General features: G+C 50.8%; 1 pseudogene; it reads right to left on the bottom strand.

Annotated features, from left to right (window-relative positions):
• Window positions 1-1,934, bottom strand: part of LOC132085158 (cell division cycle protein 20 homolog) — a 5,073-nt pseudogene extending 3,139 nt beyond the window's left edge.
• Between the last annotated feature and the right edge of the window lie 142,245 nt (window positions 1,935-144,179).

Here is a 144,179-nt window from a genome sequence, read left to right as displayed (position 1 = left end):
CCACTCATGGCAGAGCTGGGTCTCACCCTCTGCTGAGACACAGCCCTTTGTTTATTCATTCTTTTTCTATTCTTAGCTTAGCTAGCTTCTGGGAACTTTCCTTCTATTTCTTTTAGTTTAGTAACAATGTAATATATATCATAAAATAATAAATCAAGCCTTCTGAACATGAGGTCAAGATTCTCATCTCTCTCTTCACCCTGAAGACCCTTGCAAGCCCTGTAACAGGTGACCAACTGGCAGTCATAGCAACTCTCCTAAATAAATTCACTGTAACTGTTATGCCCTCCCTCAACCTCAGGAACCTTAAGAAAGGAGACTCCAGCCTGTACAGCTCTCAGAAACCAGTTGATTTCTCCTGTGACCACACACAGAGCCTCTGTGTTGCTGTTCCCCAGACCTGATCTCCCCTGCTGATTCAGCTCACACAGAGCCTGTACCATACCTTCTGGAGCATCTGTGGTTTTCCTCTGAGGTGGGGGATCTTTGCCTCTTCTACATCAAAACCATTCAGATTCACTGCCCAGGCTTTCTGTTGCTCCTACAGAGACAAATCACCCTCAGTACAATGCATTTAAAACAATTCCCACACTGCAATTTAAACAGACACCTAAGTCCCCTTCTCTTAGAATCTGAAGATGTTTGCCTGTGCTGCAAGGGTCACTCACACAGAGGCAGGTCAAAGCAATTTTTCCTCAGACTTTCATACATCATCCTGCTCACATTTTCACACAATGGCAAATTCAGTGTCATTGCCAGTGGGAAAAGCCACAGCCACAAAGCGACCAAATGCTTCACAAACAGATTTCAGAAGACAGTGTAAAACATTCCAGAAGTGTTCCCTGTGCAGACATTGTCCTAGAATAGCTACCACCAGCAGTTTCACTTCGCATAGGCTTACAGCTTTGTGTTTTTGTTGCCTGTTACATTTTAAAACCTCATTAGTCAAAAGCTAAATTTTGCTACCAGAAGCAGCATAGGCTTAGAGTGCATGGCAGTCTCTACAGCTTCAATCTCATCCTAAGCTCCTGAAGCCCAGAGCTGCAAGTAGTGATGGTTGGGACTTGTCAGTCCCGTGTGCCCACTTGATAGAAGATATAGTTTACTGCTCTGTAAAGGGCCAGGAAGGAGTAGCGGTTGTTGAAGTAATTGTAACTTAAAAACATGCTCACCTTCTTGGTAGGGGAATCCTCAGCAGGGTCATTCTCTTTGGTTAGGAGGAAATTTGCCATCTCCATCTGCATAGTGCTGCGGTTGGGAATGTAGCGATCCCTCCCAGCCTTTGTGGGGGTGCTTTGAATTTTGGATCCAGATTTACCTGCATTCACATATGAAAATATTGTCTTACAGCTATTTAACAGCCTGTATTAGAGCTTTCACGGGAGCAAACCCAACACTCTTCCACATCACACCCACCAGACAAGTAGGACTCTGAGGTCTCATGCCACCCAGTCACAACTAACTTATATTTTCCTCCCTGCCACCAAGTTGGTTAGGGACTGTGTGGAGCAACTCCTTGGGTCTAGTGCAACAATTCCAGAGCCGAGAGATAAGGGGAAGATACAAAAACACTCACAGGATGTAAAGCTGTCAGCTGACAGTCCTGCCCACACTCGTCCTAGCATACAGCTGTGCCAGCAAGGCTCAGCTGGGCGAACAGCAGCTGGCCAGCCCCAGTGCTCAGAGCTCTGCCCCTCATGCTGGCAAGGAGGTGGGTGGCTGTCAGGAGCACAGCCCACCTCCTCCTGCCTGAGCAGCAGCCGGTAGGGCAGCGTGGCAGGGAGCCCAGAGCCCCGTGGCTACGGACAAGCAGCCTGGGCGAGGCTCCCGCACTCAACCTCTGCCGCTGGCGGCCGGCGCTCACTGGCTGTCGTGGACGGCGTCTTGCTGGAGCTGTGGGAGCGATTGGCCGGCTTCATGGGCGACAGGCCGACGGGGCTGGGCCCGGGGCCACTCTCCTTGGCCTTGCCTTGTGCTGCCATCGCGCAGGCGGCGCATTCGGGATCAGCGTGTCCAGCTTCAGCAGCCCGTGCAGGTCCGCCTCCAACAGGAACTGCGCCGTGGTCCTGCGGGCGGGCGGGGTTAGCAGTGCCCACTGGCCGGGCTGAGCCTACTCCGACAGCCCCGCCGGCCTCCCCACCACCGGACCGTGCAAGCGCTCCGGCTGCTCCTCCCCACTAAGGGACACCCCCACTATCACCAGCTGCTCCTCGGGACACTCCATCAGCTGATACGCCCTCCCTCCGCTCCTCGGGGGTCCTTGATCAGCCGGCACCTCTTCCAGCCGCTCTTTGGGGCTCTCTCGGATAAGCGACATTCTCCCTTCCCCTACCGTTCAAGGGCAATCTCGTCCCTGCTCTTTCTCCTCCCCACCGTGCTTTGCCTCTGCCCTGTGCCCCTGGGGCTGCTCTTGGCCAGGCAGCCTCAGTGGGAGCCAGCACTGGCTGCAGCCCCAGCGGGCCCCCAGGACAAGGCCCAGCAATTAGGAGGCCAATGAAAGCTCTGGGCAGCAGCAGAACCCTCAGCAGAGTTCTTTGGACTATCATGGACTGGCCACACCTACACTGCAGCCTCACTGGGAATGTTTCCTATGTAAAGCAGACTTTCAAGAGAAGCTGTTTGAGGGAAAGGTGAACTAAACACTCACCCTTTTCTCTTCCAGCAAGTCCAAATTCGGACAGAGCCTAAGATGAAGATCAGCTCCAAATCAAGCAGGCCTGCCAGTAACCCTAGCCAGAAGCCTGTTCCCTGACAGAAACCCCTTCCAAGGCCCTTCAAAGAATCAGGAACATGTGCTGTGGTTCCAGCTGCACTTGTGGGAGCAATGGGGAGCGTCAGCCCGTGCTGTGCTGCACTGCTGAGCTGGCAGCATGGTGGATGCGGGCAGGACGTTCTCCATTTCCCCCAAAGCTGGGGCCTGCAGGCACCTTGCCGCCCCTTGGCACAGGCTGTGCCACCCAACAAAGCCCAGCAGGCCGGGAGGAGAGCCCGGGGGCTGTGCAGCTTCTTGGGCAGTCACTGCTTGGAGGGACATGGGCCAAACCCATCCCTGAGCAGCCACTGCCAGCCCTGGCCCTCCCTGCCCCGTGACAGCTCCCCCCGCCCCAGGGTGCAGAGTCAGGCCCTGTCAGGACCCAGTGCAGCCCCTGCTCAGTCGGGAGACAAGGCTGGCTCTGGCCCTGGGCTCACGGCAGGGCTCCTGCTCGGGGCTGCTCCTGTGCCTTGAGCCTCTGGGCACTCAGGGCCAGCTCCGGAGCAGCTGCAGCGGGAGAGACGTTGGTGCACGAGTCCACTTTCCCCGGGGCTGTGAACGAGCTCCAGAGGCCTCAAGGCCTCCAGAGGTGCCTCCAGCTTTGGCTGCTGCTGGGCCGTGCAAGGGCAGGCCCTGGAGGAAGAGCTGCTGTCACACAGCCCTGCCAAGGGCTGAGCCCTCCTGAGCCTGGCACAGCAATTACCTTCTGAGCCTGTACCCGTGCCCATGCCTGTGTTTGGCTTGGCCTTCCTTCCTGCAGGAGGGGCTGCCAATCAGCCTCTGCTTCTTTGGGGAAACACCTCCTTCTGTCCTGCCTTTTAGCCCATCACTTGAGAAACAAAAATACACCTTAACAGATGGAAAAATTCTCCATTACTTTGATGGCATGTTCAGGACATCATGCTTATGCAAAATCGAGTGTAATCAAAAAATCATCTGGTCTTTTTCAGGTGGGCCAGTGCCCACCCTCCTCCAAACAGCTGCCAGTGCTGAGCAGAAGTTGTGAGTGGATCGTGCAGGGCGTGGGCACACACGTGCATGGCTCTGTCCTGGCACCTGCAGTGATGCCCCCCTGGCCTAGCTTTGGGATCTGAGCTGGCAGCTCTCACAGGACAAAGGCCTTGACGTACCCTCATCATCTCCCAGAGACTCAATCCTGAATGTGGGTTGGGAAGCCAGATCACCTTTAGCAACAGGCTCAGCTGCAATGAAAGGCAGGACAGAACAGCTCTAATGGCACTGCTGAAGATTCTCCTTCAGGCCCAAGTGGCAGTGAGGGCACCTGGGTGACTGGTGCCCTCCAAGGCACTCCCTTGTCTCTGCCTTCCACTCAGGAGCAGGGCCAGAGGGACCTCGTGCCTGCAGTGGCCCCACACTGGGAAGGAAGGAGCCCCATGTGGGGCAGTCGGGGCAGAAAGGACTACCTGGAGCTGCCAGCAGCTCCAAACCCAGCCCCAGGCAGGGCCAGGGCTTGGCAGTGGCAGCAGGAGCAGCTCAGGCTCCCTGGGGGTGGCAAAGGAGCTGAGAAAGGCTCAGCCCCCAGGCACAGCCCTGGGCCCAGCCCCTTCCCTCTCTGCTCTTCTCTGTGGCTGCACAGAGCACACAGAAGGACACAGTGCCATTGCACACAGGAGGAGGATGGACAGCTAAATGCTCCTTCCTCCCACTGTCAGAGATCCTGTGGGATCCCTTGGGGCTCCAGAAGGGAACAGGGTAAGCTTTCCAGAACTGATCAGCCTTCAGAGGAACTTAAGGGAACTGGCTCATGAGTAAGCTCTTGCCACACCGACATGGATTATTCTGTCAGGAAAGGTACATTCAGAACATGCCTCCAACATCTGGCAAGGTCTTCAAAGCACCATTCACCAGCATTTCCAACTAATCCAAGTCATGATCCCAGTTGAGAAGGGAGCACAGATGCTACAAAACCATTTCCATGGTATGCTGGGATCCCCTTCTGCCTTGGGGAATTGAGCACTGCAAGGAGGTGGGGTAAGGCTGTGGGAGCCTGTGCCTCCTGGTCACTCTGCACACTCTTTGCAGGTCCTGTGCAACATGCCTGGAGGGGCAGCTGGAGCAGGCCAGGGCCCTGGGGCTCTCTTCCTCCCACACAGGAAACCCTCACTAAATGCCTGGGGAAATCTGCAGTGCCACAGCTGTCACTCCCAACCTCCGTCCCTCCCTCCTGCTTACCCACCTGCCCATGGAACAGCTCCCACAGCCCAGGGGCACATATCCAGGCCCTCTCAGGACACACTGGAGCCTTGCTCTCCCCCTCTGTCCTTTCCCCACCATGGGCACCCCGTGCAGCCGCTCCCAGGTTTCGGGACGTGTCTCCCACGGAGGGAGCCCAGCAGGACAGCTCAGTACCCGAGTGCCCTGAGCCTGCTCGGGACAATTCCTCTGGGCTGTGCCCATCTTGTCTGGGCTGTGCCCGCTGTGCCAAGCAGCAGAGAGGGCAGCTCAAGCCTCTGCAGGGTTCAGGCCCAGAGGCACAGCAATTACCTCCTGTGGCTGTGTCTGGCATTGCCTCCCTTCCTGCAGGAAATGCCACCTTTGATAGAGCCTCTCTGTCCATCCCTTGAGAAAGGAGGAGGCACAGCTGGATCAGATGGAATCACTGCACATCCAGGAGGTGGCTTCTTCAGGACGCAATACTTGTCCAAGACATGGGTAAGGATCAGGAAAATCCTGATCCCCCCTAACCATTGGGGCTGGCTGTGGCCCTGCCTCCTCCAAGCAGCCACACCTCAGGATGTTACTGGGGACTGGGAAAATGCAGGGGATCCCTGGTGAGTTGGGGCTGTGGGGCAGCTGATGCCCAATGCCTTACTGCAGAGGCTGGGGAGAAGCTGCAGCCAGGCCAGGCTGGGAAACAGCCCTGCAGGGCATGGAAGCAGCAGCAGGGCAGTGAGGCTGCCATGGATCCCTTCCCGCTGTTCCGGGCACGGCGTGTCCAGACGTGCAGCCAGAGCCCTATGCTGCTGAGTCCCAGGACAAGGCTGAGGGAAATGCTCTCACCCTTCCCTTTGAGCAGTTCTCTCACAATGTGCTTCAGGATGTATTTTGGCCAATTCTGGGGAAAGGGCAGAGGGGGAGCGAGGCTGCCATGGATCCCTTCCCTCTGTTCCGGGCTCTGCTCTGACATGGGGGACCCTGGCTCACTCTAGGATCTCTCCCAGGTCTCCTCCCACAGCTCAGCCCCAAGGGCCAGACAGGTATTAGGAATTTCACAGCCTACCATTGGTGACTCATAGTCAGAATGCACAGGAAAACTCTAGCTGTGTTTCAAAATCCCAGATGCTGTGTTGTTTCCTTCCCGCTGCAGATTTTCCATTGCCCCAGCCTCAGCCCCTGGCAGCCTGCCTGGATGTTCTCCACGCACTGCTTCTGCAATCCCACTCGTCCAGGTCCTCCTGGTTCTGTGGGCAGCTCTTCGGGCCACTGAGGCCCTGTTCCTCCTTTGTTTGTGAGCATGTCCAAGTGAGAGATGACTCAGGGGCTCAGCACCCAGACCTCCAGCAGCAGTGGTCAGTTCCTGAGCACGCTCGGGGGCCACAGGCAGCTGCCCGAGGCTCTGGCAGGGATGTGAAGGGGAGGCCGTGCAGGGGAGCAGCCCCCACGCCCCAGCCCTGCCCATGGGGGCCTGCAGCCCGTGGGGATGGAGCAGCAGTTTCTGGGCTGACAGAGCCAGCAGCTGGGCACTGCAGCACACACTGCACACATCTACTGCAGGGATATGTTAGCAATATTGCGTATACATACACTCCAAATTGACAAAAATCAGGCTAAGTGTAGCTTAATTTCAGAGGCATTAGGGAAGAATTATTACAGCTGCTTTCCTGGCTGAATTTTGGAACATTATACTTTTTTTTTAATACTTTGTAAAAACAATCTCTGAGTGTGGAAAGGGAGTTTTTCAATCACAGGGGTTCTTGCTTCACTCCAGGAAAAGTGTAATTCAGTGTACCAGGGTGATTTTCTCTTAACATATTGCTGAGTTCTCATGCTGCCACTCATTAGGAGAGATGAAATAATTTCTCACTGTTTATGTTTGATTTTTTTTTGGAAACAGTAGGGAAAACATGTACCCACTGTCAAGATTTGGTTCATGTGGATCAGTTATTATTTCAGCTGCATAAGTAGAGGGAGGAATTCACAGAGGTTATCCCAGGCAGAATCTGGTGCTGATGCTTGTGCCATTGTAGTCTGGAGTGTGCTTTTTCCTAGCACAACTCACCACACTGAGCTGCTGGGCATATCTCCTTTGTTTTCTGGTTTTTACTACTAAGAGCAGCCAGCATCATTTAACAGTACCTAAAACAGATTTGTTGGTTCCTCTGAATCAACTCAAACTGTGAGTTTGAGTTTCTCCAGGTTTCAGCCTGGAGAAAAGGAGGCTAGGAGGCTCAGGGGGAGCCTCGTGGCTTTCCACAAGTCCCTGACAGGAGGGTGGAGCGAGGTGGGGCTCTGCTCCCATGGGAACAGGGACAGGACAAAAGGAAAAGGTCTCAACTTGCACCAGGAGAGGTTTATAGTGGAAATTAGGGAATATTTCTTCTTGGAGAAGGTTGTAAAGCATTGGAACAGGTTGCCTGGGGCACTGGTAGAATCACCATCCCCGGAAGAGCTCAAAAGACATGTTGATGCGGGACTTGGGATGTGGTTTAGTGGTGAACATAGTGATGGTGGTGCTTGTTGGTTGGAATTGATTTTTGTGAAGGTCTTTCCCAACTTTAAGGATTCTCTGATTCCATGATTCTAAACAAGCCAGTGATAACATAATCTAATCTCTCTTGGTGTACATGACTTGGTTCACTCTCTGATGTTTTCTCCACATCCATGTGCCAATGCATCTTCCAGCACATGGAAGGAACAAACCAGGTGTGAAGACTGGAGAAGGAAAATGAGCCTACATCACTTCCTTGGGAAGAGAAGAGAAGAGAAGATCCGGCAACTTCCAGAGGGGAGGAGAAACAGAAAAAAAGGTTTGAGAAGCTGAAGTAGTGGCAGAGGTACCCGGGAGAAGAAATAAGAGGTGAGAGAAATGGTGGCTATGAATTGCAGGGCAGGCAGAGGACACCAGTGACCCAAACAGTTTGGCACCTCCTGGCCATTAGGCAGCTGACCCCAAAAGTTCATCTCTGCTCAAAGGGCATGCACAGCTTCGCCCACCCAGTACAGGTGCAGGAACAGCATGAGGAAATGGGAGGTGAATGTCATAAACAACCTAAATACTGTTGTGCATTTCCAGCAGGTTTTGCAGCCTGTACTGAGCATCTCACTCCTGGCTGCATTGTTCCCAGACACCAACACCGTTAGATCAGAGGGAGCTGATTTAATCAGTTGTTAAAATAATCAAATCATTTCATTTTGAAGTCAAGTCATTTGAATGATAAGGACCATTTAAACCTTGCTACTCAGAAGGCAGAAGATTGGGCTGAAGCCAGAGCTTTGAGGAGCAGCCAGATAGGGACAGGTAGAGCCAGGGAATGATAACATGGCACCCACCTCAGTTTGGGAAGAATCATTTGCCCAGCAGGAGCCCAGCTCCAAAGCAACATCCCTGGAAACTCTGCATCATAAATAGCAGGGAGTTCATTCATACAGCAAAAGATTTTCTGGCCTTATTTACCCTTCCACATTTGCTGCAGCTCTTAATTTGAAAAGCCATGTGAGTGCCCTGTGCTGGAAGGCTTGTCCTTCCCCTGCTCCTGGACCTGCACGAGGATGTTCTCTGTTCTGCTGCTGACCAATGCATCTCCTGGCTCCCTACCACTGAAGGAAAAGAAATCTATTTACAAGACACAAACAGCTTTGTGTAAATCACAGCCATGGGCTGCCAATTGTGTGTTCTCCCAGCCCAGCAGTGCCTCCTTCCCCCAGCACAGAGTGCTGCACTAGCGCAGCTCCAGGCGCTTGTTGCTATTAGGTCATGTCACCAGGGACTGGAAAGCACCAGACTATGCTCTGTGTCTTAAAAATCCAGATGTGTGATGATTATCTCATGATAGCCATCATAGATCCTGTGGTAATCCTATTTTTAATCATTTAGCCTTCAGGAGTTCTTAGGCTGGGATGAGCCCATGCTCCGAGCTGGAGCAAACTGTGTGCTCCGGTCTACTGAGTGAAACAATCACTGTGGTCCTAGTGCTGCCTCCTCCCTGAAAAGATGGAGCTGTTACATTCTCCTGAGTCCACATGGGGGAACCAGATAATTTCTAGTTGGGAGGATGTACAGCAATGCTCAAACCACTAATATCACTAAATATAATTGCATGAAATTAAAGAAGAATACCCTTACTTTCAGTTATGTGAGATGCAAAGCTGTGTTTCGTGTCAGGTACAAACAGGCGAAGTATGTACTTGCGAATGCGAAATGTGTGGACATCGACAATGGGAGAGCTGTGAATTCTAATAATAACTGAGGAAAATAAAGCACGGAAAAAGGCCTTTGAACCTATCTTTTGTTTGCAATTAACCCTGGTTGATTTAGGAGCATTGGAATTAAGGTGTTAAGGATGTTGCTTTTTGATTCCATTTAATCCATAAAAAGCTCTACAATAATAACCTTTTGAAGGATAATTTTAGAATATTACTTGTATCCTTGAAACTATCGCTTTGAATATATATAAAGGAAATATGCTTATCTCATGCCTTATTGAAGCAGAGAAAAAGAGCTTGAGCAAAGAAAATGAACATCACCTCAAGGATTTATAGTTTCAACCAAAGGGAAGCTGGACATCACTGTTATGAGATTTAGAGTCTCTGCAGTTAAAAGGTAGACCCACATCTGGGGAGCTGGACCCCACCAGATGGGATTCGTCTTTCTTCTTTTGGAAACTGGACCGTCACCATCTGAGGATTCTCCTTTGAGATACATCCTGAGAAATTAAAATCACAATAGTGTATAGAATTGTGATGTAATAATTTCCAATAAAAATTGCTGATGAGTAAAAGATTAGAAATAGAAACTGCTGAAAAAAAACTGATGAGTACCCCTATAAATACCTATAACCATCAATTATTGGTGTGCAGTTGGAGGGAAAACATCTCCCACTGTACCCAGCGCTGTATTGCTCATACTTTACCATATTAAACAATAAATTGATTGCTGCTTGAATATTGGCCTAGTCAAGCTTCTTATTCATAACAATGACTCAGCCTTGTCTGTCGCGGCTCAGCTGGCTGCACTGCTGGAGCTCTGTAGAGAGCTGATTGGGGAGGCTCTTTTTGCTGGGGCAACCTGAGCTGGCAGGGATTTTCCTTTTCTTTAAGATTTTTTTTCCTTTTCCTTGCATTTCTTATCCTTTGTTTACATAAATATAGAATGTGTTATAATAGAGATTGTTGGTTTCTTGGCTGTTTTAATGACCTGGAAAGGCCCGGGGTGGTCTTGGGCAGCCCGCGCTCCAAAGGACGAGAAGAGGATTCAGGTTTTTTCTCGGTCTTCAGTGTTTATTAGTTTTTTATCTAAAAGATTTTCTCTCGGCCCGACAGAGGTCTGCACAGCAAGCCAGCCATGAGCACACTGAGAGCCCCCGGGGTGGTCTCTTATCTTTATACTCAAAACTACGTATACAATATTTACCTATTTTCCCCAATACATTTTACCCTTATTGACCAGTACACCTTTAGTAATAACCAATCCCAAAGTGCCAACATCACCACAGAAGATGGAGGCCAAGAAGAAGAAGAAGAAGGACAGGACACGCCCCAATTCCTCCATCTTACTTCTCTAGACCCCCCTGTACAGAAATCTTAAACCCTGTGGTTCATACTCAAATTAACTTATCCCTTCACCATTTACCCCAGTGAAATCCTCCTATCCTCATACAGGTGTCGTCTCCCGTGTAGGATCAAAGTCCAGCCACCAGACACTTCTGGCAACATTCCAGGACCTCCGAGCCCCCCAAGGGTGGTCTCGGTCACTCTGCACATCAGTCCTGAGGTGCTGAGATCCCACAAGAGATAAATAAGAAAAATATAGAATGTGTTATAATATACAGACTGTAAGGAGATTTCTTTGCTGACTAGGGTCCGCAGGGCATAGGGGAGGAGGGGAAAAGGTGCTTGTGCTCAGCCAGCTGCCCAGGCGTGCAGTGGGCAAGGGGAATTGGCCAGAAGCCCCTTGGCCTTTGGTGGTTCTGCTGAAGCCTTTGTGCTGCCCACAGAGCGGCTGGGCAGGGGCCGGGGCTGCAGGGATCCCTGCCAGAGCGGTGCCTGGAGATGGCCACAAGCCCTGTGCCAGGCAGGAAGCACCGTCTGTGTCCTCCTGTCCGAATGCTGCTGGCTGCCTTGCTGAGGGCTCCCAGGTGCCTCTGGATGGGGCTGCTCTGGAGCGGCTGTGGGGCTGCGGCGCTGCTGCCGGGCAGCTTGGCCGGGCTGGGGCAGAGCCTGAGGGGCTGGGGTGCTGGCAAGCCCTGAGCAATGGGCTGTCAGAGGCCACAAGCAGCCCCCCGGCAGCTGCCCGTCTTGTCCCTGACAGAGTTGACATGCAAGACGGATCCTGGGCACTCTGCAACTAACAGCATCGGTGTTGTTGGAAACCCAAATGCAGGGAAATCTCAGACCTTTGGTCTTGTCAGCAAAGCTTAGAATTAAACACACGATTTGATTGGAGACCTTGGAAAGGGCTTCAAAACTTAGGTGCTAGAAGCGAAAATGCAGATTTCTTGTTTATAGCAGAGACACGGGGAGGAAAGTTGAAGTGGAGGAAAGTTTAGAGTTTTAGAGTTCAGGATCCAGAAAAAATCAAATCAGTTACAATGGAAAACAAGAACCTTAGGATGCAGTGCTGTAGGTTTGTGTGTCATAGCATGATTGGCTAAGGAGGCTTACACTGTAGCAGGATGTGGGAACCCAGGAAATTCCACTGGCTGCCCTGCAGGACTCGAGACCCTGTCCGAGGGCTCAGAGGCCTTGGCACAGAGCCCAAGATCCCTGGCCTTCGATTTAGCCCTTGGAAAAAACAATTACCAACCTTGTAGGAAGAATGACAAGCCATAAAATTTTAAGCAGACTGATAGTGAATTTATCACGGAGTGGAAAAATACATTTTGGGGCGTTTTAGAATGGGGCTTCAGGGGGGAAGATGGAGGAGTCTGGGCATGTCCAGCCTTTCTCCGTCTTCTTCTTGGCCTCCATCTTCTGATGCTGGCACCTTTAGGCTGGTTTAGAGTAGAAGCTGACTGTCTAACGTAGATGATAGGTACTGGAAAGTTACTGCAAATATTGTACACGTAGTTGTTTTTAGTATAAAAAGATAACACCGCCCCAGGGGAGGCAGAGTGCCTTAGACTGTCTTGCTGAGCAGACTTCGGCTGGACAGGAGAAAGAATTTTATAGATAAGATACAATAAACAACCTGGAGACCAAGAAATGAAGAGCTCTGACTCCTTCTGCGACCGCTGGGCTGGGAAAAGAGACTTTCTAACTTATCTGGGGTCACTCTGACCAGCTAGAGACCCCGAGAGCATGAGTCCATAAGACGAAATATTGGAGATTGGGTCCAAACCACAAATATCCTTGTTGGCTGTGTCTTCTTGCCCAAGAAATCCTTCAAAGCTCTTGCAACTACAAGTCTTGCGGCCCTGTGAGCCATGCGGGGGAGATGTGGGCCAAACTCACCCTTTCTGTCTATGTAGAAGAGAATAAAAAGCAATGGCATCATCTAAAAAATTCCAAGGTCCGCTCTCTAGCTTGTTCCAAACTCCTTCAAATCCCCCAAAGTGTGATTTAGCTCCAAAGAGATGACAAGGACTCTTAGTGCTGCCTCTTTGATCCCAGAGCGGCTGCTTTAGAATCTTTCACTTTACCCTGTGTAGCTATGTGCCAGAAATGGATCATTGGAAGAAACTTTCCCAAGTGACTTGCATGGAGGTTTGTTTGAAGGGTATTTGAGGAGAAAGCCTCCCAGCAGAGGTCTGGGCTTTGGCCTAGCTGTGTCCCCTGCTGATTGTGAAGTGTGCCATCAGCTGCAGGGATTTCTGGGCTGAAAATATCATCAGGACACTTGGACTTGCTCTTTTTGGCCTATAAAAGCTGGATTTACTTTCGGGGCAAATTTGGAGACCTCATCTCTGAGGGGATGGACGACCTCGGATTTTCCCAGTGTCTGGGAATTGTTCCCCAGGTCCTTGGTGTAAAATCAGGCCCCCCAGGAAGTGCAGAACTGCAAGATGATAAACACTTTAGGCAATTGATGATGCATCTTTCTAAATCGCTCTCCTTTCTCTCCTTTTGTGAAATGCAAAGCTGTGTTTCGTGTCAGGTACATACAGGGAACGCGTGTATTTGTGATTGTGATATGTGTGGAAACCGACCATGGGACACTTATAAAGATGAATTCTAATAATAACTGAGGAAATTAAAGCTTGGAAAAAGGCCTTTGAACCTATCCTTTGTTCGCAATTAACTTTTATAAGTCTTAAGTTGATTCAGGAGGCTTTGAATTAAAGCTTTGAGGATGTTGCTTTTTGACAGGAACTTTCTGTTTGTAGCTAAGCCTTAAAGAGTTTTGCAATAATAACCGTTTGAAGTATAATTTTACAATATCGCTTGTAGTACGGATCTTTGAAACTATAGCTTTAGAATGTATAAAAAGGAAACATGCTTATCTCACGCCTGGACCAGACAGTGAAAAGCAGCTTGAGAAAGGAATATGAACATCAACTCAAGGACTAATAATTTCGACCAAGGGAAGCTGCACATCACTGTTATGAGATTTATAGTCCTTGCAATTGTGGTAAATAGGTATGATTCGTGCTGATAAAAATTGAAACAGTAATCAATATTGATACAGTAACTAATATCTGGAAATAATAAAATAAGTTAAAAATAGTAATGCCAAAGAGGAGAGGGAGAGGAGGGGCTCCACCCCCCTTTTTCCAGCAGATGTTCTCAAGGACTACAGGAAAGAAGCTGAAGATACAGTTGCTAAAAATGACCAAGAACCTGGTTGGGTCCAAGAAAATGCTAATTATAAGGGACTTATTGCTTTGATATATAGACGCAGTGATATGTTAGTCTTGGCTTACATTGTACTGGCTTGGTGCGCATGTGTAGCCCAAAGGTGAATAAAAGGACAACAAAGAAGACTACAGGGCCTTCATCAGTGACGACCCCCAAAGACTTGTGTGACCACCAAACCGAGTGGTGGCGCATGCGTGGTAAAGGTGGTAATAAAGGCGGAGACAGAAAAGGGACGAACCGAAAATAGGAGGAGATGGCATTGACATATGGCATATAAGGGGTGATTTTCACTTGGCAAGCTTGTATGTGAAGTGGCAAGGGTCATTGAACCCTGCACTCTGTACCCCATGGTATGTCTTGCTTATGCGCTATTATTGGAACCATATTATCCCTTATTTTAATCGAATTATATTGTATCCAATTTTATATTTTTCATTTTAATTATTCAATTAAAATTGTTACTACTTTTAATATTGTTTGGGTTTTTTTTTAATGATGGGATAATTGGGCAAACATAACACAATCAAAAGGTAAAGCCATGTCTGGAATCTGGACCCCACTGGCTGGGAGACTTCTTTCTTTGGTCAGAAGTTGGACCCTCCACCACCTGGGATACTCCTTGTGTAGGATGCATCCTAAGAAAAACTAAATCACAATAGAGTATAGAATTGTGATGTAAAAATTGGGAAGAGAAAATGCTGATGAGTAAAAATTTGGAATAGAAACTGCTGAGAAAGCTTATGAGTACCCCTATAAATACCTGTAAGCCACAACTATCGGTGTGCAGCTGGAGGGAAAACTTCCCCCACTGTACCCAGCGCTGTATTGTGCATACTTTACCAAAATAATTAATAATTTGATTGCTGCTTGAATATTGGCCTAGTCAAGCTTCTTATTTATAACAGTGGAAAGTCAGAGAACCTGAGATTTTACCCCTAGAAAGACAGAACATTTTCTGTCTTTCCCCTAACATTTACCTCAGGTTTTGTCACAACATTATCTCTATGTGACCTCTAGAAATTACTCATACTTTACCTCAAAAGTAATTTTTTCCCCTAGAGATCACCTCAAATCTTCCGGCTCAAATATCCACTACTCAACTGATCACCTCCGATTTCGTTATTCTCACAAACCAGTGATTGCCTGAACTTTAAAGCCCAAATGTTCACTCTGTGCCCTACAGGTGGCACCAGGTAATTCCAGCATTCCTGTGCTAGGAAGTTCTGTCCCTCTAGGCTACTGCAGCTTCACCCCCGGCAAAGTGGAACACTCCGTGGCGCTGTGCCAAGGCTGCCGCATGCTCCTCGGCGTGTATGGGCGCAGGGCAGCCCCGGGGCAGCTCCCCCCGGGTTTCTGGAAGGCCGCCCAGCGCCCGGCCCCGCGGGGCGGCCCCAGCGGGTTCGAGTTGCCGCCCGCGGCTGAGGGGAGCGGCGGGGCGGGGCGGGGCCGCCCGCGCCTGGGCGGGAAACGCTCCCCGCGGCTGAGAGGAGCGGGCGGCGGCGGCGCAGCGGGGACCGGCCTGGCCCTGCCGTGTCCCTCTGGGCGAGCCCACGGCCCCTCAGCGGCCCTGGCGTCCCTTCAGCCAGCGGCATGTGCGCTCAGCCACACGCGGCGTGCCGTGTCCCCCTCAAGTGACGCTCCCGTTCCCTCAGTGACACCGCCGTACCCTGAGGGACACAACAGACACTCGCCTCCCCTCAGGGACTCTTGCTGGCCTCAGTGGCATGCAGGGCATCTGCCTTCCCTTCAGTGACACAGAAGGCACCTGCAACCTGCTGGGGAAGCCTCAAGTCCTCAGCACTGGGACACCCACCTTTCCCTCAATGACCCTCACATCCCGTCAGCAAATCAAGAGGCACCAGCTGTCCTGTAGATGACTCAGAGCGGGTGCAGTGGGTCATGGTTGCCAGGGGCAGCCGCAGGCAGAAATCCATCAGAGCTGGGGAAAAGGCTCTGCTCTGCTTACAGGGTGGGCTGAGGGCCGGGAGAGCTCCATTTCCCCCTTGTGATGTTGGAGACAGGGCCTTTCACCCTCCTTATAGGGCTGCCCCTCACTGCAGGCAGCCAAAGGAGCATGACAGCAACAGGCCGAAGACAGCAAAGCAAAGAGCCAGCCCTGCACACAGAGGAGGTGGCCCAGTGCAAAGGCAGCGTGGCACCCTGAAGGTACCTGCCACACTCTCATGTGTCCCTGCCCTGGGAGGGCCTTTCTGTGGCCCCTCTGGGCTCAAAGCTGCTGCTCTTCTGGCTCAATGGGGCCTAAAGCCACAGAGTCGGCCTCCCCCATGGCAACACGAAGACTAAGCAAGCAGGAAGTGGAGCTCAATGCCTAAGGCTGAGGGGCCGGGGGCTCCAGTCTGGTGCAGAGGGAGGGCACACGCCAAGCCCCACAACTCCAGGCCTCACAGGCCTGAAAGGCCGGCAACAGGGTTCCACGCCTGATTCCAGGGGGTCCCTCCAACTGCTTATTGAGGAAGCGCTAGAGCAGCCTGCTGTCAGGATCAAGGCAGCTGCCAGGGGGCTGCTTGTGGCCTCTGACAGCCCATTGCTCAGGGCTTGCCAGCGTCCCAGCCCCTCAGGGGCTGCCACAGCCCGGCCAACCTTGCCAGCAGCAGCCCCGCAGCCCCACAGCAGCTCCAGAGCAGCCCCATCCAGAGGCACCTGGGAGCCCTCAGCAAGGCAGCCAGCAGCACACGGGCAGGAGGACACGGATGGCCCTTCCGGCCTGGCACAGGGCTTGTGGCCATCTCCAGGCACCACTCTGGCAGGGATCCCTGCAGCCCCAGCCCCTTCCCAGCTGCTCTGTGGGCAACACAAAGGCTTCAGCAGAACCACCAAAGGCCAAGGGGCTTCTGGCCATTTTCCCTGCAGCAATGCACACCTGTGCAGCTGGCTGAGTGCAAGCACCCTTTCCCCCGCTTTACCTTTGCTGTATAGACCGTGGGATGCAAAGAAAACCTCCTGAGAGTCTGTGTATTGTAACAAACTCTATATTTACATAGGATATGTAATTGCGGAGAAGGGAAGAAAAATCTTTAAGGAAATTAAAAATTCCCAATTGGCCCAGGTTGCCCCAGCAAAGAGAGCCTCCCGGATCAGCTATCTACAGCCCTCATGCAGTGCAGCCAGCCGAGCCCTGACAGACGATGCCGAGTCTTCCATGCCTTGCGCAGCTGATCGTGCAGCCTCTGGAAGACAGAATATCGCCCATGCTGTGTTGCTCGGAGGATATGCAGTGTTTGAAATGCCAGCTTGGAAACGGCACTGCTCATGTCCTCCCTCAGGCGTTCAAGGGCTGCAAGAAAGAGGAATAGAGCCATGGTCAGGTCCCGGATCTTCGGGAAGCCGAGGAGAGCCCCCTGCAAGGGCCATCGCAGCCGGCTCTTGCCATGGCCAGGAGGGAGCAGGGAGCAAGGGGATCAGTCCAAAGCTGCCGGCCACAAATCCCCCATGTGGCCCTGAAATCTCCGTGTGCTCGGCCAATGGGAGCAGAGCCCTCGGCAGCCGGGGCAGGGCTTGCAGCTCCGCCCTGGCAGCCCCGGCTGTCAGTCCACTTCCCTCACTCACCAGTGCAGATCAGCTGCAGCTCTTGCTGCTGCCCCCTCAGGCGCCGCCCGGCCATGCCTGTGAACACAGAGCCTGTTACGGCGCCAGCAGCACAGCTCCCTCCTAGCGGCGCTGCCGGCGCTGTGGCCACACGGGCTGCTGGCCCGGCAGGGCTCAGCCCGGCCCTTGCCGCACGCTGCCGGCCCAGGGCACGGCTGCCAGAGGGCGGCAGCAGCGATGCCCAGGCCAGGTGGGGCTCCACGGCACCGAGCCCGGCTGGCGCTGCCGGGGCTGCAGGCGGGGCTGGGGCCGAGCTGCGGCGGGCCGGGCCGGGTAGAGAGCCCGGACTTGGGACTCACCCATGAACCTGATGGCCGCCTCTCGCAGGGGATCCTGTGGGCTCCGCAGGTAGCGCAGGGCCCGGCGCAGGTGCTCGGCTGCTCTGCTCCTGTCCTCTGCCAGCTGCAGAGAGCGGCAGGAGGGAAGGGTTGGCGCGGGCTCAGCCCCTGGGCCGGGCACTGCCTGCGCCCAGCCCTGGCCTCCCCTGCCCGCACAGCCCTGAGGCGCGGCCAGCAGCCGCTGGCCAAGGGCTCCCGAGGGGAGGGGGCAGAGGGCCGGCTGCTGCCCAGGGAGCTGCGGTGCCGGCCTGCAGCCCTGCCGGGCGGAGGCTCCATGGGCACCTGGCTCAGGCCCACGGGAGCCTGGAGAAGAGCCCGCGGGGCCTCTGGCTGCAGCAGCGTGCAGGGGCACAGCTGCCCAGCCCGCACACCGAGCACCGCCCTCAGGGGCCTTCTCCAGGCTGAGCCTGGGGCTTCCAGGCCCTCCTTACCAGGCTGTCTGCGAACATGCACAGCTTCTTCTTCTTCAACAGTTTTTCAAGGTCCCTCCTCTTCAGGAATTTGGCCACACAATGCAGCGTTTCCGCAGAAGCCTGGAGAACAGCAAACACGTGGAAATGCCCACATAACCCAGGGCAAAGGACCTGCATGCCAGTTCTAAAGCCTGGAGGAGGCTGCAGTCTGCAAGGCGCATGGGCAGGAGGCAGCCCAGCCCCCTCGCAGCAGTCCTCACCTCAGCAACAATCCGATTCTCATCATGGCAGTGGAAGTAGAGTGGGACCAGGCTCTGGCGCACCTGGGACTTGAAGGCCTTTCTTCCATCTTTGGTTAACAAGTCCAGCATCTCTTGGAAGACACGCATGCAGCTCAGCTGCACCTGGATATCATCCTGTATGAAAGGAAAGGCAAAAGACCTGAGCATCAGCTGCTTCAGTTCCCCCAGGGCACAGGCCTGCATTTCCACAGGGCACCAAGTGTCAGGGCAGCAGCCAGTGGCCGTGGCTGTGGGCACAGAGCCTTACATGGTCAAAGAGTGGCAGGAGCGCCTCAGCCAGCTGCAGGGCGATGGGGGTGGGTATTGGGGCACCATTATCCAGCAGCAAATATCTCAGTAGAAGAATGGTCATCCTGATCACATTGCTTTCATTTTCCTGCAGGAGCTCCACAAGACTTTCAGTCAGGCTCCACATTTTTTCAGCCTGTGTGGAACACAAGTTTGTGAAAGGCCGCCCTGCTGCCACAGGGCCCAGAGGCCAAAGGCCTGTCCCGAAGCACTGGGGCAGCTGAAGCGGGAAGCAGGAGAGCTGGGAGCAGCTGCCCCAGTGCCCGAAGCCCAGGCAAGGCCAGGCGACTTCGTTGCCCAGCCCCACGCTGCCTGTGCAGCTTCAGCCACTGCCCCCTTCTCACCATGCAGGGACTCTTGCCCAGCACTACGAGGCCTCGGAGTGCCAAGTGACGCCTCTCCCTGTCCTCGCTCTGTAGGTTCCGTGCCATGATCTCCAGAATGCTGTCACTGCATTCCCTCAAGTCCAGGCACTCGAGGACCTGAAAGGCACAGGGCAGTGACAGGGGAGCCGGCCGGCAGGAGCCCGGAGCCACACAGGGCTGGGCCCAGGCAGCAGCACAGGGCACGGGCACTGTCCTGGCAGCTGTGGCTGCGAGAGGGCAGAGACCTGGGAGGCAGCTCAGCCAGGCAGTGCTGGCCTTGAGGCTCACCTCCACAAGGAATGCCAGAACAGGGAAATCCCAGTATGGCATCTCTTCACCGAGCATGGCGAGCAGGTAAAATGCAATCCCGGAACAAAAGTGTATGGATGAATGGCAAATTAATCTGACAAAAGGAAAAAGGAAATAAGACCCTGAGCCAGTCGGGCAAATCCCTGCCAGGACTGACTCACAGAGTTCTCATCTTTCCCCACCACCCTTCCAGCAAGGGGACCTGGGCCATTTGGGAGTTGGTTGCTCATGGGCACCCTCCTCTCCCAGCCTTTTCCAGTCTGCTTGGCTGTCCCTCAGTGACAAGGCCCTCTGGCCTATGACCACGGGGACTGTGTGGGTCACACTGGGCACAGAGCACATATGTCTGAGGCAGTGGGTATAAGGGGGTCACACCTGGCCAGCAGAGCCACAGCATAGTGGCGGGTGTCAACAGAGAGCAGCATGTCCCAGCCACACCTGCGTTCCATTGCCACCACCACACCGTTGTACTGCTTTTGGCAAAGCAGGGACTTCAGGGTCTGCACTGCAAACCTGTGGGCACAGCAAAGCCCAGGTCACACTGGCAGCACTGGCTCCTTCGCAGGCCACGTGGCAGCGACAGGAGGAGTGGGATGGAGCACCTGTTGGGGCTGGTGGCAAGGCCGGGCTCTTCCTGGCATCCATTCCAGAAAGTATCGACCTCCTCTGTCATCTCTTCTGTGCTTAGGAACACTTGGAATAGCAGACGCACAAATAGGCGGGGGAAATACACCTTCAATATACATGGGACAGGGGGCTCCTGGAGGATCTTCCACATCACCACGGTTGCCTGCAAAGGACAAAGCCCCCGAGACAGCACTCAGTGCTGAGGTGTCCGTGTGGCAGGGCCCGAGCGTGGCAGGTAGAGGCCCGGAGAGACCTTGGCAGGGGGAGCACAGGGCCTGGTGGGCCTGAAGCTGCCCTGGGCCAGGTTTCAGGCCAGCGCCTGAGGCAGGGAGGTGCAGTGGGGGAAGGAGGATGGAGAGCTGCTGGAGAGGCAGCCTTGGGGCCAGCAAAGGCCAGTGTCAGAAACTCACAGCCAGGGCAAAGACACCCGTTTCGTCCCCATCGGAGGTGCACGTGCTGTGCTCTGGCCAGCTCGCCAGCACATCCAGGAGGATCAGCTGCGCCAGCTCTGCAGTCCTGGCTGAGCCCATGATGGTCTTCCACATGGCAATGGCAGCTCTGTGGGGTCAGAGCTCTGTCTCAGGGGCGTCTCAGACACAGCCCCGGGGGGAGCTGAGCTAGCTGCCAGTTTTGCCTCTGCCCACTGGTCCTGGCCAGCAGCACCCAGGCAGCCCAGCCCTGTGGGGACAGAGCCCTGAGGGGCAGGGAGGGAGCATGGCAGCAGGCTCAGGGGCTGACGTGCCAGGGCTGGGAAAGGTAGCAGCCAGAGGGCCATGGACGTCTCTCTTAGTCAGACACCTGGGGCAGGCTGTACAGGGTGATGGGCTGGGGAGGCCTGAGCCCTGTGGGCAGGTGGGCCCCATACCTGTCACAGGACGGGGCCACACGCAGGAGTGTCATCACTGCGTCATCTGGCTGTGCTTCAGTGAGATCCAGCAGGGTCTCGTCCAGCCTGTGCTCGGCAGAATCATTGGCCAGGAGCCACTGGTGGATGAACCTCACCATGGCGGGCACCTGGAAAAGGCACAGGGAGACTTGGAAAGCTGCCAGAGGGAGCAATGTTCCCAGCTTCCCCAGAGAAGTGCTTCCCTTCCCAGCGCACTGCCATGTGGCCCCAAAGGCTCACAGCAACCAGCATGCGTGGCTTAGGAGGCCAAGCAATTCCTGGGAGGATCAAACCCTGCCCACAGGCTGCTTACTTGGTTTGGATAGTAAAAATCTTCTTCTACAAGCATACACAGGAGGGCTGCACTGGTCTTGGTTTGGAAGATGGGCGAGTAGGGTCTGAGGCCAGTGCCCATGGCGATGGTCTCTTCCTCCTGCATTCTCCTCATGAATTTGCAGACGAGCTGTAGGAGAAGCGCAGGAAGCCGGGGATGTTTGCATGGAGTGCTGCACACATGGGGCTGGGCTGAGCAGGGACAGCAGGCCCAGCCCAGGTGGGGGTGGCTGCAGGTACCTGCGCTGTTCTGCGGAAGCGGCCACGGCTGGACTCCTGCTCTTGTGTGCACTCCAGGGCTGCATCTGGCAAAGAGCGAGCACAGCCAGAGCTGAGGGGCCGCGGGAGAGGCTGGAGAGCATGGCCCAGCCCTGCGCTCCCCAGGCAGGGACAGGCCCGGGATGCGCCAGGGGATGGAGCATGGTCCCTGTGGGGTGTCTGCCCGGCCCCTCTTCCGTTCTGTCCGTGGGCATGTCCCCAGGGGATGGCATGGCATGGCATGGCATGGCATGGCATGGCATGGCATGGCATGGCATGGCATGGCATGGCATGGGGTCAAGCCGGCTGCAGGCATCAGTACTGCGGCCCAGCTCTGCCACTCACCCTCCTGTGGTGGCTGGAATGGCACCACCTCCTCGGTCTCCAGGGCTGGAGCAGCTCCAGGGCCTTCTTCCTCCTCATCCTCCACCCAGGCCAGCTTGGGCACTCTCGGCGGTCTCTGCTCCATATCTCTGACTGGATTGATGGCAACTTGCAGGAGAGATGCCTTGGAAAAGCTCCAAGTCACCAAGTCCTGCACTTGTACCCGGAAGGCACCTTCAAGAGAGAAGCCTCAGGAAGGCTGCAGGACAGCAAGTCCTGCACTCACTCTCAAGGGCTCCTGCCACAAGGACAGGAGATTCCTGTCGAGAATTGTAGTTTGGCCTCAAAGGGTCCTGCAGAAGAAAAATCTCAGGGAGATCACAGGGTAGCACGTCCTGTGGCCTGGCCTCGAGCTCAGCTGCAGGAACAATGCCTCAGAAAAGCTCCGGGTGGGACGCGAACGAGCGCGCTGTGCGGGGGCTCCTCACAGCACTGTTCTGTCCCGTGCTGTCCCGTTGCGTGCTCCGAGCACTGTGGCCTGCTCTTGTCACCGCCAGCTCCTATGTCACCAGGTGTCACAAAGGGCCCTTGGACACCCGGTTCTATGTCACAGTGACCGTGCTGCAAGGGCCCTTGCACACACTGCCGCCTGTCCTGGGGCCGCCCCCAGCCCAGCCTAAGTGGCCCAGGCTGGAAGGAATGCCTGGCCCCAGGTGTCCATGGCAGCCCCACAGGATCTTTAGGAAGGGCTCAGAGCATCAGCAAACGCTGCCCTGCTCTACAGGCTCAGGGCAGCAGAAGGAGCCCCCAGGGCTGCCGACGCAGCTGCGCTGGGAAGGGCATGGGGCCTTCCAGGGAAGCTGGCACGACCTCCTTGGGACACATCCCAGCCCGTGGCCATCCTAAACCTGCGGGTGTGACTCGCACAAGGAACCTGTGGGCCCGGGCACCAATGCTGCTCTGAGGCCTGGGGCGCGGGGAGCGCTGACATCAGCAGCTGTGGTAGAGTCCCTGGCCAAGCAGAGCTGCCACCCCCCGAGCCCTGGCAGCGCTGGTGCCTGACTCCTGCCCCAAAGACCTGTGCCCCCGGGGGGCTTCTGTGCCACAGGGAGCCAAAGCCCACGTGCATTGGGGGCTGTGCTCCTTCCTGCAGGGGCTGATGGCCCGAGCACCTGGAGCAACTGCTGGAAATACTTGGTCTCTGTCAGATGATGCTGCTCCTTCCTGAAAGGATTTTTTCTCATGGAAGGCATTGGCAGTAGCACCACAACACCATCCATTTCTGAGTTTCTCAGGATAATCAGATTTCAATGGAACGCTGTGCTTTTCTGACTCTGTTTCCTGCATTCTGGAAAAAAATAATCATCCCAGCCTCTGATATTCTAGTCTCCTGTCGCTGCCTCTCTGGTGGTGGCAGCTCATGTCCAAACAAAACTGCGTCCCTGTTGAGTGTGGCAAAGGGTAGCCACAAATAGGGAGGTTCCCCAGTGAACATCAAGGCAGACACCTGGGGATGTGCAGTGGATAGGCATAACTGTGGTAGGAGAAGCTGTTCTGTGTCTCTGAGTATGGTGCTGAAGCCCAAAAACTAGGCAAGAAAACAGCCCTCCATGGTATAAGGCCTATGCAGCTGGTATTTGTTTATTCAGTGCCGGGAGTGAGGGGCATTGCTGCACCACAAACTCACTCATCCATTCTTTGAACAGTTCAAGCTTTTATGTGTGTTTTACTTCATATGCACATTATACTTTCCTCACTTCACATTGCAACATATCTTCTAATCCCGCCATGATGCAAGCCCTTGTAGCACATGCACGGTTTCTGCACAAGCTGGTCATCAGCCTCTGGTGGTCGTTTTCTATGAAGGCTCATAAGTCTTCCTCAGGCTTGAGCTCTCCACGCCTGCTTCTTCTGCATGCTCTATAGGATTGTCTGCTCAAATAGCCAGTGGTCAGCTTTTGCAGGTAGCTTGTTCTGCTAAATTTGCTGATTTCTAAAAGGTGCTTCATTCACATACCCTGTTACAAAGTAGCTACTTCCTTCTGCACAGCTTTAGTTTTTTGTGTAGCTCAAGCATTCTCTCCTTGCCTAGGCATCAAGTCCACCATTTCTTTTATCCTTTGCAAATTCTTTGGCAACTATAGTCTTGTTGTGGTCTCAAAATATTTACCTGTCTCGATCCTGTATCTCATTTTATTTTGCTTCCATTTGTGATATGTGGTGGCAGTTTGTTTACAATACCATATAAAACACTGGCTCATCATGCAGGTTCCTAAGAGTGGTATTCCAGTTCCTAAAATTCCTACAAAAAGTTGTGTAGGCCAGTTCAGATTAGGTAGCCAAGATATCAGAGTTTCCCTCAAACGTTTGCTCCAAGATGTAATGCCTTGGGTTACAGCAGGGAGTACTTTTGCCTGTTGCCCAATGGCATGGATATCCTTTGCTATTTGCCCTGATTGATCTATATCAGTGCAACAATTGGCAATAATTAGAATACAAACTCCTCCCATTTGGCTGTTACCATTTCTAACACCCTGAGGTTTTGAAAGTCTACTTCTTTTAGTGAGTCTGTTTCTGTTTGTAGTCTTTCTAAGGCATCTGCTGTTGAATTAGCAATCAGTTCTGTTTTGGCTGAGATGTTTGAAATTGCGTTTTCCGGTTGTGCAATTCCTAAAAGTGGGAGCTACGCCCTCAAAAAACTGTGAAAACTGTTGCTGTATCACACTACTAGGTTACTGGGTATTCTCTTAGTGAGCCTGTTCTTCCACAGTCCTTGAATAATACCTGTCATTTTATGAGTCTGATTTATACCTGTAACCAAGGGATAAGGGATCCCATGTACATTGGCCAGTCCAGTTACCTGCTAATTCCTTTAATGCTATTCCATTCCCTAAAAGGCACCCAGATGCATCAGGAAGAAGGCAGTTGGTGTTAATTCTCACTGACTTGTTTCCTGTATGTCTATCAAAAAGACAGTTTTTCCATGATCACTCACTGGCTGAGTGCCTCTGACCCACCCAGCTGTGTTACTGGAAAAGCTGCTGAGATTTGTTCCCGACTTGTTCAGCCCTGTGTATCTGGGACTGACTCGTTGAGAGGCTGTAACTGGAAAAGGAGCTTTCCCAAGAAGAGATCCTGCCTGTCTACACTGAACACTAGCATTGTGGAAGCTGTGGGGGTTCAAATCTGACCAATTGCTGGATGGTAGCCATGTTAAGGGAAGGTTCCATTATTGCACCTCTCCGCAAAGCCTGCAATCCCTGAGTCCTGTAAAATTAGCTATGCTTCCTATTAGTGTTACACAGGTGTTAACATCAAAGGCACTGACAGTGTAACCAATGAAAAAAACCGTCCAGGGTTTAGTTGGTGATTTCTTGAATCAAGAACATTGAAGGGGTGTAGTGATTCCAGGCAGGTCTTTCCTTTACTCAAACGCATAAAGGTAGACAGGAGTACTTGGAACAGTCCATCCCGCTTTTCCTGCAGAGGATCACCTGTAAAATTCTTAACACACACCCAGCCACCCGGATCAATTGCATGCAATTTATGATCTGGCTGCTTAGATTGATTCTCAAACACAGTACTAAACTTCTGGTGCAATTGTTTGTTTGTAGCCATTAAATAGTCATAGATATATTGACTACCATCTTGAGCCAAATTTTCATCATGAGTGACATTTAATCCATAAGGTCTGCCATAAAGCATTTCAAATGGGCTTTTACTTTGGAGCTAGGTTTTATTGAGTCTAATAAAGGCAATAGGTAGAGATTGATACCAAAATAAATGCACTTTTGCCAAATTTTAGCTATCTGTTGTTTGATCATATGATACAGTCTTTCTACTTGACCACTAGCTTGTGTTCTGTAGGGCATGTGAAGCTGCCATTGGATTCCTAATGCATTGCTGACAGCTTGCATCATTTGAGATGGCACAGGAATGAGATCCTCTGTCAGAGAATATTTCTCTAGGTGCACCAAACCTAGATATGACCTCATTCGACAATACTTTTATTAATTTTCTAGCTTTCTTTGTCCTACAAGGGAATGCTTCTGGCCACCCAGAGAAAGTATCAGGAAGTACCAACAAATATTGGAAACCTCCCTTTCTTGGGAGTTCAGCAAAGTCTATTTGCCACAAGTCTCCAGGAAAAGCTCCTCTGCTCAAAACCCCTTGTTCTAGCCTGACTGTTGGATTTGGATTATTCTTCAAACAAGTCACACATTGTGATGATCCTTCTTTAACAGTGTTCTGCAAGCTTGGGCCTGCAATTCTTACCTTTAGGTATTGGTTTCTGCTCCCCAGCCAGTCTTATCATGTTCAGATTTCACATACTGTCTCGTTTACATCTCTGGTATTATTAGTTGACCTGTTTCTAATTGTCCCTAACCATTTTCTGAACATTTTCCTTTACTTTAATTAATCCATTTATAATGAGAATGTTGGTATTTTTATGGCTGCTTAGTTGATACTGCAGTAGGTATTAGAGCTGCAACAAGAGGTTCATTTCTTTCAGAAGCAATTTGAGCTTCATAATCTGCAACTCTGTCACCTGCTTCCAGAAGGGTGTTACCTTTAGAGTGCCCTCAGCAATGCACAGTTGCCACTTGCAATGGGAGCTCCACCGCCTCGGGGAGCCTGAGGATTTCAGCTGAGTATTTGACCATCTTCTCTTGTGCAGTCAGGAGTTCTCCTTCTCTCCATATGGCTCGGTGGACATGAACAATTCCATAGGCATGTTTGGAATCAGTCCAAACATTAATTTTCCTTCCTTTTGCCACTTCTAATGCCAGAGGGAGGTTCCTGCTTGAAATGGCTTTGACTTGATTACCTCTGAGACTGTGCTCACAGTGTAGCCCGCCATTTGCACTCCCTGTCTCCCAAAACTACTGCCATCACAGCAGCAGTTCATGGCTGAACCAGTTCATGGCATCTGGGAGCGGCTGTTCCTCTGGATTTTGGTGGCTGGAGCGCACAGCTTCCATGGTCTCTAGGAAGTTGCGTACTATAGGTTCAGCTTTGGACTTTCCTTGCAGAAAAGTGGCAGGGTTAACAATATTGATCACTTGATTCCAGTATCATCAGATTCGGCCAGGACTGCTTGGTAGTTTAGGAACCTCGAGGAAGACAGCCAATGGTTCCCTTTCTGCTCTAAAACAGCTGACACTGTGTGTGACACTGAGACACTCATCTTTTGTCCTATGTAAACTTCCTTGCTTCTTCAATGTTCATGATCACTGCTTCTACTGTCCTGAGGCAGGCAGGCTAGCCCTTTCTCACAGTATCGAGTTGTCTAGAAATCAGGCCACTGCCCTTTTGTAAGGACCCAGGTGTTGTGCCAGAACCGCTAAGGATATTCTGTCTCTCACTGGGAATAACAAAAAGGGCCTGCTCTCATCAGGCAGCCCCACAGCAGGGGCCCTCATGAGTTCCCACTTCAGTTTGTCAAAAGCCCTTCTCGATTTGGGGATCCATATCACAGTATTTTTGGAGATTTTCACCAATTTGTATAAAGGTTTCATGATCAATCTGTAGCTGTATATGCACAGTTGGCACCAAGCTGTGATTCCAAGGGAAGCAGGGATTTATCTTAGGGCTTATGGTCGAGGAGTCTGGCTAACTGCTTCCTTCTGAGCAGTTCCCAAAGACCTTTATCCTCCCAAGACCCCATATCCACTTGTTGCTTGTTGTATTATGTTCTTATCTGTTGTAGTTGCATTAAGCTGTACTTTGGTTTGCTGCAGTTCCTGCCTGTTAGAGTGGTTCTGCCCCCGTTGCCTCCTCCCTCCTTTTCAATGTCAGTCTCGCTGCCTCCTCCCCTGGTTCTCTGAAAACTGCCTTGTCATCCCCTCAACCCCTCCCCTGTGTCCTGTCTGTCACTCCACAGCCCATCCCTTCCCTCCAGAAACTTCTTCCAAGGGCGTCGAGTGATAGGTTCAGTCAATGGGGCCCCTCCCCAGGTTTACCCCCATTGGTTTCCCTATATGTCTGTTTCCCTGCTGCCCACGCCCTCCTGTAATTCCATTGGCAGATGGGCGTTCCCCTCCCCTGTTCGCTCCCCCCTTTATGACACCTTGCACAGCCCAGCTCTCTGTCTGCAGTTGGCTGGATCCCGTGGGTTGCAGATATCCTTGGAGGTCTCTGATAAAGCTGGACTTTGCCCCCAACTGGAGTTCCCCCTCCTTCTCCTTGATTTGGCCCCAGCTTGGTCTGTGGCTGGTTTGAACCTCCTCTGCCTCTGGTATTTTGGCCCCTGCCTCTGCTTCATCCATGCCCACGTCTTCTCCCTGTGGCTGATCCAGAGCTGCCACTGTGGCTGCAGGGAGTTATTTTTCTTTGTTTTTTTTATCATACACCCTCTATGCTTTTTTCATTAATGCCTTTAAGTCTCTCTTTAGAGGCTCTTTCAGCTTCTGAAGTTTCTGCCTGACATCTGGGCTAGATTGCCCAAACATCAGAAAAATGAACTGCTGCTTTCCCATATCTGACCAGGGATCCAGGGCTGTGCTGTTAGCGTTCAGAAACACATAATCACGGAGTGATTATATGCGGTGCTTTTATTAAGAGCTCTGGGAATCGGGTTATATTCAACCCAAATCTGACTCCGACCATACATCCAAAATGATCATGTTTTATACTCTGTCCTTACATAACTTTCCTGTTAATTATTAAACTTATATTGTTCTATTGTATACATAAATTTAGCCCCTCTCTGAATTTCCAACATAGTTTCTCACTATTCTTCTTATGGTTATATAATAATTACATTTAATTACTAAACAATCATCACATCTAACAATTATATAATTTATCATACTGCTTATGCAGGTGCAGTTGATCTGGGAAAGCACAAAGCCTAACATTTTAGATTCTATCTTTAACTTTTTATCTAGTGGTTTAAGCAACCAGTTCTGCCCTCTGGGCAGATGTATTTGGTGGTAATGCCTTTGCCTCCACCACTGTATTGACTGTTGTTACCGCATATCCAGTGTATCTGATTCCATTTTCCACAAAGCTGCTGCCATCTGTAAACAGCTCCCACTCCGGCTGCTCTAGTGGGACGTCTTTCAGGTCTTCTCTTGCTGAATAGGTGTACGCTATTGCTTCTACATAGTTGTGTTCTAATGGGCCTTCTTCAGTTGTGGTACCTAGGAACAAAGCTGGATTCAAAAGGTTAGTTGTTTTTAATGTGACATCATCCTGCTCAGTCAGGACTACCTGGAATTTCATCATCCTGCTGGGAGATAGCCAATGGCCCCCCTTTTGTTCTAAGACAGTGGTTACCATGTGTGGTACATAGGCATCTATGTGCCTTCCCATAGTAAGTTTCCTGGCTTCTTGTATCAGGATCACAGTAGCTGCGACTGCCCGCAGACATGGGGGCCACCTGGCACTTATGTTGTCGAGTTGTTTGGAAAAGTAGCCCACCAGCCTTTTCCCGCTTCCCAGACGTTGGGTCAGGACTCCTAGTGCTAGGCGCAGCCTTTCATGTACAAACAGCTGAAAATCTTTAGACAGATCAGGTAACCCTAATGCTGGAGCAGTTGTCAGTGCTTCCTTTAATTTTAGGAAGGCTTCTTTCTGTGGTTTGCCCCAGGTGAATGGCTGTGTCTTCTGAGTTTCATACAGGGGTTTCGCAATCAGTCCATAGTCCATGATCCACAAGAGGCACCATCCTGCTATCCCGAGGAAGACTCGCAGCTCATGTAAATTCTGGGGCTCTGGAATAGCACAAATAGCTTGGATACGGTTAGTACCTAGTTTTCATTGCCCTTGTAAAATTTCACATCTCAGGTGAATCACAGTCTGTTGTGCGATTTGTGCCTTTCCTCTGGATACTTTATAGCCTCCCATCCCCAGTGAATTTAAAATCTCAATGGTTACCTTTATACAGGTTGCTCTTTCTTCTGTAGCTAGTAGTATATCATCAACATACTGCAACAATAAGTATTGGTCTCTTGGTACTTGCCCATATTCAGTCCAAATCTCCAGTTCCTTTGCCAGTTGGTTTCCGAATAGGGTCAGTGAGTTCTTTTTGTGTCCAGGTGAGCTGGGTCTTTCTTCCGTTCCCTAGGTTTTCCCACTCAAAGGCAAATAGTTTCCTACTTTCTTTGTCAAGGGGGATGCAGAAAAAGGCATCTTTTAAATCAATTACGGTAAACCATTTATATATCTCCTTTACGGATGTTAGCAATGTATAAGGATTTGTTACCACTGGATAAATATCCTTTGTTATTTTATTTATTGCTCTCAAATCCTGCACTAATCTATATTCATCATTTGGCTTCTTTCCTGGAAATATTGGTGTATTAAATTCTGATTCACATTCTTCTAAAATTTGGTATTTCAAGAATTTCTCAATAATCTTTACTATTCCTTGCCGTGCTTCTGGTTTTATGGGATATTGGTTGACTTGTACAGCCCTTGCCCCTTCTTTTAACTCTACATGCACTGGTTGTGCCAATTTAGATTTCCCTGGTATATCCGTCTCCCATACAGAGGGAATCACTGCATCTTCTACCTCTCTAGGGATAGAGGGGACAGGTTTTTCTTTGATCATTAATATCTGTCCCGTTGTTGATTCAGGTATTTTCATTATAAGTTCTCCATTTTCAAAGGTTATTACCGCATCAAGTTTTGCTAGCAAATCTCTCCCTAAAAGCGGAATTGGACACTCAGGTACATATAAGAATTCGTGTGTCATGACCTTATTTCCAAAACACAAATTTAGGGGTTGCAGGAAAGGCCGTTTTTCCTCTTTCCCTGTAGCACCGACTATTGTCGTTTCCTTGTCCCCAATTTGTCCTTCCAAATAATTCAATACAGAAAAAGTAGCTCCCGTATCTATTAGAAATCTGACCTCTTTATGCCCTAACTGTATATTTACAACAGGTTCCTTAACTTGTTCTCCCGGTTCTAGGTCTAGTCAGCTGGTATACTCCCCCAGGACCATCTCCTTGGTAGCCTGCTGGAACTGATTGCCCTGGTCAAACTGGTTATTCAAACTTGGGCAATTTCGCTTCCAATGCCCCTCCTGCTTACAATACGCACACTGATTAAGGCTTAACCCCTGGGTAACTGGTCTCCTACCCTGACCATTCCTGTTACGTCCCCTGAAATTTGGGTTCCCTCTCCCCTGTATTACTGCCAAAAGATTCTGCTGCTGCCTTTTACTAGCTTCTTTTTCCTGATTGTTATATACCTTCCTAGTGACCTCGAGTAACTTATCCAAATTCCTTAATTATTCCCCTTCTAATTTTAGCAATTTTCTACAAATGTCATCCTGTGATTGGCCCAAGAATATGAGAGCAAGCTGAACCTTTGCTTGCTCTGTATCCATTTGGAGGTCTGTATATTTCCTTGCTACCTCCTTAAGCCTCTCCAAAAAAGCAGTGGGAGATTCCTTCTTTTCCTGTCGAACCTCATATAGTTTGGACCAATTTATAGTTTTGGGCACAGCATTCTGAACTCCTATTTGGATCCACTCCTGATATTTCCATAATCTCCTCATATCGCACAATAAATTAGGGTCCCAATTTGGATCCTCAATTGGGAAATTCAGATCTAAATTCCCTGTTACCAGCCCATTTCTAATATCTTCTCTTGCCCTCTCTTTGGCTGCCTTAAGTACCATTTCTTTTTCAGTAGAATCCATCAGAGTATCTAATATCACTTGTATGTCATCCCAGTCAGGATTTTGCATTTTCATAACCATTTTAACTACACGTGCCACTTTATCACGATTTTCTCTGTAAGTTCCGGCTGACTGTTTCCAAATTACTAAGTCTGCCGGGGAAAAAGGCACTTTTACAAATACTGGCCCTTCCACTCCGACACCTTGTCACAAGGGGGCAATCACAGTCTGTTTTTGTTTGCTTATGCCATCTCTATGCACAACTGGAGCAAGCTTTGCCCGACCCCGGGTTCTATGAGCTATTGGGGTCACTGATTCATTACCATCGCTATCTTTTTCACTCACATACCTCTTTTCCCCTTTCTATCACAGTTAGGTTTTGCTCATCTTCCGAGGAAGAGGGATAGGGTGACGATGGGAGAGGAGGATAAAGAGGGAAAGGTGTACTAGATGAGACAGGTTCAGGGGTAGGTGGGTGAGGAGCAGGTAGTGGGATAGGGACAGATGAAACGGGTGGGATAGGGTTAGGTTCTCTTGTTCCTATTGGCGCTACTTGTAAATCAATATCTGTATAATTTTCCCTACTCAAGCTTTCTCTTAACGCCAAGTGTTCTAAACAACATTCCTCACAAACCCCACACTTTGCAGATGTTTTAACCATTAATAATCCACATTCATTCTGCCATTCTGGCTTTCCCCGTAAGTAGAAAAACAGATCAACATATGGGACTTCATCCCATTTTCCTTCTTGTTTACAAAACGACATTAACTGCGAAATAATGTTATATTGCAGAGTACCGTATTTTGGCCATTTTTCACCATTCTCCAAGGCATATTCTGGCCACCATGAATTACAATAATCAATCAACTTAGTTTTACGTAATCCTTCCCCAAAGTTACCTTGTTTCCAATGTGCTAATAAGCACCCCAAAGGAGAATTTTGCGGGATAGTGGTGTTACTGCCCAAAATCCCTTTAAGTTTCTCAATTTCAAAAATACCACAAATGCCGAACCTGCAACACTTTCGCGATTGTCTTACGGAAGGGCGCCTAGGCTTACACCAACAGGAATTCCTTTAGCCCAACCAAGCGTAGCTTTCGCTGCGTCTTATTGGCAGGCATCCAAACCAAAGTAAAAAGCACCTTACCTTTCTCCCTGCGATGTTTGTGAGCGGCGGAAGCGTTCGCGGCCGATGGGCTCCCTGAGAATCCCTCGGTGCCGGCTGGAGCGTGATCGAGTCGCGATCTCGCTCAGCAGCACACACAAGGGTCCCATCTTCGGGTCACCAAAATGTTAGCGTTCAAAAACACATAATCACGGAGCGATTATATGCGGTGCTTTTTATTAAGAGCTCTGGGAATCGGGGTATATTCAATCCAAATCTGACTCCGACCATACATCCAAAATGATCATGTTTTATACTCTGTCCTTACATAACTTTCCTGTTAATTATTAAACTTATATTGTTCTATTGTATACATAAATTTAGCCCCTCTCTGAATTTCCAACATAGTTTCTCACTATTCTTCTTATGGTTATATAATAATTACATTTAATTACTAAACAATCATCACATCTAACAATTATATAATATATCATACTGCTTATGCAGGTGCAGTTGATCTGGGAAAGCACAAAGCCTAACATTTTAGATTCTATCTTTAACTTTTTCCAGGGTTCCACTATCAAGTACATTATATGAACATTTCACAATGTGCTATTTCATGTAATTATCTGAGTTATTCTCATAATTGTCACTTAGTTACACAAATAAAGGCATTAGCTACTTCTGCAATAATTAATGTTGTAATACACGTCACATTGTCTCTATCTTGATATTTTATGAGTGTCTAAACTATAATATATTTATCATGCTATAAATATATATTCTACACGGGGATTAGGTTAAAAAGGCTGACAAACTGTGGTCTATCAAAAACAGTTAAAAAGTGATTACAAACTGTATCATATCAAAATAATTTGCAATAACCAATATAGTAGTGAAAGCCAATGACTACACTGTCATTCACAACAGGGGGAAGGTGTACTGAGGAGTTTATTTGACTTCTCCTTATCCTGCTCTGATTTTGTCAGCAATAAATTCAACTCATATCTCTAATTCCGAGGCAGTTTTTCCCATGACAGGATTTGATGAGTGATCTCTCCTGGACCTTGTCTCAACCCAGGAACACTTGGTTCAATTTTCTCTCCCATCCAGGTGTGGAGGGCAGTGAGAGAGCAGCTGTGGTGGGTGCCGGGCATCCGGCCACTGTCCATGCACGGCAAGGCAGGGAGGAGGAGGAGGGTCCAGGTAAGGCTGTTGAGCAGATTGGTGTGGGATTTGCAGTAATGCTGGAGCTCTCTCAGTCCCTTGGGCACAGGGACAAAATTATGTATTGCTGCATTTCCAGACTGGTTTCCCCACAGCTGCCCCTGCAGGGTGGGTTTCTAGCCTGCCCTGCTCTGAATACCATTAAAGGCCCTCGCAGAGCCACTGCTTGGGCTCCCATCACGGTTTCTACTTCTTGCAGAGCTGAGGAAACCACAGACAGGCCTTTTTCCTGCAAAGAATTCTTACATCTGCAGCAGCTCTAGAGCTGCCAGAATCAAAGCCAAGGGGGCAGGGGGACCCTCAGGTGCTGGTTGCCACCTGGGGCTGGCCAGAGCAGGGCTGGGCAATGGCCATCCCTGTGCAGTGGGGCTGGGCCATGGCTGGGCCCCATCCTTGGATGGCCACTGGCTTCAAGGAGCAGGAGTTTGGGAGCTCCTTCCTGGCCAGGGCTCTATTCCTCAGCTGCTCTTGTCAGCTCTGATCCTGCAGGGGATGAGCAAGAATGGAGAAGTCTGGAGCCCCCCGGAGCTGCCATGCTCCAGGACAGGACCCTCTTGTCCAGCATGTGTCCCCTCTGGGACCGGATCCCCCCAGGACAGGAGACCCCTGGATGTGCTCCCCAGGAAAGACCCTTCCCCCACCACCATGTGACACTCAGCACAAATGGCCTCTTCCTTCTGCTGCAGGAAAATGAAAATGTTGGGGAGGCACAGCCAGATACCCTGACCCCTCACAGCCTCCCCAACCCTCCCTGCAAACCCCTCAGTCTTGCTTGCCCCACCCTGGGATTCCCCCAACCCATTCTCTGCTCAGGGCCTGCTCACCAAGCCACATACTCAGGGGGTTGTGAAATTGAGGGATAAAATTATGGAAATGGAAATGAAGAGAGGGCAGAGTCACTGGGCATGTGGGGACACCGACCCAGTGTCCCTCGGAATCTGTCTGAGGCAACCCCCAGGCCTCCGGCACCTTGTGGGGGATGAGCTGGCTCTGGGTCACCCCAAAATCTGAAGCACCCCATAAAGTAGCTGAGACCCACAGGCTCACCCAGCCACTGCCCATCCCTGGCACCCCCATTCCCCTGGAAAACCATGGGACCCCCATCCCTTATGTCCCACCCTCTCTGCAACCCCCATCTCAGTACTGACATTGCCCAGGATCTCCATGGTCAAGCGTCCCATTCCCGAGGAACCCCCTCCTGTTAATTCCAACCCCTGAATTCTCCCTTCCCCCAGGACCTTGGTTCTCTCCAGGACCATGGCCTAAACCATGACAGACCCCCATTCCCAGGGACACCATTCCCCTGGGATCCCTCATTCCCCTGGACACACAGCCCTGGCTCCTCAAACCCTCTGAGCCCCCCAGTCCTGCAAACCCCATGTCCCACCATGTCACCCCCAGCCTTGTCCCCATCCTGTCCCCACCCTACCCACAGGCTGTCCCCAGCTTGTGGCCACCCCGCCCCCACCAAGGGCTACCTACAGGTGGGGACAAAACGTGACCTCGCTTCCTTCCACTCGATTCAAAGAGAAGCCAGCCAGGGGAGCGGTGGCCACAGCAATGAGTGACAGCCAGTGCACATGGCTGGGGACACCGGGATGGCCAGGAAGGTGGCGCTGCTCCTGTGGGGTGAGTGCCCCAGGCACGGGCCTGACACCCCGGGGATGGGGAGGGCAGGGGGCACAGGGGGGCTGCAGGGTCCCCTGAGGCCCCCAATGCCAGCAGAGCCAGAGCATGAGGTGACCAGAGCCATGGGGTGGCCGAGGGGATGGGAACAAGGGACAGGAATGTTGGGACAAAAATGTTGGGGCAAGGATTTGCAGAGGCATCATGGGCCTGGTGGGGGTGACCTGTGCCAGCATGGGGTGACCATGGCGTCCCCAGTTCAGGGGTGTCCACAGTGTGACCCAGTGTCCTGCCTGAGCAAGGAGTGCCTGCAGTGTCTCTGTCCCCAAGGGGTCTATGTCACACTGTGAAGGTTCGAATGATTTTTGGGTGCAAAAATAACCAACGCAAGGCACAGGGGTTTTGCAGTAACAAATCAACAAGGTGCAATTTATTGATTATAACCACAGCTAAATATGCGTTTGGTTAAGGGATCCGGGGAAGAGAAGGGTAAGACAAGGAAAAAGGGAGGAAAGGAGGTCAGGGAATGGGGTATAGGTACCAAAACGTGATGTCTTCGGGGTCCCACTGCTGAAACTCGCTGGTACACGTCTTGGGGAGATCTGAAAGGACAGTCGGACCGAACCCCAATATATATACTGTTCTTGGTTGGGGGAAGGGTGGCTGAAATTAGGTTTCCATGGAGGGGAGAAGTCCATTGTTTTCATGGCCGAATGCTCACAGGTACGTTAAGTTTTCCCCCTCCCTGAGTTGGGAGGGAGTGCAGTCCCAGTCTCTGGAAGGAGGTTGCCAGGGGGGTGCCATGGGGGTGCCATGGGGGTGACAATAGGGTGCCAGAGGGGTTCTTGGTTCCTTGATGAGGGGATTCTCATCTCAGTTGGTCTGTCACGGTGGTTGAAGACAGGCAAGAGGGGTTTTCTCATGGAGCGGGGGGGGAGCCACCCCAGAGCTCAGTCCAGCCAGCTCAGGAGTTTGGAAGAAAGTCCAGTTCAATTGTCCAGAAAAGGGCAGCATGCCCCCTTCGAGTACAGCATGGTGTGTTCTGCAAGCATCACTTGTGAACACACTAGATAAGCAGGAGACTTTCTTTCCCAACCGGCTCAGCAGTTTTAACCCTTCGGTAGTCTTTTCTCATGACAATTGTGAGGCAAAAAATGAAGGATTTTCGGATGGACTTCTACACACACAAGGGCACTTTGGGGACAGCCCCCATCCCCCATACCCCATGTGGTGCTTTCCCCAATGGTGCCACCCCCATCCAGCCCTGTCCCTTCTCCCTTCTAGCCCAGACCCTCGGCCTCACTGGTGAGTCCTCGGGGGATGCCATGGCCCCACCCTGCTGTCCCCAGCCCCACGCTGACCCTGGCAGGCTGGTGTCCCCCTGTCACCCACAGGTGCCCAGACCACCCAGCTCCTGGTGGAGCCTCCCTGGAGGCCAGCAGTGCTGTGGGACCAGGTGACACTGACCTGCCAGGGCTCGGGGACCTCCGGTGCCACCACCTGGTACAAGGACAGGCAGTGCTGGTGGCAGGAGGGACAGCACTGCCTCAGTGTCACCGAGAGAGGAATCTACATGTGTGACAGACTGAGAACCGGGCTCAGCCTCCCTGTGACAGTCTTAGATGATGAGGGGGATCTTTAAAGATCAGCATGGCTCCTGAGAGGACAGGGTGGGCTCCGCTCCATGAGTGGCCTCACATCCCTCGTGTGGCAAGGGCCTGTGACCTGCACACAGGGACATCCCAGTGCACCCCAGAGCACCCCAGAGCACCTGGATGTCCCCAGTGCTATTGGCACCCACCTCAGCCCGGTCTCATCAGTGAGATGTGACCTTCCTGTCCCACAGACCCACTGGTGCTGCAGGTGCCAGCACAGGCACTGCTGGAGGGGGACACCTTGACACTACACTGCCAGTGCCGGCAGGACAACCATTCACCAGGGTGCAGTTTTACCGAGAAGAGAAGGATCTCGGGAGGTCCCTAAAGGGAACCACGCTGTCCCTTTCACCTCTGCAGCTGCACCACAGTGGCCGCTACAGATGTGAGGGCTTGGTGGGGTCCTGGCAGTCACAGCTAGCAGCACCAGTGACAGTGAAAGTGCACAGTGAGCACCCCTGTGGCTGAAACTCCAATATCTTGACAATCCCAAAGCCACTTCCCAGCAGACTCAGAGTCACAGTCCTCACCTCCCCTCACCTTCCCAGAGCTCTTCATGGTGCTGGTGCTGGAGGGTCCCCCCGAGCTCACTGTAGGTTCCCCCCTGACTCTGAGCTGCCTCAGCACCCCCAGCCCCCTGCATCCCCGAGCCCCTCTCCTGCATGTGTTCTACCAGGACAGGCAGGTGGTGGGGGACCCACAGGGTCCCCGCAGCTGCTAGTGCCCACCATGGGGATGTCCCAACTGGGGAATTATGTCTGTGAGGTGCAGTGTTGGGGCGGGGGCCGTGTGGAAGAGCAGCACCCGGCTCCGTGTCACGGTGCACATTGAGGGAGGGGATGGGCACGGGGAGCCTCCACAGATGCCTCAGGTCCCCCACCCTGCCTGGAACCCCCCAGCCCTCCCTGACGCCTGCTCTGGGCCACCCAACCTTTCCCAGATCACTCCCTGGTTCCCAATATCCTTTCTCAGGTCCCTCCTTGGGACCTCCAGCCCCTACATGGGTACTCCCATCCTTCTCTGACACCTTTGCCGTCTCCTGCAATCCTTGCTGCAGGTCCCTCCCAAGGTCCCCCTATTCCTGGCTTGTGTTTCCCTCCATCCCTCATTGGGTGCCTGTGGGAACTCAGCACATTCCTGATGTGCAGAGTTACCAAGACAACCCTTGGGGGGCTCAGAGGTCCTGGAACGTTGCCAGAAGTGTTTGGTGGTTAGACTTTCATCCTGCACAGGAAACAACACCTGTATGAGGATGGGAGGATCACACGGGGATAAATGCTGAAGGAATAGATTAATTATAATGTGAAAACACAAGTTTTAGAATCCCCGTACAGGGGGGTTCTAGGAGACAAAATGGAGGAATTAGGGCGTGTCCTGTCCTTCTTCTTCTTCTTCTTCTTGTCATCTATCTTCGGTGGTGATAGTGGCACTTTGAGATTGGTTCTTACTGAATGTGCACTTGTCAATAAGGGTGAAAGGTATTGGGGAGAAAAAGCAAATATCTGACGCGTAGTTTTTAGTATGAAAATAAGCGACCGCCCCAAGGGCAGTCAGTGTGCTCATGGCTGGCTTGCTGTGCGGACCTCTGTTGGGCTGGGAGAAAATATTGTAGACAAGAATTAATAAACAACACTGAAGAACAGAAAAAATTCAAGACTCATTTCGTCCTTTGGAGCGCGGGCAGCCCCAAGGCCATCCCGAGCCTTTCCAGGCCATTAGAACAGCTGAGAACAGGGCAGGTCCCCTCACCCCTCCCTGGGTCCCGTCACCTCTCTCTGCAGTCTCCACACATTCCCCAGGTGACACCACCCCCTCCCTGGGTCCCTGTACCCTTCCTGGTGTTGCTCATCTCCCTCTCCAGGTGTTCCCTCCCTGACCCCCTTATCATCCCTCGATGTTCCTTTCTAACCCTCCCTCCCCCAATCTCTGCACATCCTCTCCTTCACTAGAGTTCTCCTGCCCCTCCCTGACACCCCCCGGGTCTCTCACTGTCCCCTGGTATCCCCCTCTCCCACAGGGGTCCCGCCCACAGGGGTGTCCCTGTCAGCACAGCCCCCAAGGGTACAGATGGCACTGGGGGACCGACTAATGCTAAGCTGTGCGGTGGCCATGGGGACGGGTCCCCTGTCCTTCTCCTGGCACCGGGAGGGCTCAGGGGCACTGTCGGGCACCGGCCCCTGCCTGGTGTTGCACCACGTTGGGGACAATGACAGCGGCCAGTACCGGTGCTGGGAAAGCGATGGGGACAGCGTGGCCGAGAGTGTCCTCCTGAATGTCACCGTCCTCTGTGAGCGGACCCTTGATCTAGGCATGACCCCACCCATGGCACCCCCATCCACCTCGCCATGTGCCAGCCGCGTCTCTGTCCCTGCAGTGCCCGTGGCCAATGCCACCATCATGCTCGGTCCCCGGTTACACCAGGAGGGCACAGGTGACAACGTGACCCTGCATTGCTCAGCCCCTGTCACCTTCACCTGGCTGCACAATGGGCAGGAGGTCGCCCAGGGTCCCGTCCTGGAGCTCAGGGCCATCAATGTGGGACATTCGGGCACCTCTCAGTGCGTGGCCACCAACCAGCTGGGACAGGACGGGCACCGCGTGTTCCGGGCACTGAGCCCAGAGCTGTCCCTGGAGGTGGCACCTGGCTCACCCTGGGTCACAGGTGGGGTGACATAGGTGGGGTCACCAGGGAGTGCAGGACCCCTGGGGATGGGTGACCCTGATGTGACCCCCTCTGTTTCTTGCAGTGGCCTCAGGGGTCGGTGGGGCCCTTTTGTTCCTGCTCCTGCGTGTCATTGTGACCTGGCACCTGTGGCACATTGTGGGTGGGTGACAATGGGGGGATCCTCTACAGGGAGCTGTAGAGGCCCACAGAATTGGAGAAACCATAGGGAAATACCCACAGCACCACAATTGTGACTTTGGCTAGGGGTCCTGTAGGGTTTTGGGAGGTGCTGGATGGTCCTGCAGGGATGTTGGGGATTCTTTCCAAGGCCCTGGGGTATTTTGGGGGAGTCTCTGTCCCTCCTGGGATTTGGGTTCTTGAGTGTGAGTTGTTTGGGGACCCTGGGGAGGCTCATGGATTCTGGCGAGCTTCAGGGATACTTGGAGGTCTTGAAGGGGTTCAGGAATCCTGAGAGTGGTCAGGGCCCTGGGACCCCACAGTCAGTCCTCCCCTGCTTCCATTGCAGCCGCCAGGAAGAAGCAGGAAAGGTGAGTAGGGGGCTCAAACCACACTCTCCCCTTTTACCTCAACCCCCAAGACCTCCCATCCCCTTCCCCACAACCCCTTTGTTCCCTCAGGGCCCCTCCGGATCTCCCGGCCCCCCCAGAGGAGGGGGAGCTGCTGTACACCCATGTTGTGGTCACCAAGAGGGCAGGGGGTGAGTACGGGGGACACACACACAGAGGGACACGTCACCCACAAGTGTCACCCCACCCAGATCCCACAGCCCGTGTCTCTCGCAGCGTCCTCCTGTGCCACCACCGTCCAGGATCCCCAGGTGACCTACGCGGAGCTGCGGGGACCCCGGGGGTGACTGCAGGAACCCGGTGACATCTACGGGAATGTGCTGTGACACTGGGGGGCACTGGGGGTACCCACCCATGGACACCCACTTGTGTGTGTGCTGCCACTAAAACTGCCCCTCTGCCTCCCTGTGGGGGCACAAAGATCCCAAAGGGCTGAGAGAAGAACAATTTCCTGAAACAGCAATGAGAGAGAATAAAACCAACATCAACAGCAACAAGGTTCAGAGTCCAAAGGGTCACACAAGGAAAGATTTCCAGGGAAAGCGCCCAAAAAGGAACAAACCCTGAACACTCCCCCCAGCACGTTACCACCACCAGAGGAACCTGGCAGGGACCTGGACCTTCCTTGCTCTGATGGCCAAAGAAGCCTTCAGGAGGCTCTGGATTCTCTTGTCCCCTGTCACAAACCCCTCCTCTGTCATGTTCCCCACACGAGGATGTCACAAAGGTCCTGTGTGGGTTCCAGAGCCTGCCCTTTTTCCAGGGCAGTTGGGTTCAGGCCATGGGCTACGGTGGGGTGTCAGAGACAGGAAGTTTCATGTCTGGAGACATTTTGGAACACCTGTGTGTGGCAGGGGTGGGTCAGGCCTTGCTTTTGGTGAGACAGGGCCCCATCTGTCCATCAGTCTGTCAGCCGTGGCACACCGGGGACAGTGTGACGCTTTGACAAAGCCAGCTCCTGAGTGGTCGGGGGACCAGAAGTGCCATCTGAGGAGAGGGCCCTTGGTGTCCCAACTGGCTTAAAAGGCAGAGCATGAGGTGGCCAAATCCCTGACCCTGTCTCTTCTTGGGGTGTCTGTCGCATCCCTGCTGGAACCCAGGAGGTGGTAACTCATTTAAATGAGGAATATCTGCCGAGGAAAGTGAGAATGTTCCTGGAATGGAAAGAAGACCCATCTCTAAACTTCTTTTAATTTCCAAGATTATGGGGATACCAGGTCAAAGTGTTGGAGAATGAATAACAGCTTTTTACTGGGAAATTTATAAACCAGAACAGAACAAACAACAGAAACCCAGAACTTTCCCTCCCGCTCAGGGCTGTTGGTTTTTGCGGCAGTTATAACCGCGGCCAGCAGGGGGCGCTGCAGGGAGCACTCCCGGCCAGCAGGGGGCGCTCCGGTCCAGCTCCATCCCCTCAGGGGCCATGGCGGCCTCGGACGGGAGGGAGGAGGGGAAATCGCTCCTTTTGCAAACTCACGGGCACCAATCGCTCCCGGCACCACCACCGGCAGCGGGCAGAAGCCACCAAGGCAGCAGGTTGGATCCCAGGTCCCACTGGCAGCTTAGCAGTGTCCCAGGGCCAGGCACACGCCCTGCGCAACACCAGCGACCGCTCTCCATGATCCCGAATGGAAGGAAGGCAGCGCCTGACCCCAGGCAGGTCTTGGGTCCATAGCAGCCCCTCTGGTGGCTTTACACCGCAATTCCTGCCAACCCTCAGCCTTTCACTCAGGTGGGGAGGGTAGTGTGATAAATAGGTATGATTCATGCTGATAAAAATTGGAACAGTAATTGATATCGATACAGTAGGGATGGAGCAGCTTTGGGGACACCTGGAATCCAAACAGAGTTACTCCCCAGAGCCCCACCATGGCCGGGGGCAGAGCCCCTGCTTGGTATTTCCACACTTTTCCTTCTTATCTGGCAGACACCTCCCAAACCCAAACATTCTTTCCATGAGGTTCCAGAAGGCTGCAGGCTTTCTTCAAGAAGGAAGGTCCAGGTCAGGATGTTGAGCAGAATGTTGCGGGTTGTGCGGTAGTTTTGTGGTTCTCTCTGTCCCTTACAAAGAGGAACAAATGATCAATTGCTACATTTTCGGGCTGGTTCCCTCACAGCTGGCCCTGCCGGGTGGGTTTCCAGCCAGCCCTACTCTGAAAAACCATCAAAGGCCCTTGCAGAGCCAGTGCCTGGGCTCCCCTTGGGGTTTGTGCTTCTTGCCGGGCTGAGCAAATCAGAGGCAGACATTTTTCCTCCACAGAATTCTCACCTCTGCAGCAGCTCCACAGACACAGAGCCCCTCACAATCTGGGGTGATACCCAGGCTGCCAGCCCCTTGTGGGGTCTGTGCTGGGCCCTGGGTCACCCAAATATCTGAGGCACCCAGGGAAAAAGCTGGAACCTGTGGGCCCATCCAGCCGCTGCCCATCCCTGGCACCTCCATTCCCCTGGAATTCAAATCATGGGTACCCCATTTCTTATGTCTCCCCCTCTCTGGAACCTGTATCCCAGTGCTCACATTCCCCAGGATCTCCATGGCCCAGGACCCCTCATTCCCAAGGAACCCTCTCCAGTTCATTCCATCCCTAACATTCCCTTCCCACAGGACCATGATTTTCACAGGACTCCCATTCCCACAGGATCCCCCATTCCCCCAGCATCCCCATCCCATGACCCCAAATGCCTGGAACTCATGTTCCTCTGGCACTCCCATCCCTGAATCCCCTCAGTGGGGACCCCCATTCCCAGTGACTTCCCCTCCTCAGCACCCTCATTCCCACGGGCCCCATCCCTGGGATCCCCCATTCCCCTGGACACCCATCCCCACATCCCCAAACCCCCTGAGCCCCTCACTTCTGGGAACCTCATGTCCCACTGTGTCCCACCCAGCCTTGTCCCCACCATGCCCACAGCCTGTTCCCAGCTTGTGGCCACGCTGCCTCCACCAGGTGCCACCTACGCATGAGGATGAGACCTGACCTCGCTTCCTTTCCTTTCTTTTGCCAAAGAGCCACCACCCAGGGGACAGCCACCCCTGGCAGTGAGTGACAGCCAGTCCACATGGCTGGGGACACCGGGATGGCCGGAAAGGTGGCGCTGCTCCTGTGGGGTGTGTGCCCTGGGCATGGGCCTGACATCCCGGGGATGGGGAGAGGAGGGGGAAAAGGAGGCTGTGGGGTTCCCTGAGGTCCCCAAAGCCAGCAGGGCATGGAGCCAAGTGTGACCAGAGTTGTGGGGTAGCTTTTGGGACATAAACAGGAGACAGGTATGAGGGGACAGGGGGATGAAGATGGGGGGGAAAAAGGATGTGGCAGAAGGAACCTTGGGGCTGGGGCAGCTGTGGGGACCAGGACAGGAACACAGGAATCCAGGGACAGGGACAAGGGGACAAACACCATGTGGATGGGCCATGGGGACAGGTGCCATCGGAAATGGACCATGGGCACAAGGCCATGGGGATGGGGCTGTGGGGCTGGCAGGGGTGACCTGTGCCAGTACAGCGTCTCCATGCCTGAGCAAGGATTGGCTGTTGTGTCCCTGTCCTCAAGACATCTGTGCCACACCATTGCCCCCAGTGAGACCTTTCGGGAACAGCCCCACACTCCATGCCCCCGTGCTACTGTTCCTGCAGTGGCACCCTCACCCAACCTTGTCCCTTCTCCCTTCCAGCCCAGACCCTTGGCCTCGCTGGTGAGTCCTCAGGGGATGCCATGGCCCCACCCCGCTGTCCCCAGCTCCCTGGTGGCCCTGGTAGGCTGGTGTCCCCGGTCACCCACCGGTGCCCTGACCACCCAGATCCTGGTGGAGCCCTCCTGGACACCACTGGTGCTGTGGGACCAGGTGACACTGACCTGCCAGGGCTCGGGGACCTCCGGTGCCACCACCTGGTACAAGGACAGGCGGCGCTTGTGGCAGGAGAGACAGGAACGCTTCACTGTCAGCGAGAGTGGCACCTACTGGTGTGACAGACCCGGCACCGGACGCAGCCCCCTCGTGATAGTCTTACAACGTAAGGGGGGTTTGGGTGCCAATGTAAGCCTGGCACCCACAGGGACTCTGAGGGCTCTGGGTGGGCTCCCCTCCATGGGTCACTTCCTGTGTGACCAGAGCCTGTCCCCTGCTCTGGGGACATCCCAGAGGATTCCAGAGTGGAGGAAACCGTGTGGTAACTGGGGACCCCTGGTGCCCTGGGTGTGACACAATGGGGGGGTCCTGGTGCCATCAGGTGTGACAGGTCCCCTCTGTCCCCCAGCCTGGCTGGTGCTGCAGGTGCCGGGGCGTGTGCTGCTGGAGGGGACACGGTGACACTGCACTACCGGGGCTCCTGGAATAGAACAATCACCTCAGCATCCTTCTACCAAAAGGGGAAGGAACTGGGGAGGCTCCGCTATGGCACCGAGCTGTCCCTGCCCCCTCTGCAGCTGAACCACAGCGGCAGCTACAGCTGCGAGGGCCGGATGAAATTCGGCACATCAGAGAAGTTGTTGCAATCAGCGCCAGTGACAGTGATAGTGCACGGTGAGCACTCCACAGCCCCCACCCCGACACCCTCACAGCCCCTCCCCAGGGATTCAGGCTCACAAATCCCCCTCCCCTCTCCTTCCCAGAGCTCTTCTCGGTGCCAGTGCTGAAGGGTTCCCCCGAGCTCACCGTGGGGTCCCCCCTGACAGTCAGCTGCCTCAGGACCCCCAGCCCCCTGCGGCCCTGAGCCCCCCTCCTGCGCGTGTTCTGCTGGGAAGGCAGGTAGTGGGGGGCCTGCAGGGGTCCCCGCAGCTGCTGGTGATTGCCGTGGGGGTCTCCCACTCAGGGAATTACAGCTGTGAGGTGCAATCCGAGGGTGGGGCCGTGTGGAAGAGCAGTGCCCAGCTCCGTGTTACGGTGCACAGTGAGTGTGGGGATGGGCACGGGGAACCCCCACAGATGCCTCAGGTCCCCTACACTACCTGGCACCCCGCAGCTCTCCCTGACACCTGCTCTGGGGTACCCAACCTTTCCCGGATCCCTTACTGGCTCCCAATATCCTTTCTCGGGGCCCTCCCAGGGACTCCCAGCCCCTACATGGGTACTCCCATCCTTCCTTGACACCTTTTCCATGTCTCGCCATCCCTGCTGCAGGTCCCTCCCCAGGTCTCCTCGTTCCTGGCTCGTGTTTCTCTCCATCCCTCATCGGGTCCCTCACCGAACACTGGGTCTCTTCACCTCTCTCTGAGGTCTCCACACATTCCCCAGGTGACACCACCCCCTCCCTGGGTCCCTGTACCCTTCCTGGTGTTCATCATTTCTCTGGTGTTCTCTCCCTGACCCCCCCATTATCCCTCGATGTTCCTTTCTAACCCTCCCTCCCCCAATCTCTGCACACCCTCTCCTTCACTAGAGTTCCCCTGCCCCTCCCTGACACCGCCTGGGTCTCTCACTGTCCCATGGTGTCCCCCTCTCCCACAGGTGTCCCGCCCACAGCACAGCCCCCCAGGGTACAGGTGGCACTGGGGGATTGACTAATGCTGAGCTGTGCGGTGGCCATGGGGACAGGTCCCCTGTCCTTCTCCTGGCACCGGGAGGGCTCAGGGGCACCGCTGGGCACCAGCCCCCACCTGGAGCTGTGCCACATTGGGGACAATGACAGCGGCCAGTACCGGTCAGTGATGGGGACAGTGTGGCTGAGAGTGACCTCCTGAATGTCACTGTCCTGAGTGAGTGGGACCCTTGGGCTGGGGATGACCCTACCCATGACATCCCCATCCCACCTTGCCCAGTGCCAGCCTTGTTTCTGTCCCCGCAGTGCCCATGGCCAATGCCACCATCACCCCTGGTCCCCTGGCACACCAGGTGCATGCATGTGACCCCATGACCCTGCGCTGCAAAGTGCAGGTGGGCCCAGTCCCTGTCACCTTCACCTGGCTGCACAATGGGCAGGAGGTGGCCCAGGGATCCCTCCTGGAGCTCAGGGACATCCATGTGGGACATTCGGGCAGATACCAGTGCATGGCCACCAACCAGCTGGGACAGGACGGGCACCATGTGTTCCGGGCACTCAGCCCTGAGCTGGCCCTGGAGGTGACACCTGGCTCACCCTGGGTCACAGCTGGGGCCACACAGGGTTGCTGGGAAGTTCAGGATGCCTGTAGTTCAGGGTGACCCCAATATGTCCCCCTCTGTCCCCAGCAGTGGCTGTGAATGTCGGCAGGACCCTCCTGTTCCTGCTCCTGCTCCTGGCTGTCATTGGGGGCTGTCACTGGTGGCACCACCGGGGTGAGTGACAATGGGGGGGGATGGGGGTCCTGGAGTGAGGGGAATCCCCCAGAGTGGGGGCAGAGATCAGCAGCACCCAGGGCACCTGAGCTGGGGGACACTGAGCCCTCAGTGACCTCAGCTGGGGATCCTGGGGGAGTTTGGGGGGAATTTGGAAAGTCTTGGATGGGCTCCAGGGCTGTCCCCAGTTGGGCTTTGAGGAACCATGTGGTGCCTTTTGAGCTCCTGGAGGGTTTGGGGAGCTGCTGGAGGACTGTGCAGGGATGTTTGGGAATATTTTTGGGGTCCTGGGCAAGTTTTGGTGTGCCCGTCCCTGCCGGGCTTGGGGTTCTTGGGGCTCATGGGGTCAGGGACACTGGGGTGTTTGGGGACCCTGCTGTGGTGCAGAAGTTCTGGGGAGTTCAGGGGTGCTCAGAGTGTCCTGGGGAATCTTGGATCCATTGGGAATCGGGGCTGCAGTGGGGATTTGGGGATCCCATGGGTGGTTGGAGCTGCTGTGGTCCCAGGAAGGTTCAGGGCTCCTGGAGTCCCCTCGGTCACCCCCTCCCCTTTCCCTTGCAGCCACTAGGAAGCCCCAGGACAGGTGAGTGGGGGGCTGAGGCTGGGACTCCCCTTTCCCCCTCCTCAGACACCACCCAGACCCCCCTTATCGCCACAGAATCCCCTGCAGAGGAGGGGGCAGTGCTGGACTCCCACATTGTGGGCACCGAGTGGGCAGAGGGTGAGTACGGGGAGTGACAGGGACATATCACCCACGGGTGTCACCCCACCCAGTTCCCCACAACCAGTGTCCCTCACAGGGCCCCCCTGTGCCTCATCCCCCAGGTGACCTGCTCGGAGGTGCTGGGATCCCACGGATGACAGTGGGACCCTAGTGACATCTGCGAGTACATGCTGTGACACTGGGGACACTGGGGACACTGAGGTCCCTATCCAAGGGCACCCCCTGTGTGTCCCCCCCACCCCAGCTCCCATGGGTGCCCACTGTGCCCAGGGGGTGGCCACAAGTGGGGGCTCCCATGTGAGGCTGCCCAGAGCTCCCCGTTCCAGTGCTCCCCGTGCTCCCAGTACCCCCAGGGGCTCCCCATTCCCTCCCCCAGTGCCAGGGGGCACAGGACCCTTGTCCCTCTTACAGGACCTAAACTCAGCTTTTTGATTAAACCAGGAGAAATGGTTTTTGTTTCTTCAGCTCTGCCCTGTTCAGCTCAGGAAAAAAAAGGGTCTCAGTCAGGTTGTTGAACCAATCCTTCTCAGTTCGCAAAGTTCAGAATCCAAAGGGTCACAAAAGGAAAGATTTCCAGGGAAAGCCACCAAAAGGGAACAAGCCCTGGACATTTCCCCCAGGACATTTCCTCCGCCAGAGGAACCTGGCAGAGCCCTGGACCTTCCTTGCTCTGATGGCCAAAGCAGCCTTCAGGAGGCTCTGGATTCTCTTGTCCCCTGTTCCAAACCCTTCCTCTGCCGTGTTCCCCACACGAGGATGTCACAAAGGTCCTGTGGGGGTTCCAGAGTCTCCCCTTTTTCCAGGGCAGTCAGGATCCGGCCATGGCACAGGGTGGGGCTGAGTTTCCAGTCAGTTCCAGCAGCTCTGGACACCTCTCCAGGTCAAGGCAAGCTGTGTCCTGCCCTCTGCCACAGGAATGGTGACAAAGACTTTGGCAATGTCCATGGGGACACCACTTGTTTGCCTCAGACTCCAGCTTGTCCTGGAGGTCCTGCACAGCCTCTCCCAGTGGTGCTGGCACTTGGTTCCAGCCCCTACAGTCCCTGTCTGTGTCCACTCTCCACTGGATTCACGCTCTGACCATGAGGGTCTCTTGTAAGGGGCATTCCCTGGAAATTGTTCCTTTTCTGACCCTTTGGATTCTGAATTCTGTTACTGTTGGTTTTGTTCTCTTCTTGCTGTCCCTGTGCCCCATACTCACTTCCTGCCCTCTTGGTGATCACATCTTTGGTGTCCAGCACCTCCCCTCCTCCAAAGTGGTTTGGGGGGGGGCTGTGGGGAAAAGGGGGTGTCGAAAGGAATCTATAGAGGGAGAAAAAAGGGTCCTGGCTGGAGTGTCTCACTCGCTTCTCCTGGGGCTTCCTGGCAGCTGCAAGGGAAAGGCTGGAGAAGGTGACAATGGAGTCCCCAGAGCCCTTGAACCCCTGGGGGTCCTCAGGACCTCCAAACCTCCCTGGGACTCCTGAACCCCCACTGGACCTTTGAATGTCCCCAGCACTCCTGAGCACCCTGAAGCCCCACAGAACCCCTGAATCATCCTGGTACCACCAACCCCCCTTTTACTGCTGAACCGCCAGAAACCCAAGCTTCCCCATACAGGGAGGGGCACCCCGTAAACTGTCCCAGGATTCCCAAAGCCCTCTCAAAATCTCTGCACGACCCTCCAATACCTCCCGAGCCCAACCAGGAGCTCCGAGTCCCATCATAATATTCCTCAAGACCCTCCTGGAATGATACAGGAGCACCTGAAGATCCTCTGGAATCCCCAGCCAAAGTCACTTGTTGCTGTCCCTTTGTCTGCCCCCTACCTGGGGACCTCCCTTTGACCAGAGGATCCCCATCCATATCCATTGTCACCCATCCATATCCATTGTCACCCACCCAGGCAGTGACACCTGTGCCAGCCCCCAGGGACACCCACGAGGAGGACCAGGAATGGAAGTGACCCAATGACCCCTGTTGCCACTGCTGGGGACAGAGAGGGACATCAGGGTCACCCAGAATCTCGGGGCTGCTGCAGCCCACAAGGGGTCCTGTGTGACCCCACCTGTATCCCTGCGACCATGCAGTGTCACCTCCAGTGCCAGCTCTGAGGACACGCAGTGCCCACACAGCTGGTTGATGTCCATGCACTGGTAGGTGCCCCAATGTCCCACAGCCACAGCCCTGAGCTCCAGAAAGGGACCCTGGGCCACCTTCTAGCCATTCCACAGCCAGGTGAAGGTGACAGGGGCTGTTGTCCTTGTCCCTGCATCCCTGTGTCCCTGTCCCTCTGCCCACAGCTGCCCCAGCCCCAGGATGCCTCTCTCCACATTCCTGTCCCTACAGTTCCATACCCGCTGTCCTGTCCCCACGGCCACCCCATGGCCCCGGTCACCACCTGCACTGACTCTGGTGCTATTGGGCACTTCAGGGGACCCTGAAGCACCCCTGTGCCCCCTCCCCACAAGTCTCTGCCTCACCAGGGCCCATCCCCTGGGGTGTCAGGCCCGTGCCCAGGGCACTCACCCTACAGGAGCAGCATCACCTTCCCGGCCATCCCGGTGTCCCCAGCCATGTGGACTGGCTGTCACTTGCTGCTGTGGCCACCGCTCCCCTGGCTGGCAGCTCTAAGGGTGAAGGAGAAAGAAGGGAGGTCACGTCTCATCCTCACGTGTTCATGGGTCCGGTTGGAGGCAGTGTGGCCACAAGCTGGGGACAGGCTGTGGGCAGGATGGAGACAGTCTGGAAACAAAACTGGGTGGCAAAAGGTGGGAGATGGAGTTCTCAGGAGTGGAGGGTTGAGGGGATCTCAGGGATGGGTGCCCAGGGGAATGGGGGTCCTGAGGAGGGGAAGTCACCAGAGATTGGGGTGCAAGGGGAATGGGGGTCTCCAGGGCTGGGGGGACTCAGATATGAGAGTCCCAGAAGAACCTGGTCTCCAGACTCATGGGAGGAACGTGCTGGTGGAATTGGGGGTCCTGGGAATTTCAAGGTAGCGTGGGAAGGGGGATTTTTGGGGATGGAATGAATGGGGGAGCCAATATTGCTGGATGAAATGTGCATGGGCTTGCTGCTGGACCAAAGGCAGCAGCTGTGGTGGTCTCACACCAGAGACACCCTCGGCTAGCTGGGTATTGCAGCTGGTGCTTGGGACAAGTCCAGGAAAGCAGGAACTCAGTTTTACCTCTGGTGGAAAGGCTTTAGGCGATGGTGAAGGAAAAAGGAGATGGGTCCTGCTGGAGGGTTTTCATGCAGAGCTTTATTTCTACGTCACAGACCTCTGAATGTTTCAACAGCTCCAACAGAACCCAGAACCCTGTGGTCGCCCCTGTCTTTTAAGCCCGGGAGAGGGGGAGGGAAGGGGTAGGTATGCCACCAAGGAGGTAGGAGGGGGGAAGTCTCAGGAGAAAAGTGACACCTGGATAGCCCAATGTCCCCAGGGCTGAGGGGCATCTTTTGAAGTTTGCCAATCAGACAATGCTCTAGCTGGAATGTTAAGATTGACAGACAGCACTTAGCAAGGGGGCAAGGGGGAGGGGAAGGAAGAGGTTGTTGGCACACCTGAGGGAGGAACTGGGATAGCTAAAACAGGAACTGCAACAGGAGAGGGTTCCTTGGGAATGGGGTTCCTGGGCCAAGGAAATCCTGAGGAATGTGAGTACTGGGATGGGACTTCCAGGGACAGGGCGCTGAAGGAATGGGGGTGCTATGGTTGGCTTCCCTGGGGAATGGGGGTGCCAGAGATAAGCAGTGGCTGGGTGGACCTGTGGTTCACGGCTCCTTCCCTGGGTGCCTCAGATTTTGGGGTGACCCAGGACCCATCACAGCCCCCTCTCTGGATCTGTGCTCCTCAGCCCCCAAGGACTTTTCCCTCTCTTTTTTTCCATTTCCATCATTTTACCCCTCAATTTCACAACCTCCCAGTTTGTGTCTTGATGATCCTGAGGGACATCTGAGAAGGGAAAGGGTTGGGGGAAGCCCAGGGTGGGGGAAGCAGGGGTGAGGGGTCTGCAGGGAGGGCTGAGGAGGCTGTGGGGGATGGGGGTGTACGGCTGTGCCTCCCCAAAATTTTCACTTTCTCCTGCACAGAAGGAAGAGGCCATTTGTGCTGAGTGTCACAGGGGTGGGGGGAAGGGGGGAGTGGGCTCTCTCATGGTGGGGCACATCCAGGGGTCTCTTGTCCTGGGGGGATCCGGTCCCAGGGGGGACACATGCTGGACAAGAGGGTCCTGTCCTGGAGCATGGCAGCTCCGGGGGGCTCCAGACTTCTCCATTCTTGCTCGTCCCCTGCAGGATCTGAGCCAGCGAGAGCTGCTGGGGAATAGAGCCCTGGCCAGGAAGGAGCTCCCAAACTCCTGCTCCTTGAAGCCAGTGGCCATCCAAGGATGGGGCCCAGCCATGGCCCAGCCCCACTGCACAGGGATGGCCATTGCCCAGCTCTGCTCTGGCCAGCCCCAGGTGGCAGCCAGCACCTGAGGGTCCCCCTGCCCCCTTGGCTTTGATTCTGGCAGCTTTAGAGCTGCTGCAGAGGTGAGAATTCTGTGGGTGGAAAAAGGCCTGCCTGTGGTTTTCTCAGCCCTGCAAGAAGCACAAACCCCAAAGGGAGTCCAAGCAGTGGCTCTGCGAGGGCCTTTAATGGTATTCAGAGCAGGGCAGGCTAGAAACCCACCCTGCAGGGGCAGCTGTGGGGAAACCAGTCTGGAAATGCAGCAATACATAATTTTGTCCCTGTGCCCAAGGGACTGAGAGAGCTCCAGCATTACTGCAAATCCCACAGCAATCTGCTCAACAGCCTTACCTGGACCCTCCTCCTCCTCCCTGTCTTGCCATGCATGGACAGTGGCCGGATGCCCGGCACCCACCACAGCTGCTCTCTCACTGCCCTCCGCACCTGGATGGGAGAGAAAATTGAGCAAAGGGTTCCTGGGTTGAGACAAGGTCCAGGAGAGATCACTCATCAAATCCTGTCACTGGTAAAACTGCCTCGGAATTAGAGATATGAATTGAATTTATTGCTGTCAAAATCAGAGCAGATAAGAAGTCTAATAAACCCTTCCATACACCTTCTCCCCATTATGAATAACTATGTAGTCATTGGCTTTCAGTATATTGGTTTCCCCCAATTTTTTTGACATGATACAGTTTGTAATCACTTTTTAACTGCTTTTGATACACTACTATTTTTCACCTTTTTACCCTAATCCCTGTGTAGAATATATATTTCAGTGTGATTATTATGTTATAGTTTAGGCTCTCACAAAAGATCAAGATAGAGACAATGTGCTGTGTGTTATAACATTAACTGTTGCAGAAGTAGCTAATGCCTTTATTTGTGTAACTAAGTGACAATGATGAGAATAACTCAGATAATTTTGTGAAATAGCTAATGTTGATTTAATGTACTGGTGGGGTGTCTGATCTGTATGAGAAGAACACATTGAGAAATAGCAAGTAAAGAAACATCAAAATGAACCTCCATTCCCATGGCACCTCAATCTTCAGTGATTTCCCCATCTTCAGGACCCCCATTCCCAGGGACCCCCTCCCTGGGATCCCCCATTCCCCTGGACACCCATCCTCAGGTCCCTAAACCTCCTGAGCTCCCCACTCATGAGAACCCCATTTCCCACCATGTGCCATACAGTCTTGTCCCCAGCCTGTGCCCAGCTTGTGGCCACCCTGCCCCCACCAAGGGGACGGACAGACCTCGCTTCTTTCTCCTTCATCCGAAGAGCCGCCAGCCAGGGCAGCGGTGGCCACAGCAGCGAGTGACAGCCAGTCCACATGGCTTGGGACACTGGGATGGCCGGGAAGGTGGCGCTGCTCCTGTGGGGTGTCACAGACATTTTTTCATAGAAATCCTTTCTTTGGGATTTTTTCATCTTCTGGGAAGCTGAGGCCCCAGAAAGAGAATGTAAACAATAATTATCAGCTGCTGTGAAATGCAAAAGGTGCACCTGAGATTGGCTCATGTTCCATGTGTACAATTAAGGGCCAATCACAGGGCAAGCTCTCTGGAACAGAGTCACAGAGAACTCTCTTGTTTTTGGATTCTATTCTATTCTTAGCTTAGCAGCTTCTGCAACTTTTCTCTCTATTCCTTTTAGTATAGTCATAATGTATTATATTTCATATGTCAATAAATCCAGCCTTCTGATTATGAACCAAGATTCTCTTCCATCTCTCTCACCCTGAGAAACCCTCATCAAGTCGCTGCAATAGTAGGGTGAGTGCCCCAGGCACAGGCCTGACACCCCGGGGATGGGAAGGGCAGGGGGCACAGGGGGGCTGCAGGGTCCCCTGAGGTCCCCAATGCCAGCAGAGCCATGTTACCCACAGTGGACCTTGGTGGGACTGGGGATGTAGGGTGGCTTTGGTGACAGGAACAGGGGGGCAGGAATTTGGGGATGGGGATGTGGGGACAGGAATGTGGGGACTGGCACCTTTGGGCTGAAGTAGCTCTGGGCATAGGGACAAGGGAACTGGGATGAATGGACAGAAGGGGACAAGAATGGTGAGGATGTGGCCATGGGGATGGGCTAATGGGGATGGGATCATGAGCTGGTGGGGGTGACCTGGACCAGCATCTCTTCCCCGAGATGTCCACGGTGTCCCCATATTGTGCCTCAGCCCAGGGTGGCCTCAGTGTCCCTGTTCCCAAGGTGTCTGTGCAACAGGGATGTGGTGCACGGGTGGCTGTGACACAGACATGTCCCCCTGCCTTGCCAAATCTTTTCGGGACCACCCAGACACATTTTCCCACAAGAACTGCTGTCCCCACAGGGACAGTTTGGGGACAGTCCCCACACCCCTTGCCCCTGTGCTGTTTTCCCTGCAGGGCCACCCCCACCCAGCTCTGTCCTTCCTTCCAGCCCAGACCCTCAGCCTCACTGGTGAGTCCTCGGGGGATGCCATGGCCCCACCCCGCTGTCCCCAGCCCCACACTGGCCCTGGCAGGCTGGTGTCCTCTGTCACCCACAGGTGCCCAGACCACCCAGCTCCTGGTGGAGCCTCCCTGGAGGCCAGCAGTGCTGTGGGACCGGGTGACATTGACCTGCCAGGGCTCGGGGACCGCCTGTGCCACCACCCGGTACAAGAACAGACGGCGCTGGGGGCAGGAGGGACCTGACCGCCTCACTGTCACTGAGATTGGCACGTACAAATGTGACAGACCCGGCACCAGGCGTAGCCCTGCTGTGAGAGTCTTAGATGGTGAGGGGGCTTCAGGTGTCTCCTGGCTGGCCCCTGCAGGGACCCCAAGGGCTCTGGGTGGGCTCAGCTCCATGGATTACCTCCTGTGTGGCCAGAGCCTGTCCCCTGCTCTGGGGACATCCCAGAGAATCCAGTCTGGGGGAACCCTTTGTTGGAATTGGGGACCCCTGGTGCACCTAATGAGGGGGTCCCGGTGCCATCAGGTATGACAGGACTCCTCTGTCCCCTAGACTGGCTGGCGCTGCAGGTGCCAGCAGGGACACTGCTGGAGGGGGACACGGTGACACTGCGCTGACAGGGCTGGCGGAACAACACGGTCATCTTGGTGTCATTTTACCATGAGGGGAAGAAACTGGAGGGGCTCCACAATGGCACCGAGCTGTCCCTGTCCCCACGGCAGCAGCACCACAGCGGCAACTACCACTGTGAGGGCCGGGTGAGCAATGTGGCGTCAAAGTGGAGCGTGTAGAAGAGGGTTACAGTGACAGTACACAGTGAGTGCAACAATGAGGACAGGGAAGCCCACTAAACAGGCACACAGACACCACCCTGATTTTCCTTTCTCCCTGGCAATCCTTGGTGTAAGTCCAAAATTCCATACATTATTGTTTCAGGGGGACTCAACAATCTCAGATCCCCAAATACAAATTGAATGTGTCTTCAGAGCACACCAACCTACTAAAATGATAACAACCCAACAGAGAGTTATTACACAACTAATCAGGAAAGCTAGAAAACATCAGTGCTCCCTTTCAGGAAGAGACCTTGTGAATATATACTTACTTCTCACTCCAGAGCACCTCAATTGCTTACTTGAAAAATCTGAACCACTGCAATACGCCTCAGACAGTCTTTAAACAGGCAAAGATCAGCCACCAATTCTACCATCAAACCATTTCTGTGCTGCACAGGATGTTCAAAATTACCCGAGACCCGGCAAGATACATTGTAGCCACCGGCCCAAATTGTCAGGAACACGGCCTTGCTTCTGTCAGAGCTGCAGTCAATCCAAGAGCACTAGAGAGTCTCCACATCTGGCAATCAGACATCACACACTAAGCCCCTTTCGGCAGACTAAAATACATCCACGTCTCAATCAAAATATTTTCCAGTGAGATTTTTGCCTCTGCCCATGATGGTGAAAAATCAAAACATGCTATAAAACATTACTTTTTAGTTTTTTCCACCTTAGCACTTCCACAGGAAATTAAAACTGATACTGCTCCTGCATATACCTCACACTGATTCCAACAAGTTTCTGACCACTGGGGTATAAAACATGTCACAGGCATGCCACACTCCGCCACAGGACAGTCCATAGCCGAGAGGGCCCAATGTTCCATCAAAAGGATCCTTGATCAACTGAGAGGGGTACTCCAGATATTATCTTCCATTGAGAGACTGGCCAAGGCCTTTTATGTATTCAACTTTTTGACCAACTCATTTATGGAGACAACTCCCCAAGTCATCAGGCAGTTTACTAATTCAGCTGCAGCCCAATTAAAAGAACAGCCACCTGTGTTGACCAAAGACCCTGAATCTAAACAAATTATGGGCACCTACCCATTAAATACTTGGGGAAGAGAAGATGCCCTTGTCTTTACAGCAACACTCCTAGGATCGATCCCAGCGAAATACATAAAAACTCTTTCTGGGAACAGTGAGGCAAACACCAGAGCCACCACCAGAAGAACAGAATGGAAGCCTAAGAGAGACAGCAGCAGCCTGGAAAAGAAGAAGGAGAAGGACAGAAGAAGATCTCCTAAGCAGCGTTGACCACACACACATGGACCAAGATAGTTCAGACACCACTAACCAGGTTCTATGTCTTAACATTTGTAAAAATTATATTTTAGCATTGATACATGATTCTTCTAATAAGCTGTGTTCACACCCTTGGCTTACAGAAGAGAAAGTTTAGTGGGAACAAAACTTAAGTTTCATCTTCTAATCTCTTTATCTGTTTGCTTTTAGGCAACCCAAGCCTCAAGATACTAAATTAGCTAAAGTCAGAGGATGCTGCCGTTGGTTGCCGCTGCAGCAGGAATCTGGATGCTCCTCACTGAGCCGCATGCCTTCAGCTGGGTGCTTCCACAGACAAGCCACAATTTCTTGTCCATGGCCATGGCAGTCAGGCATTTGAAGGCAGGTGTTTTTACTACCTGTTGTCACATAGGGAGTCAGTATACCAGGGCATCCAGCTGCTGAAAGATCAAGGAAACAAGATCCAGATGGAAGGCAACAACGACTGGTTCACTGGAATTTTAAAACACAGCGGGATGAAAGGCTGGTTTACATCTTTAGTTAAGACTGTTTTGTGGAGACTGTTTATTGTATTCATTGTGTTGGTTATTTTATCCTATTTTACTAAATTCCTGCAAAAATCTAGGGCAGAAGACCTCTTTATAGACAACAAAGAGGCGGGAGTTGTGAGGGCCCAGGGGCCTACCATTGGGACTGTAATACCTCAGGGCAAAGTGACCAAGGAAAAAGAGAGACACCGCTCTGAACGCAATGGTGCCACCCATGGGCATTTGCAGGCTCATGGTGATGCAGCACGTTTTGCTGGCATCACCCAGTTCAGCTGCTGTATTTTCCTTATATCTACACCCCCTAGAAGGTTCTCCCCTCTATTCTACCATTTTGGTCCTTGCTCACTGCAATGCTACCCTGATTTTTCCCCTCATTTTCCATCTGTGTGCCCAGCCCCATTTTGTCTCCCTTCCTGGACCCTCTTCAGGGCAATCCACAGTGTTTGGAGTTCCACACAAAGATCCCGCACTCACCTCGTTCACCAGCAGTTTAAGCAAGTGTGCTCCCAGCTCTGGGAGTCCAGGTCCCTCACAGAGGCTGGCTGTGGGCAGGCTGGAACATAGGAACTGAGTGCAACAGGGAACCTAGCCTTGAAGACAACGCATGAATCACTTTGCCCACACAAACCAATGCCTTGCAAGTCCTTCCATTTTCTTTATTCTTTCAGTTCTCATGCCACATTCTGCATTGTCTGTGACTGGGTACATGGCTTCTCTATCTCCTGTCTTCAGGTCAGGCCACATGTGAGACCCTGCAGGAACAGCCAGACCCACAGGAAAGTGGGAGAGGACCCTTGGTCAGAAATTGTAGTGACAGGACAAGGAGGAATGGGATCAAACTGAAAGAGTTGGAAGAGATTTCATGATGGGAAGAAGTTCTTTACTCTCAGAGTGATTGTCCCTGACACAGGGACCAGTGCACAGAGGCTGTGGATGCCCCATCCCCAGCAACATCCAAGGCCAGGTGGGACAGGGGCTGCAGCAACCTGCTCTGCTGGGAGCTTGCTCAGCTTGGAACCAGATCATCTTGAGGGTCCCTTCCAAGCCAAACCATTCAAGGATTTGATCATTCTGCCATCCCCATCTCCCACTGCACAGCAGCCCTGAAACTTCAGTGACATCACAGCTCCCAGAGGGTTCCAGGTGGAATGTCCAGGACCTGGAAACGAGCACAGCAGACACTTCACCGGCTGCCAAGGGTCACTCGCTGCTCACCCTGCGCTCTGACCCTCAGCGCTGAGCTGCTGCTGCTGTCTGGGCTTTTCCTGCCGCCGGCTCTGGAGCGCCGATCCCAGCAGGATGTGCTCCTCTGTGCCAATGGAGGTACAGTGCCATGCCAGGCAGGGGGCACCCGGCTTGGGCAGGCTGCAGCCATGTGGGAATGGATGGTGTGGGACAGGAAGCCCACAGGGAGATTGTGCTGTCCCTTGCAGACTGAAAGAGACATTGTGGAGGAGATGAATGTGGACCAGGGGCTGGATGAGGAAGAAATGATGGAGGTGGACTCCTCCTCTACTTCCATGTCCTCCACTGTGGAGGACATGGAAGTAGATGAGGAGGAGACCATCGAGGAGATGGAAGTGGATGAGAACGATGAGGAGGAGCCCATGGTCCTTGGATGAAGATGGTGCCCCACAGGTAAGACAGGCAGATGCTTCCCACGCCCTGCCCACACACACACTGGGTCCCCTGATGCCAGGCTGGGGCTGGCCTGGATGGCCCCGCTCAGGGACACAGTGCCCGCAGGGGGCCTGGATTGTGCTGCCACAAGCACCAGCCCCGGCCTGCCCTGCCCTTGCCTGGGGCCATGTCAGCCCTGCCAGCCCTGGCCCAGCCCCTGGGGCCCAGCTGCCAGCCCTGCTGGGCCCAGTGCTGCCAGCTGAGTCCAGCTCTGCTGCTTCCTTTCTTACAGGGTTCATGCACATGATGGCACAGATGCCACGCCGTTGTAAATACGTTTGAAAGTTTTGAAGATTTCTGTTAATACGTTTGAAAGTTTAGAAGATTTCTGTAAATACGTTCACTACGTTTGAAATTTCCTGTAAATACGTTTTGAAGATTGTTAGACCCTCAGATCCCATGTAAATACATTCTGTATATTACTGTTGATGTTGTTATAACGATTGTTATAACGAAACATGATCTGTAAATCTTAGATTTGCCAATCTTCGGCAAATAAATCCTGTTTCTTTTTAAAACCTGACTTCTCTTGGCCATTCCTTTGGGCAAAGGCAGCCTTTGCACACTTGTGGTTTGCATTTGTTCCACGTTCCCAGGGCTGGAGGTCCCTGCAGGTGCTGGCACGGCCACCCCGGGGCTGGAGGTCCCTGTGCACAGGGGCTCCCACTGACACCACTCCTGGCACTGGGCACTGCTGCTCTTCCTGGGGCACAGCGCTGTCCCCAAGAGCTCAGCTCTCACCAGCTCTCACACAGGGGGCTCTCACAGCACTGGCCCCTGCAGCCATGCCACCAAAGCAGGCAGCAAACCTTCAGCCACCCTTCCTGCTGCAGACACAGGCACTCCTGGGCCCAGAGCCGCCAGCAGGCCACAGCCATGCAAAATCCACCTGCACGCTCTCAAGGCCACCACAGCCTTGGCAACTGGGCCACCTGCATCTGGGCTGCTGCAGGGGCTGATCTTTAAGCCTTGGTGCCTCCATAGGCCCTGGGCTCTGCTTCCCAGCCTGCTCTGCACTGCCCTCAGCCCGCTTTGTTCCAGAGACAGAAGCCAAGCCAGGGCATCCTCACCCTGCCCGCATTCCTGCTGCTGCCAGCGGCCACTGGCCCCTGGGCCCCACTCGGGTGACAGCTGCAGGGACAGGGCAGCCTGTGCTGGGCAGGGGCCACGGGGCTTTGCGCCCTGGGGCTGCTGCTGTTGCTGGGGGCCATGGGCCCAACAGGTCCCCGAGCTCAGCCCCTGCCCGGGCAGCTGCCCTCAAAGCCCCACACTCCCCAAGCATCCCCATCACACCTGCCAGGGGAATACCACGGGATTCAGGAAAGAAATTCCCCATAGTGACTACGCCACAGGGTCCAATGGGAAAGCCAGCACCAGCTGGGGTTTACAGCACCTTGACAATGGTGGCTGCAGGGCAGGTGAGATCACCAGGGCCTCTGGCAGCGGCTGCTCTGCACGTGAGCCTCTGCGGCTGCTCCCAGTGGGACACAGCACCGGGCTCAGGCCAGCCCTCAGCCCCTCACAGCTGATCCCAAGAACAGGTTCAGAATGCATTTCCTGACCACTTCCTGTAGATATTTCAAAGGACCACATGTCACTCAAGGAAGTCACCTTGCACATTTAGTTTTGGTGTCATGGCATGAGAAGCCATGAAGATGCCTCTGAATGTGCACTCAGGGCACTTTCACTGCCATCCCAAAGGGAACACAAAGGACAGGCCTCTGCTTTCAGCACTGCTGAGCTCCTCACTACAATGATATCTCAGTAGGACGCAAGGTTGTGGAGGCCCAGGGACCTATTACAGGAGTTATAATACCGCACGACAAAAATGACAAATTACAATAAAGTGAGGCAGCCCTTTGAATGCAATGTTTTATCAGTTTTACCAGGGTTTACTGAATGCAGCTTTGGTACCCTGCTGGAGCAACAGGGCTGGTTCAGCTGGTGAAGCCCAGGGGATATTTTGAAACATCTGCATGCAGCACCACCAGAGCAGTGAATGGGGGGACAGCCACCTGCAGTGCAGGATCCTTGGGTGATATTTTATTCCTGTGGGTGGGCCACCCTTTACATCAGGGGCAGCTCTGGGTAACAAATTATCCAAAGCTGAGAGGAACATATATGTTGGAGTTAGGGTAGGGAGGTTCTCCTTTCAGAGTAGAAGACTTTTACTAAGGGAAGTTGGAAGTCATTTTTTCATTGGCTGTTTACAGAGTTCCCAGATATTTCTGTGTATTCTTTTTGTCTTATAGCATTCTGAGACTGAGTCAGAGAAAGTCTCTATTTTTAGAAAACTCAGGGAGTGATAAGAGTCGCCAAATTTTTTCCCAATTTTTCATATGATTTATGGAGTTTTCTCAAGGGTTCAAAGTTCTTATATTCAATCCAGTCTTTGAGTTCTTCCCCCGCATTCCTGAACCCACTGACACCATTAGGATGAGAGACAGAAACTGCTGTAAAGCACAGACAAGCCACCTGCTGTCTGCCAACTCCCCTCCTTCTCTACCCCCTGCCCAGGTGTGTACTGATCACACAGGCCTGGATTCTACCCTAACCCATTCTCCAGTACCTCTCCTCCCTTGATCCCCCTCAGATAGCCCACAAAATGGAGTCCCTCCTCTGGAGGGGGTTGTCAATGTCAAACTCCCTCCCACCCTCAGCTCTCTCATCGGGTCCTTCCCCTGTGTTGGGTCCTACCCTTTCGTCAGGTACAATCCCTGCATTGGGATCCAGCACTTCCTTGCCTACTCCCGCTGCCCTACCCCCTCCAACTCAGCCCCTTGCGGATCCCACACTGTCGGAGCCGGAAGTGTGAGGGGCGGTAACCGAAGGCCGCCATCTTGGCTACCAAAGGCCCACAACACCGGGCCTGGCCAGGCACCCCAAGGCCCCGCTCCTCCGCCAAAGAACAAGTTTCCTCTTCTGGAGAGGAGAGGGAAGGTTCATCCCACCTTCAGCATGAGCCTGAGGATTTTTGGCAGAGGATGGAGAAGCTGGCAGCTGAAGAGGGGGACTGGGAATTGGTAGCTAAAATACAAGCAGCACTGGTTCAGTACCAGAGTGGGGCTAAGCCCCAAAGGGAAGCTGTCCCACATGGGGAGATGAAAGACCATTATAAAGCAGCAAAAGACCATGGGCGGGGCTCACTGTATATTAATAACTTCTTAAATGGAGTCATTGCTGCACATGTAATGGGGTTCACGATCTGTGCCATTTTATGCACATCCTACTCTCTCCACTGAATTTGTTCTGTGAGAAGGAATGGGGAAAAATCTAATACAACAACTATTAAAAGACTATGCTAGGGAAGACAGGCGGGCACACCTAACACTAGTCCATCTAGTCAGGGAGGAAGATTTCATTAAACCTGCGAATCACGCAAGACACCTTCCTGAGATGTGTTAGAAGAGATAAAAGTGCTGCAAAGACAGCTCTCAAGCAGACACCCAATGGAACAACACCTGCTCTAGATTTCACAGACATTCTACAGGGACCTGGGCAATCCTTTCTGAAATGTATTGACCACCTTCCACAAGCAATAGAGAAACAAGTTGAACATCCAAAAGCCAGGAAGGTACTCCTTACTAAACTTGCTGAAATAAATGCTAGCAACAACTGTAAAGACATTTTACCTTCTCTACCACTCAACCCAAAGCCTACCATTGCACAAATGGTCGAGGCATGCACGCTTAGGGCATCCCTACACTGTCACGCCAGCCAAGCTAAGGCTACCAGTCAGGGTGTAGTAGAGGTGCTAGTAGCCTCACAAGTTATTCCCTGACATACGCATGAAAAAGGACCTGGCTTTAAGTGTAGGGAGATGGGGCATTTTCAACAGAATTGTAAAAATACAGGCTATTACCAGGGATCGTCCAGCTGTCACAGCCACTGTCCTCACTGCCCCCCTCGTCCATACACTTTCAAACACCAGCAAAACCGGTGGCCTGCGGGAAACCCCACACAGACACAGAAAGGCCCCGCATGATGACACCAAACGCGAGGCCGTTCCGTCCCACTCTCCCCAACACCGTGGAGAATCAGCACAGCGACCTTCTCAGATCCAGCGGGACAGCTCGATCACTGCGGAAAACTCGACAGAAGACAGCTCTGCCCTGGAACCCAAAGGCAGCTGGTAAGAGCCTTTTCAATGCCAATCCACGATATTTATGTTCACCATATTCCCACAGGCAAATACAGGCCTGAAGAACGGCCCAGAGACATTTTGATTTTTACCAACACCAGGGAAGGGATGGAGACACTCACTCTACTACCTGAGGTACTCGCCTTGACGTCTTTGCAGGAGATAACTGTCCAGGCTCTATGCTTAGACCCTCCACTTTTCATTCCAAAAGGAACACTTACAGTTAGAGCCGACCTCCTACGGGACATGATCCCCACACCAGCTGATCCAATGGTGATGTGGGCACAGACAACAGGCAGAAACAGACCCGTTCTAAAGTGTGCTTTGTCGTGTAAAGGGAGAAAGAGATGTCTTTCAGGACTATTAGATACAAGAGCTGATGTCACCATAATTTCCTGCTCTGATAGGCTAAAACAATGGCCCCTGGTCCCAGCTGCTGGGGTAATTATTAGCAACCAGGGAGCCACTACCAGCTTCTGGAGTCACAGTAACATCTACAGGGAATGTCCTGAGGGCGCAGTTTCTGCAGTAAGATCTTTTGTCACCCGGGCACCAATAACAATTTGAGGAAAAGACCTCTTGTCCCAAAGGGGGACAGGGCTAGAGATCCTATCAACACCTCAGGATTTCTAGACGGGGCCACTGAGCAGCGTGCCACCCTTCAGTCAACCTGGAAGACCAACGACCCCATATGGGTAGATCAGTGGCCCCTCCCAGGCAGAAAGTTAAAGGCCCTGCAGTCCCTCATGCAGGAGCAGCTGTCTGTTGGCCACATTGTACCATCTACTAGCCCCTGCAATGCACCTTTCATTATCATATGAAAGCCTGGCAAGGACAAGAGGCGGCTCCTGCATGACGTCAGGAAAATCAATGAGGTCATCAAGGACAGGGGGTTCCCTCCAGTCCAGCCTGCGCTCAGCCTCCACGTTACCTCGAGATTGCCGATGGTGCACCATGCCGTAGTTGAGGGTAGCAGTTTTTGGAGTCCTCCTATTTTTCGGATATCTTCTTTGCCATTTAGGCTGTGATTGATGGAGCCTGAGCATAGAAAGAGCATTGCTTTGAAGATTGCATGGGTTGAGATGTGAAGGAAGGCTACTTCAGGGAGGTTTAGTCCAATTGTACCTATGATTACACTGTTATTGGCAGATGGTTGATATAGATATTAATGACTACTTTTTGACACCCCCATGCAACCCAATGACACCCTCCTGGGTTGTCTTTTCCGTCACTAAATCGACAAGCACCTTTACAGAGGTACCAGTGGACTGTATTGCCTCAATGAATGAAGAGGAGACCAAATATTTGTCAATGGTTTGATGTCCAAATTCGCTTGCCCTAATGCTAATCGCTTTTCGTTATATGGACCACTAAATGAACATCCTAATGCTATCATTTTTCATTACGTGGACGACACAGTCGTTTGTGCAGAAGCTCAAATCATTTTGGATGTTGCAGTACAAGATGTCATCACTGTGGTACAGCAGAAAGGTTTTAAGATTGCAGCAGATAAAGTTCAAAGGACAGCCCCCTGGAAGTATCTCGGCCTAAAAACTGCAGAGAGAACCATCACACCACAAACACTGCACATCAAGGACAACCCAAAGACTCTGCCAGAACTCCACACACTCTGTGGAAGCATCAGTTGGGTACATTCACTGCTGGGAATCACCACAGAAGATCTCATGCCACTGTTCCTGCTCCTTAAAGGCAGTGAAGGACTCGATTCCCGTGATCACTGACATCACAGGCAGAAGCAGCTGTACAAAAGGCATCCTGGGTGATTCAAACTAAACAGGCACACAGATACCACACTACTTTTCCTTTCTCCCTGGCAATGCTTGGTGTAAGTCCAATATTCCATGCATTATTGTTTCAGGGGGACTCAACTATCTCAGATCCCCTCATAGAAATTGAATGCGTTTTCAGATGACACCAACTTACTAAAATGATAACCCAACAGAAAGGTATTACACAATTAATCAGGAAAGCTAGAGAGCATCTGTGCTCCCTTGCAGGAACAGACCTTGTGAATATATACTTACTTCTCACTCAAGATGACCTCAATTGCCTACTTCAAACATCTGAACCACTGCAATATGCCTTAGATTTTTTTTACACAGGCTAGGATCAGCCACCAATTCTACCATCAAAACATTCCTGCGCTGCTCAGGATGTTCAAAAACACCCGAGACCCGGCAAGATCCATTGCAGCCACCTGCCCAAATTGTCAGGAACATGGCCTTGCTTCTGTCAGAGCTGCAGTCAATCCAAGAGGACTAGAGAGTCTTCACATCTGGCAATCAGACATCACACACTAAGCCCCTTTCGCCAGACTAAAATACATCCAGGTCTCATTTGATGCCTTTTCCAGTGCGGTTTTCACCTCTGCCCATGCTGGTGAAAAATAAGAAGATGCTATAAAACATTACTTTTTCATTTTTTACACCTTAGCAGTTCTACAGGAAATTAAATTTGATAATGCTCTTGCTTATACCTTGCACTGATTCCAACAAGTTTCTGTCCACTGGGGTATAAAACATGTCACAGGCATTCCACACTCCGCCACTGGAAAGTGCATAGCCGAGAGGGCACACTCATCCACCAAAAGGATCCTTGATCAACTGAGAGGGGTAATCCAGATATTATCTTCCACTGACTGACTGGCCAAGGCCTTTAATGTATTCAACTTTTTGAACAATTCATTTATGGAGACAACTCTCCCAGTCATCAGGAATTTTACTAATTCAATTGCAGTCCAATTAAAAGAACAGCCACCTGTGTTGACCAAAGACCCCGAATCTAAACAAATTATGGGCTCTTTTCCATTAATTACGTGGGAAAGAAAAGATGCCCTTGTCTCTACAGCAACATTCCTAAGATGGATCCCAGCAAAATACATAAAAACTCTTTCTGGAAACAGTGAGGCAAACACCAGAGCCACCATCAGAAGAACAGAATGGAAGCCTAAGAGAGAGAGTAGCAGCCTGGAAAAGAAGAAGGAGAAGGACAGAAGAAGATCTCCTAAGCAGCGTTGACCACACTCACCAAGACCAAGATAGCTCAGACACCACTAACCAGGATCTATGTCTTAACATTTGTAAAAATTATATTTTAGCATTGATACATGATTCTTCTAATAAGCTGTGTTCACACCCTTGGCTTACGGGAGAGAAAGTTTAGTGGTAACACAAGTTTCATATTCTAATCTCTTTATCTGTTTACTTTTAGGACACCCAAGCCTCCAGATACTAAATAAGCTAAAGTCAGAGGATGCTGCCGTTTGTAGCCGCTGCAGCAGAGAACTGGATGCTCCTCACTGAGCCGCATGCCTTCAGCTGGGCGCCACCACAGACAAGCCACAATTTCTTGTCCATGGCCATGCCTGTCAGGCATTTGAAGGCATGTGCTTTTTATACCTGCTGTCACATAGGGAGTCAGTATAACAGGGCATCCAGCTCCTAAAAGATCAAGGAAAAAAGATTCAGATGGAAAGCAACAACGACTGGTTCACTGGACTTTCCAAACACAGGGGTTTGCGAGGCTGGCTTTCATCTTTAGTTAAGACTGTTGTGTGGGCTTTGTTTTTTGTATTCATTGTGTTGCTTATATTATCCTGTTTTGCTAAATGCCTCCAAAACTCTATGGCAGAAGCCTTCTTTATAGACAACAAAAACCACTGGAACTGTAATACCTCAGGGCAAAGTGACCAAGGTAGAAGAGAGAAACCGCTCTGAATGCAATGGTGTCGCCCATGGGCATTTGCAGGCTCATGGTGATGCAGCACGTTTTGCTGGTATCACGCAGTTCAACTGCTGCATTTTCCTTATATGTACTCCCTCGGAATGTTCCAGCTCTCTTGTATCCATTTGGTCCTGGCTTCCTGTAATGATCCTGCACTGTTCACCCCCATATTGTGTGCGCAGCCCCATTTTGTCTCCATTCCTGGACCCTCTTCAGCACAACCCACATTATTTGGATTTCCACACAATGATCCCTCTCTTGCCTCATCCATCAGCCATCCAAGCAAGCCGGCACCCTGCTCTGAGAGTCCAGGTCCGTCACACAGTTTGCTGTGGGCAGGCTGCAACACAGGAACTCAGAGCACCAGGGACCGGGCCTCTAATAAAAGGCATGAGTCCCACAGCCCACGCAAGCCAAAGACTTCCATGTCTTTTCTTTTTCCTTATTCTCTCAGTTCTCAAGCCACATTCCGCATTTTTTCTGACTGGGAACTTGGCTTCTCTCTCTCCTGTCTGCAGGTCCAGCCACACGTGTAACCCTGAAGGAACAGCCTGAAACACAGGGAAGTGGGAGAGCACACTTTCTCAGGAACTGTAGTGACAGGACACGGAGGAATTGGTTCAAACTGCAAGAGGTGGAAGAGATTTCATGATGGGAAGAAGTTCTTTACTCTCAGAGTGATTGTCCCTGACACAGGGACCAGTGCACAGAGGCTGTGGATGCCCCATCCCCAGCAACATCCAAGGCTAGGTAGGACAAGGGCTGCAGCAACCTGGTGTGATGGGAGGTTGCTCAGCTTGGAATCAGATAATATTTAGGGTCCCATCCAAGCCAAACCATTCAAGGATTTGATCATTCTGCCATCCCCATCTCCCACTGCACAGCAGCCCTGAAACTTCAGTGACATCACAGCTCCCAGAGGGTTCCAGGTGGAACGTCCAGGACCTGGAAACGAGCACAGCAGACACTTCACCGGCTGCCAAGGGTCAGTTGCTGCTCACCCTGCGCTCTGACCCTCAGCGCTGAGGTGCTGCTGCTGCCTGAGCTTTTCCTGCCGCCTGCTCTGGAGCGCCGATCCCAGCAGGATGTGCTCTGCTGTGCCAATGGAGGTACAGTGCCATGCCATGCAGGGGTCACCCAGCTTGGGCAGGCTGCAGCCATGTGGGAATGGATGGTGTGGGACAGGAATCCAACTGGGACATTGTGCTGACCCTTGCAGGCTGCCAGAGACACTGTGGAGGAGATGGATGTGGACCAGGGGCTGGATGATGAAGAAATGATGGAGGTGGACTCCTCCTCTACTTCCATGTCCTCCCCTGTTGAGGACATGGAAGTAGATGAGGAGGACAACATCGAAGAGATGGAGGTGGATGAGGAGGATAACATGGAAGATATGGAAGTTGACGAGAAGGATGAGGAGGAGCCCATGGTCCTTGGATGAAGATGGAGCCCCACAGGTAAGACAGGCAGATGCTTCCCACGCCCTGCCCGCACACACACTGGGTCCCCTGACGCCAGGCGGGGGCTGGGCTGATGGCCCCGCTCAGGGACACGGTGCCCGCAGGGGGCCTGGATTGTGCTGCCACAAGCACCAGCCCAGGCCTGCCCTGCGCTTGCCTGGGGCCACGTCAGCCCTGCCAGCCCTGGCCCAGCCCCGGGGCCCAGCTCCCAGCCCTGCTGGGCCCAGTGCTGCCAGCTGAGTCCAGCTCTGCTGCTTCCTTTCTTCCAGGATTCATGCTCAAGAAGGCACAGATCCGATACCTTTGTAAATACGTTTCAAAGTTTAGAAGTTCCTGTAAATATGTTGACTACGTTAGAAGATTTCTGTAAATACGTTTTGAAGATTGTTAGCCCATCGGATCCCATGTAAATATGTTCTGTACATTGTTGTTTTTGTTGTTATAACGATTGTTATAATGACACTCGTTCTGAAAATCCTAGATTTGCCGATCTTTGGCAAATAAATACTGTTTCTTTTTAAAACCTGACTTCTCTTGGCCATTCCTTTGGGCACGGGCAGCCTTTGCACACTTGTGGGTTCCACTAGTTCCGCGTTCCCAGGGATGGAGGTCTCTGGGGTTGCTGGCACGGCCACCCTGGGGCTCGGGGTCCCTGTGCACAGGGGCTCCCACTGACACCACTCCTGGCACAGGGCACTGCTGCTCTTCCTGGCCTGGGGCACAGCGCTGTCCCCAAGAGCTCAGCTCTCACCAGCTCTCACACAGGGGGCTCTCGCAGCACTGGCCCCTGCAGCCATGCCACCAACACAGGCAGCAAACGTTCAGCCACCCTTCCTGCTGCAGCCACAGGGACTCCTGGGCCCAGAGCCGCCAGCAGGCCACAGCCATGCAAAATCCACCTGCACACTCTCAAGGCCACCACAGCCTTGGCAACTGGGCCACCTGCATCTGGGCTGCTGCAGGGGCTGATCTTTAAGCCTTGGTGCCTCCAAAGGCCCTGGGCTCTGCTTCCCAGCCTGCTCTGCACTGCCCTGAGCCTGCATTGTTCCAGAGACAAAAGCCAGGCCAGGGCACCCTCACTCTGCCCGCATTCCTGCTGCTGCCAGCGGCCACTGGCCCCTGGGTCCCACTCGGGTGACAGCTGCAGGGACAGGGCAGCCTGTGCTGGGCAGAGGGCCACGGGGCTTTGGGCCCTGGGGCTGCTGCTGCTGCTGCTGCTGCTGTTGCTGGGGGCCATGGGCACAACAGGGCCCCGAGCTCAGCCCCTGCCCGGGCAGCTGCCCCCAAAGCCCCACACTCCCAAAGCATCCCCATCACACCTGCCAGGGGAATACCACGGGCTTCAGGAAAGAAATTCCCCATAGTGACAACGCCACGGGGTCCAATGGGAAAGCCAGCACCAGCTGGGGTTTACAGCACCTTGACAATGGTGGCTGCAGGGCAGGTGAGATCTCCAGGGCCTCTGGCAGGGCCTGCTCTGCACGTGAGCCTGTGTGGTTGCTCCCAGTGGGACACAGCACCGGGCTCAGGCCAGCCCTCAGCCCCTCACAGCTGATCCCAAGGAGCAGGCTCAGAAAGCATTTCCAGACCACTTCCTGTAGATATTTCAAAGGACTACATGTCATTCAAGGAAGCCACCTGGCACATTTAGTTTTGGTGTCATGGCATGAGAAGCCATGAAGGTGCCTCTGATTGTGCACTAAGGGCACTTCCACTGGCATCCCAAAGGGATCACAATGGACAGGCATCAGCTTTCAGCACTGCTGAGCTTCTCACCTAGCAATGAAATCTCAGGAAGAGGCAGGAATTATGTGCTGAAAAGATTCTGGACTCCAATAAATGGCCTAAATTCCACAGGCTATCTAACCGAATGACCTGCATGTTTCTTTTTCCTCTTTCTCTCATCCCTCATGTCACTGTCCCCAAAACCTACCATTGCACAAATGGCCGAAGCATCAAGCATTTGGATATCCTTACACCATGATGCCAGCCTAGCTAAGGCAACATTAGTTTGAGCAGAAGCTCAAATCATTTTGCATGTTGCAGTACAAATGTCATCACCGCGGTACGGGAGAAAGGTTTTTAGATTGCAGCAGATAAATTCCAAAAGACAGACTCCTGGAAGTAGCTCGGCCTAAAAAGCGCAGAGAGAACCATCACACTCCAAACACATCAAATCAAGGACAACCCAAAGACTTTGCCAGAACTCCACAGGCTGTGTGGAAACTGTTTTGATGTCGTGGCCTGAGAAGCCATGAAGTGCTCTGAAAGTGCACTCAGGGCACTTCCACTGCCATCCCAAATGGAACACAAAGGACAGGCCTCTGCTTTCAGCACTGCTGAGCTCCTCACCCAGCAATGAAGTCTCTGGAAGATGTAGGAATTGAGTGTACCAGGGAACCTGGCCTCTAATAAAAGGCATGAATCCCACAGCCCACCCGACCCAAAGCCTTGTATATCTGTACCTTTTTCTTCTTCTCTCTTCTCTCATGTCACCTTCTCTGTCCGGGAGTTTGGCTTCTCTCTCTCCTGTCTGCAGGTTCAGCGGCATGTGTGACTCTGCAGGAACAGCCTGACCTGCAAGCAAAGGTCACGTTATTTCAGAGCACTGCACTGCTCCAGCTTGGGGAGAAACTGGGAACTGGAGACATGTGCTCCTCCTTGGGAGCAGCTCCTCCCCATCCCATACAGTGAGGAGTGGGATATCTACCACTGACCTCCTCCCATGCAGCAGCACCCCTGAAGTGCTGCTTTTCCCTCCCAGAATTGCCACCCTGAGCCACCCAAGGTGTCCCTCCGCTGCCAGGCTGGCTCTGATCCACAGTGGAGGTGGAACCCTGAGCCCAGCAGACACTGATTCCTTCCCTTCTAGCCCAGGTCCTAGCCGAGCACTAAAACTCCACACCAGGAGTGGATTTGGAGGCTACATGGAGAAAGGGGAACTGTGTCTGATTAGGGCAGACAGAATAAAATGCAGCTGCCAAAGGGAAATCAAAGCATCCCGCAGAGTACAGCCAGGTATGCTGCACATCAAGGCTGTGCTGGTGTAGAAATACTGTATTAAAAGGAATTTATGATCACTACTATCTGCCAACAAAAATACACAGAATACATTAAGCTTCCGTTTTAAATGCAGAAAAGATGGGAAATTCAGAGTGGTTTTCACCACAAACACATCTCAATGGCCAGCCCAGCACTGGGGTCAAGGGGAGGCAATATTTTGTTGCTATCTCTTGATGGCATTTCTTCTTCTCCTAATGCAGGAATTCTGCCTTCCCAGGACAGCAAGGATGCAGGTGAACAGCCACAGAGCTGCTCAGAGATGGACAGACAGAACAAAGCTTCTCATCTTCCCCCTTCTGAGGAGGATTTCTTGTTCAACCTTTCCTTTCTCTTCCTTTTACCTAAAAAGATACCTGGGATAGAGTAACAGCTTGCAGGAGACAGGGAGCATCTCCTACCAAAGGGAAGTGAAGGCAAGGGTAATTATTTAGTAGAATAAATGCATGTACTCACAGACAAAAAGCTCTGGTCTTGGCAACAACTGGATTGATCCCTCCCTGTTCAAGACCAAAGAGACATTTCCCTGATCAAAGGACCTGGTCCCTCCTGTGTAAGACTGGGATGTTTGTCACAATTCAGACAGAAACATTTCAAAGCCTGTAGTCATCCAATAGGTATAAATGCTTTTAAAAAATGCAGGAAAATCCATCTTGGAGGATTTCCTATTAAAACAAGGTTTGTATTTCTGGTAGACTCTCTTTCTCTCCATCAGTCCTGTCCACTGGAAGCTGCACTGGTTGCATATGTGAGACGACAGGTGTGATTATCTCCCCATTTTAGGGGAGGATAGGCTACATGTGCCTCCTCCGCACTTGGAATGCTTTCCATGGACAGATCCCAATCTTCTCCTGCTCCTTAAATTTGTGATACACAGGACCTTTAATCTCTGTCTATCTATGGGAGCATCCTCCCACACTGAGAAATCGGGCTCTGCAGGAATTTGGTGCCCTCACCAATGTGTGCCCCTTGCTGGTGGCGGAGTGCTGGTCAGAAAGGAGTTTGTAGGATCTCCATGAAAAGGCCAACATCATATCTCCTGTCCCTGGCTCGGGCAACACCAGGACAGGGCTCTGTCAGCAAGGAAAACACAGCCAATGCTAACCTGCTCTAGTGGGAGACGTCCCTGCCCACGGCAGGGAGGTGGAACAAGGTGAGCTGTGAGGTCCCTTCCAGGCCAGGCTCTGAAGGATGAAATGCCATCGCGGGCTGAACGGGAGGCGGGAGGACGATCCCCTCCTCCGCAGACACAGCCAGGGCCCGGCTGCCTCCCCCCAAAGCCCAAAGCGTTCCTGACCGTGCCACCAGTGCTGGGCAGGCCAGGTCACAGCCCCAGCAGTGGCTGTGGCAGCTCTGGGCTGTCACACAGCCGGGAATGGCCCCTGACAGGGAGCACAGCACAGCTCCAGCTGCATCCAGCCACAGCAGCCTGCCAGGGAGGGGAAGGAGGTGGATGGAATCCCATCGAGGGAATCACCCAAAGGGAAAGCACAGGAGCAGGCTCCAGAAGGGTGGGGGACTGGGGGGCCCAGCCCTCCTGTTTCTGTTCTCAGTGTGAGAAATGCTACTCACTGCCAAACAATTTAAAAGGTTTATTAAAATCCTATCAAAAATAAAACAGAAGACTGAATAGAGACAATATGACAGTGCTGGGAGCAGAGGATTTTCCCCACCATGTGCTCACCCACACCAGGGAGGTTTCATCTTTCAATCCTTTAGCCCCCCCAAAGTTCTGTCCATCGACTCCTCCTTCCCTGCCCAGGGGTGGAGATCCCTTCCTGACACCGTGAGTGGGGCTCAGGTGCTGCCACAGGAACAAGTGACCGTCCCAAATGTCCCAAACCCAGGGCATCCCTGATAACACAAGGGGGTAAAACACAACTATAAAACTTCTGTTAACATTTCCCTTTTAAATGTGAGAGTCAACCGTGGCATTACTCATCTGTCTAATCAGCAAGCAGAAAACAAAACCAAACCCAGGCCTGGTGCTCATGAGCTGCACCCCCAGCACAGCCAAATCCCCGAGGCTGCATCAGCCAAGGCACAAACCCTTCCTGCTCCTCCTTTGCACACTAAATGGGATTTAACCAGGAGCATCCGAACCCCAGAGCAAAACTCACAGCCCTGATGTGTTTAAGCAGCTCTTGGTGCTCCAGAGATTTCCCCTCCCCACCCAGCACAGCGACCCAGGCTCGTGGCACAACAGGACAAATGTGCTGCTTTAGTAAATAAACCATGAAAAACATCTCTGTTTTCAACAAAAAGATTGACACTGACACATAAAAATGTTACAGCTGCTCAAGGAAGGTCTTCTGTCTTCTTTAGTTTGGGGTATTTTGAAGTCAAAAGTGTGTTGGAGGGTAGGTTGGCTTGAATAATGTGATTAGAATTGCTGATTTAGATGAGTAAGTTGGAAATCTTGAATTTTAATCATGTTTCAGTATGTAGCTTCTAGACATTTCCCTTAAAAATAGTTGATTCTCTTTGATTCCTATAATTTGATACTATTCAACAACTGGGAGCACACACTGGAGCAATACATGTGTAAGCAATTACACAGCTTCACATGCTGCTAAAACAGAACCATTCGGTTAATAGCTTTTTCCCAAGAGAAATTAATTTCTTACTTATTGTTTGCATTAAGTTGCATTTGAGAAATGAAACTCAATTGAAAAAAAAAAAAACATGTTTTCATTTAAGCAATTTCGTAACATTTTTTCTCCTTGACACCTCAGACAAATAAAATATGTGTATCCACGGGTAGGCACTGCATAGATGTGTTACTGAATTGTCCCTCTTCCCTGAGAGCTGCAAATCCTACAGCTGCCAGACCTCATCCCTTGCTCCTCATAAAGGGAAAGAAGAGTTTCCATTCTAGTTAATTTTCCAGCTCTAAATCAACTACCCAGTGAGCAGAAATAGGTGTGAAATCCCCTCCACAAACCTGCAAGAAGGGTTCCAGCTGTGGAGGGGGAAGCAGCAAATTCCTGCTTCCACAATTGGTTTGGAACCCTTACCAATTAAAAAATATCCCACTCTTGGGATTTTTTTAACCACAACTAAAATAAATTAAAATCAATCAAAAAAAAGAACACAGAATCACAGAATGGTTTGGGTGGAAAGGAACCTTAAAGCTCATCCAGTGCCACCCCCTGCCATGGCAGGGACACCTCCCACTGTCCCAATGTCCAGCCTGGCCTTGGGCACTGCCAGGGATCCAGGGGCAGCCCCAGCTGCTCTGGGCACCCTGTGCCAGGGCCTGCCCACCCTCACAGGGAACAATTCCTCCCCAGTATCCAGTCTGAACCTGCTCTCAGTTGGAATAGGTGTTATTGCATTGCCTTGGGATGATGGATCAGGAGAAAGCCCCAGGGTGTGAGCAGAGCTCCCAATGCCGCTGCTGGGGACGTGCCACCCACCTGCTCCTCAGTCACTCAGCTGCCTCACAGCCAAAAAGACAGTGTCCAACAGGAAAAGTACTCCCAGAGGATGAAACCCTTGTCACTGCACAAATGACAAGGCCTTCATTGGGAATAAATGTCAAAGCAGAGCGACAGCGTTTATTTTCCAAACAGGAGACACTGATCCTGTGGCGACACTGCAGGGATGGTGTTATTCCTGCTCCTGATTTAATCCCTTTATCAGCTGCAGAAGCACCAGGACAGGCTTTGGTCTCCCATGCCAGCTCTGACGGACATTGCTGTCCCCACAAGCTGTCCCCACCCCTGGGTGCTGCCTTTGCAGCCCAAAGCACCTGGAGGTCACTCTGAGCACTGGCACTCCTTCATTTGGATGCACTCTGTCCATAAAGATGCTTAAAGAGACACCGAGGAAGACTTTAATTTATAGCCCCATTCTTTTAATCTTGGTCAGCCTGATTATTTCAGACATCTGTTTATATCTCCTTATAATATATTGGCTGGAGCAGCAGCACCAGGCAGCAGCTCCCTCGCAGGGGCTCTGATGACATTTATAAACCAAAGCGATTTCTCTCGTGTGCTTTATGTTGTCAGCTAAACCTGTCCACTTAAATTATTGCCTTGTAACCAAATCACAACTATCTGTTACTCTGCTCTGTGCACGTTTCCCAGGCTCCATACCAATATCAAGCTTTGCAGAGGCTAAAAACAAGATTATAAATTAATAAACAAATGGAAAACAGGACATGCTTCCACCAGGCTCACAACTGAGGGAGGATCAGGCACGTTGTGCACCACATTAGTAAAAGCAGAGGGCTGATGATGGAATATGCAGCACGCAGTGATAACCAAAGAACCCCATCTCTCTTCTTCTAGAGCAACCAAATGACCAGCTGTGTTTCCTCACTAAAGGAGAAAGGTCTCATCCTGGGCTCCTTTCCAGCACATCATTCCACATTCCACAGGTGGGTTTGTGTTCCAGCATGGGGACAGGGCTGAGCCCCAACTCACTGCACAGCTACAGGCTGGCAAGTTGTACATCACACACTGACCTGCAAACCTCCCACCAAGGTTGTGCAGTAACTCACTGCACTCCTGAGAGTGGCTTCCCATCCCATCCCATCCCATCCCATCCCATCCCATCCCATCCCATCCCATCCCATCCCATCCCATCCCATCCCATCCCACCCCACCCCATCCCATCCCATCCCATCCCATCCCATCCCATCCCATCCCATCCCATCCCATCCCATCCCCACCCCTTGAACAAAGCTGCCAGCCACTGACTGCCCATCAAGAGGAGCCCAAGAGGGACAGGAGACTCTCCCCCTTCAGCACCACCCTGCCCCCTTGGCACAGGAATGTCCCCTGGGAAGGCTGAAGCAAGCAGAACAAAGGTGATCCAGCTCACTAAGGCAGATCCCTGGCTCGTCCCCAAGTGAGCATCCTTGTTTGCCATTGTAAGAGAATTCAAAAATCTATCAAGGGTTTGAAAACAAGCCCCAGTTATGAGTCAGTAAGTGGCTCTGCAGCTCTCAAAAATTACCTTGGTGTGTGAGCAAGCCTCAGATAACATCTACCTTCCTTTACTCTTTGTTTCTCTCCACGCAGGGAGTGAGGGAAAAGGGACTTTCTTTCTAGTACAGGCAAAAAAGGAATTTGGAATCCAAATGTGAATATTTCAGCAAAACACACCGGCAGTGCTGCAGTACGGAAATAATCACACTGCCAGAGCATCCATAATAAGTTATCTGATGGCACCACACCTTCCCCCTAATAAAATAATGATTAAAAACCACCAGGAAACAAATCCCAGCGAGCAGCAGAGCTCCCCACAGCTGCGTCCCCAGCTCCAGGAGCCACCAGTGCCAGGGCTGGGGACCCAGCTGAGGCTGGGGCATCCCGTGCTGGTGGCACATGGGGACACTGTGCCTGATCCAGCTGTGCCTGGGTGGATGGGATGTCCCACACCAGCGTGCTCAGAGGAAAACAGAGGAGCCAGACCCAGTCTGGAGGGCTCAGCTCACACCCTGACCCAAGACTCTGGTTAGAGCTGCTGAGCAAGGAAGCAGCAAAGCCTGCCTTCGTTTTTCTTTCCTTTCTTTCCTACAAAGGCAAGTCTACCACTCTCCAGATTGTTTGTTACTTCAAAACAGAACATTTTTACACATGCAAAAGGAAGACATGTAACAGGCACAGGTAAGGATGAGATGGATTACTGATGGGAAGAAGAGGCCCAGAACCTGAATCTCATTTTATTTCTTTCTGTCCCTTCTTCACTCAGCCTTTTCCATTAGTTCACTGTCTGGCTTTTACTGCTCCTCCCAGTTAAGCGCCACTGGAAAATGTCATTAATATGCTCTATGTCACCTCCTCCTGATAGCTGGTGGGGAGGTTTCACAGCACCAGGCCTGGAAGCTCCCCCAGCAGCTGCCCCAGCACCCCCAGCATTCCCCACCTCAGGCAGGGAGGAAGCTCAGACACCTGTGTGCACATCCCAAGTACAAACTCCTGTGACAAACTCCTCTTCCTGGGGAAGAAATGCTTTACAAATGCACTCTCTGGGCAGCTCCTCCTCCCACGGTACTGCTGGGGAGCCAGAGGTGCCTGCTGAGTGCAGCATCTCCTCAGAGCAGCACCAGCCTGGGCACTGCCTCTCCACTGCTCAGGTAACCAGGGACAGCAGGGGCTCTGCAGGGGATGGGATGCAGGAGGAACCCCTGGGGTGATGCACCATGCCCAGTGCCACGGTGCCACCTCTCCCAGGCGCTGCCCAGCTAAGGCTGGAGGAGCTGGGCTGCCTCTGCCTGTGAGTGACCAGCCCTGGTGCTGCCGGCCTGGTTTCATCGCTGTTCTGTCTGATCATTGCCCAGAGGGCTGACAAGGACAGAGATGTCCTTCTCTTCCTGGGATTGCAGAGGAAACACTCAGAGAGGATTTCTGTCCTTACAGCATTAGCAAACAATTGGCACTGCTGCTTCCTTCTGCCTCCCAGGGCACCCCGATGGAGCAACACAGGGGTTTGGATGGTGGATGCTCCTGCCTATTTCCCAATAAGCATCTCCTTGGAAAAGCTGCTTGGGTAAACATTCAGGGAGAGCAGCCAAGTCCACACACCACACTCACCATGGCCAGTTCGGCCACGAGAGGCAGAAGGGCCTTTTGCATGACAAATTCCAGCAAAGGTTTATTCCAGCACGCCAAAGGGGAATCAGAGACAAAAGAGCTGGCCATGTGGTGTGCACAGGGTTAATTAGGGGTCAGTGGCCAATGGTCCAAAGGCACTGGGGTGGCACAAAGGGCAGGGCAAAGAGCACTGCCCTACAGGGAGGACACAGAGCCAGGCACCAGGGATACCACAACCAATGAGGGAACAGGGAAAGGAGAAACTACCAGAGTTTGGGACATATGGGGAAAGGAACTGGGGTGGTTCATAGTGTTGTGCAAGGCTCCATGGGGAAGTTTTCTCTTGCAGCCTAGGTGGAGACTCTATAGCATATTCTTCCAGGGCAAGGCCCTGGGGATTGCCCTGAGGGATTCAAAGGATTCCACACCCAGACACACAGGGAGCAGGCAGGGCCTGATCCCCCAGCCACAGATCTTGCAGAGGCTCTTCCAGAAAGGCCTGAATGGGATGAATTGTTGAGAGACTAAATGAAGACTTCAAAGCACCTGAATAAAACCAAGGAAGTCTCATGTAAGAACTTCAGTTGGCTAGTTTATCTGACAAACCTTTCTGTGACATTCCAAGCTATGTTAATAAACATCCTGGAAATCAACCTGTCAGATGGTGATGTCTAAGTATGACATCTTCTCCAACATCTGATTTTGTTCTGTGCTGCATTGGAGCAGGGACAGAAGCCATCTGAAATGCTTTCAAGCTTGCCAAGGGTGAATCTGTCCCCTGTTCAACATCCAGCACAGCTGCTGGCAGCAAAGGCATTCCTGAGAAAGCCCCAAAGCCACCCTGGTTCTGGTACATCCCAACAGCAGGTGTGCTCCTGCCCAGGCTCCTCACAGGTCCCAAAGCAGCAGCACTGCTTTCTGCTTGAACCCCACTTGAACAGGGGCAGGGAACGAATTATGGAACAGTTTGGTTGGAAGGGACCTTAAAGATCATCCAGTTCCAGCCCTCCTGCCACAGTGATGCCACTCCAAAAGGGCTGATCCCATTGCAGTTTCTCATTTAGCACGAGACAAGTGACCCACTGGTGCTTGCTGTGCTGCTGCTCTCCTGTGGCTGATGCCGCAGAGCTCAGTGGTGGACTCAGGGTGTTAAGGGCTGCTCACACCAGGATTACAGGGAGACAACCTCCACAGTAACCCCTGGGAGAACTTTCTTGCACCCAGTGATTTTTAATGCCAACCTTGATGCAGTAACCACATCTTTAAGCACCATCCATCAGGCCTTCAGCTCAAACACTTGTTTGGCTGAAAAGGGTTTTAGAGCCACTCTTTTGTCACAGTGCTGAGAGGTCTTCTCTGTAATTTGTTCCCCTCAGCAAATAGAATGAAAACATTTATAAAGTGATGCCAGAATCCAATCCCTCCTCCCGTGATTCAATCCACAGCTAGCAGAGAACAAAGCCTCACAAGGAAGGGGCTCTCCACTAAGTAACCCTTGATAAGAGATGTGAAAGCACCATTCCATTTGGACACTGGGCTGGACAGCGCTCACAACTGGCCTTTTTCCCTGAGCCAGGATGCGGAGAGTTTAGTTCAAGCATGGCTTGAGGAAAAAGGCCATGAAGCCATACAGTTGAGAGAGCAGTAAAAGGTAGTTGTGAAGCAGTTCCAAAAGCAGTTCCCAGGCTGATTTCTATAAACAATTAGACTTTCTCAGGCATCACTTTATAAACAATAAGGTTCTCAGCCAGTCTTCCCATAATAAGCAAAACACCCTCTCTGGAAAAGATGGCACCCTGGGAACAGATATGGAAGTTTTGGGAACCTTTCATATCACAGTGGGAACACTGGTTTTGATTTGTGTAAACAATTATCGGTATTGTAAAACAAAAGGAGTGGTTAGAGTTTTCTCTGTTAGCCTATCGTGAACCTGGATTTTGGAATATGCATGAAGTTAATTAGCACTGTTATTTAAAGTGACTGATCGATCAATAAATCAGAGTTCGATGCATTAAAGGATGGTCGTTTCCCCTTCACTTCAAAAAATGGTGACACCCGGACGTGATAGCGAACACCACGAGGATCGCGAACACCACAGGGATTGCGAACACCACAGGAAATGAGGACTGGTTCGGGTTCCAAAGCAGCTGGAATGGCAAATAAGCGCGAAGAAAAAAGCGGAGGAAAACCCTCCGAGACGCGCCGTGCCCTTGGTGAGCGTACAGACGGGCCTGGCTGATACATGCGGCTGACGCATTGAGGAGCTGCAAAGTGCGCACTTATATAGGTATGGAAAGGCAAGCCGCATATGAATTTTTTATTACTTTCTTGCTAAAAAGGCAAATTAAGGGAATAGACTTACAGAAAGAATTACCGGGTGTTTTGGCTTATGGTCTGGAAAGGGGAATCTTTGTAAATCCCCACACGGTTCACGAATTGTCAAATGGCATAAATTTGGTGATATATTATGGCAGGCTACGTTAGACGATGATAAAACTGCTAAAAAGTGGGGTAAATTATGGCGGGTCGTTAATACCGAACTGTTGCAATTTCAGGCTGACAAAAGGGCTGCCCACCAGGCTACTGCCACTCATGATCGTAACAAAGAGTACGATGAAGACAGGGAGTTTGATAAGGAGTCGGGAACTCCTCTCGGCCCCGCTACGAGGACGGTTTTATTACCAGCCTCACCACCTCCCTCGGCGAGTCAGGCTGCGAGCCCGACTGTGAGCCAGGCTGTGAGTCAGGCTGTGAGTCAGGCTGCGAGCCAGGCTGTGAGTCAGGCTGCAAGCCAGGCTGCGAGCCAGGCTACAAGCCAGGCTGCGAGCCAAGCTGCAAGCCAGGCTACAAGCCAGGCTCCACAGAGCGCTGTATTACCTACTTCGCCGCCTCCCTTAACGAGCCAGCCCCCCTTAACGAGCCACGCTCTGCAGGGTGCTTTATTGCCCGCTTTGCCGCAGGCTACACGGAGCACCTCTGAGTCTCCTGTATCTGCTGTATCACAGCAGCCAGGGCCACAAATGCATACTCTGTTCCCAAAAAGCAATCAGTCGATCCCTGGGGCGGATGACCTAGCGGCGACGATTGCGAGGGATAGACGAGATGCGTGGGCTGCCCTGGCCAAAGATGCCATGGAAAAGGGAGATCAAGAGCTGATAAGCAAGGCTAGCGAGCTGGCTTGTCCGGTTGTTTTCACCCCTCAGGCCAGGGGGGGCATACAGGAGACAATCACTGCTCTTGACTGGAAAATGTTATCTCAATTACGAGCTACTGTTAGTCAGTTTGGCTTTAAAAGCGAACCAGCCAAACAAATGCTCGACTATATTTTTGACACCAGCATCCTTCTCGTTAATGATTGTCGTGGCATTGTTAAATTAATCTTTATCCAACATCAACAATTGCTGTTTAATGCTCATTGGCAAGCGCTCATTAGCGAGTGTGTGGCAGTACAAAGACAGCAGGGTGACCCCCTCCATGGCGTCACTGTTAATGAGCTTATGGGTCTGGGACCTTTCTTTCGTACTGAGGCACAAGCCTTAATAGGCCAGGAGAAGTGCCGGGAGGCAATGAGGTTAGTCAGACTCGCAATGGAAAGGGTAAAGGAACCAGAAGGGATACCTGTATATATAGGAATCAAGCAAGGCAGAGAGGAATCATTTGGCTCTTTTATTGATAAGGCTGCTGCAGCAACTGAAAGAGCTGAGGTGCCAAAATATCTTAGGGGGGTATTACTCAAGGAATTTGCTCTCCAAAATTGTAATTCTACTACTAGGAGAGTACTTAACACCGTAGGTACCAATTGGCTGATAGAAGAGGCATTAGACAGGATGGCCCTCATACCTACGGGACAGCAGGCTTTTGTTGTAGATGTGATCAAACAGTCAGGAATAGGTTTGCAAGAACAGGCAAAATCCTCTCAGAGTCAGGTATTAGCCGCTCTTGCACCTCTCCAAGCGTCAGCTGCATTTGCAACACCAAATAATTGGGGCCAAAAATGCCGCTCGGACAACCAGACACCAACAGAAGTCATCGCTGCAGCATTGGCACCCTCTCCGGTCTCCAACCCGACACCACAGAGAGCCGCCGCGGGGGTAGTGGGACCGCCGCAGAGGGAATGACCCGCAGCGTGGAGCGGGGGGGGGGCCCGTCCGCTCCGGCACAAGCGGCGACCAGAGTGCTTTTCCAGCACCAGAACTTGTCTCTCCGCCCCGCAGCTGGCAAAGACCCTCAGTTTTGGACCTAACAGCCTAATGGATGTGACCCTTTGTCAACAAGGGAGGGGATCCCTGCTGAAATTGAGAAACCAGTGATGGTAAACAAGTGAAGTTAAAGGAACTTTTGTTCTTCCTGGCAGAGACTGTGAAACAGGAATCAGCGTAAATGAATGTGGGAGTCAAATTTCAGCCGATTTGGCTCGGCATTGGTTATGCTGTCAGAATCACCTGCATTGACATAGACTTTAATATCAGAAGCCCGGATGGCTCAGTCGGTGGAACATCAGACTCTAAAATTATATTTTGAAAAATTTAAAAATGTTAAGATGTGTTGGACTGATTGTATGAGTGAGATGTTGTGAGTGTGCTTTTTGATATAGAAATGCTATAGCAAACACGTGAAGGAAGTTATTTTGGCTTAATATTTTGGAATCAGGCCTGTAAGTAAGTTATAGTAAATGCTATATATTATTCCTATAGTAAGTTTATCTGTTGTTAAGTGGTTTAAGTTAAATTATCTATTGAGTGCCATTAAATGCTAAATACTATTAAGGTTAAGTTTGTTAAATTTATTTTCTGTTAAGTTCGAGGTCTGTTAAGTTTAAATTGTATTTAGGTTTAAGTTATGTAGGATTTGAAGCCAGTTAAGTTCTGTTGATTTGAAAATAAGTCTGCTAAGTTAAGTATTTTAAGTGCTTCAAGTGCATACTACTTTCTCACCACTCCAAATCAACAAAGGACTGAGAATCACCCAGCTGATGCCATTTGAGCCAAATGACTAAAGGATTACAGACTGTAAAACTGAATTTGAACTTTTCTGGGAAACCCAAGAAAAGGGTGGATGTGAAAATCTCAAGGACCGTCTGGAGAAGAAGCTGCTCCTGATCCTGCGACCACTACTGCTACAACCGAAGGGACACTCGAAAGCGATCGACAGGCCCATAACATGCCGTTGCCAGACGACCAGGGAACTGATTGACATTATTGAATCATTATCATCTTTCCATATAAGAGGACCGGCAAAAGAGAACTGCCTTGAATGTCACAGCCCAAATTGTGCTGCTTGGGTTGCACTGTGTTGTGGGGGTTGTGATAAGACCTTTTGGGTGGATCAGTTGTCACTTTTTCATTTATGGTGTAACACCTGTAATTATAGACATACCTGGGAACATAATTGGGAGTGGGCACTGCGGAATGAAAAAGGGCTAAACACTGCCTCAGCTTTAGATCTTTATGAATCGTATGAGCAGAAAATCTTGGTTTATTATCGGTGGGAGGTACAGTGTATTTTGAAAAGGGTTAAAGCTCAAAGTACATCATATATAGCCTCTGTAAGGTGTAGAAAACTGGTGCCTTTAACATAACATTCTGTTGTAGGGCCTATAAAAGGAGATCCCAATCAGGCATTAGATAACTGCATTAGAAGGTTGCAAAGGTGTGGTCTTCAAGTACCGGGAACAGTAAGGTTAAAAACTGATAAGAAAAAGAAGGTCAAAGTAAAAACAGCAAAATGAGGTTTACTTTTGTTATATTGCTAGGTGTAATAGTAGCTGAAGAATTAAAGGTAACACATTTTAATCAACCTAGAGATAATGTATGAATAACACTTGCTAGACAGATTAATCAGTCGTCGCTTTGTCTCAGCATTTCCAGTATGGTCTCCTCAAGAATTCTGCAGTCTTATTAATAATCGTGCCTTATGTATGCACAATATGGTAAATATTAAATTGCCTGGACAAAAAAGGTATACTGCCAGTCAGAGTGACGGCTACCGCCAATGTCTGCTAATTCAATCACTTAATACTCCTTTGCTTTCTCCACCTGAGGAGTTGGAGCTTTTTGGAAGCGCAAATGCTAGCATGACCAGCACTTCCAACGGTGGATGGTTCAGCTTTGATTACTCTAATTCTCAAAAGATGAATCAGCATAAATAAACATGGGCAACTCTGGATTCATCTCTAAGCCCAGACATAGTGTCCAAACAGCTTTATAATCAATGTAAAGGCTCTAGTATCATGACACCTAAGAAATTACCTACAGGAATATTTCTAATTGGTGGAGATAGAGCCTGCAATACCTGCCCAGCCTCAGGGTGGACCTTGTTATTTAGGCAAGTTATCACTATTCCACCCTAATATATCTGTGTTAATGCAATTAAGCCATAAGACAAGCAGGCAAAGGCGCAGCTTACATAACTTAGACTGTAGTCAAATAGGAGATCCGTTGTTCTGGAGTAGATTTAAACAAGTGATGGTTTCAGCTCTCCTCCCATGGGGTGCTGCAAGCAAAGCAATGACTCTAGCAAAACAAATAGGGTGTTGGGCTAAGGGTGAATTGAATAAGACATCACAGATATTAGATATGTTAACTGCAGATGTACAGAGTGTTAATTACACTGCTTTACAAAATAGAGCTGCCATAGATTTCTTACTGCTAGCACAAGGCCATGGGTGTGAAGAGTTTGAAGGGATGTGTTGCATGAACTTATCTGATCATTCTGTATCTATTCATGCTAAGTTGAAAGAGCTACGGCTAGGGCTTAACAGCCTTAAGGAAGAAGAAGGATTGGGTATTGATGAGTGGCTTAAAAGGTTAGGATTGGGACCATGGCTAAGAAACCTTGTAAAATATGCTATAGGGATATTACGTGTACTCTTATTGCTTTTACTTATCTTACCTTGTTTCTGTAGCTGTATCCAAAAGATGGTTAGTAGGATGATAGAGAAAATGTGGCAAACTAACCTCCTTTCTTTTAAAGAAAAAGACGGGGGAAATGTCGGGAGTTTAGTTCAGGAATGGCTTGAGGAAAAGGGCCATGAAGCCATGCAATTGAGAGAAAAGTAACACGTAGCTGTGAAGCAGTTCCAAAGCAGTTCCCAGCCTGACTTCTATAAACAATTAGCCTCTCTCAGGCATCACTGTATAAAAAATAAGGTTCTCAGGCAGTCGTCCCATAACAAGTGAAACACCCTCTCTTGGAAAAGATGGCACCCTGGGAACAAATATGGAAGTTTTGGGAACTCATACCACAGTGGGAACAATGGTTTTGTTTTGTGTAAACAATTATCGGTATTGTAAAACAAAAGGAGTGGTTAGAGTTTTCTCTGTTAGCCTATCGTGAACCTGGATTTTGGAATATGCATGAAGTTAATTAACACTTTTATTTAAAGTGACTGATCAATCAATAAATCGGAGTTCGATGCATTATAGGATGGTCGTCTCCCCCTCACTTCAACACCAACTCCCCCAGTCATCAGGCAGTTTACTAATTCAGCTGCAGCCCAATTAAAAGAACAGCCACCTGTGTTGATCAAAGACCCTGAATCTAAACAAATTTATGGGCCCTTTCCCATTAAATACTTGGGGAAGAGAAGATGCCCTTGTCTTTACAGCAACACTCCTAGGATCGATCCCAGCAAAATACATAAAAACTCTTTCTGGGAACAGTGAGGCAAACACCAGAGCCACCACCAGAAGAACAGAATGGAAGCCTAAGAGAGACAGCAGCAGCCTGGAAAAGAACAAGGAGAAGGACAGAAGAAGATCTCCTAAGCAGCGTTGACCACACACACCAAGACCAAGATAGCTCAGACACCACTAACCAGGATCTATGTCTTAACATTTGTAAAAATTATATTTTAGCATTGATACATGATTCTTCTAATAAGCTGTGTTCACACCCTTGGCTTACGGGACAGAAAGTTTAGTGGCACCTGAACTTAAATTTCATCTTCTAGTCTCTTTATCTGTTTAATTTCCGGCCACCAAAGCCTCCAGATACTAAATTAGCAAAGTCAGAGGATGCTGCCGTTGGTTGCCACTGCAGCAGGAATCTGGATGCTCCTCACTGAGCCACATGCCTTCAGCTGGGCGCTTCCACAGACAAGCCACAATCTCTTGTCCATGGCCATGGCAGTCAGGCATTTGAAGGCATGTGTTTTTTCTACCTGCTGTCACATAGGGAGTCAGTATACCAGGGCATCCAGCTCCTAAAAGATCAAGGAGACAAGATCCAGATGGAAGGCAACTACGACTGGTTCACTGGACTTTCCAAACAAAGGGGGGATGAAAGGCTGGCTTTCATCTTTAGTTAAGACTCTTGTGTGGACTTTGTTTATTGTATTCATTGTGTTGGTTGTTTCGTCCTATTTTGCTAAATGCCTCCAAAACTCTAGGGGCAGAAGCCTTCTTTATAGACAACAAAAAGGGGGGAGTCATGAGGGCCCCAGGGCCTACCACTGGAACTGTAATACCTCAGGGCAAAGTGACCAAGGAAAAAGAGAGACACCGCTCTGAATGCAATGGTGCCACCCATGGGCATTTGCAGGCTCCAGGTGATACAGCTCATATGTTTCGTAACACCGAGTTGGACTGCTGTGTTTTCCTTATATGTACACCCCCTGGAAGGTTCTCCCCTCTCTTCTACAGTTTTGGTCCTGGCTCACTGCAATGCTGCCCTGATTTTTCTCCCATTTTCCATCTGTGTGCCCAGCCCCAATTTGTCACCTTCCTAGACCCTCTTCAGGGCAATCCACACAAAGATCCCTCACTCGCCTCGTTCACCAGCAGTTTAAGCACGTGTGCTCCCAGCTCTGGGAGTGCAGGTCCCTCACAGAGGCTGGCTGTGGGCAGGCTGGAACACAGAAACTGAGTGCACGAGGGAACCTGGCCTCTAATACAAGGCATGAATCCCGTTGCCCAACCCAACCAATGCCTTGCATTTTTCTACATTTTGCGCCTTCTCTCAACTCACATGTCATTTTCCCTATTTTCTCTTACTGGGAACTTGGCTTTCCTGACCTGTCTGCAGGTCCAGCCACACGTGTGACCCTGCAGGAACAGCTTGACCCAGGGAAGTAGGAGAGGACTCTTGGTCAGGAACTGTAGTGACAGGACAAGGGGGAATGGGATCAAACTGCAAGAGGTAGAGGAGATTTGATGATGGGAAGAAGTGCTTTACTCTCAGAGTGATTGTCCCTGACACAGGGACCAGTGCACAGAGGCTGTGGATGCCCCATCCCCAGCAACATTCAAGGCCAGGTGGGACAGGGGCCGCAGCAACCTGCTCTGCTGGGAGCTTGCTCAGCTTGGAGCCACATCATCTTGAGGGTCCCATCCAAGCAAAACCATTCAAGGATTTGATCATTCTGCCATCCCCATCTCCCACTGCGCAGTGGCCCTGAAACTTCAGTGACATCACAACTCACAGAGGGTTCCAGGTGGAACGTCCAGGACCTGGAAATGAGCACAGCAGACACTTCACCGGCTGCCAAGGGTCACTTGCCGCTCACTCTGCGCTCTGACCCTCAGCGTGGAGGTGCTGCTGCTTCCTGGGCTTTCCCTGCCGCCTGCTCTGGAGTGCCAATCCCAGCAGGATGTGCTCTTCTGTGCCAATGGAGGTACAGTGCCATGCCAGGCAGGGGGCACCCGGCTTGGGCAGGCTGCAGCCATGTGGGAATGGATGGTGTGGGACAGGAAGCCCATTGGGAGATTGTGCTGCCCCTTGCAGATTGACAGAGACACTGTGGAGGCGATCGAAGTGGACCAGGGGCTGGATGATGAAGAAATGATGGAGGTGGACTCCTCCTCTACTTCCATGTCCTCCACTGTGGAGGACATGGAAGTAGACGAGGAGGACACCACCGAGCAGATGGACGTAGATGAGGAGGATGACACCGAGGACATGGACATTGACGAGGAGAATGAGGAGGAGCCCATGGTCCTTGGATGATGATGGAGCCTCACAGGTAAGACAGGCAGATGCTTCCCATGCCCTGCCCACACACACACTGGGCCTGCTGGGCCCAGTGCTGGCAGCTGAGTCCAGCTCTGCTGTTTCCTTTCTTCCAGGGCTCATTCACATGATGGCCCAGATGCCACGCGTTTGTAAATATGTTTGAAAGTTTTGAAGATTTCTCTAAATATGTTGACTGCATTAGAAGTTTTCTGTAAATATGTTTTGAACATTGTTAGCCCCTCGGATCTCATGTAAATATGTTCTCTACATAGTTGTTGTTAAAGTTATAACGATTGTCATAGCAAAAAATGTTCTGTATATCCTAGATTTGCCGATCTTCAGCAAATAAATCCTGTTTCTTTTTAAAACCTGACTTCTCTTGGCCATTCCTTTGGGCAAAGGCAGCCTTTGCACACTTGTGGGTTCCACTGGTTCCACGTTCCCAGGGCTGGAGGTCCCTGGGGGTGCTGGCACAGCCACCCTGGGGCTGGGGGTCCCTGTGCACAGGGGCTCCCACTGACACCACTCCTGCCACTGGGCACTGCTGCTCTTCCTGGCCTGGGGCACAGCGCTGTCCCCAAGAGCTCAGCTCTCACCAGCTCTCACACAGGGGGCTCTCACAGCACTGGCCCCTGCAGCCATGCCACCAAAGCAGGCAGCAAACCTTCAGCCACCCTTCCTGCTGCAGACACAGGCACTCCTGGGCCCAGAGCCGCCAGCAGGCCACAGCCCTGCAAAATCCACCAGCACACCCTCAAGGCCACCACAGCCTTGGCAACTGGGCCAGCTACATCTGGGCTGCTGCAGGGCCTGATCTTTAGGCCTTGCAGCCTCCACAGGCCCTGGGCTCGGCTTCCCAGCCTGCTCTGCACTGCCCTGAGCCCACATTGTTCCAGAGACAAAAGCCAGGTCAAGGCATCCTCACCCTGCCCGCATTCCTGCTGCTGCCAGCAGCCACTGGCCCCTGGGCCCCACTCGGGTGACAGCTGCAGGGACAGGGCAGCCTGTGCTGGGCAGGGGGCACGGGGCTTTGGGCCCTGGGGCTGCTGCTGCTGCTGCTGCTGTTGCTGGGGGCCATGGGCCTAACAGGTCCCCAAGCTCAGCCCCTGCCCGGGCAGCTGCCCCCAAAGCCCCACTCTCCCCGAGCATCCCCATCACAGCTGCCAGGGGGAAATCCCATGGGCTTCAGGAAAGAAATTCCCCATAGTTGTGGGATCTCAGCACCTCAGGATGGAGGTGCAGAGTGTCCGAGACCACCCTTGGGGGGCTCGGGAGTCCTGGAATGCTGCCAGAAGTGTCTGGTGGCAGGGCTTTGATCCTACACAGGAGACGAGACCTGTATGAGGACTGGGAGGAATTCACTGGGTGTATGGTGAAGGGATAAGTTAGTTAAAGTGTAAAACACAGGGTTTAGGATTTTGGTACAGGGGGGTCTAAAGAAGTAAGATGGAGGAATTGGGGCGTGTCCTGTCCTTCTTCTTCTTCTTCTTGGCCTCCATCTTCTGTGGTGGTGGTGGCACTTTGGGATTGGTTATTACTAAAAGTGCACCGGTTAATAAGGGTAGAAGGTATTGGGGAGAAATGATAAATATTGTACACGTAACTTAGGGTATAAAGATAAGTGACCGCCCCGGGGGCTCGCAGTGTGCCCATGGCTGACTTGCTGTGCAGACCTCTGTCGGGCTGAAAGAAAATCTTTTAGATAAAAAACTAATAAACACCAAGACCGAGACAAGATCAGAAGTCTCTCCTCGTCCTTTGAAGCGCCGGGCTCTTCAAGGCCATCCCTGGGCCTTTCCAGGCCACCTAAACAGCACAGAAAACCTTTCACATAGTGACTAAACCAAAGGGTACAAGGGGAAAGTCAGCACCAGCTGATGTTTACAGCACCTTGACAATGGTGGCTGCAGGGCAGGTGAGATCTCCAGGGCCACTGGCAGGGTTTGCTCTGCACGTGAGCCTGTGCGGCTGCTCCCAGGGGGACACAGCACCGGGATGAGGCCAGCACTCAGCCCCTTACAGCTGATCCCAAGGACTAGGCTCAGAAAGCATTTCCAGACCACTTCCTGTAGATATTTCAAAGGACTACATGTCATTCAAGGAAGTCACCTTCCACATTTAGTTTTGGTGTCGTGGCATGAGAAGCCCTGAAGGTGCCTCTGAATGTACACTCAGGGCACTTTCACTGCCATCCCAAAGGGAACACAAAGGACAGGTCTCTCCTTTCAGCACTGCTGAGCTCCTCAATGAAGTCAGCAATGAAGTCTCAGGAAGCAGTAGTTTTTTGGAGGTCCAGGGGCCTACCACTGCAACTCTAATACCTCATTAGTACTATGACGAACGTAAGTAAGTTGCGGCACCCCTCTAAATCCATGATCTTGCCCATTGGCTTTTGTAGGGTCATGGGGATTCAGGTAATTTTCATGAGATCATGAAGTTTTTTCTTTCCTTATATGTACTCCCCTAGGTGTTCTCCCCTTTCTTATCCTCTATTGGTCCTAAGTTACTGCATACAAGGTCCTTTTTTCCTGCATAAAAAACCTTTTGTGCCCAGCCCCATTTTCTCTCCCTCCCTGGACCCTCTCCAGCACAAACCACACTGTTTGGAGTTCCACACGAATGCTCCTCTCTTGCCTCATCCATCATCCATTCAAGCAAGCCTGCTCCCAGCTCTGGGAGTGCACGTCCCTCACAGAGGCTGGCTGTGAACATGCCACAACAAGGGGCGCCCAAACAGGGACCTTCTTAGAGAATTCCTGAGAGCGATTCCAGTGACGATTCCACTGTTCCACAGTCACGGGACAGAAGACACCTTGGGTCAGCCTCCGCCCTGGAGTGAGGGCTGAGTTTTATCAGGGCTTGCTGAAGGCAGCGTTGGCACCCTCCAGTAGCAAGAGGGCCGACTCGGTGGACAAAGCCCACAAAACACCTGCATCCCGAGCCACCAGAGCAGTGAGCTGGGGACAGCCACCAGCAGTGCAGGATCTTTGGGTGATATTTTAGTCCTGTGGGTGGGCCACCCTTTACATCAGGGACAGCTCTGGGTAACAAATTGTCCAAAGACGAGAGGAACATATATGTTCGAGTCAGGGAGGTTCTCCTTTCAGAATGGAAGACTTTTACTAAGGACAGTTTGAAGTCATTTGTTCATTGGCTGTTTATGGAGCTCCCAGACATTTCTGTTGATTCAGTTCGTCATGTAGCATTTTGGGACTGAGCTAGGGAAAGACTCTATTTTTAGAAAACTCAGGGAGTGATAAGAGTTGCAACATCTTCCACAATTTTTCACATGTTTTATGGAGTTTTCTCAAGGGTTCAAAGTTCTTATATTCAATCCAGTCTTTGCGTTCTGCCCACAGCATTCCTGAACCCACTGACACCATTAGGATGAGAGACAGAAACTGCTGTAAAGCACAGACAAGCCAGCTGCTGTCTGACATCTCCCCTCCTTCTCTACCCCCTGCCCACATCTGTACGGATCACACAGGCCTGGATGCTACCCTAACCAATTCTCCAGTACCTCTCCTCACTGGTTCCCCCTCAGATAGCCCACAAAATGGAGTCTTTCCTCTGGAGGGGGTCGTCAATGTCAAACTCCCTCCCACCCCCAGCTCTCTCATCAAATCCTCCCCCCGTGTTGGGTCCTACCCCTGCATCAGGAACCACCCCTGCATTGGGATCCAGCGCTTCCTTGCCTACTCCCGCTGGCCTACCCCCTCCAATTCAGCCCCTTGCGGATCCCACACTGTCGGAGCCGGAAGTGTGAGGGGCAGTAACCGGAAGGCCGCCATCTTGGCTACCAGAGGCCCACAACACCGGGCCTGGCCAGTCACCCCAAGACCCCGCTCCTCTGCTAGAGACCAAGTTCTGTCTTCTGGAGAGGAGAGGGAAGGTTCATCCCACCTTCATCATGAGCCTGAGGATTCTTGGACAAGGATGTGGAAGCTGGCGGCAGAAGAGGGGGACTGGGACTAGCTAAACTACAAGAAGCACCGGTGCAGTAGCAGAGGGGGACTAAGCCTCAATTGGAAGCTCTCATACATAGCAGATGAAAGACCTTAATAAAGCAGCACAAGACCATGGGAGGGGCTTGCCCTATATTAATTATTTGTTAAATAACATCTATCCAATACATGTGTTGTTGCCCCACAATTTGCGCCATTTTATGCACATCCTACTTTCTCCCACTGAAATTATTCTGTGGGAAGGAATGGGGAAAAAACTACTACAACAACTATTAAAAGACTATGCAAGAGAAGACAGGCGGGCATACTTAACACTAGACCATCTAGCCAGTGAGGAAGATTTCACTAAACCTAATTCAATAGACCTTCCCTGAGCTCTGTTAGAAGAAACCTGCAGGGACCTGGGAAATCCCTTCTAAAATTTATTGATCCCCTTACACAAGCAATAGAGACGAAACTTGAACATCCAAAAGCCAGGAATGTACTGTTTACTAAACTTGTTGAAACAAATGCTAACAACACCTTTAAAGACATTTTACCTTCTCTACCCCTCAACAGAAAGCCTACCATTGCACAAATGGTCGAGGCATGCACCATTAGGGCATCCTTATACTGTGATGCTAGCCGAGATAATGCTTGCTGTCACGGTGTAGTAGAGGTTCTAGTAGCCTCCCAGCTTATTCCCTGGCACACACATGAAAAAGGACATTGCTTTAAAAGTGGAGAGATGAGGCATTCTCAATAGAATTGTAAAAATACAGGCTATTACGAGGGACCTTCTAGGTGTCACAGCCACTATCCCCACTGCCCCCCTCGTCCGCATGCTTTACAACATCAGCAAAACCGGTGGCCTGCGGGAAACCCCACACAGACACAGAAAGGCCCCGCACAATGACACCAAACCCGAGGCCGTTCCGCCCTACTCTCCCCAACATCGTGGAGAACCAGCACAGCGACCTTCTCAGATCCAGCGGGACAGCTCGATCGCTGCAGAAAATTGGACAGAAGACAGCTCGGCCCTGGAACCTAAAGGCAGCTAGTAGAAGCCTTTTCAATTCCCATCCACGATATTTATGTTCACCATATTCCAAAAGGTAAATACAGGTCTGAGGAACATCCCAGAGACATGTTGATTTAAATTAACACTGGGGAAGGGATGGAGACACTCACTCTACTACCTGAGGTACTCGCCTTGACGTCTTTGCAGGAGATAACTGTCCATGCTCTATGCTTAGACTTTCCCCTTTTCATTGCAAAAGGAACAGTTACAGCCAGTGCCTACCTCCTACTGGACATGATCACCACACCAGCTGATCCAATAGTGATGTGACCACAGACAACAGGCAGAAACAGACCCATTCTAACGTGTGCTTTGTCATGTAAAGGGAGAAAGAGATGTCTTTCACGAGTATTAGATACAGGAGCTGACATCACCATAATTTCCCTCTCTGATTGGCAAAAAGAGTGGCCCCTGGTTCCAGCTGCTGGGGTAATTTTAGCCATTGGGAGAGCCACTACCATCTTCTGGAATCAAGGTACCATCTGCATGGAAGGTCCTGAGGGCACAGTTGCTACAGTAAGATCATTCGTCGCCCGGGCACCAATAACAATTTGAGAAGACCTCTTGTCCCAAAGGGGGACAGGGCTAGAGATCCTATCAATACCTAAAGATTTCTAGATGGGGCCACTGAGTAGCGTGCCACCCTTCAGTCAACCTGCAAGTTCAACGACCCCATATGGGTGGATCAGTGGCCCCTCCCAGGCAGAAAGGTAAAGGTCCTGCAGTCCCACGTGCAGGAGCAGCAGTCTATGGGCCACATTGTACCATCTACTACCCCCTGCAATGCGCCTGTCATTACCATATGCAAAAGACACGAGGTGGCTGCTGCAAGACCTCAGGAAAATCAATGAGGTCATTGAGGACATGGGTGCCCTCCAGTCCAGCCTGCCCTCAGCCTCCATGATACCCCGACACTGGTAGATACTTGTCATACATCTAAATGACTGGTTTTTGACTTCTCCTTGCACCCCAATGAAAGCCCCTTGTTTGCTTTTTCCGTCCCCAAATCGACAAGCACCTTAACAGAGGTGCCAGTGGACTGTATTGCCTCAAGGGAATGAAGAAGAATCCAACTACATGTCAATGCCTTGCAGCCCCAATTCTTTCACAAAGCCGGACAAGATGTCCTAATGCTATAATTTTTCATTACATGGACCATATATTACTTTGTGCAGAAGCTCTGATCATTTTGGACGTTGCAGTACAGGATGTCATCACTGTGGTACAGCAGAAAGGTTTTGAGATTGCAAGAGATAAAGTCCAAAAGACAGCCCCCTGGAAGTATCTCGGCCTAAAATGCACAGAGAGAACCATCACAGGCTAAACACTGCACATCAAGGACAACCCAAAGACTCTGCATGAATTTCACCAGCTCTGTGGAAGCATCAGTTGGGTACGCTCACTGCTGGGAATCACCACAGAAGGTCTCGTGCCACTGCTCCTGCTCCGTAAAGGCAGAGAAGGACTCGATTCCCGGCAGTCACTGACACCGGAGGCAGAAGCAGCTGTACAAAACGTCTCCTGGGTGATTCAAACCAAACAGGACCACAGATACCACCCTAATTTTCCTTTCTCCCTGGCAATCCTTGGTGTAAGTCCAAAGTTCCAAACATTACTGTTTCAGTGGGACTCAACTATCTCAGATCCCCAAATACAAATTGAATGTGTCTTCAGAGCACACCAACCTACTAAAATGATAACAACCCAACAGAAAGTTACTACACAACTAACCAGGAAAAATAGAAAACATCAGTGCTCCCTTGCAGGAACAGACCTTGTGAATATATACTTCTTTCTCACTCAGGAGCACCTCAATTGCCTACTTCAAACATCTGAACCGCTGCAACATGCCTTAGATAGTTTTTGAACAGGCTGGGATCAGCTACCAATTCTACCATCAAAACATTCCTACGCTGCTCAGGATGTTCAATATTACCTGAGACCCGTCAAGATCCCTTGTTGCCACCTGCTCAAATTGTCAGGAACATGACCTTGCTTCTCTCAGAGCTGCAGTCAATCCAAGAGCACTAGAGAGTCTCCACATCTGGCAATCAGACATCACACACTAAGCCCCTTTCGCCAGACTAAATTACATCCTCGTCTCAATCGACACTTTATCCACTGTGATTTTTGCCTCTGCCCATGCTGGTGAAAAATCAAAAGATGATGCTATAAAACATTACTTTTTCGTTTTTTCCACCTTAGCAGTTCTACAGGAAATTAAATTTGATAATGCTCCTGCATATATCTCACACTGATTCCAGCAAGTTTCTGACCACTGGGGAATAAAACATGTCACAGGCATACCACACTCCACCACAGGACAGTCCTTAGCTGAGAGGGCCAACTGATCCACCAAAAGGATCCTTGATAATCTGAGAGGGGTAGTCCAGATATTATCTTCACCTGACAGACTGGCCAAGGCCTTTTATGTACTCAACTCTTAGAACAACCCATTTATGGAGACAACTCCACCAGTCATCAGGCATTTTACTAATTCAACTGCAGCCCAATTTAAAGAACAGCAACCTGTGTTGAGCAAAGACCCCGAATCTAAACAAATTATGGGCCCTTTTCCATTAATTACTTGGGAAAGAAAAGATGCCCTTGTCTCTACAGCAACATTCCTAAGATGAATCCCAGCAAAATACATAAAAACTGTTTCTGGGAACAGTGAGGCAAACACCAGAGCCACCATCAGAAGAACAGAATGAAAGCCTAAGAGAGACAGTAGCAGCCTGGAAAAGAACAAGGAGAAGGACAGAAGAAGATCTCCTAAGCAGCGTTGACCACACACACCAAGACCAAGATAGTTCAGACACCACTAACCAAGATCTATGTCTTAACATTTGTAAAAGCTATATTTTAGCATTGATACATGATTCTTCTAATAAGCTGTGTTCACACCGTTGGCTTACAGAAGAGAAAGTTTAGTGGGAACAAAACTTAAGTTACACCTTCTAATCTCTTTATCTGTTTACTTTTAGTACACCCAAGCCTCCAGATAATAAATCAGACTAAGTCAGAGGGTGCTGCCGTTTGTAGCCGCTGCAGCAGGAATCTGGATGCTCCTCACTGAGCCGCATGCCTTCAGCTGGGCACTTCCACAGACAAGCCACAATGTCTTGTCCATGGCCATGCCTGTCAGACATTTGAAGGCAGGTGTTTTTTCAACCTGTTGTCACATAGGGAGTCAGTATATCAGGGCATCCAGTTGCTAAAAGATCAAGAAAGCAAGATGCAGATGGAAGGCAACTACGACTGGTTCACTGGACTTTGCAAACACAGGGCTTTGCGAGGCTGGCTTTCATCTTTAGGTAAGACTGTTGTGTGGACTTTGTTTTTTGTATTCATTGTGTTGGTTATATTATCCTTTTTTGCTAAATACCTCCAAAAGTCTATGGCATAAGCCTTCTTTCTAGATAACAAAAAGGGGGAGATGTGAAGGCCCAGGGGCCTACCATTGGAACTGTAATACCTCTGGGCAAAGTGACCAAGGAAAAAGAGAGACACCGCTCTGAATGCAATGGTGTCGCCCATGGGCATTTGCAGGCTCATGGTGATGCAGCACGTTTTGCTGGCATCACCCAGTTCAACGGCTGCATTCTCCTTATATGTTCTCCCTCTGAATGTTCCAATTGTCTTGTATCAATTTGGTCCTGGCTTACTGTAATGATCCTGCACTGTTCACCCCCATATTGTGTGCCCAGCCCCATTTTGTCTCCATTCCTGGACCCTCTTCAGCGCAATCCACAGTGTTTGGATTTCCACACAATGATCCCTCTCTTGCCTCATACATCAGCCATCCAAGCAAGCCAGCTCCCAGCTCTGGGAGTGCAGGTCCCTCACAGAGGTTGCTGTGGCCAGGCTGCAACACAGGAACTCAGTGCACCAGAGACCGGGCCTCTAATAAAAGGCATGAGTCCCCCAGCCCACGCAAGCCAAAGACTTCCATGTCTTTTCTTTTTCCTTATTCTCTCAGTTCTCAAGCCATATTCCACATTTTTTCTGACTGGGAACTTGGCTTGTCTCTTTCCTGTCTGCAGGTCAAGTCACACGTGTAACCCTGCAGGAACAACCTCAAACACAGGGAAGTGGGAGAGCACACTTTCTCAGGAACTGTAGTGACAGGACACGGAGGAATGGGATCACACTGCAAGAGCTGGAAGAGATTTGAGGATGGGAAGAAGTTCTTTACTCTCAGGGTGCTTGTCCCTGACAGAGACCAGTGCAGAGGGGTTGTGGATGCCCCATCTCCAGCCACATCCAAGGCCAGGTGGGACAGGGGCCGCATCCACATGGTGTGCTAGGAGCATGCTCAGCTTGGAACCAGATCATCTTGAGGGTCCCTTCCAAGCAAAACCATTCAAGGATTGGATCATTCTGCCATCCCCATCTCCCACTGCACAGCACCCCTGAATCTTCAGTGACATAACAGCTCCCAGAGGGTTCCAGGTGGAACGTCCAGGACCTGGAAACGAGCACAGCAGACACTGCAACGGCTGCCAAGGGTCACTCGCTGCTCAGTCTGCACTCTGACCCTCAGCGCTGAGCTGCTGCTGCTGCCTGAGCTTTTCCTGACGCCTGCTCTGGAGCGCCAATCCCAGCACAATGTGCTCTGTTCTGCCCATGGAGGTACAGTGCCATGCCAGGCAGGGGGCACCCGGCTTGGGCAGGCTTTAGCCATGTGGCAATGGATGGTGTGGGACAGGAAGCCCACTGGGAGATTGTGCTGCCCCTTGCAGACTGACAGAGACATTGTGGAGGCGATGGATGTGGACCAGGGGCTGGAAGAGGATGACATGATGGAGGTGGACTCCTCCTCTACTTCCATGTCCTCCCCTGTTGAGGACATGGAAATAGACGAGGAGGAGACCATGGAGGAGATGGAGGTGGATGATGAGGACAACATCGAGGACATGGAAGTAGATGAGAACGATGAGGAGGAGCCCATGGTCCTTGGATGAAGATGGTGCCCCACAGGTAAGACAGGCAGATGCTTCCCACGCCCTGCCCACACACACACTGGGTCCCCTGACGCCAGGCTGGGGCTGGCCTGGATGGCCCCGCTCAGGGACACGGTGCCCGCAGGGGGCCTGGATTGTGCTGCCACAAGCACCAGCCCCGGCCTGCCCTGCGCTTGCCTGGGGCCACGTCAGCCCTGCCAGCCCTGGCCCAGCCCCTGGGGCCCAGCTCCCAGCCCATCTGGGCCCAGTGCTGGCAGCTGACTCCAGCTCTGCTGCTTCCTTTCTTACAGGAGTCATTCACATGATGGCACTCCTCCGATGCCGTTGTAAATATGTTTGAAAGTTTAGAAGTTTCCTGTAAATACGTTTTCTAGGTTAGAAGTTCTCTGTAAATACGTTTTGAAGATTGTTACCCCATCAGATCCCATGTAAATATGTTCTGTACGTTGTTGTTGTTGTTGTTATAACGATTGTTATAATGACACATGTTCTGTAAATCCTAGATTTGCCGATTTCGGCAAATAAATACTGTTTCTTTTTAAAACCTGACTTCTCTTGGCCATTCCTTTGGGCATGGGCAGCCTTTGCACATTTGTGGGTTCCACTTGTTCTGTTTTCCTGGGGCTGGAGGTCCCTGGGGGTGCTGGCACAGCCACCCTGGGGCTGGGGGTCCCTGTGCACAGGGGCTCCCACTGACACCACTCCTGCCACTGGGCACTGCTGCTCTTCCTGGCCTGGGGCACAGTGCTGTACCCAAGAGCTCAGCTCTCAAAAGCTCTCACACAGGGGTCTCTCACAGCACTGGCCCCTGCAGCCATGCCACCAAAGCAGGCAGCAAACCTTCAGCCACCCTTCCTGCTGCAGACACAGGCACTCCTGGGCCCAGAGCTGCCAGCAGGCCACAGCCCTGCAAAATCCACCAGCACACTCTCAAGGCCACCACAGCCTTGGCAACTGGGCCAGCTACATCTGGGCTGCTGCAGGGGCTGATCTTTAGGCCTTGCAGCCTCCACAGGCCCTGGGCTCTGCTTCCCAGCCTGCTCTGCACTGCCCTCAGCCCGCATTGTTCCAGAGACAAAAGCCAGGTCAAGGCATCCTCACCCTGCCCGCATTCCTGCTGCTGCCAGCGGCCACTGGCCCCTGGGCCCCACTCGGGGGACAGCTGCAGGGACAGGGCAGCCTGTGCTGGCCAGGGGCCACGGGGCTTTGGGCCCTGGGGCTGCTGCTGCTGCTGCTGCTGTTGCTGGGGGCCATGGGCCCAACAGGGCCCCGAGCTCAGCCCCTGCCCGGGCAGCTGCCCCCAAAGCCCCACACTCCCAAAGCATCCCCATCACACCTGCCAGGGGGAAATCCCATGGGCTTCCGGAAAGAAATTCCCCATAGTGACTAAACCAAGGGGTCCAAGGGGAAAGACAGCACCAGCTTGGGTTAACAGCACCTTGACAATGGTGGCTGCAGGGCAGGTGAGATCTCCAGGGCCTCTGGCAGTGCCTGCTCTGCACGTGAGCCTGTGCGGCTGCTCCCAGTGGGACACAGCACTGGGCTCAGGCCAGCCCTGAGCCCCTCACAGTTGATACAAAAGAACAGGCTCAGAAAGCAGTTTCAGGTCACTTCCTGTAGATATTTCAAAGGTCTAAATGTCATTCAAAAACCCAAACTCTTGATTTATTTTTGGTGTTGTGGCATGAGAAGCCATGAATGTGCCTCTGAATGTGCACTCAGGGCACTTCCACTTCCATCCCAAAGGGATCACAAAGGACAGGCCTCAGCTTTCAGCACTGCTGAGCTCCTCACCCAGCAATGAAGTCTGAGGCAGAGGCAATGTTCTGCAGGCCCGGGGGGCTACCACTGTAATAGTAATACCTGATGACAATGATATAGAATTAAAGTAAGTTGAATAACCCCTCTGAATGCAATGACCTTGCTCAATGTCTTTTGCGGGATCGTGCAGATTCAGCACATTTTCTTGGTATCATGAACTTCCTTCTTTCCTTAAATATACTCCCCTAGGATGTTCTCCCCTCTCTTAACCACTATTAGTCCTGAATTACTGCATACAAGGTCCTTTTTCCCCCCCTGAAAATCCTTGTGTGCCCACCCCCACTTTGTCTTCCTCCCTGGACCCGCTCCAGCGCAATCCACAGTATTTGCTGTTCCACACATAGATCCCTCTCTTGCCTCATCCATCATGCATTCCAGCAAGCCTGCTCCTAGCTCTGGGAGCGCACGTCTCTCACAGTGTCTGGTTGTGGACACGCCACAAGGGCTGCCCAAACAGTGACCTTCTTTGAGAATTCCTGAGAGCCACTCCGGTAAGGATCCGGCTCTTCTACTGTCACGGGACAGAAGACGCCTCGGGTCAGCCACCGCCCTGGAGTGAGACCTGAGTTTTATCAGGATTTGCTGAAGGCAGCATCAGCACCCTCCAGCAGCAACAGGGCTAGCTCAGCTGCTGAAGCCCAGGGGACATTTTGAACCCTCTGCATCCAGAGCCACCAGAGCAGTGAGTTGGAGGACAGCCGCCAGCCGTGCAGGATCCTTGGGAGATATTTCAGTCCTGTGGGTGGGCCACCCTTTACATCAGGGGCAGCTCTGGGTAACAAATTATCCAATCCTTAGAGGGATATATATCTTCCAGTTAGGGAGGCTCTCCTTTCAGAGTGGAAGACTTTTACTAAAGGAAGTTGGAAGCCTTTTGTTCATTGGCTTTTTAAGGAGTTCACAGACATGTCTGTTGATTCAGTTTGTCATGTAGCATTTTGGGACTCAATTAGGGAAAGACTCTATCTTTTGTAAACTCAGGGAGTGATAAGAGTCGCAACATTTTACCGAATTTTTCATATGATTTATGGAGTTTTCTCAAGGGTACAAAGTTCTAATATTCAACCCAGACTTTCTGTTCTGCCCCTGGCATTCCTGAACCCACTGACACCAAGATAAGGATGAGAGACGGAAACTGCTGTAAAGCACAGACAAGCCACCTGCTGTCTGACATCTCCCCTCTTTCTCTACCCCCTGCCCTGGTCTGTACAGATCACACAGGCCTGGATTCTAGCCTAACCCATTCTCCAGTACCTCTCCTCCCTGGATCCCCCTCAGATAGCTCACAAAATGTAGTCCCTCTTATGGAGGGGGTTGTCAACATCAAACACCCTCCCACCCCCAGCTGTTTTATCGGGTCGTGGCCCTATGTTGGGTCCCAGCTCTGTATCAGGAACCACCCGTGCATTGGGATCCAGCGCTTCCTTGCCTACTCCCGCTGCCCTACCCCCTCCAACTCAGCCCCGTTGCGGATCCCACACTGTCGGAGCCGGAAGTGTGAGGGGCGGTAACCGGAAGGCCGCCATCTTGGCTACCAGAGGCCCACAACACCGGGCCTGGCCAGTCACCCCAAGGCCCCGCTCCTCCGCCAAAGAACAAGTTCCCTCTTCTGGAGAGGAGAGGGAAGGGTCATCCCACCTTCAGCATGAGCCTGAGGATTCTTGGCAGAGAATGGAGAAGCTCGCAGCTGAGAGGGGAACTGGGAATTGGTAGCTAAAATACAAGCAGCACCGGTGCAGTACCGGAGTGGGGCTAACCCCTGATGGGAAGCTGTCACACATGGGAGATGAAAGATCTTTGTAAAGCAGCGAAACACCATGGGAGGGGGTCACCGTATTTTAATATTTTTTTAAATGGCGTCTTTTCTGCACATGTTATGGTGCCTCACGATCTGCTCCATTTTATGCACATCCGACTCTCTCCCACTGAAATTTTTCTGTGGGAAGGAATAGGGAAAAAACTAATACAACATCCATAAAAGGCTATGCTAGAGAAGACAGGTGGACACACATAACATTAGTCCATCTAGCCAGTGAGGAAGATTTCACTAAACCTCATTCAATAGACCTTCCCTGAGCTCTGTTAGAAGCGATAAAAGTGCTGCAAAGACAGCTCTCATGAAGACACCCAATGGAGAAACACCTACTCGAGATTTCACAGACATTCTCCAGGGATCTGGGCAATCCTTTCTAAAATTTATTGACCACCTTCCACAAGCAATAGAGAAACAAGTTGAACATCCAAAAGCCAGGAAGGTACTCCTTACTAAACTTACTGAAACAAATGCTAATAACACCTGTAAAGACATTTTACCTTCTCTGCCACTCAACCCAAAGCCTACCATTGCACAAATGGTCGAAGCATGCACACTTAGGGCATCCTTACACCCTGATTCCAGCCTACATAAGGCTACCAGTTGGTGTAGTAGAGGTGCTAGTAGCCTCCCAGGTTATTCCCTGAAATACACACGAAAAGGGACCTGGCTTTAAATCTGGGGAAATGGGGAGATGAGGCATTTTTGACAGAATTGTAAAAATACAGGCTGTTAGCAGGGACCTTCTAGGTGTCACAGCCACTGCCCTCACTGCCCCCCTCGTCCACATGCTTTCCAACACCAGCAAAATTGGTGGCCTGCGGGAAACCCCACACAGACACAGAAAGGCCCCGCGCAATGACACCGAATGCGAGGCCGTTCTGTCCTACTCTCCCCAACATCGTGGAGAACCAGCACAGCGACCTTCTCAGATCCAGTGGGACAGCTCGATCGCTGCACAAAACTCGACAGAAGACAGCTCTGCCCTGGAACCTAAAGGCAGCTGGTAAGCGCCTTTTCAATTCCAATCCATGATATTTATGTTCACCATATTCCCACAGGCAAATACAGGCCTAAGGATGGCCCAAAGACATTTTGATTTAAACCATAACCGGGAAAGGGGTGCAGACACTCACTCTACTACCTGAGGTACTCGCCTTGACACAGGAGATAACTGTCCAGGCTCTATGCTTAGTCCCTTTTCATTCCAAAAGGAACAGTTATAGCCAGAGCCATCCTCCTACTTGACATGATCACCACACCAGCTGATCCAATGGTGATGTGGGCACAGACAACAGGCAGAAATAGACCCATTCCAAAGTGTGCCTTGTCATGTAAAGGGAGAAAGAGATGTCTTTCAGGACTATTAGATACAAGAGCTGATGTCACCGTAATTTCCTGCTCTGATTGGCTAAAAAACGGCCCCTGGTTCCAGCTGCTGGGGTAATTTTTAGCTACCAGGGGAGCCACTACCAGCTTCTGGAGTCACAGTATCATCTGCATGGAAGGTCACAGTTGCTACAGTAAGATCATTCGTCGCCCGGGCACCAATAACAATTTGAGGAAAAGACCTCTTGTCCCAAAGGGGGACAAGGCTAGAAATCCTATCAACACCTCAGGATTTCTAGACGGGGCCACTGAGCAGCGCGCCACCCTTCAGTCAACCTGGAAGACCAACGACCCCATATGGGTGGATCAGAGGCCCCTCCCAGGCAGAAAGTTAAAGGCCCTGCAGTCCCACGTGCAGGAGCAGCTGTCTGTGGGCCACATTGTACCATCTACTAGCCCCTGCAATGCACCTGTCATTATCATATGATAGCCTGGCAAAGACAAGAGGCGGCTCCTGCAGGACGTCAGGAAAATCAACGAGGTCATCGAGGACATGGGTGCCCTTCTGTCCGGCCTGCCCTCAGCCTCCATGTTACCTCGAGATTGCCAATGGTGCACCATGCCGTAGTTGTGGGTAGCATCTTTTGGAGTCCTCCAATGTTTTGGATATCTTGTTCGACATTTAGGCTGTGATTGGTGGAGCCTGAGCATAGGAAGAGCATTGCTTTGAAGATTGTACGGGTTGAGATGTGAAGGAAGGCTAGTTCAGGGAGGTTTCGTCCAATTGTAATTTTATTTCACAGTTATTGGCAGAGGGTTGTTATAGATCTTAATGACTACTTTTTTGATGTCCCCACCATTCCAAATGACATCCCCTGGTTTGCCTTGTCCGCACCTGAACCACCAAACACCTTTACAGAGGTACCAGTGGACTGCATTGCCTCCAACAAAGAAGAGTAGCTCAAATATTTGTCAATGGCTTTGAGCCCAAATTCTCTCACCCAGGTGGAAAAGACATCCTAATGCTATCAGTTTTCATTACATGGACGATACAGTCATTTGTGCAGATGCTCAAATCATATTGGACGTTGCAGTACAAGATGTCATCGCTGTGGTACAGCAGAAGGGTTTTGAGATTGCAGCAGATAAAGCTCAAAAGACAGCCCCCTGGAAGTACCTTGGGCCAAAGAGCACAGAGAGAACCATCACAGGCTAAACACTGCACATTAAGGACAACCCAAAGACTCTGCAAGAACTCGAAATGCTCTGTGGAACAATCAGTTGGGTACGTTCACTCCTGGCAATCACCACAGAAGATCTCATGCCACTGTTCCTGCTCCTTAAAGGCAGAGAAGGACTTGATTCCCGTGATCACTGACACCAGAGGCAGAAGCAGCTGTACAAAAGGTCTCCTGGGTGATTCAAACTAAACAGGCACACAGATACCACACTACTTTTCCTTTCTCCCTGGCAATCCTTGGTGTAAGTCCAAAATTCCATACATTGTTGTTTCAGTGGGACTATACTATCTCAGATCCTGATAATAATTGAATGCGTTTTCAGAGCACACCAACCTACTAAAACGATAACAACCCAACAGAAAGTTATTGTAGAACTATTGCAGGAAACCTAGAGAGCGTCTGTGCTCCCTTGCAGGAATAGACCTTGTGAATATTTACTTACTTCACACTCAAGAGCACCTCAATTGCCTACTTCAAACATCTGAACCGCTGCAATACGCCTTAGATAATTTTTACACAGACAGGATCAGCCATCAATTCTACCACCAAAATATTCCTGCGCTGCTCAGGATGTTCAAAATTACCCCATACCCAGCAAGATCCATTGTAGCCACCTGCCCAAATTGTCAGGAACATGGCCTTGTTTCTGTCACAGCAGGAGTCAGTCCAAGAGGACTAGAGAGTCTCCACATCTGGCAATCAGACATCACACACTGAGCTCCTTTGGACAGACTAAAATACACCCCATTCTCAATCGATGCCTTTACCAGTGCGTTTTTTGGCTCTGTCCATGCTGCAGAAAACACAGAAGATGCTATAAAACATTACTTTTTTGTTTTTTCCACCTTAGCAATTCCACAGGAAATTTAAACTGATAATGCTCTTGCTTATACCTTGCATTGATTCCAACAAGGGGCTTTCTGACCACTGGGGTATAAAACATGTCACTGGCGTACCACACTCCACCACAGGACAGTCCATGGCTGAGAGGGCCCACTGATCCATCAAAAGGATCCTTGATCAACTGAGAGGGGTAATCCAGATATTATCTCCCATTGAAACACTGGCCAAGGCCTTTTCCGTACTCAACTTTTTGAACAACTCATTTATGGAGCCAACTCCCCCAGTCATTAGGCATTTTACTAAATCAGCTGCAGCCCAATTAAAAGACCAGCCACCTGTGTTGACAAAAACCCTGAATCTAAACAAATTATCGGCACCTTCCCATTGATTACTTGGGGAAGAGAAGATGCCCTTGTATCTACAGCAACACTCCTAAGATCGATCCCAGCAAAATACAAAAAAACTGTTTCTGGGAACTGCGAGGCAAACACCACAGCCACCATCAGAAGAACAGAATGAAAGACTAAGAGAGACAGCAGCAGCCTGGGAAAGAAGAAAAAGAAGGACAGAAGAAGATCTCCTAAGCAGCGTTGACCACACACACCAAGACCAAAATAGCTCAGACCTCATTAACCAGGATATATGACTTAACATTTGTCAAAATTATATTTTAGCATTGATATATATGGCTCTTCTAATGAGATGTGTTCACACCCTTGCCTTATAGAAGAGAAAGTTTAGTGGGATCACAACTCAAGTTACACCTTCTAATCTCTTAATCTGTTTACTTTTAGTACACCCAAGCCTCCAGATACTAAATTACCAAAGTCAGAGGATGCTGCCGTTGGTTGCTACTGAACAGCAATCTGGATGCTCCTCACTGAGCCACATGCCTTCAGCTGGGTGCTTCCACAGACAAGCCACAAATTCTTGTCCATGTACAAGCCTGTCAGGCATTTGAAGGCATGTGTTTTTTCTACCTGCTGTCGCATAGGGAGTCAGTATACCAGGGCATCCAGCTGCTGAAAGATCAAGGAAACAAGATGCAGATGGTAGGCAACAATGACTGGTTCACTGGACTTTGCAACCACTGGGGGATGAAAGGCTGGCTTACATCTTTGCTTAAGACTGTTGTGTGGGTGTTGTTTATCATATTCACTGTGTTGGATACTTTATCCTTTTTTGCTAAATGCCTGCAAAACTCTATGACAGAAGCCTTCTCTATAGACAACAAAAAGGGGGCAGTAGTGAGGGCCCAGGGGCCTACCACTGGAACTGTAATACCTCTGGGCAAAGTGACCAAGGTAAAAGAGAGACACCGCTCTGAATGCAATGGTGTCGCCCATGGGCATTTGCAGGCTCGTGGCATTTTATTGGTATCACCCGGTTCAACTGCTGTATTTTCCTCATATGTATTCCCCCTAGAAGGTCCTAGCCTCTCCTGTACCGTTTCAGTCCTGGCTCTTTCCATTGCTCCCTGGCTTTTCCCCCCAATTTTCCCTCTGTGTGCCAAGCCCAATTTTGTCTCTGTTCCTGGACGCTCTTCAGTGCAATCCACTGATGCGTTTGCAGTTCCACACAAAGATCCCTCTCTCATCTCGTTCACCAGCAGTTAAACCAAGCATGCTCCCAGCTCTGCGTGTGCAGGTCACACACAGAGGCTGGCTGTGGACAGGCTGAAACAGAGAACCTGAGTGCACCAGGGAACCTGGCCTCTAATAAAAGGCACGAATCCCGCAACCTACCAAAGAAAAGACTTGCATGTCTCTACTTTTTCCTTATGCTCTCAGTCCTCATGCCGCTTTCCCCATCATTTCTGACAGGGAACATGGATTCTCTCTCTCCTGTCTGCAGGTCCAGGCACACATATGACCCTGCAGGAACAGCCTGACCCAAAGGGAAGGGGCAGAACACACTTTATCAGGAACTTTAGTGACAGAACAAGGAGGAATGGGATCAAACTGCAAGAGGTAGAAGAGATTTGATAATGGGAAGAAGTTCTTTACTCCCAGGGTGCTTGTCAATGAAACAGGGACCAGTGCAGAAAGGCTGTGGATGCCCCATCCTCAGCAACATCCAAGGCCAGGTGGGACAGGGGCTGCAGCAACCTGCTCTGCTGGGAGCTTGCTCAGCTAGGAACCAGATCATCTTGAGGGTCCCTTCCAAGCAAAACCATTCAAGGATTGGATCATTCTGCCATCCCCATCTCCCACTGCACAGCACCCCTGAATCTTCAGTGACATCACATCTTCCAGAGGGTTCCAGGTGGAACGTCCAGGACCTGGAAACGAGCACAGCAGAGACGGCACCGGCTGCCAAGGGTCAGTTGCTGCTCACCCTGCGCTCTGACCCTCAGTGCTGCGGTGCTGCTGCTGCCTGGGCTTTTCCTGACGCCTGCTCTGGAGTGCCAATCCCGGCAGAATGTGCTCTGCTGTGCCAATGGAGGTACAGTGCCATGCCATGCAGGGGTCACCCGGCTTGGGCAGGCTGCAGCCATGTGGGAATGGATGGTGTGGGAAAGAAAGCCCACTGGGAGATTGCGCTGCCCCTTGCAGACTGACAGAGACATTGTGGAGGTGATGGATGTGGACCAGGGGCTGGAAGAGGATGACATGATGGAGGTGGACTCCTCCTCTACTTCCATGTCCTCCCCTGTTGAGGACATGGAATTAGACGAGGAGGAGACCATGGAGGAGATGGAGGTGGATGATGAGGACAACATCGAGGACATGGAAGTAGATGAGAACGATGAGGAGGAGCCCATGGTCCTTGGATGAAGATGGTGCCCCACAGGTAAGACAGGCAGATGCTTCCCACGCCCTGCCCACACACACACTGGGTCCCCTGACGCCAGGCTGGGGCTGGCCTGGATGGCCCCGCTCAGGGACACGGTGCCCGCAGGGGGCATGGATTGTGCTGCCACAAGCACCAGCCCCGGCCTGCCCTGCGCTTGCCTGGGGCCACGTCAGCCCTGCCAGCCCTGGCCCAGCCCCTGGGGCCCAGCTGCCAGCCCTGCTGGGCCCAGTGCTGGCAGCTGACTCCAGCTCTGCTGCTTCCTTTCTTACAGGACTCATTCACATGATGGCACTGCTCCGATGCCGTTGTAAATATGTTTGAAAGTTTAGAAGTTTCCTGTAAATACGTTTTCTACGTTAGAAGTTCTCTGTAAATACGTTTTGAAGATTGTTACCCCATCAGATCCCATGTAAATATGTTCTGTACGTTTTTGTTGTTGTTGTTATAACGATTGTTATAATGACACATGTTCTGTAAATCCTAGATTTGCCGATCTTCGGCAAATAAATCCTGTTTCTTTTTAAAACCTGACTTCTCTTGGCCATTCCTTTGGGCATGGGCAGCCTTTGCACATTTGTGGGTTCCACTTGTTCTGTTTTCCCGGGCCTGCAGGTCCCTGGGGGTGCTGGCACAGCCACCCTGGGGCTGGGGGTCCCTGTGCACAGGGGCTCCCACTGACACCACTCCTGCCACTGGGCACTGCTGCTCTTCCTGGCCTGGGCCACAGCGCTGTCCCCAAGAGCTCAGCTCTCACCAGCTCTCACACAGGAGGCTCTCACAGCACTGGCCCCTACAGCCATACCACCAAAGCAGGCAGCAACCCTTCAGCCACCCTTCCTGCTGCAGCCACAGGCACTCCTGGGCCCAGAACCGCCAGCAGGCCACAGCCATGCAAAATCCACCTGCACACTCTCAAGGCCACCACAGCCTTGGCAACTGGGCCAGCTACATCTGGGCTGCTGCAGGGACTGATCTTTAAGCCTTGCAGCCTCCACAGGCCCTGGGCTCTGCTTCCCAGCCTGCTCTGCACTGCCCTTAGCCCGCTTTGTTCCAGAGAGAATAGCGAAGCCAGGGCATCCTAACGCTGCCCGCATTCCTGCTGCTGCCAGCGGCCACAGGGCCCTGGGCCCCACTCGGGTGACAGCTGCAGGGACAGGGCAGCCTGTGCTGGCCAGGGGCCATGGGGCTGTGGGCCCTGGGGCTGCTGCTGCTGCTGCTGCTGGGGGCCATGGGCCCAACAGGGCCCCGAGCTCAGGCCCTGCCCGGCCAGCTGCCCCCAAGGCCCCACACACTCAAAGTATCCCCAGCACAGCTGCCTGGGTGAAATACCACGGGCTACAGGAAAGAAATTCCCAATAATGACTAAACTAAGGGGTCCAAGGGAAAAGACAGCACCAGCTGATGTTTACAGCACCTTTACAATGGTGGCTGCAGGGCAGGTGAGATCTCCAGGGCCTCTGGCAGTGCCTGCTCTGCACGTGAGCCTGTGCGGCTGCTCCCAGGGGGACACAGCACCGGGCTCAGGCCAGCTCTCAGCCCCTCATGGCTGATCCCACGGAGCAGGCTCAGAAAGCATTTCCAGACCACTTCCTGTAGATATTTCAAAGGACTACATGTCATTCAAGGAAATCACCTTGCACATTTAGTTTTGGTGCTGTGGCATGAGAAGCCGTGAAGGTGCATCTGAATGTGCACTCAGGGCACTTCCACTGCCATCCCAATGGCAACACAAAGAACAGGCCTCAGCTTTCAGCACTGTTGAGCTCCTTACTATCAGTGATATCTCAGGAGGACTCATAGTTGTGCAGGCCCATGGGCGTATTTTCTGGAACTATGCTACCTCACGACAAAAATGACAAATTAAAGAAAAGTGAGGCAGCCCTCAAAATACAATGTTTTATCAGTTGTATCAAGGCTTCCTAAATGCTGTGTCGGCACCCTCTAGCAGTATGAGGGATGAGGGCTGGCTCAGCTGCTGAAGCTCAGGGGATATTTTGGCACCTCTGCATCCAGCACCACCATGCAATCAATGGGGAGACAGCTGCCTGCAGTGCAGGATCCTTGGGTGATTTTCCAGTCCTCTGGGTGGGCCACCCTTTACATCAGGGGCAGCTATGGGTAACAAATTTTCCAAAGCTGAGAGGGATACATAATTTCGAGTTAGGGAGGTTGTCCTTTTAGAGGGGAAGACTTTTGCTGAGGGAAGTTGGAAGTCATTTGTTCATTGGCTCTTTAAAGAGTTCCCAGTCATTTTTGTGTATTCTGTTCATCTTTTATCATTCAGGGACAGAGTTAGGGAAAGTCTCTATTTTTAGAAAACTCAGGGAGTGAGAAGAGTTGCAAAATTTTTTCCACTTTTTCATATGATTTATAGAGTTTTCTCAAGGGTACAAAGTTCTAATATTCAACCCAGACTTTCTGTTCTGCCCCTGGCATTCCTGAACCCACTGATACCAAGATAAGGATGAGAGACGGAAACTGCTGTAAAGCACAGACAAGCCACCTGCTATCTGCCATCGCCCCTCCTTCTCTACCCCCTGCCCTGGTCTGTACGGATCACACAGGCCTGGATTCTACATTAACCCCTTCTCCAGTACCTCTCCTCCCTGGATGCCCCTCAGTTAGCTCACAAAATGGAGTCCCTCCTCTGGAGGGGGTTGTCAACGTCCAACACCCTCCCACCCCCAGCTGTTTTATCGGGTCATGGCCCTATGTTGGGTCCCAGCTCTGCGTCAGGAACCACCCGTGCATTGGGATCCAGCGCTTCCTTGCCTACTCCCGCTGCCCTACCCCCTCCAACTCAGCCCCTTACGGATCCCACGCTGTCGGAGCCGGAAGTGTGAGGGGCGGTAACCGGAAGGCCGCCATCTTGGCTACCAGAGGCCCACAACACCGGGCCTGGCCAGTCGCCCCAAGGCCCCGCTCCTCTGCCAAAGAACAAGTTCCCTCTTCTGGAGAGGAGAGGGAAGGGTCATCCCACCTTCAGCATGAGCCTGAGGATTCTTGGTAGAGGATGGAGAAGCTCGCGGCTGAGAGGGGAACTGCGAATTGGTAGCTAAAATACAAGCAGCACCGGTGCAGTACCAGAGGGGGGCTAACCTCTGATGGGAAGCTGTCACACAAGGCAGATGAAAGACCTTCATAAAGCAGCAAAAGACCATGGGAGGGGCTCACAGTATTTTAATAATTTCTTAAATGGCCTCTTTGCTGCACATGTAATGGGGCTCACAATCTGCGCCATTTCATGCACATCCTACTCTCTCCACTGAATTTGTTCTGTGAGAAGGAATGGGGAAAAATCTAATACAACAACTATTAAAAGACTATGCTAGAGAAGACAGGCGGGTACACCTAACACTAGTCCATCTAGCCCGGGAGGAAAATTTCATTAAACCTGAGAATCACGCAAGACACCTTCCCTGAACTGTGTTAGAAGTGATAAAAGTGCTGAAAGACAGCTCTCATGCAGACACCCAATGGAGGAACACCTACTCTAGATCTCACAGACAATCTGCAGGGACCTGGGCATAATTTATAAAATTTAATGATCACCTTACACAAGTAATAGAGAAGCAAGGTGAACATACAAAAGTCAGGAAGTTACTACTTCCTATCCTTGCTGAAAAAAATCTTAACAACACCTGAAAACACATATTACCCTTTCTACCCCTCAACCCAAAGCCTACCATTGCACAAATGGTCAAGGCATGCACACTTAGGGCAACCATACACCGTGATGCCAGCCTACATAAGGCTACCAGTCAGGGTGTAGAAGAGGTGCTAGTAGCCTCCCAAGCTATTCCCTGACATACACACGAAAAAGGACCTGGCTTTAAATCTGGGGAAATGGGAGATGAGGCATTTTTGACAGAATCGTAAAAATACAGGCTGTTAGCAGGGACCTTCTAGGTGTCACAGCCACTGTCCTCACTGCCCCCCTCATCCCCACGCTTTCCAACACCAGCAAAACCGGTGGCCTGCGGGAAACCCCACACAGACACAGAAAGGCCCCGCGCAATGACACCAAATGCGAGGCCGTTCTGCCCTACTCTCCCCAACATCGTGGAGAACCAGCACAGCGACCTTCTCAGATCCAGTGGGACAGCTCGATCGCTGCACAAAACTCGACAGAAGACAGCTCTGTCCTGGAACCTAAAGGCAGCTGGTAAGCGCCTTTTCAATTCCAATCCATGATATTTATGTTCACCATATTCCAAAAGGCAGGCCTGACGGACAGCCCAGAGACATTTTGATTTTAACCAACATCAGGGAAGGGATGGAGACACTCACTATACTACCTGAGGTACTCAACTTGACCTCTTTGCAGGAGATAACTGTCCAGGCTCTATGCTTAGTCCCTTTTCATTCCAAAAGGAACAGTTAGAGCCAGAGCCTACCTCCCACAGGATATGATCCCCACACCAGCTGATCCCATGGTGATGTGGGCACAGACAACAGGCACAAATAGACCCATTCTAAAGTGTGCTTTGTCATGTAAAGGGAGAAAGAGATGTCTTTCACGACTATTAGAAACAGGCGTTGACACCACCATAATTTCCCTTTTTGACTGGCAAAAGAATGGCCCCTTGTTCCAGCTGCTGGAGTGATTATTGGCATCGGGAGAGCCACTACCAGCTTCTGGAGTCACAGTATCATCTGCATGGAAGGTCCTGAGGGCACAGTTGCTACAGTAAGATCATTCATCACCCAGGCACCAATAACAATTTGTGAAAAGGTCTCTTTTCCCCATGGGGGACAAGGCTAGAGATCCTATCAACACCTCAAGATTTCTAGATGGGGCAACCGAGCAGTGCGCCACACTTCAGTCAACCTGGAAGACCAACGACCCCATAGGGGTGGATCAGTGGCCCCTCCCAGGCAGAAAGTTAAAGGCCCTGCAGTCCCACATGCAGGAGCAGCTGCCTGTGGGCCACATTGTACCATCTACTAGCCCCTGCAATGTGCCTGTCATTATCTTATGAAAGCCTGGCAAAGACAAGAGGCGGCTCCTGCAGGACCTCTGGAAAATCAACGAGGTCACTGAGGACACGGGTGCCCTCCAGTCCAGCCATCCCTCAGGCTCCAAGTTACATCGAGTTTGGGAGATGGTTTTTATACATCTAAATGACTGCTCTTTTGACTTCTCCTTGCACCCCAATGAAAGCCTCTTGTTTGCCTTTTCCGGCCCCAAATGGACATGCACTGTTACAGAGGTACCCATGGACTGCATTGCCTCAAAGAATGTAGAAGACCCCAACTACATGTCAATGCCTTGCAGACCAAATTCGTTCACAAAGCTGGAAAAGATGTCCTACTGCTATCATTTTTCATTACATGGACCATATATTAGTCTGTGCAGAAGCTGAAATCATTTTGCACGTTGCAATACAAGAGGTCATCACGGCGGTACAGCAGAAAGGTTTTGTGATTGCAACAGATAAAGTCCAAAAGACAGACCCCTGGAAGTATCTCGGCTTAAAATGCACAGAGAGAACCATCACAGGCTAAACACTGCACATCAAGGACAACTCAAAGACTCTGCATGAATTCCACCAGCTCTGTGGAAGTATGAGTTGGGTACGCTCACTGCTGGGAATCACCACAGAAGATCTCATGCCACTGTTCCTGCTCCTTAAAGGCAGAGAAGGACTCGATTCCCGTGATCACTGACACCAGAGGCAAAAGCAGCTGTACAAAAGGTATCCTGGGTGATTCAAACTAAACACGCACACAGACACCACCCTGATTTTCCTTTCTCCCTGGCAATGCTTGGTGTAAGTCCAAAATTCCATTCAGTATTGTTTCAGGGGGACTCAACTATCTCAGATCCCCAAATACAAATTGAATGTGTCTTCAGAGCACACCAACCTACTAAAATGATAACAATCCAACAGAAAGGTATTACACAATTAATCAGGAAAGCTAGAAAAAATCAGTGCTCCCTTGCAGGAAGAGACCTTGTGAATATATACTTACTTCTCACTCCAGAGCATCTCAATTGCCTACTTGAAACATCTGAACCACTGCAATACGCCTCAGACAGTCTTTAAACAGGCAAAGATCAGCTACCAATTCTACCATCAAACCATTTCTGTGCTGCACAGGATGTTCAAAATTACCACAGGCACCGGTACTCCTGGGCCCAGAGCCGCCAGCACGCCACAGCCATGCAAAATCCACCTGAACACTCTCAAGGCCACCACAGCCTTGGCAACTGGGCCACCTGCATCTGGGCTGCTGCAGGGACTGATCTTTAAGCCTTGGCGCCTCCAAAGGACCTGGGCTCTGCTTCCCAGCCTGCTCTGCACTGCCCTGAGCCCACATTCTTCCAGAGACAAAAGCCAAGCCAGGGCATCCACACCCTGCCCGCATTCCTGCTGCTGCCAGCGGCCACTGGACCCTGGGCCCCACTCGGCTGACAGCTGCAGGGACAGGGCAGGCTCTGCTGGGCAGGGGCCACGGGGCTTTGGGCCCTGGGGCTTCTGCTGCTGCTGCTGTTGCTGGGGGCCATGGGCCCAAAAGGGCCCCGAGCTCAGCCCCTGCCCGGGCAGCTGCCCCCAAAGCCCCACACTCCCCAAGCATCCCCATCACACTTGCCAGGGGGAAATACCACGGGCTTCAGGAAAGAAATTCCCCATAGTGACTATACCACGGGGTCCAAGGGGAAAGTCAGCACCAGCTGATGTTTACAGCACCTTGACAATTGTGGCTGCAGGGCAGGTGAGGTCTCCAGGGCCTCTGGCAGGGCCTTCTCTGCACGTGAGCCTGTGGGGCTGCTCCCAGTGGGACACAGCACCGGGCTCAGGCCAGCCCTCAGCCCCTCACAGCTGATCCCAAGGAGCAGGCTCAGAAAGCATTTCCAGACCACTTCCTGTAGATATTTCAAAGGACCACATGTCACTCAAGGAAGTCACCTTGCACATTTAGTTTTGGTGTCGTGGCATGAGAAGCCATGAAGGTGCCTCTCAATGTGCACTCAGGGCACTTCCACTGCCATCATATAGGGATCACAATGGACAGGCTTCTGCTTGCAGCACTGCTGAGCTCCTCACCCAGCAATGAAATCTCAAATAACAGGCATAAATCCCTCAGGCCACTAAACTCAATGACTTGCATGTCTGTACTTTTTTTGGTCCTTCTCTCATCCCTCATGTCACTTTCCCCAAAACCTGCCATTTCACAAATGGACAATGCATGCGCCATTAGGGCATCCGTACACCATGATGCCAGCCTAGATAAGGCTACCAGTCAGGGTGTAGTAGAGGTGCTAATACCCTGTAAGTTTCTCACCCACAAACATATGAAAAAGGACCTTCCTTTATATGTGGAGAGATGGGGCATTTTTAACAGAATTGTAAAAATAAAGGCTATTACTGGAGACCTTCTAGGCGTCACAACCACTGTCCTCACTGCCCTCCTCGTCCATACGCTATCCAACACCAGCAAAACCGGTGGCCTGCAGGAAAAGCCACACAGACACAGAAAGGCCCTGCGGGATGACACCAAATGCGAGGCCGTTCCGCCCTACTCTCCCCAATATTGTGGAGAACCAGCACAGCGACCTTCTCAGATCCATCAGGACAGCTCGATCGCTGCAGAAAACAGAAGACAGCTCTGCCCTGGAACCTAAAGGCAGCTAGTAGGGGCCTTTTCAATTCCAATCCATTAAATTTAGGTTCACCATATTCCAAAAGGCAAATACGGGCCTGAAGGATGGCCCAGAGGAATTTTGATTTTAACCAACACCAGGGAAGGGATGGAGACACTCACTACATTACCTGAGGCGCTCGCCTTGACATCTTTGCAGGAGATAACTGTCCAGGCTCTCTACTTAGACCCTCCCCTTTTCATTCCAAAAGGAACAGTTAGAGCCCGAGCCTACCTCCTACTGGACATGATCACCACACTAACTGATCCAATGGTGATTTGGGCACAGACAACAGGCAGAAATAGACCCGTTCTAAAGTGTGCTTTGTCATGTAAAGGGAGAAAATATGTCTTTCAGGAGTATTAGATACAGGAGCTGACATCACCATAATTTCCTGCTCTAATTGGCTAAAACAATGGCCCCTGGTTCCAGCTACGGGGGTAATTATTAGCTACCAGGGGAGCCACTACCAGCTTCTGGAGTCACAGAACATCTGCATGGAAGGTCCTGAGGGCACAGTTGCTACAGTAAGATCATTCATCACCCGGGCAACAATAACACTTAGGGGAAGAGACCTCTTGTCCCAAAGGGGGTCAAGGCTAGAGATCCTATCAACATCTCAGGATTTCTAGACAGGGCAACCGAGCAGCGCACCACACTTCAGTCAACCTGGAAGACCAACGACCCCATAGGGGTGGATCAGTGGCCCCTCCCAGGCAGAAAGTTAAAGGCCCTGCAGTCCCACGTGCAGCAGCAGCTGTCTGTGGGCCACATTGTACCATCTACTAGCCCCTGCAATGCACCTGTCATTATCATATGAAAGCCTGGCAAGGACAAGAGGCGGCTCCTGCAGGACCTCAGAAAAATCAACGAGGTCAGTGAGGACACGGGTGCCCTCCTGCCCAGCCTGCCCTCAGCCTCCATCATACCCCGAGACTGGCAGATGCTTGTTATACGTCTAAATGACTGCTTTTTTGGACTTCTCCTTGCAACCCAATGAAAGCCCCTTGTTTGCCTTTTCCGTCCCCAAATTGACAAGCACCTTTACATAGGTACCAGTGGACCGTATTGCCTCAAAGAAATGATGAAGAACCCAGCTACTTGTCAATGCCTTGCAGCCCAAATTCTCTCGCCCAGCCGGAAAAGATATCCTAATGCTATCATTTTTGAGTACATGGACCATATATTAGTTTGTGCAGAAGCTCACATCGTTTTGGACTTTGCAGTACATGATGTCATCACTGCAGTACAGCAGAAAGGTTTTGAGCCCCCTTGATGTAGCTCGGCCTAAAAAGCACACAGGGAACCATCACACCTCAAGCACTGTGTCAAAGTGGTCGCAAGGGTTGTAGGATGAAGAGAGAGGAGAATGTTGAATCCATGTTCAGAAGGCTTGATTTATTATTTTATTCTATTTATACCACATTATTATTATACTAAAAAGAATATAAGGAGAAGTTCTCAGAAGGCTAGCTAAGCTAGAATAGAAAAAGAATCAATAACAAAGGAGCTTTCCCCGACTCCATCCCAGAGAGGGCTCGGTCCTTGATTGGCCATTTATTGTACACATCCAACATGGGCCAATCACAGCTGCACCTGTTGCATTTCACAGCAGCAGATAACCATTGTTTACGTCCTTTTTATGGGGCCTCAGCTTCCCAGAAGGGAAAATCCTAAAGAAAGGATTTTTATGAAAAGATGTCGGTGACAGCACTGCACATCAAAGACAACCCAAAGATTCTGCGGAGACTCCACCAGCTCTGTGGAAGCATCAGTTGGGTACGTTCACTGCTGGGAATCTCCACAGAAGATCTTGTCCCACTGTTCCTGCTCCTTAAAGGCAGAGAAGGACTCGACTGTGACCACTGATACCGGAGGCAGAAGCAGCTCTACAAAAGGTCTCCTGGGTGATTCAAACTAAACAGGCACACAGATACCACCCTAATTTTCCTTTCTCCCTGGCAATCCTTGGTGTAAGTCCAAAATTCCATGCATTACTGTTTCAGTGGGACTCAACTTTCTCAGATCCCCTCATAGAAATTGAATGCGTTTTCAGAGCACAACGACCTACTAAAACGATAACAATCCCACAGAAAGTTATTCCAGAACTAATCAGGAAAGCTAGAGAACATCTGTGCTCCCTTGCAGGAACAGACCTTCTGAATATATACTTACTTCTCACTCCAGAGCACCTCAATTGCCTACTTCAAACATCTGAAACACTGCAATACGCCTCAAATCAAATTTACACATACTAGGATCAGCCACCAATTCTACCATCAAAACATTCCTGCGCTGCTCAGGATGTTCAAAATTAACCAAGACCCAGCAAGAGCCATTGTAGCCACCTGCCCAAATTGTCAGGAACACGGCCTTGCTTCTGCCAGAGCTGGAGCCAATCCAAGAGCACTAGAGAGTCTCCACATCTGGCAATCAGACATCACACACTAAGCCCATTTGGGCAGACTAAAATACATCCACGTCTCATTCGACACCTTTTCCTGTGTAGTTTTTGCCTCTGCCCATGCTGGTGAAAAATCAGAAGATGCTATAAAACATTACTTTTTCGTTTTTTCCACCTTAGCACTTCCACAGGAAATTAAAACTGATAATGCTCTTGCTTATACATTGCACTGATTCCAACAAGCTTCTGACCACTGGGGTATAAAAAATGTCACAGGCATACCACACTCCGCCACAGGACAGTCCATAGCCGAGAGGGCCCACTGAGCCATCAAAAGGATCCTTGATCAACTGAGAGGGGTAATACAGATATTATCTTCCATTGACAGACTGGCCAAGGCCTTTTATGTACTCAACTTTTTGAACAACTCATTTATGGAGACAACTCCCCCCGTCATCAGTCAGTTTACTAATTCAACCACAGCCCAATTAAAAGAACAGCCACCTGTGTTGCTCAAAGAACCTGAATCTAAACAATTTATGGGCACCTACCCATTAATTACTTGGGAAAGAGAAGACGCCCTTGTCTCTACCGCAACACTCCTAAGATCGATCCCAGCAAAATACATAAAAACTCTTTCTGGGAACAATGAGGCAAACACCAGAGCCACCATCAGAAGAATGGAATGGAAGCCTAAGAGAGACAGCAGCAGCCTGGTAAAGAAGGAGAAGGGCAGAAGATCTCCTAAGCAACATTGACCACACACACCAAGACCAAGATAGCTCAGACACAACTAACCAGGATATATGAATTAACATTTGTAAAAGCTATATTTAGCATTGATATGTGATTCTTCTAATGAGCTGTGTTCACACCCTTAGCTTACAGAAGAGAAAAGTTTAGTGGGACCTGAACTTAATGTTTCATCTTCTACTCACTTTATCTGTTTACTTTTAGGACACCCAAGCCTCCAGATAATAAATTAGCTGAAGTCAGAGGATGCTGCCATTGGTTGCTACTGAACAGGAATCTGGATGCTCCTCACTGAGCAGGATGCCTTCAGCTGGGCGCTTCCACAGACAAGCCAAAATTTCATGGCCATGGCCATGCCTGTCAGGCACTTGAAGGCATGTGTTTTTTCATCCTGCTGTCACATAGGGAGTCAGTATACCAGGGCATCCAGCTGCTAAAAGATCAAGGAAACAAGATCCAGATGGAAGGCAACAACGACTGGTTCACTGGATTATCAAATATTGGGGGATGAAAGGCTGGCTTTCATCTTTAAGACGGTTTTGTGGACTTGGTTTATTGTATTCATTGTGTTAGTTAATTTATCAATTTTTGCCAAATGCCTGCAAAACTCTATGGCAGAAGCCCTCTTTATAGACAACAAAAAGGGGGGAGCTGTGGGGGCCCAGGGGCCTACCATTGGAACTGTAATACCTCAGGGCAAAGTGACCAAGGTAAAAGAGAGACATCGCTCTGAATGCAATGGTGTCGCCCATGGGCATTTGCTGGCTCATGGTGATGCAGACCGTTTGTTGGTATCACCCAGTTCAACTGCTGTATTTTTCTTATATGTACTCACTCAAGAATGTTCTCCCCTCTCTTGTACCATTTTGGACCTGCCTTACTGCAATGCTACCCCGATTTCCACCCCCCCATTTTCCCGCTGTGTGCGCAGCCCCATTTTGGCTCCCTTCCTGGACCCTCTTCAGTGTAATCCACTGAAGTGTTTGCAGTTCCACACAAAGATCACTCTCTCACCTCGTTCACCAGCAGTTTAAGCAAGCATGCTCCCAGCTCTGGGAGTGCAGGTCGCTCAAAGAGGCTGGCTGTGGGCAGGCTGAAACACAGAAACTGAGTGCACAAGGGAACCTGGCCTCGAATAAAAGGCATGAATCCCGCAGCACACCCAACGCAAAGCCTTGCATGTTTCTTCTTTATCCTTCTTCTCTCAGTCCTCAGGCCACTTTCCCCACTTTCTCTGACTGGTACTTGGCTTCTCTCTCTCCTCTCTGCAGGTTCAGCTACACGTGTGACCCTGCAGGAAGAGCCTGACACAGGGAAGTGGGAGAGGACTTATGGTCAGAAACTGTAGTGACAGGACGCGGAGGAACGCGATCAAACTGTAAGAGGTAGAAGAGATTAAATGAAGGGAAGAAGTTCTTTACTCTCAGAGTGATTGTCCCTGACACAGGGACCAGTGCACAGAGGCTGTGGATGCCCCATCCCCAGCAACATCCAAGGCCAGGTGGGACAGGGGCCGCAGCAACCTGCTCTGCTGGGACCTTGCTCAGCTTGGAACGACATCATCTTGAGGCTCCCTTCCAAGCCAAACCATTCAAGGATTTGATCATTCTGCCATCCCCATCTCCAACTGCGCAGCGGCCCTGAAATGTCAGTGACATCACAGCTACCAGAGGGTTCCAGGTGGAACGTCCAGGACCTGGAAACGAGCACAGCAGACACTTCACCGGCTGCCAAGGGTCACTCGCTGCTCAGTCTGCGCTCTGACCCTCAGCGCTGAGGTGCTGCTGCTGCCTGGGCTTTCGCTGCTGCCTGATCTGGAGCGCCAATACCAGCAGGATGTGCTCTGCTGTGCCCATGGAGGTACAATGCCATGCCAGGCCAGGCAGGGGGCACCCGGCTTGGACAGGCTTTAGCCATGTGGGAATGGATGGTGTGGGACAGGAAGCCCACTGGGAGATTGTGCTGCCCCTTGCAGATTGACAGAGACATTGTGGAGGTGATGGAAGTGGACCAGGGGCTGCATGAGGAAGAGATGATGGAGGTGGACTCCTCTTCTACTTCCATGTCCAACCCAGTGGAGGACATGGAATTAGATGAGGAGGAGACCATCGAGGAGATGGACATAGAGGAGGAGGATGACACCGAGGAGATGGAAGTTGACCAGAAGGATGAGGAGGAGCCCATGGTCCTTGGATGAAGGAGCAGCTTCACAAGTAAGCCAGGCAGATGCTTCCCATGCCCTGCCCACACACACACTGGGTCCCCCGATGCAAGGCTGGGGCTGGGCTGGATGGCCCCGCTCAGGGACACGGTGCCCGCAGGGGGCCTGGATTGTGCTGCCACAAGCACCAGCCCCGGCCTGCCCTGCGCTTGCCTGGGGCCACGCCAGCCCTGCCAGCCCCGGCCCAGCCCCTGGGGCCCAGCTGCCAGCCCTGCTGGGCCCAGTGCTGCCAGCTGAGTCCAGCTCTGCTGTTTCCTTTCTTCCAGGGTTCATGCAGATGATGGCACAGATGCACCGCCATTGTAAATACGTTTGAAAGTTTTGAATATTTCTGTAAATAAGTTTGAAAGTTTAGAAGATGCCTGTAAATATGTTCACTACATTTGAAGATTCCTGTAAATACGTTTTGAAGATTGTTAGCCCATCAGATCCCATGTAAATACGTTCTGTATATTACTGTTGATGTTGTTTAACGATTGTTAAAACATGTTCTGTATATCCTAAATTTGCCAATCTTCGGCAAATAAATCCTGTTTCTTTTGAAAACCTGACTTCTCTTGGCCATTCCTTTAGGCAAAGGCAGCCTTTGCACACTTGTGGGTTCCACTTGTTCCGCCTTCCCAGGGCTGGAGGTCCCTGCAGGAGCTGGCACGGCCAGCCTGGGGCTGGGAGTCCCTGTGCACAGGGACTCCCACTGACACCACTCCTGGCACTGGGCACTGCTGCTCTTCCTGGCCTGGGGCGCTGCGCTGTCCCCAAGAGCTCAGCTCTCACCAGCTCTCACACAGGGGGCTCTCACAGCACTGGCCTCTGCAGCCATGCCACCAAAGCAGGCAGCAAACCTTCAGCCACCCTTCCTGCTGCAGCCACAGGCAATCCTGGGCCCAGAGCCGCCAGCAGGCCACAGCCATGCAAAATCCACCTGCACACTCTCAAGGCCACCACAGCCTTGGCAACTGGGCCACCTGCATCTGGGCTGCTGCAGGGGCTGATCTTTAAGCCTTGGTGCCTCCAAAGGACCTGGGCTCTGCTTCCCAGCCTGCTCTGCACTGCCCTGAGCCCGCATTGTTCCAGAGACAAAAGCCAAGCCAGGGCATCCTCACCCTGCCCGCATTCCTGCTGCTGCCAGCGGCCACTGGCCCCTGGGCCCCACTCGGGTGACAGCTGCAGGGACAGGGCAGCCTGTGCTGGGCAGGGGCCACGGGGCTTTGGGCCCTGGGGCTGCCGCTGCCGCTGCTGCTCTTGCTGGGGGCCATGGGCCCAACAGGGCCCCGAGCTCAGCCCCTGCCCGGGCAGCTGCCCCCAAAGCCCCACACTCCCCGAGCATCCCCATCACACCTGCCAGGGGGAAATACCACGGGCTTCAGGAAAGAAATTCCCCATAGTGACTATACCATGGGGTCCAAGGGGAAAGTCAGCACCAGCTGATGTTTACAGCACCTTGACAATGGTGGCTGCAGGGCAGGTGAGATCTCCAGGGCCTCTGGCAGTGCCTGCTCTGCACGTGAGCCTGTGCGGCTGCTCCCAGTGGGACACAGCACCGGGCTCAGGCCAGCCCTCAGCCCCTCACAGCTGATCCCAAGGAGCAGGCTCAGAAAGCATTTCCAGACCACTTCCTGTAGATATTTCAAAGGACCACATGTCACTCAAGGAAGTCACCTTGCACATTTAGTTTTGGTGTCGTGGCATGAGAAGCCATCAAGTTGCCACTGTATGTGCACTCAGGGCACTTCCACTGCCATCATATAGGGATCACAATGGACAGGCTTCTGCTTGCAGCACTGCTGAGCTCCTCACCCAGCAATGAAATCTCAAATAACAGGCATAAATCCCTCAGGCCACTAAACTCAATGACTTGCATGTCTGTACTTTTTTTGGTCCTTCTCTGATGATGTCACTTTCCCCAAAACCTGCCATTTCACAAATGGTCAATGCATGCGCCATTAGGGCATCCGTACACCATGATGCCAGCCTAGATAAGGCTACCAGTCAGGGTGTAGTAGAGGTGCTAATACCCTGTAAGTTTCTCACCCACAAACATATGAAAAAGGACCTTCCTTTATATGTGGAGAGATGGGGCATTTTTAACAGAATTGTAAAAATAAAGGCTATTACTGGAGACCTTCTAGGCGTCACAACCACTGTCCTCACTGCCCTCCTCGTCCATACGCTTTCCAACACCAGCAAAACCGGTGGCCTGCAGGAAAAGCCACACAGACACAGAAAGGCCCTGCGGGATGATACCAAATGCGAGGCCGTTCCGCCCTACTCTCCCCAATATTGTGGAGAACCAGCACAGCGACCTTCTCAGATCCATCAGGACAGCTCAATCGCTGCAGAAAACAGAAGACAGCTCTGCCCTGGAACCTAAAGGCAGCTAGTAGGGGCCTTTTCAATTCCAATCCATTAAATTTAGGTTCACCATATTCCAAAAGGCAAATACGGGCCTGAAGGACGACCCAGAGGAATTTTGATTTTAACCAACACCAGGGAAGGGATGGAGACACTCACTACATTACCTGAGGTGCTCGCCTTGACATCTTAGCAGGAGATAACTGTCCAGGCTCTATGCTTAGACCCTCCCCTTTTCATTCCAAAAGGAACAGTTAGAGCCCGAGCCTGCCTCCTACTGGACATGATCACCACACACACCGATCCAATGGTGATTTGGGCACAGACAACAGGCAGAAATAGACCCGTTCTAAAGTGTGCTTTGTCATGTAAAGGGAGAAAGAGATGTCTTTCACGACTATTAGAAACAGGCGTTGACATCACCATAATTTCCTGCTCTGATTGGCTAAAACAATGGCCCCTGGTTCCAGCTACGGGGGTAATTATTAGCTACCAGGGGAGCCACTACCAGCTTCTGGAGTCACAGAACATCTGCATGGAAGGTCCTGAGGGCACAGTTGCTACAGTAAGATCATTCATCACCCGGGCAACAATAACACTTAGGGGAAGAGACCTCTTGTCCCAAAGGGGGTCAAGGCTAGAGATCCTATCAACATCTCAGGATTTCTAGACAGGGCAACCGAGCAGCGCACCACACTTCAGTCAACCTGGAAGACCAACGACCCCATAGGGGTGGATCAGTGGCCCCTCCCAGGCAGAAAGTTAAAGGCCCTGCAGTCCCACGTGCAGCAGCAGCTGTCTGTGGGCCACATTGTACCATCTACTAGCCCCTGCAATGCACCTGTCATTATCATATGAAAGCCTGGCAAGGACAAGAGGCGGCTCCTGCAGGACCTCAGAAAAATCAACGAGGTCATTGAGGACACGGGTGCCCTCCTGCCCAGCCTGCCCTCAGCCTCCATCATACCCCGAGACTGGCAGATGCTTGTTATACGTCTAAATGACTGCTTTTTTGGACTTCTCCTTGCAACCCAATGAAAGCCCCTTGTTTGCCTTTTCCGTCCCCAAATTGACAAGCACCTTTACATAGGTACCAGTGGACCGTATTGCCTCAAAGAAATAATGAAGAACCCAGCTACTTGTCAATGCCTTGCAGCCCAAATTCTCTCGCCCAGCCGGAAAAGATATCCTAATGCTATCATTTTTGAGTACATGGACCATATATTAGTTTGTGCAGAAGCTCACATCGTTTTGGACTTTGCAGTACATGATGTCATCACTGCAGTACAGCAGAAAGGTTTTGAGCCCCCTTGATGTAGCTCGGCCTAAAAAGCACACAGGGAACCATCACACCTCAAGCACTGTGTCAAAGTGGTCGCAAGGGTTGTAGGATGAAGAGAGAGGAGAATGTTGAATCCATGTTCAGAAGGCTTGATTTATTATTTTATTCTATTTATACCACATTATTATTATACTAAAAAGAATATAAGGAGAAGTTCTCAGAAGGCTAGCTAAGCTAGAATAGAAAAAGAATCAATAACAAAGGAGCTTTCCCCGACTCCATCCCAGAGAGGGCTCGGTCCTTGATTGGCCATTTATTGTACACATCCAACATGGGCCAATCACAGCTGCACCTGTTGCATTTCACAGCAGCAGATAACCATTGTTTACGTCCTTTTTATGGGGCCTCAGCTTCCCAGAAGGGAAAATCCTAAAGAAAGGATTTTTATGAAAAGATGTCGGTGACAGCACTGCACATCAAAGACAACCCAAAGATTCTGCGGAGACTCCACCAGCCCTGTGGAAGCATCAGTTGGGTACGTTCACTGCTGGGAATCTCCACAGAAGATCCTGTCCCACTGTTCCTGCTCCTTAAAGGCAGAGAAGGACTCGACTGTGACCACTGATACCGGAGGCAGAAGCAGCTCTACAAAAGGTCTCCTGGGTGATTCAAACTAAACAGGCACACAGATACCACCCTAATTTTCCTTTCTCCCTGGCAATCCTTGGTGTAAGTCCAAAATTCCATGCATTACTGTTTCAGTGGGACTCAACTTTCTCAGATCCCCTCATAGAAATTGAATGCGTTTTCAGAGCACAACGACCTACTAAAACGATAACAATCCCACAGAAAGTTATTCCAGAACTAATCAGGAAAGCTAGAGAACATCTGTGCTCCCTTGCAGGAACAGACCTTCTGAATATATACTTACTTCTCACTCCAGAGCACCTCAATTGCCTACTTCAAACATCTGAAACACTGCAATACGCCTCAAATCAAATTTACACATACTAGGATCAGCCACCAATTCTACCATCAAAACATTCCTGCGCTGCTCAGGATGTTCAAAATTAACCAAGACCCAGCAAGAGCCATTGTAGCCACCTGCCCAAATTGTCAGGAACACGGCCTTGCTTCTGCCAGAGCTGGAGCCAATCCAAGAGCACTAGAGAGTCTCCACATCTGGCAATCAGACATCACACACTAAGCCCATTTGGGCAGACTAAAATACATCCACGTCTCATTCGACACCTTTTCCTGTGTAGTTTTTGCCTCTGCCCATGCTGGTGAAAAATCAGAAGATGCTATAAAACATTACTTTTTCGTTTTTTCCACCTTAGCACTTCCACAGGAAATTAAAACTGATAATGCTCTTGCTTATACATTGCACTGATTCCAACAAGCTTCTGACCACTGGGGTATAAAAAATGTCACAGGCATACCACACTCCGCCACAGGACAGTCCATAGCCGAGAGGGCCCACTGAGCCATCAAAAGGATCCTTGATCAACTGAGAGGGGTAATACAGATATTATCTTCCATTGACAGACTGGCCAAGGCCTTTTATGTACTCAACTTTTTGAACAACTCATTTATGGAGACAACTCCCCCCGTCATCAGTCAGTTTACTAATTCAACCGCAGCCCAATTAAAAGAACAGCCACCTGTGTTGCTCAAAGAACCTGAATCTAAACAATTTATGGGCACCTACCCATTAATTACTTGGGAAAGAGAAGACGCCCTTGTCTCTACCGCAACACTCCTAAGATCGATCCCAGAAAAATACATAAAAACTCTTTCTGGGAACAATGAGGCAAACACCAGAGCCACCATCAGAAGAACAGAATGGAAGCCTAAGAGAGACAGCAGCAGCCTGGGAAAGAAGGAGAAGGACAGAAGAAGATCTCCTAAGCAACGTTGACCACACACACCACGACCAAGATAGCTCAGACACAACTAACCAGGATATATGAATTAACATTTGTAAAAGCTATATTTTAGCATTGATATGTGATTCTTCTAATGAGCTGTGTTCACACCCTTAGCTTACAGAAGAGAAAAGTTTAGTGGGACCTGAACTTATGTTTCATCTTCTACTCACTTTATCTGTTTACTTTTAGGACACCCAAGCCTCCAGATAATAAATTAGCTGAAGTCAGAGGATGCTGCCATTGGTTGCTACTGAACAGGAATCTGGATGCTCCTCACTGAGCAGGATGCCTTCAGCTGGGCGCTTCCACAGACAAGCCAAAATTTCATGGCCATGGCCATGCCTGTCAGGCACTTGAAGGCATGTGTTTTTCTATACCTGCTGTCACATAGGGGGTCAGTATACCAGGGCATCCAGCTGCTAAAAGATCAAGGAAACAAGATCCAGATGGAAGGCAACAACGACTGGTTCACTGGATTATCAAATATTGGGGGATGAAAGGCTGGCTTTCATCTTTAAGACGGTTTTGTGGACTTGGTTTATTGTATTCATTGTGTTGGTTAATTTATCCATTTTTGCCAAATGCCTGCAAAACTCTATGGCAGAAGCCCTCTTTATAGACAACAAAAAGGGGGGAGCTGTGGGGGCCCAGGGGCCTACCATTGGAACTGTAATACCTCAGGGCAAAGTGACCAAGGTAAAAGAGAGACATCGCTCTGAATGCAATGGTGTCGCCCATGGGCATTTGCTGGCTCATGGTGATGCAGCACGTTTTGTTGGTATCACCCAGTTCAACTGCTGTATTTTTCTTATATGTACTCACTCAAGAATGTTCTCCCCTCTCTTGTACCATTTTGGACCTGCCTTACTGCAATGCTACCCCGATTTCCACCCCCCCATTTTCCTGCTCTGTGCGTAGCCCCATTTTTGCTCCCTTCCTGGACCCTCTTCAGTGTAATCCACTGAAGTGTTTGCAGTTCCACACAAAGATCCCTCTCTCACCTCGTTCACCAGCAGTTTAAGCAAGCATGCTCCCAGCTCTGGGAGTGCAGGTCGCTCAAAGAGGCTGGCTGTGGGCAGGCTGAAACACAGAAACTGAGTGCACAAGGGAACCTGGCCTCGAATAAAAGGCATGAATCCCGCAGCACACCCAACGCAAAGCCTTGCATGTTTCTTCTTTATCCTTCTTCTCTCAGTCCTCAGGCCACTTTCCTCACTTTCTCTGACTGGTACTTGGCTTCTCTCTCTCCTCTCTGCAGGTTCAGCTACACGTGTGAGCCTGCAGGAAGAGCCTGACACAGGGAAGTGGGAGAGGACTTATGGTCAGAAACTGTAGTGACAGGACGCGGAGGAACGCGATCAAACTGTAAGAGGTAGAAGAGATTAAATGATGGGAAGAAGTTCTTTACTCTCAGAGTGATTGTCCCTGACACAGGGACCAGTGCACAGAGGCTGTGGATGCCCCATCCCCAGCAACATCCAAGGCCAGGTGGGACAGGGGCCGCAGCAACCTGCTCTGCTGGGACCTTGCTCAGCTTGGAACGACATCATCTTGAGGCTCCCTTCCAAGCCAAACCATTCAAGGATTTGATCATTCTGCCATCCCCATCTCCCACTGCGCAGCGGCCCTGAAATGTCAGTGACATCACAGCTACCAGAGGGTTCCAGGTGGAACGTCCAGGACCTGGAAACGAGCACAGCAGACACTTCACCGGCTTCCAAGGGTCACTTGCTGCTCAGTCTGCGCTCTGACCCTCAGCGCTGAGGTGCTGCTGCTGCCTGGGCTTTCGCTGCTGCCTGATCTGGAGCGCCAATACCAGCAGGATGTGCTCTGCTGTGCCCATGGAGGTACAATGCCATGCCCCGCCAGGCAGGGGGCACCCGGCTTGGGCAGGCTTTAGCCATGTGGGAATGGATGGTGTGGGACAGGAAGCCCACTGGGAGATTGTGCTGCCCCTTGCAGATTGACAGAGATATTGTGGAGGCGATGGAAGTGGACCAGGGGCTGCATGAGGAAGAGATGATGGAGGTGGACTCCTCTTCTACTTCCATGTCCAACCCAGTGGAGGACATGGAAGTAGATGAGGAGGAAACCATCGAGGAGATGGACGTAGAGGAGGAGGATGACACCGAGGAGATGGAAGTTGACCAGAAGGATGAGGAGGAGCCCATGGTCCTTGGATGAAGGAGCAGCTTCACAAGTAAGACAGGCAGATGCTTCCCACGCCCTGCCCACACACACACTGGGTCCCCCGATGCAAGGCTGGGGCTGGGCTGGATGGCCCCGCTCAGGGACACGGTGCCCGCAGGGGGCCTGGATTGTGCTGCCACAAGCACCAGCCCCGGCCTGCCCTGCGCTTGCCTGGGGCCACGCCAGCCCTGCCAGCCCCGGCCCAGCCCCTGGGGCCCAGCTGCCAGCCTTGCTGGGCCCAGTGCTGGCAGCTGACTCCAGCTCTGCTGCTTCCTTTCTTCCAGGGTTCATGCACATGATGGCACCAATCCGATAACTTTGTAAACTCGTTCGAAGTTTAGAACTTCCTTGTAAATATGGTTACTATGTTGGAAGTTTTTTGTAAATATGTTTTGAAGATTGTTAGCCCCTCAGATCCCATGTAAATATGTTCTGTACATTGTTGTTCTTGTTGTTTATGTTTTGAAGATTGTTAACCCATATGATCCCCTGTAAATATATTCTGTACATTGTTGTTGTTATTGTTGTTATAACAATTCCTTTAATGACACATGTTCTGAAAATCCTATATTTGCCAATCTTCTGCAAATAAATCCTGTTTCTTTTAAAAACCTGACTTCTCTTGGCCATTCCTTTGGGCAAAGACAGCCTATGCACACTTGTGGGTTCCACTTGTTCCGCCTTCACAGGGCTGGAGGTCCCTGGGGGTGCTGGCACAGCCACCCCGGGGCTGGGGGTCCCTGTGCACAGGGCTCCCACTGACACCACTCCTGGCCCTGGGCACTGCTGCTCTTCCTGGCCTGGGGCACAGCGCTGTCCCCAAGAGCTCAGCTCTCACCAGCTCCCACACAGGGGCCTCTCACAGCACTGGCCCCTGCAGCCATGCCACCAATGCAGGCAGCAAACCTTCAGCCACCCTTCCTGCTGCAGCCACAGGCACTCCTGGGCCCAGAGCCGCCAGCAGGCCACAGCCATGCAAAATCCACCTGCATGCACATGAAACCCCAAAACAGATAGCCTTCAAGAAATAATGAGTTAAATCATAGAATGTGAGGCATTTGAAGAAAGCATAGCATTAGGAAACACATAAAGCAATAAATCAGCTAAAGCATAAAACACAATGACAGAAAAGAGAGATAGGAGTAGGGAACTGATGGGCTAAGCATGTTCAGAGCCAACAATGTCAAACTGACCCTAAGAACTTTGCCAAGCCATAGAGACCAAGCCAAGTACACCGGGAATTGACCAAATTAGGAAAGAAGTTCAAAAGTTTAAAGAGGAAGACCCATCAGGAGACCCCAGCCCATGATGAAGGCAACCCGAACGACCACCAAGATGATCCTCAAGAGAGGTGTCCCTGCCCATGCTCCGCCTACAACACGCCCCCTATGAATATTCACGATTATGCATATGATCTGATGTAATCCTATATTCAAAACTGTATAAAAGCCTGCTTTTGTTACGGGAGACTCAGAAATCCATTTTGTGATTTCTCCGACGCGTCGCAATAAAATACCTCCTGCTTATCTGACTTAGGCTGAGTCTCTTAAGCAGTTATTCTTTGCCTTTTGGGGCAAAATTCGGCATCATGTTCTGGCACCCCAGATGGGACCAGACAGGAGATCCGGGCCTTGAGAGGTCCTCCCGGGCCGAGTCCGGGGTCGGGATTCTCTGGGCGCCCCTGACGAATTTTTTGTCAGAAGAGACTTCCCCCCCGGACCGGCGCTTTCGGTGGACAAAGGGTTCCCTGCATCTCCTGCTGCAATTAAGAGGTATTTGAATTGTTTATTGGTTTTGGGATAAAGCGCTTTGTTGGGAAACGTGGGTCAGACGTGACCGCCCGAAGGGAAAGCTGGGGGACGCCCCAGTAAAGAATCCCAGCTGGGTTAGAGGCATGGTAATAGAAACGCAGGTTAAAGTCCTGCTACTGGGTGAGAGTCCCGGTAATAGAAACGCAGGTTAAAGTCCTGCTACTGGGTTAGAGTCCTGGTAATAGAAACGCAGGTTAAAGTCCTGCCACACTGGGTTAGAGTCCCGGTAATAGAAACACAGGGGTAGAAAAAAAACAAAAAAAAACAAAACAAAAAAACAAAAAAACAAAACAAAAAAAAAAAACAAAGAAGAGGGAGAACGCAGGTTAAAGTCCTGCTGAAAGGAGTATTTGTTTATCTTGGTATCTTTGGTTCGTTTATACTGTATGGGAAACTGTCTCAACATTGTGTTTGATGTTATAATACTGCGAATTAAGGGTTAAGAACTGAGACTGCTATCTGAGAGGTTTGTCGGCCGGTGATCTTCTTGTGTCTGTTCTATGTGTCTGTTGCAAAATTTTACAGGAAACGCCTTGTCACTCTCTTTGTAATCTTTTAGAAGAGAATCAGTTGATAGACATCCAGAAGAAAATTGTCACCCCTTGCAATTGCTATATTGTCTATGACTGCAATTGTATGAATCTGGCAAACCGGTGTCTCATGGTCTGTAAGCGACCTCTCGTGACCAAACCTGGTAAAACAGTCTGTTCTGATATAGACCATAAGGTAGGAACTATTTTATAAAGGTGTGTGGGTATGGCTGAGAGTGAATGAGACGCAGCATCGCTGCGACGCGAGAAGCCAGGACAAAGCGACTGAAAATTGTGTGTGAAGTGTTAAACTGACACAGGGAATAACTATGGGAGGTCAACAGAGTACGAAGTGATGTATGCTGACATGTTCTTTACCCTAAGAAATAAACAGGAGTGGCAAAGAGAGTGCGGGGTAAACGTAGCACCTCAGGACCCCCTGGTACTCGCCCTGGAAAAGGATAAGAAAGGTTCGAAGCCTAAAGAACGTTGCTGTGATGCATGTAGTAGAAATGAGAAAAAGCAGAAAGCAGATGCCAGAATTTTGGTGGCAGCAGTTCAAGAATTGCAGACAGTTTTGAATACAGAAAATTTGCAGGGAAAGACAAACAGTGGATGACAGGATCTATTCTTAGGAACACAAGACCTGTGCATTTTTCCCGCAGCAAAAAAAAAAAAAAAAAAAAAAAAAAAACACTTTAAAAATTCTTGCCCCACTTTGAAGGGTGTGGGACCTACCTGTTTTTATTGTCATAAAAAGGGGCACCTGCAAAAAATTGCAGAAAGAAACAGAAGAAACAGCAAGATGAGAAAACTTCTCAGGAGAATCAGAAAGGGCAAGAGTTTTGTTTAACGAAGAGGATCGAATTACACCTAGAAGAGCCCTTGATAATAAAACTAAGAGTAGGTCCTCAGAGTGAAGAATTTGTATTTTTAGTAAATACAGGAGTTTCTCGGTCAACAGTGATGAAATTACCCCAGGGATGTGAGATCAGTTGTGAACAAATCTCAGTAATCGGAGTTACAGGAGAAGCTTTCCCTGTTCCTGTAATAAAAGGAGTAAAAGTTGAAACGAATGACAAATTTGGAGTAAATGATTTATTGTTGATACCAGAGGCCGAGGAAGATATGTTAGGCAGAGATCTAATAATAGCCCTAAATTTACAGATAAAACCCTGTGAAGGAAAACTTGAAATTCATTCTTTACCTGAAGAAGACAATCTAGAAATTAATGACATGGGTTGGCATCCAGGTGAGGTAGAAAAAGGTTTAGAGTGAAGGAGTCTGGTCCCTTTAGTCCCTCCTGGTCGGGGCAAGCCTGTGGATTTTAAAAAGGCAAGAAGGGACTATTTATACAGACTCCAAATATGTTTTTAGTGTAGTACATACTTTTAAAGAAGTTTGGAAGGAAAGGGGACTTAAGGATAATAGAGTCAGAAAAATAATTTGGCTGATAAAAAAAGCAGAAGAGCGACCTCAAGAAAAGGAGATACTAAAATCATGACCTTACAAAAATAAAAATAGAAATCCAGCAGGAGACTCTTTCCCTCCTGCTAGTAAAATTGGTAGCTATAAGGAAATTAGGAGCAACATTTAAGGAGGAAAAGTGAGTTTTTCTTGATGATAGAATTATGATGCCAAAACCAGTGGCACATTAGATCTTAGATAACTTGTATAGACGGACATACTGGGATAACAAGAGCCTTTTGTGATCACCTTTTAAAATTTTTTGGTGTATGGGGATATTTGAAATTAAAAGGCAAATTACCCAGGGGTGTCTCACCTGTTAAAAGGTAAATAAGAAGGTGTTTAAAAGCCCTCCCTCTGGAGGATGCAAAACAGCCTAGCGGCTATTTCAAAAGATCCAGGTTAATTCTGTAGACTTGCTTAAAGTAGGTCGGTGGAAATATCTGTTAATTATAGTAGATCAATTAACTCAGTGGGTTAAAGCACAGTTCAAACAGTACTTTTGGTTAATGCGGGAGCAACTTTTTCGGTTTTAAATCAGGAATTGGTACAATTCGTGGGAGCAACAGGCCAACCAGAAAAGCCTTACTTTTTAAAACCCATTAAATACAGTATTGGGAAACAAATGGGAATTCATCAGTTCTTATATTTACCAAATTCACCAAAGCCCTTATTGGGAAGAGACCTATTGGAGAACTTGGGAGCCATAATAAAATTCAACAAAGACAAATTAGAATTTCAAGTAAATGAGGAACGACTGATTACAGCTAGTTCTAAGCCTAACAATCAGCTGTGTAGAACCTTAACCTGAGAATCACAATTTCGAGCAAATCCTGAGCAAGACTCACCCGTTAGTCTGGGCTACTGCTCGAGCGGGAGATAAAACAGCTGTTGATTTAGCAGTAACCTGGAACTCGCTCTTTGAAGCTTTAAAGGAATGGAGAATAGAGAGAGAAACGGAGTAAGATGCGGACGAAGAGTCGGGGCTGATACCAGACGGGGGGGGGGGGGGGCTGAGGTAGAAGGGGGCTCTGATGGGGAACTTGGTGAAGAAAGTTCAGATGCCAAGGGAGTTACCTGGCATGCTACCAGAGCTTCTGGGAAAGCTGCCAAAACTTCCAGGAAAGCTGCCGAAGCTTCTGGGAAAGCTGCCAAGGCCTTGGAGAAAGCTCCTTATCAGCCTCTTCTTCTTACTTCTCGCTCCTTTAGCTAACAGGCCCGCTGCTAGCCCCTTCCACAATTCCCCCTGAAATCAAAACAAGCAGCACTGATTGGGGCAAGACCAGTGGTAAGAAAACAATACCCTCTGAGGACAGAAGAAAGGAAGGGGATTGAGCCCATAATCAAAAGGTTTTTGGAACTGAGGTCATTGATAGAATGCGAATCAGATTTTAATACACCGATCCTGCCAGTAAAGAAACCTAATGGAGCTTATAGACTAGTTCAGGATCTGAGAGCAGTAAACGAAATAACCAAGACATTACATCCGATAGTCGCTAATCCATACACGCTTTTAACTAGACTGAAGGACAACTTGGCCTGGTTCACCGTATTAGATTTGAAAGACGCATTCTTCTGCCTTCCCTTAGCTCCCGAGAGTCAAAAGATTTTTGCCTTAGAACAGTGAGAAAGGCCGCTGGGAGATGGCACTCTTCTGCAGTGTATGTAGACGACCTCCTAATAGCAACAGTGACAGAAGAAGAATGCATTGAATGGACTATTTCCTTGTTAAATTTCCTGGGTTTAGGTGGATATCGAGTCTCTCAACAGAAAGCACAGCTGGTGCAAAAGAAATGGTGTACCTGGGATACGAAGTCTCCAGAGGACAGCGATCCCTGGGAACAGCTAGGAAAGAGGCCATCTGCCAGATGTCTAAACCAGAGACGGTGAGAGATCTGCGCGCCTTTCTGGGGATGACAGGTTGGTGTCGGCTATGGATCTACCAGTATGGAATACTCGCTAAACCACTGTATGATTTGTTGAAGGAAACTAAGGACATTCTAGTTTGGACTCCCGAGGCAGAAGGGGCCTTCAGGAAGTTGAAGCTGGAGCTAATGAGAGCACCGGCCTTAGGTCTCCCAGATGTATTAAAACCATTCTGGCTGTTCTCCCATGAACGACAAGGGATGGCCCTAGGAGTCCTGGCACAGCAGCTGGGACCACACAAAAGAGCTGTGGCCTACTTCTCCAAGCGATTGGATGAAGTAAGTAAAGGATGGCCACGCTGTCTGAGGGCAGTGGCCGCAGTAATAACTAACATAGGGGAGGCCAGGAAGCTCACGTTGGGCCAAAAGGTGACTGTGTTAGTATCTCACACTGTGTCGGCTGTGCTGGAACAGAAAGGCAACCATTGGTTGTTGCCTTCCAGATTCCTAAAATACCAGGCCATCCTGGCTGAATCAGATGACGTAACCATTCAGGTAACTAACATTGTGAACCCAGCTTCATTTCTAGAAGGGAGAGCCCCAGCAGAACCCATCGAACACGACTGCCTGGAAACAATTGAAGCCGTCTACTCCAGTCGCCCAGATCTCAAAGAAGAGCTGCTCGAAGATGCGGACAACTGGTTCTCGGATGGCAGCAGTTTCGTGAAGCGAGGAGTAAGAATGGCTGGCTATGCAGTCACTACTACAGAAAGGGTAATTGAGTCGAACCCCTTGCCTGCAGGGACTTCAGCCCAAAAGGCAGAACTGATAGCTCTGACTCGAGCCCTGGAATTGGCGGAAAACATGCAAATTAATATATGGACAGACTCTAAATATGCTTTTTCCGTTGTACACGCTCATGGGGCCATCTGGAAAGAAAGAGGACTGTTGACGACACAAGGAAAAACAGTCAAACACGCAGAGGAGGTTCAGCGATTGCTAGAGGCGGTGCAACTCCCAGCACAAGTGGCCATAATGCATTGTAAGGGACATCTGAAAGGTAACTCTATTCCAGAAATAGGGAACAGGAAGGCAGATACAGAAGCTAAATGGCTGCCACAAGAACTAGGGAAGTGGAAATAGTGGACCTAATAAATAGTTGGGGTCAATTGGAAACAAGACAGTTAGTAGTACCAGGAAATGTGATGTGGCAGTTTGTAAAAGCAGAACATGAGAAGGCCCACTGGGATCTAGATCCGCTTTACCAATATTTGCAAACCAAGATAGCAGGACCAAAATTATTTACTACTGTAAAACACGTTACGTCCCAGTGCGAGCGGTGTCTGAAAAACAACCCGAATACGAGAACCAAGGTACACCAAGGGGCCATAAATCGAGGTAAATTCCCAGGTGAAGTATGGCAAATTGATTTTTCTGAACTCCCAAGAAAAAGGGGGGTTTCGGTATTTGTTGGTATTAACTGATACATTTTCTGGGTGGCCTGAAGCATTCCCTTGTAGGACAAATAAGGAAAGAGAGGTAACTAAAGTACTGTTGAATGAAATTATTCCACGGTGTGGGGTACCGAAGAGCATTTCTTCGGATAGGGGTACACATTTCTGTGCAAAAGTAGTGAGAGCAATAAGTAAAGCATTACAAATCAAATAGCAATTACACACGCCTTACCGTCCACAGGCCAGTGAGCAAGTAGAAAAGATGAATCATCTTATCAAACAGCAAATTGCCAAAATTTTGCTCTGCTGAGGTTGAGAGTCAAACCGAGATCAAGAGAAAGGTTAAGCCCATTTGAAATTTTGTATGGTAGACCTTATGCTATGCAAGTTGTAAATGGGGACACCATAGACCAAATCGGTAATCAATACATTTACGATTATGTAATTACGGTGGAGAAACAGTTTGATAAAAATGCTACTGTGATGATAGAGCACCAACCCAAACAACCTGATTGCAAATTGCATCAGTTTAATCCCGGTGATTGGGTATGTTAAGAATCTTTTAAGAGAACCCCTACAAGAGAAGTGGGAGGAAGCTTTCCAAGTGCTGCTGACTACCTTCACTGCGGTTCAGATCAAAGAGCAAACCACGTAGATCCACTCCACGAGTCAAGAAAGCTCCAGAGAACAAACAAGAGGAGCAGACATTATAATTCTGACTCCACCTCAAACCTTTACAACTCTGATCATTGAGTTCTCGAGGGACTCTCTAGATACCTGCTAAATGGGTGAAGCCTTACGTATCTGAGATGTCGGGTAGTGGAATAGAATAACAGCAAGAGATGAAGGACGACGACTGCTGAGAAAGCTTTTCTTTAATGTACAGCAAGACCTCCAGCGTCTCGCGCAATATAGTGAACCAGCTGCCAGAGCCCTGACGAACCCACCACAAGATTAGATAAACAGGGTTCTTACCACGCAATTTGATAAATCCAAACCACTGAATAGTACAACCTGTTGTGCTTGTAGTAATTTGTTTTGCTGTGCTTGAGTTGCTCTAAAGTGTGCTAGGTGTGGGTATACTTACTGGTATGATCAGGCACTTGTGTGGCAAATTTGGTGTTAGAGGTGTCATGGCCAATGAGCAAGAGAACATAGCTAGATTAGAGCGTTAAGTAAATTTACAAGTTTGCCAGGAAGAGAGGGACTTAATTTGTATGAGAGTGCAGAACAGATAATTACTGCTTTTGTGAGGTGGCGTTTGATTCACGAACTAAAAGGACTAGAAATAAAGAGAAATTCTCACATTGTGGCTGCCCGGTGTAGACAACAAGTCCCACTGACCCAAACATCTGTGGTAGGGCCCTTTGAGGGAGATCCTGACCAAGCATTGGGTCAGTGCATCGAGAACCTTCAGAGACTGAAGGTAGGAAAGTGGGGAACAGCAAAACTCAAAAGAAAGAAGGAAAAAAAAAAGTGAAAGCTACACGAGATGCATTTCATTGCTGCAGTTGTATTATAGCTAGTGAGCTAAACAAATGAGATGTTAGGCCAAAGATGGGCCAAATAAAACGACAGAAGTTTTAGGCTTATTAATTACAGGTGTGCAAAGTGTTAATCATGCCGAATAGAGCAGCTATAGACTTTCGCTTTAGCGCCAGGCCATGATTGTGAAGAGTTTGAAAAATGTGTTGCATGAGAATGTGTTGCATGAGTCTCTCTGATCATTCTGTTTTGATTCACAGCAAGATGGGCTATGGTACGAGCATGTCAACGCCCTATAAGATTAAAATTTGACGAAAGAATTCGTAAGTTATAAGAAAAAGGGGGGAATGAAACCCCAAAACAGATAGCCTTCAAGAAATAATGAGTTAAATCATAGAATGTGAGGCATTTGAAGAAAGCATAGCATTAGGAAACACATAAAGCAATAAATCAGCTAAAGCATAAAACACAATGACAGAAAAGAGAGATAGGAGTAGGGAACTGATGGGCTAAGCATGTTCAGAGCCAACAATGTCAAACTGACCCTAAGAACTTTGCCAAGCCATAGAGACCAAGCCAAGTACACCGGGAATTGACCAAATTAGGAAAGAAGTTCAAAAGTTTAAAGAGGAAGACCCATCAGGAGACCCCAGCCCATGATGAAGGCAACCCGAACGACCACCAAGATGGTCCTCAAGAGAGGTGTCCCTGCCCATGCTCCGCCTACAACACGCCCCCTATGAATATTCACGATTATGCATATGATCTGATGTAATCCTATATTCAAAACTGTATAAAAGCCTGCTTTTGTTACGGGAGACTCAGAAATCCATTTTGTGATTTCTCCGACGCGTTGCAATAAAATACCTCCTGCTTATCTGACTTAGGCTGAGTCTCTTAAGCAGTTATTCTTTGCCTTTTGGGGCAAAATTCGGCATCACACAGAAGGCCGCCACAGCCTTGGCAACTGGGCCAGCTACATCTGGGCTGCTGCAGGGGCTGATCTTTAAGCCTTGGTGCCTCCAAAGGACCTGGGCTCTGCTTCCCAGCCTGCTCTGCACTGCCCTGAGCCCGCATTGTTCCAGAGACAAAAGCCAAGCCAGGGCATCCTCACCCTGCCCGCATTCCTGCTGCTGCCAGCGGCCACTGGCCCCTGGGCCCCACTCGGGTGACAGCTGCAGGGACAGGGCAGCCTGTGCTGGGCAGGGGCCACGGGGCTTTGGGCCCTGGTGCTGCTGCTGCTGCTGCTGCTGTTGCTGGGGGCCATGGGCCCAACAGGGCCCCGAGCTCAGCCCCTGCCCGGGCAGCTGCCCCCAAAGCCCCACACTCCCCGAGCATCCCCATCACACCTGCCAGGGGGAAAGACCACGGGCTTCAGGAAAGAAATTCCCCATAGTGACTATACCATAGGGTCCAAGGGGAAAGTCAGCACCAGCTGATGTTTACAGCACCTTGACAATGGTGGCTGCAGGGCAGGTGAGATCTCCAGGGCCTCTGGCAGGGCCTTCTCTGCACGTGAGCCTGTGCGGCTGCTCCCAGTGGGACACAGCACCGGGCTCAGGCCAGCCCTCAGCCCCTCACAGCTGATCCAAAGGAACAGGCTCAGAAAGCATTTCCAGACCACTTCCTGTAGATATTTCAAAGGACCACATGTCACTCAAGGAAGTCACCTTGCACATTTAGTTTTGGTGTCGTGGCATGAGAAGCTATGAAGTTGCCTCTGATTGTGCACTCAGGGCACTTCCACTGCCATCCCTAAGGGATCACAAAGGACAGGCCTCAGCTTTCAGCACTGCTGAGCTCCTCACCCAGCAATGAAATCTCAGGAAGAGGTAGTAAATATGTGCTCCAGAGATTCTGGATTCCAATAAATGGCATGAATTCCACAGGCTATCTGACCCAATGACCTGCATGTCTCTCTTTCCTCTTTCTCTCATCCCTCATGTCACTTTCCTCAAAACCTACCATTGCACAAATGGCCGAAGCATCAACCATTAGGATATCCTTATACCATGATGCCAGCCTAGCTAAGGCAACATTAGGTTGAGCAGAAGCTCAAGTCATTTTGCATGTTGCAGTACAAGATGTCATCACCGCAGTACGGGAGAAAGGTTTTTAGATTGCAGCAGATAAATTCCAAAAGACAGACTCCTGGAAGTAGCTCGGCCTAAAAAGCGCAGGGAGAACCGTCACACTCCAAACACAGCAAATCAAGGACAACCCAAAGACTTTGCCAGAACTCCACAGGCTGTGTGGAAGCTGTTTTGATGTTGTGGCATGAGAAGCCATGAAGTGCTTTGAAAGTGTACTCAGGGCACTTCCACTGCCATCCCAAATGGAACACAAAGGACAGGCCTCTGCTTTCAGCACTGCTGAGCTCCTCACCCAGCAATGAAGTCTCTGGAAGATGCAGGAATTGAGTGTACCAGGGAACCTGGCCTCTAATAAAAGGCATGAATCCTACAGACCACCCAACCCAAAGCCTTGTATATCTGTACCTTTTTCTTCTTCTCTCTTCTCTCGTGTCACCTTCCCCATATTCTCTGTCCGGGAGTTTGGCTTCTCTCTCTCCTGTCCGCAGGTTCAGCGGCACGTGTGACTCTGCAGGAACAGCCTGACCTGCAAGCAAAGGTCACGTTATTTTAGAGCACTGCACTGCTCCAGCTTGGGGAGGAACTGGGAACTGAAGACATGTTCTCTTCCTTGGGAGCAGCTCCTCCCCATCCCATACAGCGAGGAGTGGGATATCTACCACTGACCTCCTCCCATGCAGCAGCACCCCTGAAGTGCTGATTTTCCCTCCCAGAATTGTCACCCTGAGCCACCCAAGGTGTCCCTCCGCTGCCAGGCTGGCTCTGATCCACAGTGGAGGTGGAACCCTGAGCCCAGCAGACACTGATTCCTTCCCTTCTAGCCCAAGTCTTAGCAGAGCACTAAAACTCCACACCAGGAGTGGATTTGGAGGCTATATGGAGACAGGGGAATTGTGTCTGATTGGGGCAGACAGAATAAAATGCAGCTGCCAAAGGGAAATCAAAGCATCCCGCAGAGTACAGCCAGGTACGCTGCACATCAAGGCTGCGCTGGTGTAGAAATACTGTATTAAAAGGAATTTATGATCACTACTATTATTTTGTTCTGCCAACAAAAATACACAGAATACATTAAGCTTCAGTTTTAAATGCAGAAAAGATAGGAAATTCAGAGTGGTTTTCACCACAAACACATCTCAATGGCCAGCCCAGCACTGGGGTCAAGGGAGGCAATATTTTGTTGCTACCTCTTGATGGCATTTCTTCTTCTCCTAATGCAGGAATTCTGCCTGCCCAGGACAGCAAGGATGCAGGTGAACAGCCACAGACGTGCTCACAGATGGACAGACAGACCAAAGCTGCTCATCTTCCCCCTTCTGAGAAGGATTTCTTATTCAGCCTTTCCTTTCTCTCTTCCTTTTACCTAAAAAGATAGCTGGGATAGAGTAACAGCTTGCAGGAGACAGGGAGCATCTCCTACCAAAGGGAAGTGAAGGCAAGGGTAATTATGTAGTAGAATAAATGCATGTATTCACAGACAAAAAACTCTGGTCTTGGGAATAACTGGATTGATCCCTCCCTGTTCAAGACCAAAGAGACATTTCCCTGATCAAAGGACCTGGTCCCTCCTGTGTAAGACTGGGATGTTTGTCACAGTTCAGACAGAAACATTTCAAAGCCTGTAGTCATCCAATACGTATAAATGCTTTTAAAATGCAGGAAAATCCATGTTGGAGGATTTTCTATTAAAACAAGGTTTGTATTTCTAGTAGACTCTCTTTCTCTCCATCAGTTCTCTCCACTGGAAGCTGCATTGGTTGCATATGTGAGAGGACAGGTGTGATTATCTCCCCGTTTTAGGGGAGAATGGGCTATATGTGCCTCCTCCACACTTGGAATTCTTTCCATGGACAGATCCCAACCTTCTCCTGCTCCTTAAATTTGTGATACACAGGACCTTTAATCTCTGTCTATCTATTGGAGCATCCTCCCACACTGAGAAATCGGGCTCTGCAGGAATTTGGTGCCCTCACCAATGTGTGCCCCTTGCTGGTGGTGGAGTGCTGGTCAGAAAGGAGTTTGTAGGATCTCCATGAAAAGGCCAACACCACATCTCCTGTCCCTGGCTCGGGCAATACCAGGACAGGGCTCTGCCAGCAAGGAAAACACAGCCAATGCTAACCTGCTCTAGTGGGAGACGTCCCTGCCCACGGCAGGGAGGTGGAACAAGGTAAGCTGTGAGGTCCCTTCCAGGCCAGGCTCTGAAGGATGAAATGCCATCGCGGGCTGAACGGGAGGCGGGAGGACGATCCCCTCCTCTGCAGACACAGCCAGGGCCCGGCTGGCTGCCTCCCCCCAAAGCCCAAAGCGTTCCTGACCGTGCCACCAGTGCTGGGCAGGCCAGGTCACAGCCCCAGCAGTGGCTGTGGCAGCTCTGGGCTGTCACACAGCCGGGAATGGCCCCTGACAGGGAGCACAGCACAGCTCCAGCTGCATCCAGCCACAGCAGCCTGCCAGGGAGGGGAAGGATGTGGATGGAATCCCATCGAGGGAATCACCCAAAGGGAAAGCACAGGAGCAGGCTCCAGAAGAGTGGGGGGCTGGAGGGCCCAGCCCTCCTGTTTCTGTTCTCAGTGTGAGAAATGCTACTCACTGCCAAACAATTTAAAAGGTTTATTAAAACCTTATCAGAAATACAACAGCAGACGGAATAGAGAAAAGATTACAGCGCTGGGAGCAGAGGATTTCCCCACCATGTGCTCACCCACATCAGGGAGGTTTCATCTTTTAACCCTTTAGCCCCCCCAAAGTTCTGTCCATCGACTCCTCCTTCCCTGCCCAGGGGTGGAGATCCCTTCCTCACACCGTGAGTGGGGCTCAGGTGCTGCCACAGGAACGAGTGACCCTCCCAAATGTCCCAAACCCAGGGCATCCCTGATAACAACACAAGGGGGTAAAACATAACTATAAAACTTCTCTGAACATTTTCTTTTTAATTGTGAGAGTCAACCATGGCATTACTCATCTGTCTAATCAGCAAGCAGAAAACAAAACCAAACCCAGGCCTGGTGCTCATGAGCTGCACCCCCAGCACAGCCAAATCCCCGAGGCTGCATCAGCCAAGGCACAAACCCTTCCTGCTCCTCCTTTGCACACTAAATGGGATTTAACCAGGACCATCCAAACCCCAGAGCAAAACTCACAGCCCTGATGTGTTTAGGCAGCTCTTGGTGCTCCAGAGATTTCCCCTCCCCACCCAGCACAGCGACCCAGGTTCATGGCACAGCAGGACAAATGTGCTGCTTTAATAAATAAACCATGAAAAACATCTCTGTTTTCAACAGAAAGATTAACACTGACACATAAAATGTTACAGGAAGGTCAAGGAAGGTCTTCTGTCTTATTTAGTTTGGGGTATTTTGAAGTCAAAAGTGTGTTTGATGGTGGGTTGGCTTGAATAATGTGATTAAAATTGCTGATTTAGACAAGTAAGATGGAAATACTGAATTTTAATCATGTTTCAGTATGTAGCTTCTAGACATTTCCCTTAAAAATTGTTGATTCTTTTTGATTCCTATAATTTGATACTATTCAACAACTGGGAGCACACACTGGAGCAATACATGTGTAAGCAATTACACAGCTTCACATGCTGCTAAAACAGAACCATTCTGTTAATACCTTTTTCCCGAGAGAAAATTTTTTACTTATTGTTTGCATTAAGTTGCATTTGGGAAATGAAACTCAATTTAAAAAATACAAAACCACGCTTTCATTTAAGCCATTTCGTAACATTTTTTCTCCTTGACACCTCAGACAAATAAAATATGTGTATCCACAGGTAGGCACTGCATAGATGTGTTACTGAATTGTCCCTCTTCCCTGAGAGCTGCAAATCCTACAGCTGCCAGACCTCATCCCTTGCTCCTCATAAAGGGAAAGAAGAGTTTCCATTCTAGTTAATTTCCCAGCTCTAAATCAACTACCCAGTGAGCAGAAATATCTGTGAAATCCCCTCCACAAACCTGCCAGAAGGGTTCCAGCTGTGGAGGGGGAAGCAGCAAATTCCTGCTTCCACAATTGGTTTGGAACCCTTACCAATTAAAAAATATCCCACTCTTGGGATTTTTTTAACCACAACTGAAATAAATTAAAATCAATTAAAAATAAGATCACAGACTCACAGAATGGCTTGGGTGGAAAGGAACCTTAAAGCCCACCCAGTGCCACCCCTGCCATGGCAGGGACACCTCCCACTGTCCCAATGTCCAGCCTGGCCTTGGGCACTGCCAGGGATCCAGGGGCAGCCACAGCTGCTCTGGGCACCCTGTGCCAGGGCCTGCCCACCCTCACAGAGAACAATTCCTCCCTAATACCCAATCTGAACCTGCTCTCAGTTGGAATAGGTGTTATTGCATTGCCTTGGGATGATGGATCAGGAGAAAGCCCCAGGATGGGAGCAGAGCTCCCAATGCCGCTGCTGGGGACGTGCCACCCACCTGCCCCTCAGTCACTCAGCTGCCTCACAGCCAAAAAGACAGTGTCCAACAGGAAAAGTACTCCCAGAGGATGAAACCCTTGTCACTGCACAAATGACAAGGCCTTCATTGGGAATAAATGTCAAAGCAGAGCGACAGCGTTTATTTTCCAAGCAGGAGACACTGATCCTGTGGCGACGCTGCAGGGATGGTGTTATTCCTACTCCTGATTTAATCCCTTTATCAGCTGCAGAAGCACCAGGACAGGCTTTGGTCTCCCATGCCAGCTCTGACGGACACTGCTGTCCCCACAAGCTGTCCCCACCCCTGGGTGCTGCCTCTGCAGCCCAAAGCACCTGGAGGTCCCTCTGAGCACTGGCACTCCTTCATTTGGATGCACTCTGTCCATAAAGATGCTTAAAGAGACGCCGAGGAAGACTTTAATTTATAGCCCCATTCTTTTAATCTTGGTCAGCCAGATTTTTTCAGACATCTGTTTATATCTCCTTATAATATATTGGCTGGAGCAGCAGCACCAGGCAGCAGCTCCCTCGCAGGGGCTCTGATGACATTTATAAACCAAAGCGATTTCTCTCGTGTGCTTTATGTTATCAGCTAAACCTGTCCACTTAAATTATTGCCTTGTAACGAAACCACAACTATCTGTTACTCTGCTCTGTGCACATTTCCCAGGCTCTATACCAATATCAAGCTTTGCAGAGGCTAAAACCAAGATGATAAATTAATAAACAAATGGAAAACAGGACATGCTTTCACCAGGCTCACAACTGAGGGAGGATCAGGCACATTGTGCACCACATTAGTAAAAGCAGAGGGCTGCTGGTGGAATATGCAGCACGCAGTGATAACCAAAGAACCCCATCTCTCTTCTTCTAGAGCAACCAAATGACCAGTTGTGTTCCCTCACTAAAGGAGAAAGGTCTCATCCTGGGCTCCTTTCCAGCACATCATTCCACATTCCACAGGTGGGTTTGTGTTCCAGCATGGGGACAGGGCTGAGCCCCAACTCACTGCACAGCTACAGGGTGGCAAGTTGTACATCACACACTGACCTGCAAACTTCCCACCAAGGTTGTGCAGTAACTCAC

Source organism: Ammospiza nelsoni, chromosome 29 (assembly GCF_027579445.1).
Source record: "Ammospiza nelsoni isolate bAmmNel1 chromosome 29, bAmmNel1.pri, whole genome shotgun sequence".
Taxonomy (NCBI): Eukaryota; Metazoa; Chordata; class Aves; order Passeriformes; family Passerellidae; genus Ammospiza; species Ammospiza nelsoni.
The sequence above is the reverse complement of the archived record's forward strand: the minus strand, read 5'-3'. Positions and strand labels throughout refer to the sequence as shown.